Source organism: Patella vulgata, chromosome 5 (genome assembly GCF_932274485.2).
Source record: "Patella vulgata chromosome 5, xgPatVulg1.2, whole genome shotgun sequence".
NCBI classification, from domain to species: domain Eukaryota; kingdom Metazoa; phylum Mollusca; class Gastropoda; family Patellidae; genus Patella; species Patella vulgata.
Genome location: NC_065883.2, coordinates 3874827 through 4019005, shown reverse-complemented (window position 1 = coordinate 4019005; position 144179 = coordinate 3874827). Strand labels below are relative to the sequence as shown.

The 144179-nt window shown below is 38.4% G+C and overlaps 7 protein-coding genes and 1 long non-coding RNA gene across 9 annotated transcripts in view; 3 read left to right on the top strand and 5 right to left on the bottom strand.

Annotated features, from left to right (window-relative positions):
* Window positions 1-8530: 8530 nt before the first annotated feature.
* On the top strand, window positions 8531-18979 carry LOC126822573 (uncharacterized). The gene is made up of 6 exons (XM_050551511.2): window positions 8531-9586; window positions 11007-11248; window positions 12145-12337; window positions 12957-15909; window positions 16526-16875; window positions 17393-18979. The coding sequence occupies exons 1-6, from the start codon at window positions 8639-8641 to the stop codon at window positions 17492-17494; spliced, it is 4788 nt and encodes a 1595-aa protein (XP_050407468.2). The 5' UTR covers window positions 8531-8638; the 3' UTR covers window positions 17495-18979.
* Window positions 18980-22778: 3799 nt separating this feature from the next.
* LOC126822592 (E3 ubiquitin-protein ligase TRIM33-like) lies at window positions 22779-24761 on the bottom strand. The gene has a single exon (XM_050551557.2). It carries the CDS (start codon window positions 24353-24355, stop codon window positions 22901-22903), a length of 1455 nt encoding a protein of 484 aa, XP_050407514.2. The 5' UTR covers window positions 24356-24761; the 3' UTR covers window positions 22779-22900.
* Window positions 24762-37873: 13112 nt separating this feature from the next.
* On the bottom strand, window positions 37874-39959 carry LOC126822593 (E3 ubiquitin-protein ligase TRIM33). The gene has a single exon (XM_050551559.2). The coding sequence runs from the start codon at window positions 39379-39381 to the stop codon at window positions 37930-37932; it is 1452 nt and encodes a 483-aa protein (XP_050407516.2). The 5' UTR covers window positions 39382-39959; the 3' UTR covers window positions 37874-37929.
* Window positions 39960-41280: 1321 nt separating this feature from the next.
* On the bottom strand, window positions 41281-61144 carry LOC126822583 (lipoxygenase homology domain-containing protein 1). 2 transcript variants are annotated; one of them, XM_050551542.2, is made up of 13 exons: window positions 60658-61144; window positions 59736-59813; window positions 58072-58130; window positions 57578-57745; window positions 57022-57177; window positions 56210-56381; window positions 54726-54927; window positions 53632-53680; window positions 51538-51676; window positions 50972-51004; window positions 46103-46269; window positions 45159-45245; window positions 41281-44431 (listed from the first exon to the last, which is right to left on the bottom strand). In XM_050551542.2, exons 1-13 carry the CDS (start codon window positions 60974-60976, stop codon window positions 44030-44032), a joined length of 2031 nt encoding a protein of 676 aa, XP_050407499.2. In that variant the 5' UTR covers window positions 60977-61144; the 3' UTR covers window positions 41281-44029. The 2 variants fall into 2 exon arrangements, with proteins under 2 accessions (XP_050407499.2, XP_050407500.2); XM_050551543.2 differs by lacking the exon at window positions 50972-51004.
* A 661-nt stretch (window positions 61145-61805) lies between these two features.
* LOC126822584 (N-acetylgalactosaminyltransferase 7) lies at window positions 61806-97611 on the top strand. The gene is made up of 12 exons (XM_050551544.2): window positions 61806-62585; window positions 77214-77409; window positions 78176-78314; window positions 78817-78983; window positions 83417-83624; window positions 89281-89454; window positions 90221-90338; window positions 91709-91828; window positions 92478-92699; window positions 93932-94033; window positions 95056-95181; window positions 96221-97611. The coding sequence occupies exons 1-12, from the start codon at window positions 62436-62438 to the stop codon at window positions 96356-96358; spliced, it is 1860 nt and encodes a 619-aa protein (XP_050407501.2). The 5' UTR covers window positions 61806-62435; the 3' UTR covers window positions 96359-97611.
* A 6319-nt stretch (window positions 97612-103930) lies between these two features.
* On the bottom strand, window positions 103931-108935 carry LOC126822611 (uncharacterized). Its single transcript, XR_007680900.2, has 5 exons — window positions 108844-108935; window positions 108205-108320; window positions 106904-107024; window positions 105257-105452; window positions 103931-104374 (listed from the first exon to the last, which is right to left on the bottom strand). It is a non-coding gene; the product is annotated as an uncharacterized LOC126822611 (long non-coding RNA).
* Window positions 108936-109858: 923 nt separating this feature from the next.
* On the bottom strand, window positions 109859-128795 carry LOC126821640 (adenylate cyclase type 10). The gene is made up of 16 exons (XM_056100886.1): window positions 128782-128795; window positions 127755-127831; window positions 127050-127286; window positions 125522-125726; window positions 123099-123291; window positions 122542-122634; window positions 121002-121285; window positions 119150-119372; window positions 117851-118040; window positions 116470-116934; window positions 115404-115470; window positions 114373-114562; window positions 113408-113527; window positions 112347-112528; window positions 110999-111238; window positions 109859-110057 (listed from the first exon to the last, which is right to left on the bottom strand). The coding sequence occupies exons 1-16, from the start codon at window positions 128793-128795 to the stop codon at window positions 109859-109861; spliced, it is 2979 nt and encodes a 992-aa protein (XP_055956861.1).
* Window positions 128796-141777: 12982 nt separating this feature from the next.
* LOC126822606 (ubiquitin thioesterase OTUB1) overlaps window positions 141778-144179 on the top strand; it is a 12414-nt gene continuing 10012 nt past the window's right edge. Inside the window, exon 1 of the mRNA XM_050551580.2 lies at window positions 141778-141828. Within this exon, the coding sequence (XP_050407537.1) occupies window positions 141798-141828 (31 nt within the window). The 5' untranslated portion in view covers window positions 141778-141797. The remainder of the gene's footprint in view (window positions 141829-144179) is intronic.

Sequence of the window (144179 nt, the reverse complement as noted above, 5' to 3'; positions counted from 1 at the left end):
TATCGGCACCTGACGTATTGATTTGTTAATTAACGATTACAAAATTTAAAAGTCGTGTTTTTGATGTCTAAAATTTTGGAGTTATCCTTCAACATTTTATTATTTACAGTACTCTAATTAATTACACGGGCCCCTATAATGTAGCATTTTAACATTTACAACGTTGGTCTAATTACTAACACGGCGTCGTATAATCTTACATTTGATTTTTTAACGGTGTTTGTCTGGTTATTAAAGCGAGAATTTCAAATTTTCTTAGAAAGTCAAAACATACTTATTTCTATGTCTTTTGCTCAATAGTTTATCAAATCACTATTATACGATCATGGGCATTATTTCCCACCCTTAAAAATCATTGACACAGGAAATAACAACACAATCACCTCCCCTGTTTTGATATTGACAACATGGGTTAGCCATTTTCCAACGTTGGAATTTAAAGTTAAAAATGATATGTTTGCCAATTTCTCAGCTGGCAATAGTGAATTATAGGATTAATAGGATTATTCTTTAACAAGGTAGGACTGTTTATAGATATCATCTATTTTAAGGCTTTATTTTAATAAATTTTAAAAATATAACTTGAAAATTTGCAGTTGCAACTTTAACACGCGGTCGTAAAATTATACAGTTTAACATTTACAATGTGGTATCAACACAGAGGCTATAATCTTACGTTTTAACATTTACAGTGTTGATATTAACACAGAGCCTATAATCTTACGTTTTTAAACTGTTTAATTAATCCTATCAATAATAAATAACAATAGCTAACTGACACCCTGACTGACACCCTGTCTAACAAACCCAAGATCTTTTTATTATACAACAAAAATAAATAAAAACTTCGTTCATCCATATCCATCAAAAATACAATACACACAATAGTTCAGATTTCAAATCATTGTAAATTCGTAACAATTGTAACGTCAACTTTGAAATCCGTTGATAAATGACGTTATATCAACGTCATATTTTGTAAACATTTTCTGATTCCTGTGCTCGCAGTGTTTTTGCCATTATTGGCACCAAATAGAAATCAATTATTTTTAAATGTTATTGTATTAGGGACATTGCTATATGTGAAGCGGGTGGGTGACCGAATGGTCAGAGCGTGTCATAAGGTCTGTCATTGAGTCAACTGGTGTGGTTTCAATTCCCTGGTTGTACGTGAAAAGGAGTAGGGTCGCCTGTCCAACCTCGTGGGTTTTCTCCGGGTCCTCCGGTTTCCTCCTACAGCGAATAATGGAAATAAAATTGAACCGTGTGCTAGTCCCGAAATGACCTAGTTTGTGTTGAGTGGACGTTAAACCCCGTTTCTCTCTCTCCCTGCGGTAAGACGCTGGCTCGCTAGCCTGGAGGTCGGGTAGTCGATCTCTGCATTGGCCGGGAAAGTTCATCCAGATTTTCCGGCGTGTTTCTCCCTTGTCAGTGATGCAGGACAGAGGGGCTGACAAGAACAGCTGTCTAGTTGTTCGGATGGTTCGAAAAACCGAGACCCCGTTTACTCATTGGCGTGCACGTAAAAGATCCCTTGACAGTTGGAATTCGATATAAGAGTAGGCCGTAGTGTCGCTGTCCGGGCAAAATTCCCCTCATAGCACACTGTATGGCGTATGCCTGTCTTCATTAGCCCAGTTCGGAGCAAAACAGTAGGACGTTAAACCCCATTTCATTTCATTTCATTTCTCTCTCCCTGCTATATATGACCTTCACAGGAAGGCATAACCACAGTGACGCCTCTATTAAAAGTGATGTGGTATAGATATAAATAAATACTGTTGAATCAGTTTTTGATGATTACACCCATGACCATAACACACGCCTTCCCGATATATGCAAACTCAGACAAAGCGGGCCCCGTGTACATATTGGCGTGCATGTAAACGAACACTTGGCAGTTAAAATTTATAGCGCTGCTGTCTGGGCAACAATTCCCTCTTAGCACACCACTGTATGGTGTATGCCCGTCTTCATTAGCCCCGTCTGAGCAGAACAGTAGGACGTTAAACCCCGTTTCATTTCATAGTATGTACACGCGTACTGATTATTTGTACGACCATTGCACATGCATACGCCATGAAGACATAGGGCCTATAGCAATAAAATGTCGAAGTTACGAATATAGGCCGCTGTGCCAAAAATTATCCTATGAAGTAGGTTAATTTTCGCGTTAAAGAGAACTTCTTTTGTCGCTTATAGCAGCAACTTGGCAATGTAGGATTTCGGGTGATCCAGAAATAGAATACCTGGACCTAATGCAATTAATCAATCAATTAATTAACCGTTTAGTGTAACTATTGAGTAATTATTGATTAACGATTACCTGTAAAGTATATTGTAATATTTAATATAAATTTTATTACCAGCGTAAAAAAAATAAACATGAAAACTAACTACAGGTAATTTATTTACCTTTGTGTTTATTTAATGACACGGTGTTTAATGGCCAGCACCAAACGGCTATAGTGTTCGAGGCTTAAAGGATCTAAATCGGTAATATTTGGCACCTAGAAATTGACAAAAATCGGTCGCAACGCATATAATAATGTAATATGAATGTATATAAACTGATTTACATTCAATCGTTTCTATTTTTACTGTAATTTCTAATCAGTTATGTTCGGCGAAATACGCCTGAAGTCTCATGTGAATGGCAATCTTTAGCGTCTGGTTTTTCCAGTCTAAACCGATGGTATTTATTGCGCATGCTCTCCAGATAAGAATATAGCGTCACCATTTGACATGACTTGTGGAATATGTCTAGCCCTGCTCTTTGATTCCCTTATTCCAAATGGCGCTGAAACGCATTATGGTACACGAGTGGTGTACCAATGGTAAAATGTTTATTTTGTCTTGAAATTGGATATAAAAAGCCTGTCTTTTCCTGGTAAGATCGCAAGACCAATGTTGATTTGAATTGACAAATAATTCGTGTTTTCAATGTCGTAGATTTTTGATGATATTGAGTTAGAGACTTAGCTACTTTAAACATACATTATTCAAGAGCTAAATCTGCCTATTACAGGTCTTTCTTTAGACCTGAAATGTTTTCTAAATTATTAATTAGACATTTTTTAACTTTTCCAGGCCATAATCAACTCTCGATGGCATCGGATTTCTCTAATATTAAATAGATTAGAATAGTTCAGCCATATTTTGATTTAAGCTAAAAATGGAGGAGCGAGACTTAGCTTCGAGCAACCAGTACGGTGGTTGAAATTATTGCACACGTCTTGTCTAACCTACAAAGGCTAAAATCTAGGCTCAGAATGTAGTAATTTTAATGAAATTTTCAAATTATTCATTTTACATTATCTATTTATGAACTATTATAGCAAGAATGGCTAGCTCTTTATCTAAATCTTACATAATGTATCTTTAATTCATTTGTGTTTATTTCTCGGGGTTTAATGACACGATGTTTAATGGGACGCCAGCACCAACTGGCTATAGTGTTTGGGGCTTAATTTATTTCTATTATTGACTCGAGGTTTAATAACACGATGTTTAATGGGACATCAGCATCGAATGACTATAGTGTTCGAGACTTAATTTATTTCTATTATTGGCTCGAGGCTTAATGACACGGTGTTTAATGGGACGCCAGAACCAAACAGCTATAGTTTTCGACGTTTAATTTAATTCTCTATTATTAGCTCGAGGCTTATGAAATGAAATGAAATATTGTTTAATGGCATGCCAGCAATAACCGGGCTATATTGTGCCAATCATATGTGATGTTTGAGGCTAACGTATCATATGTGATGTTCGAGACTTAACGTATCATATGTGATGTTCGAGACTTAACGTATATGCGATGTTTGATGCTAACGTATCATACGTGATGTTTGAGGCTAACGTATATATGTGATGTTCGAAGCTTAACATATCATATGTGATGTTTGAAGTTTAACGTATCATATGTGATGTTCGAGGCTTAACGTTTCATGCAATGTTCGAATCTTAACATTGCATATGTGGTGTTCGAGGCTCAATCTATTTTATTATTGACCCTACATTACCATATTGTTCTAATTATAACACCCCAGCATTTTATTCACGTCAAGTCCTGAAAATGAAATGGGGTTTAACGTCCTACTGTTCTGCTCGTATACTGAGCTAACTCAATATCATCCAAAATCTTCCACATTAAAAACATGAATTTTTTGCAATTTAAATCAACATTGGTGTTGTGATCTTACCTGGAAAAGATGGGCTTCTGATATCCAATATTTAAGACAAAATAAACATTTTACCATTGGTACACGAATCGTGTACCATAATGCGTAATAGCGCCATTTGTAACAAGGTGCTCAAAAAATGAGGCTAGACATATTCCACAAGTCATGTCAAACGGTGATATCATGTTCTTATTTGGAGAGCATGCGCAATAAATAATATCGGTGTTGACTGGAATAACCAGACGCTAGAAACATTTTACAATTGGTACACGAATCGTGTACCATAATGCGTTTCAGCGCCATTTGTAACAAGGTGCTCAAAAAATGAGGCTAAACATTTGACTGGGATAACCAGACGCTAGAAACTGACTTGCGGTTGAGACTTCTGGCGTATTTCGCCGAACATAACTGATGACAATTCACAGTAAAACGGACACGATTGAATGCAAAACAGTTTATATCAATTCATATTACATTATTATATGTGTTTCGACCCATTTGTGCCAATTTCTAGGTCCAAAATATTAGCGATTTACCTCCTTTAAATCTTGGATAAATCAGATCATGCCTGGAAAAAATAGAAATAATTCATTGGTAAAGTTCAAGTAGTCTACTTTAATACGAAACTAATCTTTGTGTAATCTATTTCATGTATTCACAAACACAGGTCTATAGCTAGGCTTGTATATAAATATAGATTTATATAGGGCTATATATCTATAATGATTTCAATTAACAGGCGCCGCTGTCCGGGCAAAATGTCCCTCATAGTACACTATATGACAAGGAAGGCTGTCTAATCGTTCAGATGGGACGAAAAACCGAGGTCCCGTGTACACATTGGCGTGCCGCTGTCCGGGTCAAATTTCCCCTCATTGGACACTGTATGGTATATGCCCGTTTTCATTAGCCCAGTTCGGAGCAGAACAGTAGGACGTTAAACCCCATTTCATTTCATTTCTCATTATCACAGTCGGGGAAGAACAGTAGGACGCTAAACCCAATTTCGGGGAGTGAGAAACTAGGACATTTCGGGACTAGCATATGGTTCGATTTTATTTTAATAATTCACTTACGCGTAGGGGTCTTCAGCAGTGTGAGAAAACCAGAGGACCTGGAGAAAACCCACGAGGTTGGACAGGCGACCCTACACCTTATCACGAATCGAAACCATGCTATTTGACTCAATGACGGACCTTATCATCTAAAGAGCACGTGTTAACCCCCGTTCCTTTTTGTAATCCGATTATATTCAACGAGTTCGTGCGCCTTCCCTAAAATTTAATATTATATCTAAATAATTCACCCATTCTTCAATTTCAATCACAAAAAAAACTAGTGGTCCAATAAACGCTTAATTCCCCTATTGTTATCGGCAAGCTATTGATTCAATACACTGATTTAAAACACAATATTTTAGACCAACTGAAAGAAATGACATGAAAAAGGATTGAAAACCATAATTTTACCCAGTAATACTGGTGTTCTAGAGCAGTGGTTCTCAACCTTTTTTATCCAATGGCACACCTTGGAACACATGAAAAAAATAGCTGCATACCTGGCTAAATAGATATGAAAAATATATGAATTTTGCAAAATAAAAACATGGCAAGTCAGAGACGGCACATCATAGACGGCATACAATCGTAGACACAGACTAGTCATAGACACATAGAATAACACAAACTAAAAGAAGAAATAATCAATTGGGAACACGTGGTTTTCGCATTTTCGTGGCACACTTAGGAAATGAAATGAAATGAAATGGAGTTTAACGTCCTACTGTTCTGCTCCTAACCTGGGCTAATGAAGACGGGCATACGCCATACAGTGTGCTATGAGGGAAATTTTGCCCGGACAGCGGCACTACGGCCTACTCTTATATCGAATTCCAACTGCCAAGGGATCTTTTACGTGCACGCCAATGTGTACACGGGACACGGTTTTTCGTCCCATCCGAACGACTAGACAGCTTTCCTTGTCAGCCCCTCCGTCCTGCATCACTGACAAGGGAGAACCACGCCGGAAAATCTGGATGTACTTTCTCGGCCAATGCAGGGATCGAACACCCGACCTCCAGGCTAGCGAGCTAGCGTCTTACCCACTTAGCCACGTGATCCCCGGCACACTTAGGAAGATCACGCGGTACACAGGTTGAGAATCAGTGTTCTAGAGAGAGTAAGTGGTATCAGGTGTTCTAGAAAGAGTTAGTTGCATCAGGTGTTCTAGGGGTAGTAAGTGATATCAGGTGTTTTAGAGAGTAAGTTGTATCAGGTGTTCTAGAGAGAGTAAGTGATATCAGGTGTTCTAGAGAGAGTAGGTGATATCAGATGTTTTAGAGAGGGTAAGTGATATCAGGTGTTCTATGAGAGTAAGTAACATCAGGTGTTCTAGAGAGAGTAAGTGGTATCAGGTGTTCTAGAGAGAGTTAGTTGTATCAGGTGTTCTAGAGATAGTAAGTGATATCAGGTCTTCTAAGAGTAAGTGGTATCAGGTGTTCTAGAGAGAGTAAGTGATATCAGATGTTCTAGAGAGAGTAAATGTATCAGGTGGTCTAGAGAGAGCAAGTGATATCAGGTGTTCTAGAAAGAGTAAGTGGTATCAGGTGCTCTAGAGAGAGTAAGTGATATCAGGTGTTCTAGAGAGAGTATGTGGTATCAAGTATTCTAGAGAGAGTAAGTGATATCAGGTGTTCTAGAAAGAGTAAGTGGTATCAGGTGTTCTAGAGAGAGTAAGTGATATCAGGTGTTCTAGAGAGAGTAAGTGGTATCAGGTGGTCTAGAGATAATAAGTGATATCAGGTGTTCTGGAGAGAGTAAGCGATATCAGGTGCTCTAGAGAGGGTGAGTAGCATCAGATGGTATAGAGAGAGTGGGTGGTATCAGGTGTTCGAGTAAGAGTAAGTGATATCAGGTGTTCTAGAGAGAATAAGTTGTATCAGGTGTGAATAGAGATAATAAGTGATATCAGATGTTCTAGAGACAGTAAGTGATATCAGGTGTTCTAGAGAGTAAGCGTCGATACACTGGTCTAAGAAAGAAAAACAAATCACCAATGAATGTAGAATAGCTGCTGATTGTTCGTTGTCATTGGATTATTTTTTTTATAATTTGTTGAAACGCTGTGAGTTAAATTTAGATTAGTGGGAAGTGTGTCTTTGAAGAATTGCTAACGCAGATGTTGTTTTATTTACAGTAATGAGAATATGGGCATTATGCCGGTGTTTTTTGTATTATCGCGTTAGTTGATCGTAAAAGCGATTATTTATAGTACTTGCACAACTAACTGTTGCAATTAGGTGTACTAGACATCTATACTCGTGTATATAGTTTTATATCACATAGGGTATTCTCATAAAGATCACCTGGGATTAGTATATATTAAGGGAGATTAAGGATTTCTATGTTAAAGGTGATAAATGTTTACCTGAAGGATAATTGGTTGATAAGGAAAGGTTTTATAATATTTGATATACCTGTCAGTAAATTGCTTGATAACACCTGTGTATATGTAACTGTCTACATAATGTAGTTATTTTTAGATCTAGATATAAAAGCCAAGATTACATATAATACTGTGGTTTACATTCCCATTCGAAACTTATACTTTGTATAATTTTACCTGTATTTTATGTCTCTCACATGTATCTTGTATTTTGCCTGCATTTTAACGGCATTTCACCTGTATCTTGTATTTAACCTGTATTTTTGTTGTCTTTCGTATGTATCTTGTATTTTACCTGTATTTTATGTCACTCGTGTGTATCTTGTATTTTACCTGTATTTTACCTGTATTTATCTTGTATCTTACCTATATTGTATGTCTCTCACCTGTATCTTCTATTTTATCTGTATTTTATGTCTCTCTCCTGTATCTAGTATTTTACCTGTATTTTACCTGTATTTGCCTGTATTTTATGTCTCTCACCTGTATCTTGCATCTTATCTGTATATTACCAGTATTTTATGTCTCTCACATGAATCTTGTATCTTACCTGTATTTACCTATATGTCTTGATTCTTTGTTATTTTTGACTACAGGGGCCTTATACACAAAAACTGAAACTTATAATTTTTATGGATACTGCATTTTCATTGGCTGATATTTTAAATCCTAGAACCTATTTTATTTATTAGCCAATGGAACGACTGCATTAGTGTACGTATACGTCAATAAGGCCACATTAACTTCTTTAGGACCAATGTTGCGATCAAATGTGTTAAATGCCATTTTTAACACCCGATTCACTGGGGGGTACGAAAACATTTTAAAAACTTGAAAATATATTTTTATTTATTGTTTATCTTCTTTTCTTTTGTCTTCCAGATTTCGGAAGTAGAATTTAAAAAGAAACCGTTTGAAATGGATGATATAAAGCTTCATATGACGAGATTTCTTAAAATTATTAGTGGAATGTGTAACTTGGACATGGTTTTGCCTTAATGTAAATCAAGATGGCGTCTAATACAACGACGCAGGTGATTTTATTGGATGACTCAACTCAGACCCTGAACATTATAACCGGATTATTGACGGTTCTCGGGATCATTGGAAATCTGTTATCCTTACTTCTCAAAGTCTGTCTCAAGTTTGTGATCCCACCAACCTGGAAAACCGCCATATTTTTAGGCGACGTCGCCAACGTGTTTCTAGGCATCGGCTTGTCTCTCTTTCTGTCTCATGCTAGTAATCAGTCGCTTGGTGTCTGCAATGCAGCGGGATTTTTTATGTTGTTCGCCATCTTGGATTGCTTGACGGCTGGACTATTGTCGGTTGTTATTTTACAATATATACAAAATCCTGTAAAAATTTCACATTTTTCGAACTACTCCAAAGGTTTAATGTTTATTTTAATCATCCCGCCAAAATTAATCGCGATCTGCATCGCATTTCTGCCTCACATTCCGGTGAATTATTTCAACACGTCATTCAGTTATTCCATCAGTTGTTTCCCTTTACGAGAAGCAGGCGTCACCGGTTCCGAATTCGGCGCCATCGTGTTTATTCTTCTGTGGATTATTTTAGCCGTGAGTGTTGGGCTGTGCATCTCCTGTGCTTTTAAATTATGGCGAAGCAGTCTGGGAAGAATCCACGCGTCTTCCCCAGATCTTTGGCAGACGCAACTCTTAGGCCAAGGAAAAACTTTCCAGAAGTTCCTGCTCCTCGAGCAAACAATCTGGGTTATCTCCCTTTTCTTGCTGACCCTGATCCTCTATACAAACACCACCCATCTCCTGGTTCCCCAGTGGATCGTGTTCGTGACCCTGAGTGTGGTGACGACTTTACACTGCATCTTCAGCCACCTCCAGACAGCATTATGGAGCACCTTATGCTGCTCCGCCAACAGAAAGAGTAAAGAGCCGTACCAGAGGTTGAAAAAACTACAATTGATTAGAGTAGAAGTAAGTACTTTTTTTTAAATTTTACTTTTACATCCTGGAGGAGAGAGAGAGAGAGAGAGAGAGAGAGAGAGAGAGAGAGAGATGGGGTTTAACGTCCACTCGACACAATCTAGGTCATTTCGGAACTAACACATGGTCCAAATTTATTTCAATAATTCGCTTGTGCGTAGGGGTGGGAGAAAACCGGAGTACCTGGTTGGACAGGCGACCCTACTCCATGTCACGTACAACCGGGAAATCGAAAACACGCCAGTTGACTCAATGTCAAACATTATGATACAGCGCGCACGTGCTAACCATTCGGCCATCCAACCCCCCACCCTGGAGTAGAAGTATACACCCCATCCCCCTTTTTGATACGGACCGCAGTTCACCAACGTTTAACGTGTGGTGTGGACGTTTCTGCTTCTGAGATTTTGACCACAGGTGTTACACATTGTGTCCCATTTGGTCACACTGGTGCTAACTAGTTAGGTTGCCAAATCCCGGGATTTGGGTGACCGAGTGGACTTTATTGAGTAAAGATTTTTTTACCTTTCTTCCACCCCTCCCCCTTTCACACACACACACTGCTAAAATTGAAATAAAATTAATTATACCACATGCATGTTAATCCTAAAATGACCTGGTTTGTGTCAAGGGGACACAATTTCTCTCTCTCTCTCTCTTCCCACCAGTCATTTTATCATTTCAATCCATCTTACCCCCTCCCCCTACCCACTGACAAAAACAACTTCAACCGACCGATCCCAGTTTTAATGCTCCAAGTAAACACAGATTAAGATTGTTTGCTTTTTTTGTGGCGCAGTGGGGGGGGTGGGTGGTAAGGACGGCATCTTGTCGTTTGGATGGGACGAACGACCGAGGTCCCGTGAACACGTGACCGTGCACGTAAAAGAACCATTGACAGTTAGTTGGAATTCAATACAAGAGTGGGCCGTGGTCGTAAAAGAACCTTGACAAGTAGTTGGAATTCGATATGAGTAGACCTTAGAGCCGCTATTTTATGGCATTTTACAGTATTTTACAGGTTGTTTTTTACAGTATTATACAGAAATGAAATGGGGTTTTTCGCCCCACTGTTCTGTTCCTCCTGGGCTAATGAAGACGTCTTCTACAGCAGGTCTACGGTCGACTCTACTGTCAAGGGTTCGTTTACATGCACGCCAATGTGTATACGGGATCTCGGTTTTCCGTCCCATCCGAACGACTATACGTTGTCCGTGGTCAATGACAAGTGGGAACCACGCCGAAAAATCCAGATGAACTTTCTCGACTAACGCTGGGATGAAACACATGATCTCGAAGGTTAGCGAACCAACGTCCTACGCAATGAACCACCGTGGCCTCTAGTATTTTATAGCATTTTTGTATTTCATAGCATTTTTGTATTTTATAGCATTTTTGTAATTTGTTCCAGGAAACTAGTAAACTAAGAATGAAAGCGTCTTGGTCTTTACATAAAGGGGTGAATAAAAGCGGTTTATTGAAAGTTTATGGTGTAAATCATATGAAGGCTTGGTCCCAGGAAATAGTTATATTAGGGATGTTAAGAAAGAGTCACCACCCCAGTATTCTTCATTGTTTGTGGACCAGCACCTCGAATCCTTTCTATGAAACAATGACTTTAATCAGTGGAGAAATAATAACAGCAGACTCCAGGTAAAATTATCTTCAACAACTTCTCAAATGTCCCCAATATACCAAACTACACCCACTATATGGCTGTTTTTTTTCTTTTGCTTTTTTTATAAATGTTCAGTTATCTTCACTAATCTCTCAAATGACTCCAAAAAGGTACCAAATTGGACCCTCTGGCGTAAAATTATCTTCACTAACTTCTCAAATAATTCCAATATACCAAACTGCATCCACTATATGAGTGTTTTGTTTTATAAATGTTCAGTTATCTTCACTAATCTCTCAAATGACTCCAAAAGGGTACCAAATTGGACCCTCTGGCGCGGAGACCCCATGAGTAAGGAAATGGCTCGATCCCGGTATTGGCCGAGAAAGTCCTCCTGGATTTACCAGTATGGTTTTCTCCCTTGTCAACGGCACATGAGAGAGTACCTGACAAGCAACAGTGTTTCGTCGTTCGGATGAGACAGAAAACGGGGGCGCGTGTAGATGTTGGCCTGGTTCCCACTCGCCGAGTACACATTCACGTACACCTGGTCCAGCCGTGTGCGTATTGTCGTACACCTGGTCCAACCGTGTACGTATTGTCGTACACCTGGTCCAACCGTGTACACATTCACGTACACCTGGTCCAACCGTGTACACATTCACGTACACCCGGTCCTACCGTGTGTACGTACAACTATCCCAACTATGTACACACTGACATACAGCCGCTCCAATCGTGAATACGATGGCGTAAGAAAACTTTCACATGCGGAATTCGATGAATTGTTCAGGCAAATATACGCCCACCTTTTAGCATTGCACACGCGACTATCAAAAAAACCCAACACATTTGGACGTCTCAAAATGACCAGAGTATTGTGTTGTCAAGATTTTGAATTTCATTCCTTCATTCATTGTTTCATCTTCAGATTAATCTGTATGGAATTAACCAACAGTGGAAGCCTACACAAGTTCCTGGCTGATTTAGATATACCTCTACCTGAGGCTTGCCAACAGACTATACTACATGATGTAGCAGAAGGTTTATCTTGTCTTCATGAACAGAACATCCTCCATAATAATCTCTCATCTTTCTCCATTTACCTTAAAGGTTCGATACAGGTGAGTACAGGGACAGTTATCTTAAAGGTTCGATTCAGGTGAGTGGGTGGGTGGGGGATTAAGGCAATGTCCTGTGTCACCAAGGCGATGTGAGTTTTGAACTGCCTCAGTAACGACGAGGCCCCTAATTTCATGTAAGTGTTAGCCCAGGAAGTTCTTCTAGTGTGTCCAGCCTGTTTTTCCCTCGTCATTTGTGAAAGGGATAGGGCTAGGAACAAATGATAAAATAAGTACAAAGGTGTTTTAAACATATAAGAATCATCGGCAAAATGCGTGTGTGCGTGTGCGTAGGGGTATAGTGGTTTAACGCGTGTGCATGACATCAAAAGGCCTGTCACCCAGCACGTGGCGTGGTTTCAATCCCCTCTCGTACGTGAGATGGAGTATGGTCGCCTGTCCAAACTTAAGGGTTTTGTCGGGGACCCCCAGTTTCCTCACACTGCGAGCAAGCGAATTATTAAAATATAATTGAACCATACTTTGTGTCAAATGAACGTTAACCCCCCCCCCCTCTCTCTCCCTCCTAATAAATGTCGAAAACTATCTTTACTCTTACATGTCTAATACGAATAATTAAAGTTGAAAATAAATAGATTATTTGTTTTATTTTTTCTTTCAGTGTTTGGTTTTACGTGCGTCATTGGGCGATTTCGAGCATGCTCAGATCTATGGATCTCTTCAATCTGGTGGATCAGCACCGAGCAGTATCAGCAAGAAACAATTCTTTTTACCCGATATCAGAGCTTTTGCATTGGTGGCTCTGGAAATCCTTGGGGTTGTATGCGAAAAGAAGCTGCAAGTCCAATCTACCCACCGTAAAGTAGAAACCCAAACATCGATGCTGCCAGAAAATGGTGCCTATTATAACTTTGAGAGACCAGATTCGCATCTGAGCTCCAGCATTCCAGAATCCTATCGACTGCCCAATCAGGCAGAAGCAATTGCCAATCAACAAAACCATTTGAACCAACAACGACCCAGCTCTAGAGGCAGCCAAGATCAAATTTTGCGGGTCAATCCTCCAATACCGACAAAATTATTCGTTGAAAAATATGTATCGGCATCTAATGTATCGAATGTAACAAGCCAAGACAATCATCCTGACAATCGAGGTACAGTTCAAAGTTTAGCAGTGCCTCAATTTCGTGTCAGCCGAGCTTTAACATCACCCGTTCATGTCAAAGATAACGAATCTACCGACACCAGACCGCTGAGTGCACGGAATCAATGTTCCGACAATGACAATTATCTACCTAGGGTTTCTTATCCCACGAAGCCGGCATCTGGTCTTCAGTATTCTTCATCACCATTTTACAGTAACCGTCCTAAAGAACATGAATATGAAGAGATAGATGAAATCGCCGAATGTATCGAATCGGATTATTATAGGAAACATATGTATCCACCCAAGCAATCTTCCATCATTCCCATTTATGAACCCTTCGAAATTTCAAAATCATCGACTGACCATTACCAACCAAATGCTACAAATTCTGCCGGAGGGAATAATTCAAAAGATGGAGGTCGCGGGAATATCTTCAATGTGGCACCGCCATCTCATGTACAAAAGAAAAGGGGTCATTTAGATACACGAAAGTATACTCCAAATAATCAGCCGGTTTCCGAATCTCTACCTGGGATGGTCGACCATGATTCCGTTAAAAATACCCCAACTCTGAACGATTTGGTGAAAGCAAAGGAAGCAGCAAAGATCGAAGGTCATCTTGAAAGCTATCAAGAGCGAATTATAAACAGGGAACTTCAAGAACAGATGCGCCGTCCAAATACCGCTCCACAGAACCATGCGCGTCCTGTGTGTAAGGACTATACTGGGCAGCGACCACCTTGGCTACAGAAACAAGATGATTTGAATCATAATAAACCATATCCCGCGGAGCAAAATATTAGCGGTGCTGTTCCACATTCTTCAGCACGTGTCCATCAACCGAGGTTTGAACAAGTTCAGAAATTGGCGACATCTAGACCCCAAACTGCCAAGACCTTAAATCAAACTCAGTATATTCCTGAATTTGCTTCACCTCAAATTCGTCCACACACGGTCGAAATTTCGTGCGAATATCAAAATCCAACAATACGTGTTCAATCTGCTAAATCAGTGAAAGGAAGAACTGCGCTGAAAAAGGCTATCCATAAGAATGGACCTAAATCGTCAGTGCCGAACGTTGAAAGGGGGAAACTGAATGCTGATTTAGAAAAGAAATATTCGAATTTTAAGCAAATAGGGACAATACAAGATACATTTAGGAAATTAACTCAACCACAGAACGACAAGGTTCCACAAACCCCTGATCAAACGAAAGGAGAAAGTTTCTCAATAAACCATCATGGAATAGAGGCTGGTAGTGCTCAGCCAGCTGGGGATGAAGCAAATTCCAAATTAGAAAATCTTCCGAATGATAAGCAATATGACTCCAAGGACTCAAAAGGAGGGGCTATTCCCAGACAGAAACCAATAGTTCCTCCAAAACCAGCAATAATTAAAAACAAAAGTGCTAATGGGAGTGATTATTCTAGTTTTAGTAGCAATGATAGTTTTAATAGCAGCATTTATAAACAATCCTCCAAAACCAGCGGTGCATCTCTGAATAGTGGTGAAGTGTCTTCGCTTTCATCTCAAGCCGGGCTGAATTCCGAACAGCTAGAAAAGCATGGTTACTCCACAGACACTCCCGTGGAAGACGTTCAACAATCCGATATTGTTGCTAAATTTGTGGATAGTGGTTTTGATAGTGCTTCTGTAAATAGTGAAGTATCAGTCGTGGAAGGATATTCGTGTTCGTGTCCCGACGCACATGTAGACAAATCGACATGTTTGTGTCAGTATTCAAGTTCGGGTAAAATGGACACTGATACTAAAACTTCTTGGAGTAATACGGAATCTGTTTCCTCTTCTTATGATTCCAATCAAACCCTTACATCTCCGGCCATTGCTTGTCCTGACGTTGTTCCACGAAAACGGACCCCATCTTCTAGTCCAGATATATTAGGTCCAGACGAACAATATCCTCTGGGTGAATCAGTTTCTCAATCGAAAAATCAACTAAAAGATCAGCCCCGGGCCCAAAAACAAAAAGACAACAAGATCTTTTCCAAGATGCATACGACGATGCTTGATGAAAAGAAAGAACTAAAGCAAGGCGTGGCAACCAAACGGTACCAAGAGTTGGCAAAGCGAGGGGTTCCTTTAAGGGTATCGGTCGTGTCCGCAAAACAACCGAGTGATGGGTCGGATACTCTTACTGACTGGAGTGAATTCGATTCCAATTATGAAGCTGAAATAATTGAAGAAGACCCCGAAGAGGAGGAGATTCTTTCAGATTCTGATGCTCGGGAGTTCCTTGAAAGTTTGGATTCGTCATCGTCTAGAAGTAGTGTAAAGAGACCGTCCCAAGCGGGGTCTTTTAGGTCTGGGCGAGTGATACACGAGGTTATTAGAGAAGTTCCAGAAGAATCAACGTCTTCCACTTGTGAAGATGAGTCAAAGTTTCTGTTAGCTAACAATGACAAGACATTGATCCAAGGTTTCGCGATATCTTCTAGCAGTGCATCAGGTAGGCTTGGTTATGTTGTGATGAATTGAAATCTTGTTTTACGTTCTACGTTTCTGAACCAACCTACTAGCTAATAAGATCGATATACACCATGCAGTGTGTAAACTTAGGAATTCTGCCAGGACAGGACGCTACAGACAACACTTAATTCTATTTCTTACTGTAAGGGGCTCAATGCGTACACGTACCAACAGTCCTTCATCCTTTCCGAACGGTTAGGCGCAATTCTGTGCCAGGACCTTCATCGTACATCACTGGCACTGACAAGAGGGAACCAGATTTTTTCTACCAGCATCAGGACCGAACTCGGGATGTCTTGACACATGCAGGTGTCTTTCTCACTGATAATTGATGGGATCATGTCGTCGCTCATTAAATCCACAATGGCAGGAATAGATCGTCAACGTCCATTTTTTACAAACTGATATTCATTTCCCAGTTATACAGTTTTTATCCACAAACAATTTCAAGATTCTTTTAGCTATCTAAGGTAAACTTCAAGGCAACATCACCCCTTACATCAGAGCAATAGATGGAAATACAACCCATTATTATTATTTGTAAATATCTTTGAACTATATAGACGGAATCTGTATTTTATGTGCGTGTATTTCAGATATGGTCAATCCATCAGTTGTATGGGATGCTGAACGTGGTATAGATGAAATGTTCACCAAACCACCAGATGAAGTCGCTGGTGCCCTGGTCGACCCAACGCTCGGGCTTGATGAAACAACGATCAGACAACTCGTCCAATATCCTCAGCAAGGTACACGAGGTGGTTATCGACCGCCCGTCCCTGTCAGGAAAGGTCTGGATACTCAGCATGTTAAATATTGTCAACAAATGGCGTCTAAACTTAATCTGGTGTCCTTTGATGACTTGATGCCAGCTCATGTTGACAAATTTCAGCTACTTAGAGATAAACTTGAAACGGAGGCGAAACTTGGTGCAGTTGGTGTTCAGGTTAGTTGCATGAAATGGGATGAAATTGTGGTTAACGTCTTGCTTCTAATGAATGTCATTGAGTCATCTAGCATGGTTTCGAATCCTCGGTTGTACGTGACAAGGAGTTGGGTCGCCTGTCAAACCTCGTAGGTTTTCTCCGGGTCCTCTGGTTTCCTCCCACGGCTAATGACCCCTACACGCAAGCGAAATATTGAAATTAAAAACAAATTAAACCATATGTTAGCCCCGAAATGACCTAGTTTGTGTCGAGTGGAAGTTAAAACCCATTTCTCTCTCTCTCTCCCGCTTCTAATGAAGACGGGCATACACCAGTATATATCGGTGGAAGCGGACGTAAAACACAACTAACTGCTAACTAACACCAGTGTAGTGTGAATTTTGGATACAATAGCGCCACATTTAGCCGCGATAGTGACGACTAAGCTGATTGATTGACGTCGTGTTTATACGTCACAGCGATTCACGTCGTTGATAGGTTAATTCCACGTTAACGTATCCTTTTCCTTTATTTCAGCTGTTAGACATGATCCAGAAATGTTGGCTACACGACAGTCCACCATCAACAGGTCAGCTTGTAAAACAGTTGAGAGATCCCGTTACAGAAACAGAATTATAGGATACTTAGTGACTGATGTGATGAGTTCTAGAACCAGTTTAATTACCATGGTTACCATGGATGTATTCAGTGAAGACAGTTAATGAGTTCTAGAACCAGTTTATTTACCATGGTTACCATGGATGTGTTCAGTGAAGACAGTTGTAACGATCTCATTCCTGTATCACGTGCTTAATTCGCCCCAGTTCGTTAATATGTACCATGCGTACCAGGTTAAAATATGCCTTACACCTTACGCCCGTTTTCCATGTACTCGTTTTGGCCGGTGAAAGAGACGGTTTAATGCAATTGTATTGGGACCGTTTCCATGTAAGCGGTTTTTCCTGAAAGGCTGACATAACCAACGTCCACTGTCCCTGATTGGTACGATGTCAAACCTTTGCAGGAAGTTGGTGATAGCGCTCCACGCATTATTAATCACAGCGCTATGTTGGCCGATGTTGTATTTAATGACAACAGGATCGGGTCTACTCTTGTTTATTTTATCATGATACACATCCGTCCTTGATCTTTTTCATAATATAATGTTTAATCCGTCCTTGATCTTATTTATAATGTTACACCCGTCCTTGATCTTTTTAATAATGTTTAATCCGTCCTTGATCTTTTTTATAATGTTACATCCGTCCTTGATCGTATTAATAATGTTACATCCGTCCTTGATCTTTTTTATAATGTTACATCCGTCCTTGATCGTATTAATAATGTTACATCCGTCCTTTATCTTCTTTTTATACTGTTACATCCGTACTTGATCCTTTTTATAATGTTACATCCGTCCTTGATCTTATTTACAATGTTACATCCGGCTTGGCCTTATTTATTATGTTACATCCGTCCATGGTCTTATATATTATGTTACACTCGTCCTTGGTCTTATTTATGATGTTACATCCGTCCTTGATCTTATTTATAATATTGAATACGTCCTTGATCTTATTTTTAATGTTACATCCGGCCTTGACCACATTTATAATGTTACATCAGTCTTTTGGTCTTTTTTATAAAGTTACATCCGTCCTTGATGATCTTTTTCATAAAGTTACATCCGTCCTTGTTGATCTTTTTTATAATGTTACATCCTGTCCATGATCTTTTTTATTATGTTACATCGGTCCTTAATCTTATTTATAATGTTACATAAGTCTTTGATCGTATTTATAATGTTACATCCGACCTTGATCTTATTTTGAATATTTTATCTGTATATGTTCACATTGAATGAATGGGCCAAAGTAACACACAAGTATCAGTTGCTTCAAAATGAGTAGCATAACCTGCCTCACACGCGACACCCTCTAGCCATATACTTTGTAGGAGAACAGCGCTACAAGTAGGTTTGTAAATAGGGAAGACTTTTCTAGGAGAGCAGTAGCTTATACGTGGTCTAGTTAGTGCTTTAAGTATATCAATTAATATGTTAGCTTAGAAAACAATAAAAATCAAACACCATTTTTTGAAAAAATAAAATAAATATTAAGTAATCGTACTTGCATGTTTTCTTTTTTTGGGTCTTTAACGTGCACTGTCAATTTGTTAATTTATGTTTATTTTTTATTCCTGTCTAACCCATATTTTGCTTTTTGAATTAGGCTTTAACGTTTTACTCATTTGCACCGACCGGGTTGATGAAGATGCATATACGTTATGCGGCGTGCTATAAGGGAAATGAAATGAAATGGGGTTTAACGTCCTACTGTTTTGCTCCGAACTGGGCTAATGAAGACGGGCATACGCAATACAGTGTGTTATGAAGGAAATTTTGCCCGGACAGCGGTACTACAGCCTACTCTTATATCGAATTCCAATTGTCAAGCGATCTTTTACGTGCACGTCAATGTGTACATGGGACCTCGGTTTTTCGTCTCATCCGAATGACTAGACAGCGGCCCTTGTCAGTACCTCCATCCCGCATCACTGACAAGGGGAACCACGCCGGAAAGTGCTATAAGTGAACTTACGTCCTGATATTGTTAGTATAGCCTACACATATATATATTTTGATTTTTGTCAAGGGATCTTTAACGTCCAGTGGGGGGGGGGGTCACGGTGCCTAAGTGGGTAAAACCGAGGTTCCGTACACATTGGCGTGCACTTAAAAGATCCCTTAACAGTTGGAATTCGATATAAGAGTAGGTCGTAGTGCCTCTGGCTGGGCAAAATGTTCCTCGCGTGCACGTAAAAGATCCCTTGACAATTGGAATTCGATATAAGATTAGGCCGTAGTGCCGCTGTCAGGGCAAAATTTCCTTTATAACACACTGTATGGCGTATACCCGTCTTCATTAGCCCAGTTCGGAGCAGAACAGTAGGACGTTAAACCCCATTTTATTTCATTTTTAACGTTCTGCGTGTGGCAAACACGGGACCTCTGTGTCTAGTCACTTTGATATGGCGAAACCAGGCACGAAAATCCCGAGGAACTTTCTCAGTCAACTACGTGATCGAACACCTGTTCATTCATTTTTATGTCCAGAGAGAGAGAGAGAGAGAGAGAGAGAAACTTAACATCCACTCGACACAAACTAGGTAATTTCAGGACTAACACCCTTAATTAATGTAATTTACTTGTCTACTCTCTAGACGCCATAATTTCTTTTGAGAAAATCTTTTAAACGTAGGGATAATCATTCTTATATGAGACGTCAATTTTTATAGAATATAAAACACTATCGACTTTTTCGTCCAGGAGTTATGTACCTTTAATTAGTATAACTTTGCTTGTCGGCTCTCTGGGTGCCACGATTTCCTTTTCAGGTAATCCTGCTTTCTGTGGCTATCTCTTTTTTTCATTTTATTAAAAAGAATTGAGATGGGTCATGACGACCTATTTTTTCTACACCGACTGGGCTAATGAAGACTTGAAACGAAATGAAATTAGTTTTAAAGTCCTGTTGCTTTGTTCTGACCAAGCTAATAAAGACGCCATACAGTTTAGTAAGAGGGAAATACTACCGGGACATCAGTGCTATGGCCTACCCTTATATCGAAATCCAACCGTAAAGGATTCTTTTCCGTTTTCGCCAATCCCATCCGAACAACAATACGTTTTCCCTCACAAATCCCTCTGTCCCGTGCCACTGACAAAGCAGGGTCATGTCCTACTTATTGAGCCACCGTGGCTCCCGCTAATAAAGACGGGCACACATCCCCAAGACCGCTTAATACCAGGAGCGCACTAGAGACTTCCCGGCTAACGGGCCAAGGTCTCACTCACTGAGCCACCATGTCTCCCGGGGCATTTAAAAGACTGTAAATTTACATTGTTTATATTTGATAAGAATTGTAGTCTGATAATAAACAAACTGGTTAAAAGCATCGACTATGACGTATATGTTATTTGACTAAATTGGTTAGAAAGCTCTGACGTGTCAAAATCGCCCCTACGTCATCCCTTTTCTGATATTGACGTCAGAATACTGCTGACATTAAAGCTGTAAAACATAATTATTTATATACCTATTGCTTAATAGGAATTATCCTAGAACTTGAAAAACATTCTTTTTGGATTCTTCCTCTTCACCAGTTTTCTACATTTCTTTTTTAATATTTTCTCCGATTTTACGAAATCCTGAACAGATTTTATCCACCTGTGCATCTACTTTGTCACATTCAGTTTTTGTAAATGTTTTGACTTGATCCCACCCACCCCCAGCTCCCAACCCCAGCTCCCAACCCCCGCCCCCGCGCCACTTGGCTCATACGCCTGTGATCTTACATAATGCAACTTTAAGAGGGTGTTCTATTTGTTAAGTATAATGAGAATGTATCTTTATTAGATAGACTGATGTCTGTAAGTTATTCCTCAAGTGTTTGGAAACAGGTTTAATATGTTTGAGATTAAGATGAGTAAGTTCATTAGACTGTTTGGATTATGTGAAGTATTTCATATAATAGTAATGTAGTAATAACTGTAAATATGTGTAAGTTACATTCACACACCCCTCCTCCCCCACCCATATACGACTATATAGTGTGGTGTGTGAAATAATTTTATTTAACGTCCGCTTCCACCCAGGTGATATCGCAGACAAACATAGTGTGGGTGTATGAATTGTTTTTTGTAAGGTTATCTTCCCTAAATAAAGCTACTTCAACCAAATGTGTGTAAAGAGCAGTTCGCCCGTCTCCGTGTGTAAAACACGAGGGCTCGGTGTCAAATTCCACTAATATGGCGAAACCCAACTAGAAAATCCCGAGGAATTTTCCCAGTCACCACCGTGATCAAACACCTTCTTTTCATTATATAATTTCGGGAGTAACACGTGGTTCGGTTATATTTCAATAATTCCAACGAGATCTTTAGCCGTGGGATGGGGCGGAGAAAACCCATGAGGTGAGACAGTAGATTCTAATTCGTGTCATGTTACAACAATATACGACAACATTATCAAAATAAATTCTTAGTAGAGTTATCTTCCCTATAGAACGGAGTGGGTGTATAATACATTACCCTGTCTGTCGGCCCATCCGCACTGGCCTATTCACTCTCTAGAGGCCGTAATTATTGACAAGGTTTAATCAACTGTTGGGATAATGATTCTTATTTCTAGACGACAGTTGAGATTGCATCTGAGAAAATATCGCGTTTTTATACTTCCGTAATTATGGCCCTTTAATTAGAGTATTCTGTCTGTTTGCTCTGTAGAGTCCACCATATTTCAGGAATAATTTCAAACGTTGGGATAATGACTCTGTTGACAAGGCGACAATTGGAATTGAATATCAGTATAGTCACCATTTTCGTAAAAGATTTAAGTCCCTTTAATTGGCCTAATATTTGTTTTGCGTTCTCTGGGGGTCATACTTTTGGTTTCGGATAAGCTTGCTGTCTATGGCTGTCTTATGTTTTAGTCATTGTTCGTTCGCTGCTTAAGACTTGACGTCCTTTTCCATCTTGACTATCATTTTGATAATCTGTCGTCAGGGGAAACGCGTAAATTATCTCAACCAATCAAAGCAATGAAAACAACGAACAGCCAGTGTAAAGAAATGAAATGGGGTTTAACGCCTTACTTTTCTACTCTGACTGGGCTAATCAAGACGGTATATACCATACACTGTGCTATGAGGGACATTTTGCCCGGACAGCGGCGCTATGGCCTAGTCTTATTTCCAATTCGAACTGCCAGGGATTCTTTTAGTTGTGTACACGGGACTGCAGTCTTCCGTCCCATCCGAACGACTAGACTATACGTTGTCCCTTGCCAGGCCCTCCGTCCAACATAAAAAGTCTATATTTTATTATGGCGTCATTTGTTATTACATATAAATTGAAGCGGTAATACATATTTATTTATACACCTATTGCGATTAAAACAGGTTGTCAAATCACTATACAATCATAGGAATTATTATTCTAGCATTTGAAATATTTCCTACTCGCCAACGGTACCTGGAATCTAATTATTCACGTCTTTCAATGTCGGTAACTTCATTAATTATTACTTGAATTGTAAAGTTTCCATCATCATCAATAAATCCACTGACAGTGTTACCGAGTTTTTCCCAGTCAATAAAATTAGTATAATAGACGTCCACCTCATCAGGTTTAATAGTTTTATTACAATGTTTAACCACATGATGTCTATCATCTGTTTTATTTATAACTTTAAATGTGACGTCAACTTTACATGACGTAATACTTTCATCCTCTACGTCATCCAGCTGTAATGTAACATATAATGAATTGTTTTTAAATACACTGATACTCCATGTAAAACCTGAAAGTACATGTTGTTTACAATGATAAATACGACGCCATTTACCATTCACATTAAAAATATCTTCAAACATGTTCTGATGACAACTTACAATTTTACCAAGTTGACGAGTTAACAAAGTTTTATCTATCTTTGCTATTTGAAATCTTGAATATCTTACATCTGGTATATCCAATTTTCTGCAACTACTTCCATCTTTCTCCTGTCGCACTTTGGGTATTCTTTGTAAAACTTCAACAATGGACGAATCTTCTAAAACATTTACTGAATATTTAACACTACCTTTTAAATCTTCTGTTAGTATTTTAATGTCCTCCATCAATTTCTCGAATTTGGATTCTGCATCTTCACCAGTTTTCTGCATTTCCTGTTTAATATTTTCTCCGATTTTACGAAATTCTGAGCAGATTTTATTAACCCGTGCATCAACTTTGTCGCATTCAGTTTTTGTAAAGTTTTTGACTTCAATTAATTTACTTTTTAAATTATCATAGTGCTTTTGCAGTTTGGTGACTTGTGTTTCTAAATCATCATTCAATGTTCGTAAATCTTGTCTCATATTTTGTCTAACTTCATCGTCTTGTAAATCTAAATAATTGTGTCCGTTATGATTGGCTACGAAACATTTCCAACAGATGGCTAGTGAACAATCTTTACAATAGATTGTAACTTTCTTTTTTTCGTGGTGAGAGCAGAAATCTTTATGATGTGTGACGGGTGTATTTTCTTTCTTTGTTCCGCTTGATCTGGGCTGTTGACCGATATGGTTTTCGTCATATCGACAAACAACGTGGTCTTTACAAGATTTTAACTTATCATGCATGGCTCTACACGACTTACATAAATATTGGTCGCAGTCTTGACAAAAATATTGAGATGTATCTTCAGAACACACATGACATTGTGGAATATTAATTACAGAATTGTCATCAATGTTTAGCGTGGGTCTATATTGTTGTACACCCCCGTTTATAAGACAACGACACAATGGACATTGGAACTGATCTTTAGTAGAGGTTTTAGTCAGATATTCTTCTAAACAGCTGAAACAGAAGGAATGTTGACAGTCAATTATTACAGGTTCTTGAAAGTCGTTTAAACAAATACTACACACCTCCTTGTCTGTCTGTTCAGCCATGTTCAATTACAGTTGTTTCAATATACGCTATCGAGACACTACACTTTACCGTCTCCGGAATGGAAAGTCAAAATCATCTAGACAATCACACGACAACAGAACTAAAATAAAAAATAAATTAGTCGACCTATATTGAATACACTATCGAAATAGGTGACTAAAAATTTAAAACACCACAGTTCACTGTTTTAAGACTAAAATGTGTACATACGCAGACGGGCAACAGTTTCTTAGAACGAGACATAACTTCAAAATTATTCAGATAGTCCAATATAATATACGCTATCCATTTAGGTGACCTAAAAAGAAACGATTAAAACCTGAAAGATCGAACAAAACAATCAAAACACTATCAACAACAGTCACTAAGGAAAACACCCAAACAATCCATTCTCTTTATACAACATTCTCGTCACGCTTCACCGTGAGCGCTTTATCTTGCCTGGGCCATCGATCACCTGATTTCAAAATATAACGTTCAATACGTAATTGTTTAGTAGATATTAGCCGTGCAAACAACCAGCGCCTACATTAAAAATTACACGTGGCGTCAGGTATTATCGTATTGTAATATCGTATTGTGTAATATCTTTCTACCACGAAATCAGATCTATATTTAGAATATTATCAACGGGTCGCACGTGTCTTAAATTTACTCATTAAATACATGTTATATAAACTGATGGGGGCCACGGTGGCTCAGTGAGTAAGACGTTGGCTCGCTTACCTGAAGGTCCCGTGATCGATCAGTGCGCTGGCGGCGAAAGGTCATCTGTATTATCTGGCGTGTCAGTGGTGCAGGACGGAGGGCCTGACAAGGACAGCTGTCTAGTTGAAATTCGATATAAGAGTAGGCCATAGTGCCGTTGCACGGACAAAATATCCCTCATAGCACACTATATAACGTATACCCGTTTTCATAGCCTAATCGGGGCAGAACTGTGGGATGTTAAACGGTGACGTCATATCTTATCTGGAGAGCATGCGCAATAGACTGGAATAATCAGACGCTAGAAATTTCCATTTGGTTGAGACTCATGCTGAATTTCGCTTGACATAATTGATTTGAAATTAGAGTCAAAGCGGAAACAATTGAATGTAAATCAGTTTATATACAATCAGATTACATTATTATATGCGTAGCGACCCATTTGGGTCAATTTCTAGGTCCCAAATATTAGCGATTTAGCTTCTTTAAGCTGGGGTCAACCCAGTGATACTGTTTCAATATTTTGCTGATTAATATGGGGGGGGGGGGCTGTCAGTATAGCAAGTCAAATAGAGGTCCGGTGGCTTGTCACAATGACAGTTATACTGTTTCAATATTTTGCTGATAAATATGGGGGAGGGGGTGGGGGCTGTCAGTATAGCAAGTCAAATGGGATTCCGGTGGTTTGTCACAATGACATTTATTAAACCAAGGCACATGACCCTGGACATTGGCTTTAAAGACAACATCTGTGTGAGCCATTATCTCACCAACACTATCCTTTAAAGATACCTTGATTTGGTGATATATTTGGACTAAAAACATATTTAAACTAATTAATCCATCAAAATTTTGATTCAAATCCTTCTCAGGACATTGTTTTCGAGAGGGAATACCCCTGCTATCAAAAATCTAGGAAAAGAAGTCATGTTTGTTTCACGTGACTAGGCTGACGGGATACCTAGCAACGGCCAGCTAGAAGATATATTAATTTTGTTTTAACTTTACCCCTCTGCACGAAAATTCAAATTGACCGTCGGTGAGCGGGAGCGGAAGGGGTGGGGGAGACAGCGGTTCCCCCAGCACCCTACCCCTGGCATGTAAATTATCTCAACCAATCAAGACAATGGACAATAAGTATAATGAGCTACACAACCACTGCACATGCGTTGACACTGACATTACTGAGCATATTATTGAAATGAACTGAAATGGATATTGGCGTCCTACTGTTTTGCGCCTACCTTGCTATTGAAGGTATGAAATGAAATGGGTTTAACTGTTCTACACCGATTGGGCTTAAAAACATGATACGGGGTTTAACGTCCTACCGTTCTACACCGATTGGGCTAATGAAAAGATGAAATTGGGTTTAACGTTCTACTGTTCTGCACCGATTGGGCTAATGGAGACATGAAATGGGTTTTAACGTCCTACTGTTCTACACCGATTGGGTTAATGGAGACGGGCATACGCCATGCAATGTGCTAAGAGGGGCATTTTGCGAGGACAGCGGACCTGTAGCCTACTCATACATTGAATTCAAAGAGAAATGGGGTTTAATGTCCACTCGACATAAACAAAGTCATTTCGGGACTAACATATGGTTCAATTTTATTTCAATAATTCGCTTGCGCGTAGCGGTCTTTAGTAGTTGGAGGACCCGGAGAAAACCAACGAGGTTGGACAGGCGATCCTACATCCCAAACTTAGGCTGCCTATCTACAGCTAGCTCCGGCTGAGAATAGGCCCTAAGCTAATTAACCGACATTTAAATTCCTACATCGACGATTTTAGTCGAAAACACTGAGTATGCTTTTAGAAATTTTTAAAAGTATTTATTTCTCTTCTATTGTCATAATTTCACAGAGGCGGTTTTATTTGCGAAAACAAATTTAGGAGTACCTAACCTTGTTTTGAAAAGATAAACAGATTGAAACTCTTGATTAACCAACCAGATTAACCCTTGGCAATTTGAATTCGAAATAAGACTAGGCCATAGTCCTGATGTCCGGGCAAAATGTCCCTCAGAATACAGTGTATGGTGTATGCCCGTCTTCATTAGCCCAGTCGGAATAGAACAGTAGGATATTAAACCCCATTTCTTTACACGGACTGTTCATTGTTTTGATTGGTTGAGATAATTTACGTGTTTCCTCTGAAAAAAGATGGCCAAGGTGAAAGCGCACGTCAAGTCGTAAGCAACGAAAGTAAACGTGTGGCACCCAGAGAGTGCACAACAAATATTACGCCAATTAAAGGGAAGTAAATCTTTAACAAAAAAGACGATTGTGCTCATATTCATTTCCAAACAATTAAAGTGCTATTTAAAGTGCCATAACTCCTAAACAAACAAGAGCATCGCTAACGGTGCAAAATAAGTAGGGGATATTTGATTTTTAAGTGTTATTAAAGTCACCTAATGAAACTGACGAAGAAACAAATGACAAAATGAAATGAAGTTCACATTCATCGATTTATTCCAAATGATCGTTAGACTAAGTAAGGCACAGACTGACCATTATAAGGGTAAAATGATACCCGGGGTCAAACAGCAAAGTTACCACAGCATCACAACCAAGTCAGTAACGGGTAAATCCTCCTCTGTTTGCCAAACAAGCATTGATCCGACGTGGCATACTCCTAATGAGACGTCTAAGGTCATTTTGGTCCAGATTGTCCCATTCCTGTTGCAACGCAGCAGCAAGTTCTTGGACATTGGCAGGACGTTGTTGACGTTGACGTAACCTCTGTCCAAGCATGTCCCAGACATGCTCGATGGGGGAGAGGTCGGGACTCAGTGCTGGCCAAGGTAATGTGGTGATGTTCTGTTGTTGGAGGTAACCTGTAACGATCCTGGCCCTGTGACATCTTGCGTTGTCATCCTGGAAGATGAAACGGCGGCCATGACGTCGTGCGAACGGCACAACATGGACTGCCAAGATGTTGTCCCGGTAGTACTGGCCTGTAACACGCCCTGCAACAACATGTAAAGCCGTTCTTCCACACCATAACAGAACCACCCCCAAATCGATCCTGTCTGATGACGTTAACGTCTTGGAAGCGCTCGTTTCGACGACGCCACACCCTCCTACGTCTGTCCAAAAAATCAACAGTGAACCTTGACTCATCTGAAAACATCACATTGCTCCAGCGTCGATTATCCCAGTGTTGACGATCCCTACACCAACGACGTCTTGCCTGAATGTGATGATCTCTCAAACAAGGGATCACGCGAGGACGTCGTGCGCGAAGGTGACCCCTACGCAGTCGATTCCGAATCGTCTGGCCACTCACTCTCACACCAGTGTCTGTTTGAAGACGAGCGCTGATCTGATTTGCTGTGATGACACGATTTCTCAAGGCCAAGGTACGGATAAATCGATCCTGGGCTTGAGTTGTCGCCCTTGGTCGACCTGAGCGTGGTCTGTCCTGTACAGATTGTGTATCACGGTATCTGGACCATAGCCTGCTTATGACAGACTGAGAAACAGTCATCGTCCGCGCCACAACCGCCTGTGTTGTGCCGATCTGTAGCATGCCAAGGGCACGTAACCTTTCATTTTGGGTAAGCCGACGCATATCAAAATTTGTTTTCTGGTCACTTAAACAATTAAACTGATGTTTCCACCCTGGAATTCAATGCCACAATGACTGTAACATTCAAAGTCAGAGTCGTGCAAATCTTGGGTTGGACCCCCATGATGATCCCAAGCATCACCTGCATTCCATGCGGTAGCTATTGGTGCGTTTGGGCGTCACATGTAACTGGAAATGTTTCTTCTGTTAGGTTCTATAGTGACTTTTTTCGTAGTCATTTGCATATTTTAGTATTATGCCCCCAAAATCAAATATCCCCTACTTTTTTTTGAATAGTATATATATATATATAGGTACAACCCTATGATGGATCATTCCGAATTGGAACCAAATCTGTTAATAATTGCAACCTGTATATCATTTAGACAAAATATGAACAAAAAGTGGGTGTGGCACCGCCGAAAGAGCAGGGGGTGGAGTAGGCGGTCGTGCAGCCAGTGGCGGCGCCAGCCGTCGGTTATTGCTGGGGCAAAGTCCAAGGTTAGGGGGGCAAAGACACGAGCTTAAACTAGGGGTAAGGAGATGCAGCCTGGCAGTATTTTAGGCACTGATCGTTGAGGTAAACTGTCAAACTAACGAAAATTTTGAAAAATAGACTGCCGGAAATGCTGTCTGACAGTATTCAGTCAGGTACCGATCGTCGAGATAAATAGATCCGACCAGATACTGTCCGTCGCCTGATCACTAGTTTATCCGACCAGAGAACAAAATGCCAAACGAGCGCAAAAGTAGCGAGTCCATTAGGGACCTCGCCAAGAAAATTTTGAAAAATAGACTGTCGGAAATGCTCTACAACATGCAAGTTTATGACTGAGTGGGGATGTGGGATTCATTCACCGTAGAAAGGATTGATTACCGAAACGTATCACAAATACTTTTTTTATTTTCTAAAACTATTGGGGGGGGGGGGAAGTCAGACCAGATTTATGCCCCCCCCCCCCTTGGCGCCGCCACTGCGTGCAGCAACATCAATAGTTGCTGTCCTTAGCATATAAGGAATAAGTATATCAAGTTCCAAGTTCATCCATTCAGAATTGCGGCCTGTAAACGATAAACACAAAAATTGGGCGTGACTCTGCCCCTGGGGGTCGGGACATGCAGTTGTCGTCTTTAGGCAATGAGGAATACATATACCTGGGGGTATAAGGAATAGGTATGCACAGTTTCAAAAGGATCTGTTAAGAATTGCGGCCTGTAGGCAAGACATACAAACATTTGGCGTGGTCATGCACTCAAAATAATAGAGGTCACCCTTAGGATATAAGGAATAAGTATAAAACAGTTTTCAAGACGATCGATTAAGAATTGCGGGCTGTAAAAGTGACAGACAGACACTCAAAAAGAAAATAGGCTCTGCCCCTAGGGGTTGGGCATTCACCACAAACAATAGGGATGTTCCTTAGGATAGAAGGATTAAGTATGCGCAGTTTCAAGGTAATACGTTCAGAAATGCGGTCTGTAGATGAAAAACAAATAAATATAAGAAATGGGCGTGGCTCTGCCACTGGGGGTTGGGCATACACTAAAAAAAAAATAGGGATCATCCTTAGGGTATAAGGAATTCATATGAAAATATGATCTATCGATTAAGAATTGTGGCCTGTAGGCGAAACACAGGCACGCAAAAAGAAAATGGTCGTGGCTCTGCCCTTGGAGGTTGGGCATGTACCCCAAACGATAGGGATGTTCCTTAGAGTACAAAGAATAGGTATGCAAATTTTGAAGATGATACGTTAAGAAATGCGGCCTGTAGACGACAAACAAACAAATACTAGAAATAGGAGTGGCTTTGCCCCTGGGGGTCGTGTATGCACCAAAAACAATAGGGATCATCCTTACGGTATACGGAATAAGTATGTAAAATTTCAAGATGACCACTTAAGGATTGTGACCTGTTGGCGACACACAGACACACACACACATGCACAGACAGGTGGACGTACAAAACTGTGATTCTGTCCAAATTGTACATAAATTGTTATCTTGTCAAACGAACCATTATCCCAACGTTTGAAACACATTGCTCAAATATTCTGGGCTCTAGAGACAATCAAACTACACTAATTAAGGGGCCATAGTTCTAGAACTATAAAAAAAACCCCGATTATTCTCGTCTACATTATCCCAACGGCTGATTAAAATTCGTCAATAATTACGGCCTCTAGAGAGTGGACAGGCAAATGTGGACGGACAGAAGGACAGGGCAAGGTATTATACACCCACTGCTTTCTAGCTTTATATAGGCAAGATAACTCTACTAAGAATTTATTTTGATAATGTTGTCGTAACATGACAAGAATTAGAATCGTCTGTCTTACCTCTTGGGTTTTCTCTAGCCCCCCCCCTCTCCAAAGACCTCGTTGGATTTATTGAAATATAACTGAACCATGAGTTAGTCCCGAAATTGCATACTTTGTGTTAAGTGTTCTATCTGAACATAAAAATACTGAACAGAAGGTGTTGAATGAGAAAATTTTACAGTGGGATTTGGCACCGAGCTCTCGTATTTTACACACGTGTAGCAATATTGTCGTTGCGACATTGTTTTCAATTTATAGGCAAGGAATAGAGAAATAAGGTGACAGTAATTTTCATTAATTAATATCTTTGGAAAGTTGGTAGATTCACATATATGTAGAATTGTACTTAATTCAACTTAGTTAATAACTGACGGGTTGACACATAGAGAGAGTTATATAGCCAAAACATAACTGTTTCTGTGTGTCAATAAACTACCACGAGATTACACGTGCAAGGAAATTTACGATTGCATCATTTGGCTTAATTTATCCAATCATATAGTTAATTGCACAGGTTCAGGGTCATGATCACACTTGACTGTGCATGATATTCATATGCCTATAAAAGAAACCCTGGGACCCTGTTAGACAGACTTTCATTGTGTTTCCTCTGACGACAGAATATATATAAAAAAAGATAGTCAAGCAGAAAACGGACGTCAAGTCTTAAGCAACGAACGAACCATGACTAAAACATAAGATAGCCGTCGACAACAACCTTATCCGAAAGTAGCAAACTTATCCGAAAGTAAGAGTGTGGCCCCCAGAGAGCGCAAAACAAATTTAAGGCCAATTAAAGGGACTTAAATCTTTAACGAAAGAGGCGACTGTACTGATATTCAATTCAAAATCGTAAAAATTTAAAGTGCTATGTAAAGGGCCATAACTTCTGAACGACAATTTGATTGTGTTCAAATTCCAGCTCAATTGTCGCCTTGTCAATAGAGTCATTATCCCAACGTTTTATATTATTCCTCAAATATTGTGGCCTCTACAGAGCAGACAAACTACACTAATCAAGGGGCCATAACTCTGGAACTATAAAAAAGTGGTTATTCTCAGATGCAATCCCAACTGTCGTCTTGAAATAAGAATCATTATACCGAGGATTGATTAAAGTGTGGACGGACAGGGCAAGATATTATACAGCCACTGCGTTCTGCAGTTGGTAGCTTTATTTAGGGAAGATAACTCTATTAAGAATTTATTTTGATAATGTTGTCATATTTTCGCAACATTACAAGAATTAGAATCGACTGCCTCACCTCGTGGGGTTTCTCCTGCCCCATCCAACTACTAAAGACCTCATTGGAATTATTGAAATATAACTGAGGCCCCCCCCCCCCCTAACATTTCCGGCAGACGAGTAAAGTGAAAACAAAAATTATTATTTCATCTAGTTGGCAAAATACACGTAAGTGCCCGAAATCTAGTAAAACGCTAATTTTACTTTTCTTTTTATTGAATACCATGGATTGAAGCATTTTGTCTGGGGCCCTTCTACTTTGTGCTTAATTTTCGGGAATCGATTATTATTTGTAAATGCAGCTGAAACAGTCTGGACCTGGTGAGGGATTTGATGATTAAGAAGAGTTATCATAATAAGGGGAGCGCACATTCATAAGACAGTTGTTGTTCGTGGTGTTTAACATTCGCTTCCACTCAAGGTGATATCGCAGTCATCTTTATTTTAATTATTTTAGCACAAGAGCAGGATATATGTTGACCTTTATTCATTAAATATTTCTGGTTGTATGTAGCCTTTATTTATAAAATATTTCTGGATGTGTGCTAGTCATGATCTATCGAATATTTCTGGTTGTGTGCTAGCCTTTATTTATAAATAATTCTGGTTGTGTGCTAGCCTTTATTTATAAATAATTCTGGTTGTGTGCTAGCCATTATTTATAAATAATTCTGGTTGTGTGCTAGCATTTATTTATAAATAATTCTGGTTGTGTGCTAGCATTTATTTATAAATAATTCTGGTTGTGTGCTAGCCATTATTTATAAATAATTCTGGTTGTGTGCTAGCATTTATTTATAAATAATTCTGGTTGTGTGCTAGCCTCTATCAAATAATGGTTGGAATTCAGCTCGGCATAGAGTGGGATTTTGGGTACAAACCGATTGGTAACGTTTCTTTGGGAGTGCAAGGCCCAAATACCTTACAACTGTTTGATTATTGGGATTTATGATTCAGGTAGAGTAGGTTATATTGGACCACATTGAAGTTGATATATTCACGGGCTGGAATAGCAGGAGAACGCGTTTGCCGCAGTTAAATTTTCAAAAAATGTGTGTTTGTGTGTGTGGGGGGGGTTGGGCGAATTATCAGGAATTATCAGTGAACAGAAATTCGCCCGTCTATCTGTTGTCGCTCGTTACTTCAGTCAGTACAGTAGTCTCTGTCATCCAGAAAAATATTTTACGAATATTAGTCGGGATGCGTTGTCAACATTTTAGAAAAATAGGTCATTGGCTAGATTATCCAGTCTTTTACATTATCATAAACAAAGTCTAAGGGAGGTAAATAGTACCAAAATAATTAATTTCAGAATGTCGTTTCAAATAATCCATTTGATTGCATGCCAGTTTAATATCCAGCACTCTTACTTTTTTATTGTAAAATTTCTCTCTTCAAGGACCATATCTATGTTTTTAAAAATTAATCCTAATTCGTCATCACGATTCATGTTTGTTTATATTAATGCAAGAATTATCGGATTTATTGCGGGAAGAGGACTAACTCTTACTTGACTTGGCCAGAAGATACTGGATAATCAACCACATTAAAAACCAAACTCCCGGCTACGCACGGGCACTGGACTTTACGTCAAATATTGACAACGGTCTCAGACCCTACGTACGTTGAAGACTAGGAGGTTCTGGGTGACCGAGACTATCAGTACAGTAATATAGAAGGATGACTCGTGTTTTCCTTTTGCTTTCATCACTTCCGTTTCTTACAATTTTCATTCAGCACATATCGTAGCGAGTATCTCTGTGGTAAAATTATATTTGGAACGTGTTTGACCAGTTCTATCACATATGTGATAATGGCTGACACCAATGTTGTCCTTTAAGCGATTATACTGGCATGCAACTATTTGATGACGTTAGTTTATGATGAGATAATACTGGACAGTGTATGGTGAAATTGGGTTGAACTGGGATTGGTTGATAAATCGTTAATCGAATTTGTAGGACCTTTTCCGTGATTTAGCCCATTGTTATTGAAGTAACGAATCACTAATCTATTTATTGTCATTTGTGTCATATTATTAAATATATGCAAACGCATTTTAAATACTATCGCCATTCAAATAATGGTCCAAATGAGCCTTATCATGGCCCGAATGAACCAAGAATGTGGTCCGAAACAGCCGATTACCGTTAGTTTAGTGCAGTTTTGTGAACTAAAACGACAAAAGTAATCATCCGATTTGTATTAACAGGCTATTGATTAAAGTCCATGATTTTTCGATACCCCTAAATATGGTAGAACAAAGATTATGAAATTGATATCAGTATCTTGTTTCATTTTAGTTTATCCCATTATCACTTTGGCTCATTTGGACCATTATTTGAATGGCGATAGTATTTAAAATGCGTTTGCATATATTTAATAATATGACACAAATGACAATAAATAAATTAGTGATTCGTTACTTCAATAACAATGGGCTAAATCACGGAAAAGGTCCTACAAATTCGATTAACGATTTATCAACCAATCCCAGTTCAACCCAATTTCACCATACACTGTCCAGTATTATCTCATCATAAACTAACGTCATCAAATAGTTGCATGCCAGTATAATCGCTTAAAGGACAACATTGGTGTCAGCCATTATCACATATGTGATAGAACTGGTCAAACACGTTCCAAATATAATTTTACCACAGAGATACTCGCTACGATATGTGCTGAATGAAAATTGTAAGAAACGGAAGTGATGAAAGCAAAAGGAAAACACGAGTCATCCTTCTATATTACTGTACTGATAGTCTCGGTCACCCAGAACCTCCTAGCCTTCAACGTACGTAGGGTCTGAGACCGTTGTCAATATTTGACGTAAAGTCCAGTGCCCATGCGTAGCCGGGAGTTTGGTTTTTAATGTGGTTGATTATCCAGTATCTTCTGGCCAAGTCAAGTAAGAGTTAGTCCTCTTCCCGCAATAAATCCGATAATTCTTGCATTAATATAAACAAACATGAATCGTGATGACGAATTAGGATTAATTTTTAAAAACATAGATATGGTCCTTGAAGAGAGATATTTTACAATAAAAAAGTAAGAGTGCTGGATATTAAACTGGCATGCAATCAAATGGATTATTTGAAACGACATTCTGAAATTAATTATTTTGGTACTATTTACCTCCCTTAGACTTTGTTTATGATAATGTAAAAGACTGGATAATCTAGCCAATGACCTATTTTTCTAAAATGTTGACAACGCATCCCGACTAATATTCGTAAAATATTTTTCTGGATGACAGAGACTACTGTACTGACTGAAGTAACGAGCGACAACAGATAGACGGGCGAATTTCTGTTCACTGATAATTCCTGATAATTCGCCCAACCCCCCCCACACACACAAACACACATTTTTTGAAAATTTAACTGCGGCAAACGCGTTCTCCTGCTATTCCAGCCCGTGAATACATCAACTTCAATGTGGTCCAATATAACCTACTCTACCTGAATCATAAATCCCAATAATCAAACAGTTGTAAGGTATTTGGGCCTTGCACTCCCAAAGAAACGTTACCAATCGGTTTGTACCCAAAATCCCACTCTATGCCGAGCTGAATTCCAACCATTATTTGATAGAGGCTAGCACACAACCAGAATTATTTATAAATAAATGCTAGCACACAACCAGAATTATTTATAAATAATGGCTAGCACACAACCAGAATTATTTATAAATAAAGGCTAGCACACAACCAGAAATATTCGATAGATCATGACTAGCACACATCCAGAAATATTTTATAAATAAAGGCTACATACAACCAGAAATATTTAATGAATAAAGGTCAACATATATCCTGCTCTTGTGCTAAAATAATTAAAATAAAGATGACTGCGATATCACCTTGAGTGGAAGCGAATGTTAAACACCACGAACAACAACTGTCTTATGAATGTGCGCTCCCCTTATTATGATAACTCTTCTTAATCATCAAATCCCTCACCAGGTCCAGACTGTTTCAGCTGCATTTACAAATAATAATCGATTCCCGAAAATTAAGCACAAAGTAGAAGGGCCCCAGACAAAATGCTTCAATCCATGGTATTCAATAAAAAGAAAAGTAAAATTAGCGTTTTACTAGATTTCGGGCACTTATGTGTATTTTGCCAACTAGATGAAATAATAATTTTTGTTTTCACTTTACTCGTCTGCCGGAAATGTTAGGGGGGGGGGGGGGGCTCAGTTATATTTCAATAATTCCAATGAGGACTTTAGTAGTTGGATGGGGCAGGAGAAACCCCACGAGGTGAGGCAGTCGATTCTAATTCTTGTAATGTTGCGAAAATATGACAACATTATCAAAATAAATTCTTAATAGAGTTATCTTCCCTAAATAAAGCTACCAACTGTAGAACGCAGTGGCTGTATAATATCTTGCCCTGTCCGTCCACACTTGCCTATCCACTCTCTAGAGTAATTATTGACGAATTTTAATCAACCCTCGGTATAATGATTCTTATTTCAAGACGACAGTTGGGATTGCATCTGAGAATAACCACTTTTTTATAGTTCCAGAGTTATGGCCCCTTGATTAGTGTAGTTTGTCTGCTCTGTAGAGGCCACAATATTTGAGGAATAATATAAAACGTTGGGATAATGACTCTATTGACAAGGCGACAATTGAGCTGGAATTTGAACACAATCAAATTGTCGTTCAGAAGTTATGGCCCTTTACATAGCACTTTAAATTTTTACGATTTTGAATTGAATATCAGTACAGTCGCCTCTTTCGTTAAAGATTTAAGTCCCTTTAATTGGCCTAAAATTTGTTTTGCGCTCTCTGGGGGCCACACTTTTACTTTCCGATAAGTTTGCTACTTTCGGAAAAGCTTGCTACTTTCGGATAAGGTTGTTGTCGACGGCTATCTTATGTTTTAGTCATGGTTCGTTCGTTGCTTAAGACTTGACGTCCGTTTTCTGCTTGATTATCTTTTTTTATATATATTCTGTTGTCAGAGGAAACACGTAAAATATCTCAACCAATCAAAACAATGAACAGTCAGTATAATGAAATAAAACAAGGTTCACCATCCTACTTTTCTACTCCGACGGGGCAAATGAAGTCGGCATACAACATACAGTGTGCTATGAGGGACATTTTGCCCGGACAGCCGCGCTACGGACTAGTCTTATTTCCAATTCGAACTGTCAGGGGTTAATTTAGCTGCACGCTAATGTGTAAACGGAAATGCGGTTTTCCGTCCCATACATATAACTTGATGGTTGACATATATAACTGTCAGATACAATATAGATTATAGGAGAGAGAGAGAGAGAGAGATGGGGTTTAACGTCCACTCGACACAAACTAGGTCATTTCGGGACTAACACATGGTTCAATTTTATTTCAATAATTCGCTTACGCGTAGGGGTCTTTAGCAGTGGGAGGAAACCAGAGGACCCGGAGAAAACCCAAGAGGTTGGACAGGCGACCTTACTCCTTGTCACGTACAACCGCGGATTCGAAACCACGTCAGTTGCCTCATTGACAGGCCTTATGATACAGCACACACGTGCTAACCATTCGGCCATTGACATTAAAGGTATAAAACATATTTATTTATTTCTATACCTATTGCTAAACAGGTTGTCAAATCACTACACAATCATATAAGTTATCCTAGAACTTGAAAACATTTACATAAAATTTGAAATATGTTTTACTCATATTACTAAGCAACTGTTAATCAGAATAGCACTAGCATAATTCTGCACACCTTTCAATGTCAGTAACTTCATTAATTGTTACTTGAATTTTAAAGTTTCCATCATCATCAGTAAATCCATTGACAGGATCACTGAAATATGACCAGTCAATAATATCACACCAAGCTGACACGCCACCAATAAATTGTTTAACCACAGATTGTCTATCATCTGTTTTATTTATAACTTTATATGTGACGTCAGCGTCACATAACGTAATACTGTTATCTTCTACGTCATCCAGGTACAATTTAACAAATAATGATAACGAATCTATAACTACAGCGATACTCCATGTAAAACCGGAAACTACGTGTTGTTTACCAGAACACCAACCACTACTCACAGTATCCACATTAAAGATATCTTCAAACATATTCTGATAACAATTTACAATCTTACCAAGGTGATTGGTTAACAGCGTTTGATCTATCTCTGCTACTTGAAATTTTGAATATCTTACATCAGGTATATCCAATTTTCTACAACAACTTTCATCTTTCTCCTGTCTAACTTTAGGTAATCTTTTCAAAACTTCAACAATGGACGAATCTTCCAAAATATTCTCTGAATATTTAACACTAGCTTTTAAATCTTCTGTTAGTCTTTTAATGTCCTCCGTCAATTTCCCTAATTTGGATTCTTCCTCTTCACTAGTTTCCTGCATTTTCTTTTTAATATTTTGTCCAATTCTACGAACATCTGAGCAGATTTTATCCATCTGTGCATCTACTTTGTCACATTCAGTTTTTATAAAATGTTTGACTTCGATTAGTTTACTATTCAAATTATCATTATGTTTCTCAAAACGGTCAATTTGTGTTTTTAATGCATCATTTAATGTTCTTAAGTCTTGTCTCATATTTTGTCTGACTTCGTCCTTCTGTAAATCTAAATAATTGTGTCCGTTATGATTGGCCACGAAACATTTTAAACACATGGCTAGTGTACAATCTTTACAGTAGGTTGTAACTTTCTCGCTTTCGTGATTTGGACAAAAGTCTTTAGGATTTGTGAATAAATTGACTGGTCTCTTTTCTTTCTTTGTTTCGTTCGACCTTGATTGTTCATCGATTTGGTTTTCGTCATATCGACAAACAACATGGTCTTTACAAATTTTAATCTTATCATGCATGGTTCTACAAGAATTGCATAAATACTGATCACAGTCTCGGCAAAAATATTGAGATGTATCTTCAGTACATACATCGCACTTTGGAATATTAATTGTGGAATTGGCCTCAGTGTTTAGTTGCACGCCCCTGTCACCAACGTTTATAAGGCAACGGCATAATGGACATTGGAACTGATCTTTAGCAGATGTTTTGTTCACATAATCTTCTAAACAGATGAAGCAGAACGAATGCTGACAGTCGATTTTTACAGGATGTTTGAAGTCGTATAAACAGATACTACACACTTCCTTATCTGTCTGTTCAGCCATATTAAATTACTGTTTGTTACACTGGTTGTATACTACACGAGCTGAAACTCGCCACAAAAAAAAAATGAGTAGGTCAATATACGCTATCGAGACACTACACTTTGCTGTCTCCGGAATGAAACGTCAAAGTCACCTAGACAATCACACCACAACAGAACAGTGTAGGCCTACATGCGCACACTGGTTGTATAACACACGAACTGAAACTCTTCACAAATACAAACCCAAACGAGTAGGCTTGTATAATATACTCTAGTCGACTAAAAAATCAAAACACTACAGTTCACGATGTCTAAGATAAAAAATTAAAATCACTTAAGCCAACCACACAACAACCGCGTACATGCGTAGACTTGCTTCACTTTCTTGGTATTGAATTACGTCTAGTCATAATATAATTGTATATACATAATACTATTAACAGGTACAACTGTATTTATAACAGGTCATGCAGTTAGTGGTGTAAATTTAAAATCAGAACACTATACTTCATCATCTTCAGGCTGAAAAATCAAAATCCCTTACACAACAACCGCACACATGCCAGGAATTGCTACAGTTCCTTAGAAACTCTACTTTTCGTTTCGTATTGAATTACTTCCTGTCATGCTTCAACTGTATATGGACACAGATCACCAAAGGGCCAAAGCTATTTTTAGTCTTCCTCTTCCCTTTTCCTTTTTCCCCCTTTTGCATGGCGATTTTTGTTGACTTTTTGGTGTAGAATTGAGGAAAAGGGTTTGAAAATACCTTTTCTGCCAGGTTTTGGTGAATATTCATAATTTTGATGCGGAAGGATACAAGAGTTGAGAGGTTGGTTACGTTGAATGTAGGGCTGAAATTGCATGTTTACTTGTCTCTACTTCCAGCTTGTGTATCTCAAGTTTTTCATGAATTAAGAAACTCATACGTGCTTTTGGGCAAGTGGTTGCCACATGTTGCTCCATCTGTGGTAGAAAGCGTTCTACCCAACGAAAATTTGGGAAAAAGTTAGAGCCGGTGTAAGATACGAGAATTAACATTGGAGTCAATGGGGAAATCTTTAGTGATCTGTGTCCATATATTTGTTATTTATAACAGGTCACGTGTTTAGTGGTGTTTACATGTAGATCATAACATAAACTAACATAATGGGATATAGTAACGATACACGTCTTTATACAACGTGATTTTTTTGCAAGCTTGTCGTGGAATATAGGATAATTATAAGATAAACAAACAATTAGATATAGTAACGATACAAGTCTATATATAACGTGATTGTATGGCAAGCTTGTCGTGGAATATAGATTATTGGATAAACTAACAATGGGATATAGGAAAATAAACAAGAAACTGATATCCGGATATATTTAATCAGATCCGGATATATTTAATCAGATTGGATGATAAACCGGAGTGGTTATTCTCCACCCGTGTGGCGTTTTATACAATAAACCTAAAATTGGAAACACGGACCCCGAATCCTTTTATCATTGTCATTAGTATTTGAAGCTTGATAATGTTAGATCTACTTCACCAGGCCAAACGTATAGCTGTCCCTTACCCGCAGGCCCTTCGCTCTACATTACTGACAAGGGTGAACCACGCCGGAACATCCAGATGATCTTTCTCGGACAACACATGGGGGGGGGGGGGGGTCGCCTCCTTAGTTACCGGCCTTCGGTATATTCTAGACTGGCATTTTCTGTGTATTAAAATGGGGTAGCTGTCAAATTCTTCTCAATTTGTGGTGCCACGTTTTTGGTGTTTTTTTAATTATATTTTTTTTAATTGTTGAAATAGTTTATATGCAAGTGTATGCTGCACCCTGGTGGGAGTTTTGATGCAATAAAAATTTATCTTATCTCATCTCATGTGACAGAAACTATGGAAAAAGTAAAAAGTGGTGAATTTCTTGATATTTTATATTTATTTAACAATTATTTATACATAAACTTCAAAATAAAAAATAGTCAAAATAAGGTCTATAAAATAACACAAATCTTTCAAAAAACAAATCGATCTATTATTATATCAAATCAATCAGATCTGTTATTATATCAAAACAAAACGTTCAGTATACCGGTAATTACAAGGCAGAAATGAAATGAAATGAAATGGCGTTTAACGTCCTACTGTTCTCCTCCTATACTGGGCTAATGAAGACAGGCATACACCATACAGTCTGCTATGAGAAAAATTTTGCCCGGACAGCGGCATTACTTCCTGCTCTTATATCAAATTCCAACTGTCAAGGGATCTTTTATGTGCACGCCAATGTGTACACAGGACCTATTTTTTCATCCCATCAAACGACTCGACAACTGTCCTTGTCGGACCCTCCGTCCCGTATCACTGACAAGGGGTAACCACGCCGGAAAATCTGGATGAACTTTCTCGGCCAATGCAGGGATCGAACAACTGACTTCCAGAAAGTTCATTGGGATGTTCTAGCGTGGTTTCCTCTTGTCAGTGGTGCAGGATGGATCAAGGGTCTAACAGTGGAGCAAGTACAGTCGTTCGGATGGGACAAAAAAAACCCCAAGGTTCTGTGTTTTCAATGACATGCAAACAAATGAACCATTGACAATTGGAATTCGAGATAAGTGTAGGCCGTGGTGCCGCTGTCCAGGTAACATTTCCCTCATAGCACACTGTATGGCGTTTGCCCGTCTTCATTATCCCAATTGGTGTTGAACAGTAGGACGTTAAACCTCATTTCATTAAATTATTATGACAAATCATTATCATTATAGAAAGAGAAATGGTTTTAACCCCACTCAACAAAAACTAGGTTATTTTGGGACTAACATATGGTACAATTATATTTCGATAATTCAATTACGTGTGAGGGTCTTGAGCGATGGAATAAAACCTGACCAAAAGAAAACCCACGAGATTGAAGAGGTGAAGCTACTCCTTGTCACCTACAAATATGTTATCAAAACCACACAACTTGACTTTAGGATGGACCTTGCAATCTAAAGTTCATGCGTTAGACCATTCTCCCTTATTTAAATAAACCCAAAAAAACATTTTCATAGACATAGTCCAGATGTAATTAAAAATACAGAATATCTATAAAAATATCACAGATAAACCAGCTCTGTAACGATATATTATTATACATTATAAATTCTTGAGCAATTCTAACATCAACAGTTTGTAACCATAACAATATAAATACATATGTCTAAATCACTAATTAATAAATCACTTAATTAAAACCACGATACAGGTGTTTAAGGACAGACTGATATTTAGTCTAAATCACTTATTACTAAATCGCTAATTAAAACCTCTATACCGGTGAGGTGTTTTAATGACAGACTGGTATTTAGTCTAAATCACTAATTACTAAAGGGGTGTTTTACAGACAGACTGACATTTAGTTTAAATCACTATTTACTAAATCACTAATTAAAACCATTATAGAGGTGTTTTAAAGACAGGCTGATATTTAGTCTAAATCACTAATTACTAAATCAGTAATTACAACTAGTAACACAGGTGTTTAAAATTTGAAATTTACGGAAATTAAATTTAATTACCTGACAAGATCATAATCAACTCTCGTTGCTATCTAATGTTTCCGATTTTCAACAGATTTGAATCCGATTTGAGGTTCATGAGGTTCAAGAGTTGTTGATGATTAACCGCGAAAATGGATAATCGAGAATTTGTTTATTATATTAAAAACAGTAACAATGACAATCGAGGCTACTGTGTTATTAAAATGAGGATTTTTTGGCTCAGAGTGAAACAATTCGACTGGAATTTTCAGCATATTCCTTTTCATTATCTATTCTTTAACTATCATAGCGAGAACCGTCAGCTTTTTATCTAATCTTAAATAATGCCAATTTATACAGATATATATATATATATATATATACAGATCTATATTAATACTTTCGATGGTCTCGTCTGCATGAAGATCGGACCAGTTGTTGTGGGAGGTCGCGTCAGGGACTATTTGTTGATTGACGTAAGGTCAGATTGTTTGTAGCCGAGAAAATTTAAAGTGATGAAATTTAAAGTTATATTGGAGTCACAAATCACCATTTACAACCAATTTTATAAAAATTTCTCTGAGGATATGGCATGGTAAAATTAATGTAGCATAAGAATTATGCCAACAAAAATATTTTATTCCAAACTCGGAAGATAAAAGGCCTCAACATAAATTATACAACATTTATCGAACAAATTATCAGATAAAGAATTAATTGACTCTAATTCATCCGCCATCTTTAAAATACATATTGCCTAGATAATCAAGGCTATATTAACTCTAATTCATCTGACATCTTTACAATAAATAAATAAATATGTCCTGGATAATCAAGGCTATATTAACTCTAATTCATCCGACATCTTTACAATAAATAAATAAATATGACCTAGATAATCAAGGCTATATTAACCCACGTCCTGTCCATTTTGTAGTCTATTTATATTATGTTAACTGGTCCTGAATTAATCGTGTACTGGATGATCCAATGATATATTTATCGTGAAAAATGAATGAGCACTCAGCAGATTTGGGTTGTCAAGATTAGTCATATTCACATCGTGAACATTCGAAACATTTTGTAGCAAATTTTCTCACGTGGCTCAATAATAACAAATTCTTCCATTGGATTTCGTTGTAGTTTTTTTTAATTTATAAGTCGACTTTATCGGAATAATAAATCTGCTTTCTACTAGGTTTTACTTCTCGTTGTGTCAGACCGTCGCCTTCATTCGTTGCTAACCACTGATTATGGTCAAAATAATATTCTTCATAAAACGGGACTTTTACAACGTTACCATCACGATCGAATATCTCCTCCGCGTCTAACTTACTTCGACTTCGATCTCGGCGTCGATCTTTTCTGTCTTCGTCATCATCTTCATCAAATGATTTTCGACTGTTTTTTCTGCTCATTGAACTTCGGCGACGACCCATAGCAACATATTTATCAACATCCTGTCCCTCGTCTTGTCGGCCATCTTCTTTCCCTGATCGTAATTTTTCTAATTTTTCTTTTATTTGCGGTTTTGTGAAATATTTTTTAACAATTACCTGAAAAAGAAATTACTTAATTATGTAACCAGGTCATTTTGGGACTGACATAGTATATTTTTTATCTCAATTATTGTTTGCAGTACCCAGAGTAAACCCACCTAGTTAGGCAAGTGACACTATTCTTGTTACAACCGGGGAATCCAAATCACGCCAGTTGACTCAATGACAGACCCATATGATACAAACAACGCGCACACGCTAACCATTCGGCCACCCCACTCCTCAAGGAAATGAAGTCTATAAAATAACACAAATCTTTCAAAAACAAACAGATCTAGTATTATATCAAAAAAGAGTTCATGATACCGGTAATTACTAGGCAGAAATGAAATGAAATGGGGTTTAACGTCCTACTGTTCTGCTCCTAACCTGGACTAATGAAGACGGGCATACACCATACAGTGTGCTATGAGGGAAATTTTGCCCGGGCAGCGACGCTACGGTCTACTCTTATATCGAATTCCATCTGCCAAGGTATCTTTTACGTGCACACCAATGTGTACACGGGACCTCGGTTTTTCGTCCCATCCGAACGACTAAACAGCTTTCCTTGTCAGCCCCTCCGTCCTGCATCACTGACAAGGGAGAATCACGCCGGAAAATCTGGATGAACTTTCTCGGCCAATGCAGGGATCGAACACCCGACCTCCAGGCTAGCGACGAGCTAGCGTCTTACCCACTTAGCCACGTGATCCCCAAACAAGTAAAGAGCATCAAAACTTACGTAATCCAGGAACCAGCCAGCACCCATACCTGCATTATCATGTCCGATTACAATATGATCTAAATCACCTACATCAATACCTGTTACCTGTAAAATACAAGATTACCTGTATCAATACCTGTTATTTGTAGAATAAACTTGTTTCATTTATAGCCAGATGGATCAGAACAGATGAAAAATCTCTTAAAAACCGAAAACTCATTTAATACAACCTGCAGCCCTTTTCAAACAGCTGTTATATACTAGTCATTAGGATGGAATAAAAAAAAAAAGAGTTCCTGTGTACACATTGGCATGCACGTAAAAGATCCCTTGGTAGTTTGAATTTGATATAAGAGTAGGCTGTAGCTCTGCTGTCCGGGTGAATTTTCCCTCACAGCACGCTGTATGCCGGTCATCATTCGCCCAGTCGGAGAAGAACAGTAGGACATTAAACCCCATTTCATTTCATTTATAAGCCTACCATTAAAATACTCCAGCTTCTGAAACAAGTGAGACCACAGGGGAATTGTGGGGGCTAGATGGTTAGCTGTTAGTGCTAAATGATAAGGCAAGCTCAATTTTTCGTCATAGGTCATGAGATGTAAACAGGGCTAGCGCTAATCCCAACCCTAACCCTACCTCTAACCTACAATTTCGCCAACATTCGCGTGCCCTAACCTTATTTACATATCAGCGACCTTGACAAAAATTAAACTGACCGTAACAAATAGATTTAGCCATGGTTAACATAGCTCTGTAGTCTTATGGGTGAGTCGCATTTTTCCAGGTCTGAATTGATTTCTCTAATGTGTTTGGTTAGTGTGCATGCCTGTCGTCAACCAATCAAAATAGAGGAGCTGGGGTAGCGCTAACATCCACGAGGTAGCAGTAAAACTGAAGCTAATAACAACAAATCCAAACACGCATGCTGTTGATAGGTAACAAACCACCATATTGATTACCTCAAACATTTCCACCATTCCTTTCTCAAAATTATTTCTCGAGTCGTCCAGTTTAAGTTGCTTTGTGCTGCCTTTTGGTCCGACAAATTGTATAAAAACATTGGCGTCTGTTCCCGCGTACTTGACCTCACCTGTTCTAACGGTTACCTGATATCTAATGTTTCTACCTGTAAAAATATTCAAACATTTCATATTCAGGGGTCTAACTCATTAGAATTTAAACTAAAACATTTTAAGGATGCAGGCATTTCATTGGTTCAGTTCCCAGTACAGATTTTAGCTCCCAGCCAATGAGATGCCTGAATTCTTAAAATGTTTTAGTTTAAAGATCACCGAAAAAGGTTCATAAATTTTTTAAATAATGTAAGGAATTATGTCAACATATCCTTTCCATAAGTATAACACAATCCTGAATGTCAATGTTACCTGCCACAGGTAAATGTCAACGTTATTAATTACCACGGTTCTCCGTTAATAAATAATCTGTGACGTAATTTTAGTCCTGCTCATATTCTAGTCTATATTTCTATGAACACAAGGACTAAAATGACATCACAGATTGTTTATCGACTCACGGAGAACAGCGGAAATCACTAATGTTGAAATATACCTGTGGAAGGTAACATTGACATTCGTGATCGTGATATACTTATGGAAAGGATAGGCCCTATGTTGACATAATAACTTGCATTAAAGATACATTAGTTAAGATTTGAATAAAGCGTTGGCCATTCTTGATATAACAGTTCAAAAATAGATGATAAAAGAAGAAAATGTTGAAAATTTCAGTCAAATTACTTTGTTCTGAACAGAATTATCAGTGTTGAAAGTTTGGACTAGATATACATGTAGGCTTCAACTGTCTCTGCGATTTGTAGATCGTTTGATTGACATACGATAACTCCACCCACATATTCTCTATTATCAAGTAACATTTTCAATGCCTCCCGTACCCTCAACTATCAGCCCTTTCATCGACAATCTTCGGGGGTGAAGTCAGTGATTAACGGTAAATGTTAGCTTGGCCAGCCAATTAATGATTTACTTATTAAATGGAGGACTGTTTAAATATAAACTCTACTCAGTTATGTAAATAAAGTTTTAAATGAAATGAAATGGAGTTTAACGTCCTACTTTTCTGCTCCTAACCTGGGCTAATGAAGACGGGCATACGCCATACAGTGTGATATGAGGGAAAATTTGCCCGGACAGCGGCACTACGGCCTACTCTTATATCGAATTCCAACTGCCAAGGGATCTTTTACGTGCACGCCAATGTGTACACGGGACCTCGGTTTTTTCGTCCCATCCGAACGACTAGACAGCTTTCCTTGTCAGCCCCTCCGTCCTGCATCACTGACAAGGGAGAACCACGCCGGAAAATCTGGATGAACTTTCTCGGCCAATGCAGGGATTGAACATCCGACCTCCAGACTAGCGAGCTAGCGTCTTACCCACTTAGCCACGTGATCCCCAAATAATGTTTTAATGAATAATTTCTATAACATTTGAAGCCTATAGAAAGTCTTGCAATAGGCAGAGAGAGAGAGAGAAATGGAGTTTAACGTCCACTCGACACAAACTACGTCCACTCAGGACTAACATATGGTTTAATTTTATTTCAATAATTCGCATGTGCATAGGGGTCTTTAGCAGTGGGAGGAAACTGGAGAAAACCCACGAGGTTAGACAGGCGACCCTACTCTTTGTCACGTACAACAGGGGATTCGAAACCACGCCAGTTGACTCAATGACAGATCTTCATGATACAGCACGCACGTGCTAACCATTTGGCAATCCCCCCCCCCCCCTGCAATAGGCATATTTAGCTCTTAACAAATGTATCTTTAAGTTTCATTAATGGTTAATAATCTCTTTAAAATCTAATTTAAAACACGTTAATATTAATAAAAGGATTATTTTGATTCAAATTATTGGGTTTACTTATTTTACTTTAGTTTAGGCAAAGAAAAAAAAAAATCAACCAGAATATAAAATACATTATTATTATTATAGAATATTCTCAGAAATTAGCTATGTGAATTCTCCAAATAAATAGAAAGTGGTATCGGGTGTTCTAGACCAGAAAGCATGCTGTACCATGTGCATGATTTCGATCACTATCTATTGCTAACTGGAGTGATAACATGGACTGTTGTGGTAAAAAAAAAAAAAAAATGCATGCGAAATTTCAACACTTCCTATTTTATATTTGTTTACATTTGAATTGTTTTAAGGTGCTAGTTATATTATCTATAGAGCAGCATGTTTTGATAGATCACCATAGCAACTAATCAAGACAGTGTTATTCTAATTAAATAAATATTTTGCTATTTACTAATGGTGACCTTAGCACCTTAGGGTCAAAAGTCGTTCGTACGACCCTTGATGCAACCTTTCAGTAAAACTGGTCAGATCTTTATATAGTGTAGGTCATCGAAAGTATAAAAAAAAATGAAACGAAATATAGATCTGTATTTTAATCAGATTGGGAGAATGTGGATTCTGGTAGAAATGGTTCTGAAGATCAATAACTGCATGTAATGTGGTCATTCCTGGTTTCAAAAATGATACTAAACCCCAGCATGACTTTGTAAAGGAGAGCAATTTTCAATTTTAAGGGGAGGGAGAAAAGCCTCCCCTTGGTCAACATTCAGGTGCGTAACAGGTGCTCAAGGGTGATTACTCGTCTTAAAAAACACTGACTGGAACCACCTACTACTTTGAACTACTGTGACTAACTAACAATGCAATTAATGTGGAATACGGTATAGAATCACCTACTGTGACTAACTAACTACATGTATAAAACTAAAGTGGAATACGATATAGAACCACCTACTGTGACTAACTAACAATAAAACTAACGATCAGCAAGCCTGGAAACAATGCACCGGTCACAGACATTGTCCGGCACCATTCACACTTTGTCAGGTACAATCAATCTACTGCCTGTCCCTCTAACAATAACGAGCAGTAAGGTTAAGGTATAATTCCTCTTTTTTTCTGGCAAATTTTGTTATTTTTAAAGATGCATTATGTAAGATTTAGAAAGAGAGCCTGTCAGTTCTTGCTATAATAGTTCAAAAATAGATAATGATAAATGAATATAATGAATTTTTGGGTCAAATTGCTTCATTCTTAACATCTGAAAAATAGTATCGATTGTCAATGCTAACCAGGCCCCCAAAAAATGAAATGAAATAAAATGGGGTTTAACGTCCTACTGTTCTGCTCCTATGCTGGGCTAATGAAGACGGGCATACGCCATACAGTGTGCTATGAGGGAAATTTTGCCCGGGCAGCAGCACTATCGCCTACTCTCATATCTAATTCCAACTGCCAAGGGATCTTTTACGTGCATTCTAATGTATACACGGGACCTCGGTTTTTCGTATCATCCGAAGGACTAGACAGCTGTCCTTGTCAGGCCCTCCGTCCTGCATCACTGACAAGGGGGAACCACGCCGGAAAAGACCAAAAAAAAGACTTGCTCTAGGCAGATTTAGATCTACAATAATGTATCTTTAATATATGTCACTATCTATAATGTCAGTGCCTAGTTTATTCAGTAGTGCCTGACATTGTCTAGTAAACCTGATAACATTATTTCCAGGCCAGGTCGAAATTTAACAAAGTAATCTTATTTAAAAAAAAAAAATCTTACAAAAAAAAAAAAAAAAATTATAAAAAAAAAAATCTTATAAAAAAAAAAAATCTTATAAATAAATCTTACAAAAAAATAAAAAATTATATATTAAAAAAAAAATAAATCTTAATCAAAAGAAAATGGTGACAACAAATATATCAATATGAATACTACCTTCTAGCAAATTAAATAAAGAAAAAAAATAAAATAAATAAATTAGCATTCAACATGATTATTTAAAATTAGTCATTCGATATATTGATAAATGTACATGCTTCAATCTAAAAACATTCTTGTTATAAATCAAAGACATTCCTAATAAAAATCTAAGACCTGTTTTCAATATATGTTTTGGCGCATGAAAAAAGTTGGTGTAATGCAAATATAATGGGGCTGTTTCCCTAGTAACCAGCAAAAAAAGTAGCGGAAACACATACATGGAAAGCCGGGCTAATACAAGAACACAACAAACTAGAAGATGCATGATGAAATTTTGTTCTATGATTTACTCTTATATCGATTTCCATCTGTAAAGGAGATAGAGACAGAAATGGGGTTTAACGTCCACTTGACACAAACTAGGTCATTTCGGGACTGACATATGGTTCAATTTTACTTCAATTCTTCACTTGTGCGTAGGGGTCTTTAGCAGTGGGAGGAAACCAGAGGACTCAGAGAAAACACACTAGGTTAGGCAGGCGACCCTACTCCATGTCACGTCATCTGTAAAGGGATCTGAAACGTGCTGCCATGGTATTCACAGGATTCAGTTTCTCGTCCCATCCTAATAACTAGAGGTTTTTCATTGCCCAGCCCTTTGTCCTGCACCACTGGCAAGAGGAAACCAGACTACAAAAGCCAGGAATGGAACAAGTTAGTGAGCCAGTGCCATTTTCATCGAGCCACCGTCACTACACTTGACAGTTGCTCACGGAAAAGAGAAAACCTTAGTGGGGGGGGGGGGAGAGAAATGGGGTTTAACATCCACTCGACACAAACTAGGTCTCTTCGGGACTAACACATGGTTCAATTCTATTTAAAAAATCATTTGCAATGATGGATACACGGGGGCATATAAAATTTGAGATGATGGATACAGGGGGGTGTATAAAATTTGAGATGATGGATGCATGGGGGCGTATAACATTAAACGAACACAAAACAATTTCTTTCATATTTAAATAATCGCAAGCATGAACAAACAAGATGCTATTTTTCACCTTTCTTTGAGAACATAGATCTTTTATCCTGTGCTATTAAAAATATGGAAAGCAATTAACACAGGTACTGTACATAAATAATATATACAGGTATATAAATATACAGGTAAATACAGGAGTATTAATACAGGTATATAAATATACAGGTAAATAAATACAGGTAAAATACAAGTATAATACAAGTATAATACAGGTAAAATACAGGTGTAATACTGGTAAATTACAGGTATTAATACAGGTGTATTTACAGGTAAATTAACAAATTAAAGGTAATAGGTTTCTGTTTACTATGTCTACAACATGACTGGTAAAATAATATACCTCGAGTACGATCTATCTGACAAAAATGGACATATTGGATGTGTGGGTTAAATTTCTATGAATCTGTTAAAATAAAATAACCTATTTGTAAATAAAATAAATGCCTAATATGTTAGTCTATTAATAATTAACTAAATATGGCTAGATGAGATATCAAGATTTAGTCAACTATTTTCAATTCTAAAATGGTTGAAACCAAATGATTGAGAGGTTATCAAACTGTTAGAGAGAGAAGAGTTATCTACCTTTAAGAAGAATTTTATCCAGTTTCCGTTTGGCTTTCAGATCTCTCCACAGACTTCCATCGCCTTCATCCGTAGCTATCCAACCTCCGTACACAAAATAATATGTTTCCTTCGGATCAGCTGTATTTTTAATTATAATCTGAAACGAAATGTACATTTATTTGTAACATGCTTAAACAATTTATTTGTTTTCAGAGCCATTTGCAATAATTTCATGCTAAAAGCTATCATGTTTGGTACACTTATCATTTTGACATGTTTCCCTGATCAAGGTCCATATAAATGAAATGAAATGAAATGAAATGGGGTTTAACGTCCTACTGTTCTGCTCCTAACCTGGGCTAATGAAGACGGGCATACGCCATACAGTGTGCTATGAGGGAAATTTTGCCCGGGCAGTGGCGCTAAGGCCTACTCTTATATCGAATTCCAACTGTCAAGGGATCTTTTACGTGCATTCCAATGTATACACAGGACCTTGGTTTTTCGTCTCATCCGAAGGACTAGACAGCTGTCCTTGTTAGGCCCTCCGTTCTGCACCACTGACAAGGGGAAACCACGTCGGAAAATCTGGATGAACTTTCGCGGCCAATGCAGGGATCAAACACCCGACCTCCAGGCTAGCGAGCCAGCGTCTTAACCACCTAGCCACCGTGGCTCCCTCCATATAAATGGAGTGGGCTTTAATGTCTTATCACAATACTTTGGTTATTTTGAGACTAACATATGCTAATTTTTATCTATGTGGATAATGTAAGACTATTGTAGAATTAACCCGTTAAGTGCGTAGGTCGTTATATAATGTCCTGGACAACTGCCACTCACTGTGTGTAGGGCGTAATATAACGCCTTGGAGGTATTTTCCCCAACCTATTCTTAGAACATAGTACATAGTTCTTTGTCACTTCGTCAAATTAATTACACAATAGGGGGTAGTTAACGTTTAAAAAATGTCACGCTTAACAGGTTAAATTAATAGCATTATATCATAACTTTAATTAATTATGGGGTTCACATATATGTATGAGTCAAATTACTGTTTTGATAGATAGAGATAGATAGAAATGGGGTCCACGCAACACAGATTAGCTCATTTCGGGACTAACACATGGTTCAATTTTATTTCAATAATTCGCTTGCGCGTAGGGATCTTTAGCAGTGGGAGGAAACCGGAGGACCTGGAGAAAACCCACGAGGTTGGGCAGGCGACCCTACTCCTTGTCACGTACAACCGGGGATTCGAAACCACGCCAGTTGACTCAATGACAGACCGTATGATACAGCACGCACATGCTAACCATTCGGCCATCCAACCCCCCTACTGTTGAGATAGATTGAGAATAACACACACCTATGACACTTTGATACAAGAAATGTTCCAAAGGTCGATAAACATGATGTTTTGATGGGTTAAAATTATATCATGGCGTCACCTGTGTCGGAAAATTCCTATTGCATCATTTGGCTTACCATCGAATCAGATCAGTAATTGCACAGATCTGAGTGTGATAGACTTCAAGGCCTACACAAATATGGGTCCTATAAAAGAGACTGCCAGGCCTTTTAAGATCAGATATCATTGGGTTCCGGACAGATACCATCTGAGTTCCTAGAGACTGCCTCTGAATTCTCAGAGAGGGTAGACGGTTCTTTAGACGACCATACAATGTAGCCCTTTCCTGAGTCTAGCCTTGCTGTTTACATTTTTATAAGAGTTGGGTTTGAGAGAAAGATGTTAATTTTAAGTATGCTAATGTAATCTATGTAATCTATGTGACAAGTGCTTTATATAAAATGTAGAACTGAACTGTTGCATTGTTATTCCTTGTAAGACAAACATCTTAACTACTGAGTTAGTAGTAAGAAGAAATGGACCCAAGAAGAGAATTACAAATACTAAGTGATCACAAGGCTGTTAAAATAGGGTGCTACATTATGCGTGCGAGGTAGCACTCTCCTTCAGATTCCAGGGGTTCTTCTACATGCATGTCATCTGTCATTTGATGTTCGTGAATTTCAAACTAAACGCCTTTTAAGAACAATAGTACTATATTTAAGATTTTTATTTATGTTCTTTATTTATTAAGGTCTTACCTTATCTAAAAACCAGCCGTCAGCAAATCCTTTACCATCGTGTTCAACCCTTAAATACAACATTTAAAAATACTGTAAAACAAATCATTAATCCCTCGTCAAAATGAGGCAAGCTAACGAGGTCGCTGTCACTATCAATACTTATTCAAATTAATCAACCAAATCTTTCCTAAAATTAGTAACACTATATGGCCTACTCTTATTTCAAATTCCCACTATGCATCACTGACTCTTTTCTAAAGCAGTGGACACATTAGCCAAATCGTTCGGCAGAACCAATCGGCGCCGAATTTTATTCGGCCGAATGGGTGGACACACTAGCCAAATGCTTCGCCCGATTCAACCTGTTGATTGCATCACCTTTCATGTCACATGATTAAACATGGCGGCATCTATGTCTTCAATCTATCAAGTGACTTCTCGATATGAGTGGTGATTGGCTAATGAATTCTATATTCAGCCGAATGCTTCGGCGAAGCGGACACACCAGGCGAATATAATTCGGTCGAATAAATATTCGGCAGAATAAATATTCGGCAGAATATATCAAACCTGTTTGATTCGGGCGAATAATTCGGGCAAATGACAGTGGACACACTAGACGAATTTCGACGCCGATTGATTCGGCCGAATCATTCTGCTAGTGTGTCCGCCGCTTTAAATAAGCGAGACTATGACCTACTCTAATTCCAACATGCCCACAGAACCCTGATTTATCATCTCATCCAAACAACTAGACACTATTACATGCCAATACCTCCATCCTACACCAGTCACAAGAGAGAGACAGAGAAATGGGGTTTAACTCCACTTGACACAAACTAGGTCATTTCAGGACTAACATATGGTTTAATTTTATTTCAATAATTCGCTTGTGCGTAGGGGTCTTTAGCAGTGGGAGGAAACTGGAGGACCCGGAGAAAACCCACAAGGTTGGCCAGGCGACCCTACTCATTGTCACGTAGAACCGGGGAATCAAACCACGCCAGTTTAATCAATGACAGACCTTATGCCAGAGACGCAGGGAAACCATGCTGGAAATACCCAATAACATCTCACAGAAACCGTTATACAAATTACTGATAATTATATACCTGATTGATTTAATTTCACCGATATCTCGAAGTGATATCTGGAATTTATCCGTGCCACCTTTGTTAAAATGATCCTTTCCTGACTTTCCTCTGTTTAAGTGAATTTTCTGACTGGTTTTCTGGGTTCCTTGCAGCGTTAAGAAAACACGAGCATCAGTTCCTGCTAATCTCTTGTTACCAGTTACCATAGTAATTTCATACTCTAGAAAAATAAAACGAAGAATATCTCAAAACAAAATGATGAAATTCATTTACTGTTGTAATTTCATATTTCTAGAATAATAAATAGATGAATATCTCAAATCAAAGTGATGAAATTCTCGGCTACCGTCCCCTCTCCAGCAACCCCCCTCTTCTCTTCTCCCTCCCCCCTCCACCTTCTCATTATGACTGGATAACTGTGTTTCTGCCTTCTCTTCCTCAAATTTTAACTGTCATGGGTTCTTTAAAGTGTGGGGGTTGGAAGGCTGAATGGTTAGCGTGCGCGCGCTGTATCATAAAGTCTGTCATTGAGTCGACTGGCGTGGTTTCGAATCCCCGGTTGTACGTGACAAGGAGTAGGGTCGCCTGTCCAACCTCGTGGGTTTTCTCCGGGTCCTCCGGTTTCCTCCCACTGCTAAAGACCCCTATGCGCAAGCGAATTATTGAAATAAAATTAAACCATACGTTAGTCCCGAAATGACCTAGTTTGTGTCGAGTGGACGTTAAACCCCATTTCTCTCTCTCTCTTTAAAGTGACTGCCATTGAACGACTAGACGCAGTTCCTTGCCAGGCTCAACGTCCTGCACCATTGACGATGGGAAACTTTGTTGGAAAATCTTGGGCGACCTTCGTATTTGTGACCTGCCATACCATATGATAGAGCATGGTCCGGATAGTTCAGACTGTAGTCACAACAATAGTCTACATCCACAGGTCGCCGGGGAGCACTTTCTCAGCAATACTGGGATCCTCTGGGTAATGAACCAGTGCCTTACTCATTGAATCACTGTGGCTTCCCAACATAACTCTCCTTATTTACCAGATCTCAGAAGGGGCTGGATGACTGAATGGTTGCATCACAAGGTCTGTCATTTAGTCAAAAGGAGTAAAGGATAGAGACAGACAGAAATGGGTTTAACGTCCACTCGACACAAACTAAGTCATTTCGGGACTAAAATAAAGTTTAACTTTATTTCAATAATTCGCTTGCTCGTAGGGTTCTTTAGCAGTGGGAAGAAACTGGAGGACCCAGAGAAAACCCATGAGGTTGTATAGGTGACCCGACTCGAGCTCCTTGTCACGTACAACTGGGGAGTAGGATCACTGGTTTTCTCCAAGTTTTCCGGTTTCCTCCCTCTATTAAAGAGCCCTACACGCAAGCAAATTAATGAAATAAAATTGAACCATATGTTAGTCCCAAAATGACCTAGTTTGTATCGCGTGGATGTCTCTCTCTGTCACAGCTCATCAGCCAAATATAGAAAATAATGACAGCCCATACCTTTTACTACTTGTTCTTTTTGAACAGCCTCTAAATCTCGTCTGATACAGAAGTCTCCATGATGTAACGATAACCAATTTTTACAAACAAAAACCCATGTTAATTCATTCATCATATCCGTAACTTCTATTTTATCCAAATATAAACCATGTCGCTTCTCAAAACCATCATGCTGAAATATAACAAATTATTTAAAAAGATGCTTCAGACACACTATCCCACTAAAAGATGCTTCAATCACACTATCACACTAAAAGATGCTTCAATCACACTAAAAGATGCTTCAATCACACTATCACACTAAAAGATGCTTCAATCACACTATCACACTAAAAGATGCTTCAATCACACTATCACACTAAAAGATGCTTCAATCACACTATCACACTAAAAGATGCTTTAATCACACTATCACACTAAAAGATGCTTTAATCACACTATCACACTAAAAAGAAATTCTCATGTAATTATGTTTTTTTGTGTTCAAGTCACTGCACCAACGCGGATAACGAAGATGGGAGTGTGTTATGACGGAAACTTTGCTCGGGCATCTGTGTTTCCACCTACATTTCAACAAATTACAAAGGTCCAATTATGTGAACACCAACATATAAACAGGACCTTGTGTTCAACCCATCCAAATGACTAGGGTCTGGTACCACTGGCAACCATGCTGGAAATGAGACTATCTCTGCCAACACTGGGCTCGAGTTCAAGGATTCCTAGTTATTAACGCAGTTTGACTACCGTGGCTCTCCCAGCCGTTTTCTAGGCATATTGCAATATTTTAAGATATAAAACAAAAATCCTACCTCTATTGTTAAAATACGAAGGTTTCCTAATTTTGGACCTTTAACATAAAACTTTTCAACAGCTCCGCGAACAAAGCAAAATTTGGTTGTTTTTTTGCCCCGACATAATCTTTGTTTGGGTAACTCATCTCTCGATCCAATAATACTAATAAAAACCTAAAATACAAATAAAATACAAAAATACAAATAAAATACAAAAATACAAATAAAATACAAAAATACAAATAAAATACAAAAAAATAACAAAAATACAAATAAAATACAAAAATAATTATGACATTTTACAAAACCCAAATACATAAAAACCTATAAAATAAATGAAATGCCAATCTCATTAAAACACAGATCCTATTTCGCTTCTTTTTTTTTATAGTTCAAAATTTTGTTTTACTTGTCTTTGATACACTAGGATCTAGGAGAATAACACACGTTCTGGTTGATGTAAGGGATTAGCCAATGAAACGGTCTGTTACGGCGAGGTTCTCTCTCTTTTTCCAAAATGCTGCTGAGTGATACTGGAAAGATCGCTGTCCAAATAATCTATAAATAATCTTACGTTAGCATCACTACTGGCACCAGGAACATCTCCAACATAAACAACAACTTTATATAGGGCTTCATGACTGGCTGTTAATGGTTCCCGTGGTTTCCGCTTCACATGAGGTAATGGAGCAATGTATTCTATTCTTGGTTTCCGTGGTTTCTTGGTTTTTTTCGGATGATTCTAGAAAGAAAATGGAAAAATATATTTTTAGATTTCATTTGTGATTGATTTTACAAGTGCGATGGCATTCAGGGAGGGATCTTGGAAAATGAAATGAAATGGGGTTTAACGTCCTATTGTTCTGCTCCGATGAATGGATGGATCTTGGAGGTCCATAACATCCATGCCTTGGTTAGGTAACATCATGATACTAAATAAGATGATTTTCATTGGGGTGGGGGTTGGGGGGTGGGGAGGTGGGAGGGTTGAAATGAAATGTGGTTTAACATCCACCCAACCCAAACTAGATCATTATGGGACTAACATATGGTAAGAGTTAGACTTACATGTAGATGATTTTTCTGATGTTCTTCCAAAGTTGAACATAAATAACAAAAGTTAAAACCTGAAATAAAAAAATACGTAATTACATAAAATATTATCAGACATAGCAGTATGGGTTTTAACATCCACTTGACAAAATACAGGTCATATTGGGACTAACATATGGATTAATTTTACTTTTGCACAGGATTTTTTAGCTGTAGGGGGTACCCAGAGAAAACATAACTATTACCAGAAATATCAATATATACATGTATGGGTTTTAACATTCACTCGCCACATTCCAGGTCATTTTGGGACTAACATTACCAGAAATATCAGTATATACATTAAAATATACAGAACACAACAAACCAATATACATCATGACGACATCACACAATGGGAGCCACTTTGACTCAGTGGGTAGGACGCTGACTCACTAACTAGGAGGTCTCGGGTTCGATCCTGGTGTTGGCCGGGAAAGTTCCTCAGGATTTTCCTGCACATTCTTCAATTGTTAGTGGTGCAGGACGGAGGGCCTGGCACGGGCAGTGTCTAGTCATTCGTATTGGATAAAACAACTGAAGCCTTGTGCTCAATTCAGTATGTCCGTAAAAGAACCCTTGACAGTTGGAATTTGAAACAAGACTAGACCATAGCATTGCGTCGGGGAGAGAGAGAGAGAAATGGGGTTTAACGTCCATTCAACACAAACTGGGTCATTTCGGGACTAACATATGGTTTAATTTTTTATTTCAATAATTCGCTTGCGCGTAGGGGTCTTTAGCAGTGGGAGGAATCCGGAGGACTCGGAGAAAACCCACTAGGTTGGACAGGCGACCCTACTCCTTGTCATGTCCAATCGGGGAATAGAAACCACACCAGTTGACTCAATGACAGATCTTATGATACAGCACGCACACTAAACATTCGGCCATCCAACTCCCGAAGAACAGTAGGACATTGAATCCCATTTCAATTCATATGATATTATATGACATCATATTAGGAAGGTGATTGGTCAATATGATATTATATGACATCATATTAGGAAGGTGATTGGTCAATATCTCATTCTAATTAATCATTGATAACATATCAAGTAGGGAGTAAAATGGGTTTAAAGGGCCAATCCCGATAATATTTTGGAGAATAAAACTGCTTAATTTTGTGTTAAAATCCCTTAAAATTGTCTACCTAAGGGCCGAGCAACTAACTCAATATTTATGATATGTTTTCAAACAACTTAAACCCGTCAGTCTTCATCTGGAAATGGAGACCGGTGTCTCAAGATGTCTTATGCGGTATCTGGATAAAATAAGACATTTTTTTATAAAAATAATGTGTTGGTGAAATTTACCTTTCGTTATCCAGTATAGCACATGGGTCATTCACTGTATAAACCTCAAAAGGAACGGGAATCGATCATCAAGTCACCCAACGAAAAGATTTACCCGAATTCTTAAAAGGGTTACGTGCTCGGATAAGCAGTTTTGACATTCACGTCCAAATGACTCAATATTTTGAGCTGAAATTTTGAGACAAGGTAAATACGCCACTCCTCTATATTTTGGCGCTTAAATTTCATACGCACTCGGACATTTATTTTTGAGTCTCTGTTCAAATCGGGCTAGTCCCTTTAATGTCTACTCAACACAACACCAAGTAATTTGTTCTATTTTACCTGTTGATGAAATAGAGGCGGTGTCGTCAATGGAAGCTGATGATATTGAATATGGACCAGAATTATTTACAGAAAACACTGAAATAAAAACAACGATACCTAGATACATGGAATTTATACTTTTACTAAAAAAATCAATTCACAACTGTGACAAGCATTTAAATATCCATCCATTTCACGAAAAATGAGAGAGAGAGAGAGAGAGAGAGAGAGAGAGAGAGAGTTTGGCGTCCACTCCACACAAACTAGGTCATTTCGGGACTAACATATGGTTTTAATTTTATTTCAATAATTCACTTGCGCATTGGGGGCTTTAGCAGTGGGAGGAAACCGGAGGACCCGGATAAAACCCACGAGGTAGGACAGGCGACCCTACTCCTTGTCACATACAACCGTGGATTCGAAACCACGCCTGTCGACTCAGTGACAGACTTTATGACACGCTAACCTTTCAGCCATCCAACCTCCCCACGAAAAATTACTATAGTACGTTACATTGAGTACTTGTAGACCTCTGATGTTTTATTATAATAAAAGTTAGTCAGGGGAGAGTCAGAAAACATTAGGTCTTGTCTGTGGGGGTGTGGCGGTGGGAGAGAGAAAGAGAAATGGGGTTTAACGTCCACTCAACACAAACTAGGTCATTTTGGGACTAACATGGTTCAATTTTATTTCAATAATAGGCCATAGGGGTCTTTAACAGTGGGAGGAAACCGGAGAAAACCCACGACGTTGGATAGGTGACCCTACTCCTTGTCACGTACAACCAGGGAATCGGAACCATGCCAGTTGACTCAATGATACAGACCTTAGGATACAATGTGAACAAGAAAACCCACCCACCCCACCCCCACCCCATTATGCTACGGTTGGATAGATTATATCAATATGATTTACAGAAAAGAAAATTTTACACACATACTTGAGTTTAATTTAGAATTATTTTGAGACGGTTTATAGAGATCCGAACAGCTCATAGTTGAACGGAGGCGATCAAGGTTCGATTCTGTTTTACGACTAAGTTTCTGGATATGTTCTCCATATAAACTGGTGCTGATCGGCCCCGCCCACGTTAACCTCACATCATCATTTAAGTGTTGAACTGGATTTTCCTCTTCTCTCTCGTAGCCGTAGCCCCCCTCGTATCCGTAGCCATAATCCCCATGGGCATGCCCATAGCCTTTCCTTTCGTCTTCATTGCCGTCCTCGTAATAGTCGTTGTAATAAGTATTTTCGTACATATCCTTTTTAAAAACTTGAGCAGTTATAAATAACAATAAAAACGTATTTCGGTTATAAATATTTTCTATTGTTGTTCCGGCAAGTTTTAAAAATAGTCATGCTTTTCAGATTCATTCATTCATTCACAGTCGCCATATTGTTTATCTCTGTTACCAAAGCAAGGTAGCCTCGTTTATCCAATTAGACTTTACTTTACTTTGTTCATTCAGACTGGATAATACAAACTGCCGACGGCAGGTGCCCGTTATTCGGACTTCCTCGGTTCTATTTTTAGACTGAGTTTGTGACGTAAGTGGCGAGCCAAATGGTTTAATTTTAGAAAGGCTTAACGCTAATCCCTTCATTAGGCAATTAAAGTTATAAAATATTTCAATCCACGTGCCACGTGTCAGCTTTAAATTTTCCCCGTCCAACTGAATGAAATATGGTGCTAGAAATGCTGATGTAGAACCTATATAATTCCAAGATCCCCATTCTTCATTTATTTTATTTATTCACATTAATTTTGGCATGGACCTTATTACCAATACTACGTACTGTACTAGTCCATCATTTAGGCTACGCTTTCCCAAACTACTATATTAACAAACTGTCATAATTTGTTAATTCTGTTAATATAATAAGTAAACGCATGATTCCAACGTTTCAAATTATTTATTTATTAATTAGCAAACGGTTTGAACGACGATGACATTTCTGAGGTTTCCTTCTTATTAAATTTTAAATATTTCATTTGTTGGGAAGGCTTCCCATGAAAATGAACACGTGTCACGGAAAGACTAAAGAAGCAAGACTTTATAAAGGGGGGCTACTCTAAATATCGTCCGCAGAAGCTTCGTCGAAAGTTTCACACGAAATCTAAACAAATGATCACCTTTTCGCTATCCAAGAAAACTTTATCGGCCTTCGAGTAAAGTTATTTGATTTGGATCTCTAAAAATATTATCCTTCTGGGCGTCAGTTCAATCAGGACCGTGTGTGTTTATTATCGATTAGCTTCAGGCAAACTCGAGGTCTGTACGCAGTGAATTTTTCTCGTATTTCTTTAGGTTAGGATTTGATGAACCTACTGAACGTGTTTTGAGTTTCATATACTCGACCGGTGAACAACTGAACTAATTGGAAAAGGGCAAGAATATATAATAGGCGGAGCTTAGATACGACTGGCCACGTTAGCATACTATAACTATTGATCTAAAACCTTTTAGAATGTGACAACCCAAGGACTCGAATTACTCAGTTTACACGTTGGCTGATGGGTCATTATTATTTTGATTTTGAAATCAAGAAATTTGTTTTTGTTTTATAGAAACTTGCTCAATTAATCTTTGTGTTGATTGTTGTTTTTTTATATGGATTAAAAACAAAAAACAACGTAACTCAACAGAAAAGGCAACCATCCAAGAATCAATGTTTTGATTGAAGAAAGTTTGTTGGAAGGAGTGAATTAGAAGAATAATGAAGATTTTTGGATTAAGAAGGAATTTTCTAATTAAATTAGGCCTGTTAGTGATATCCTGTTTGTTAGTAGGACCTTACATTTTTCATTTATTTGGTGACAAGCAGACGTCATCCAGAGGCAGTCGTGATTCAGTTTTAAGATTTCAGGTAAAGTAGGCCTACATACATGTATTATAGAAACCTAACGAAAACAATGTACATAATATAGTCATTTCAGATTCTGCTCTAATAATAGTAATACCATTTTGTCAATTAAGTTTTGAACTTCAGTTTAATCCGCCGGACTTCCTTGCTTTAAAGTGGTAGCAATATATATACATACCTTACATTTTACGAAGGAGGGGCATCTGTCAGCACTGTCAGAAGGGTTGAATGGCCGAATGGTTAGCATGTGCGTGCAGTATCATAAGGTCTGTCATTGAGTCAACTGGCGTGGTTTCAATTCCACAGTTGTACGTGACAAGGAGTAGGGTCGTCTGTCCAACCCCATGGGTTTTATCCGGGTCCTCCGGTTTCCTCCCACTGCTAAAGACCCCTATGCAAAAGTAAATTATTGAAATAAAATTGAACCATGTGTTAGTCCTGAAATGACCTAGTTTGTGTCAAGTGGACGTTAAACCCATCTCTCTCTCTCTCTCTCTCTCTCTCTACAAGTATTTTTGAGCTATTACATGTATAACAAGAACGGCCAACTGCTTATCTAAATCGTACATAATATATCTTTAAGGAGTCTTTAAGGAGAGTTTTTCTCAACTCACCAGCCAAATATAGAAAACGATGAGTGGTAGAATTTAACATTATTGACCAGATAGAAGGTTAGATGTGATCCGTTTTGATCCACCACATGGATGAGTTGACTTAAGAAATTCTTGGCTTGTTTGAAAAGGCCTAAGTATGGGTGACCATGGTGTGATTTCCCCATACCATTGGCTGTATACAGTAGTAGTCGTAGTAATGGTAGTAGTCAGTGTAACTGGTGTTTCAATGTCTGCTATATACACAGTTGTTGTGATATCGTAGACAAGAAGTGGGAGATGTTTCAGACGTAGAATCTTGCTGCTGTCTTTGTAGAAACGCACTCTTGTATAGCCTACATCTATAGTAGAATATACAGTAAGTTTGCAATCTTTCCATTTACAGGGGTTGGATGGCCGAATGGTTAGCACGTGCGCGCTGTATCATAAGGCCTGTCATTGAGTCAACTGGCATGGTTTCAAATCCCCAGTTGTACGTGACAAGGAGTGGGGTCACCTGTCCAACCGCGTGGGTTTTCTCCGGGTCCTCCGGTTTCTTCCCACTGCTAAAGACCCCTACGCAAAAGCGAATTATTGAAATAAAATTAAACCATATGTTAGTCCCAAAATGACCTAGTTTGTGTCGATTGTCAAGTCCATTTCTCTTTCTCTCTCTCTTTCAATTTGAGGTGTACATGTATGGCCATGGGGTGAGGGGGTGTTGGTGGGTTAATTATGTGGGTGCGCATGAAATCACAAAGTCTGTCATTGAGTCAAGTGGCGTGGTTTCAATTCCCAGCTTGTAAATGACAAGGAGTAGAGTCACCTGTCCAACCTCGTAGGCAGTGCTTACACTGACTGGCTTTCAATTTTTTTTCTCGCCAAAATGGATAATAATTTTTATATAAAAAAATGTTCATATTTAGTTTCACCACCTGGCATATTTTATTTGCCAAAATGTGTGATATAAAAGACAGAATGTAACAATTTTATTTCTCAGGTAGGCTATTATACCTGTACATGTAGGTATATACATTTACAATACAGTACAACAACTGAAAAAAATCCATCTTTACATAATACATTAGCCCAGTTTTGAGATGATTTACTAAGATCACATTTTATTTTTGGTGACTTAGTCTTTTTTCACACACTGTGTTGCACAATATATTTTCAGTATTTACATGTCAGATATTTTCAGTATTTACACGTCAGATCTCACCCCATTTCTGTAAATTTATGTTTTGCGTGTACAATAGGCCTATTGTTATTTTCAGGTACCGTAATGGTATCAGAATCGGAATCCCTGATAGAAATTTCAATTTATTTGTGTAAGAGATGCTTTCAATCAAACTAGTTGTTCACTTTAGAGCATTTTGGCGGCCGTAATGAAACAATCGGTGGACCGTTTTCGTTCTTTCGTTTCTGACTATTTGTGATGATATAATTTGAAATAATAATATCCATTTATGCATGCTTGTATATTTTACATGCCGTATGAAACCGCAGTAAACAGAATTCAACTGTTAAAATATTTAAATCTCTTCAAAAAGAATTGGCGACAATTTTGATTTTTTCCATTTTGTTTTAAAGGCGAAACGAAACATCACATAATCACTGCTTGGATTAATTATAAGAAGTAAATAATGACTTGAGATAGACTCTATAATATCATTGGCAATTATCAATCAACTTATCATTAAATGAAATGAAATGAAATAGGGTTTAACTTCCTACTGTTCTGCTCCGACTTGGGCTAATGAAAACGGGCATATGCAATACAGTGTGCTATGAAGGAAATTATGCCCGGACAGCGGCACTACAGCCTGCTCTTATATCGAATTCCAACTGTCAAGGGATCTTTTACTTGCACCCCAATGTGTACATGGGTCCACGTTTTTTCAAACAATCCAAATGACTAGACAACTGCCTTTGTCAGGCCCTCCGTCCAGCATCACTGACAAGGGGAACCACCCCGAAAAATCGGGATGAACTTTCTCGAGCAAATGTAGGGATCTAACACCCGACCTCCAGGATAGCGAGCCAGCGTCTTACCCACTTATCTGAGACAATTGGTTAATATTACGATACTCATTGACGCCATCCAGATTGTCAGTGAGTCGATTAATTTATAGCATGCCGCCACGTGATTGTGATTGACACTCAATGTAGCGGTCAATCTAGGATGCTATACAATTAGAATTTTAAGATATTTTCCACTAGTTCTCAAAAAGAATCGCAAAAACGATATTGCCAAAATCAATTTTTTATCGCGGCTTTCATATTTTTATCTCAAATTAAGACTTTAGCGACCGACGTCACCACTGCTCGTAGGTATTCTCCGGTTTTCTCCTACTGCTGTAAGTGCAAGCGAATTAAATAAAATAAAATTGAACCATAAGTTAGTCCCGAAGTGTCCCCATTTGTGTCGAGTAGATGTTAAACTCCCTCTCTACATGTATATGACCATGGATCAGTTTAATGGGAATTTCTTCTCTTTAGTTCGAAAAATATAATGGGCTCAGCGAACTGAGTTGCTCCAATCGGTGGGAGATCTTAGAGAAGGCATTTATACATACTCTGTTGTAGATTGGTAGATGTTATCTTTTAGATTACGCATTATTTCTAGCTGTTAGAAAGTTACAGATTTTTATTTCTATAAATAACATAAACCCCTAGTTCAAGTGGGGTATTTAAAGCGAGAATTTCATATTTTCTAGGAAAAGTCAAATCATAATTATTTCTATGTCTTTTGTTCAATAGGTTGTCAACTCACTATTATACGATCCTAGGTGTCATTCTCACACTTAAAAATCACATTCACCCCGGAAATAATAACACAATTACCTCCCTTGTTTTTTGTTCAATAGGTTGTCAACTCACTATTATACGATCCTAGGTGTCATTCTCACACTTAAAAATCACATTCACCCCGGAAATAATAACACAATTACCTCCCTTGTTTTTCTATTTCCCCTCCCCCCCCCCCCCGCCCCCCCATGGAATAGCTATCTCCAAATGTTTGAATTTGAAGTTGAAAATGATATTTTTGCCAATTTCTCAGCTGGCAATAGTGAATTATAGGATTAATAGGATTATTCTTTAACAAGGTAAGACTGTTTAGAGATACCATCTGGTTTCCTCCCACTGCTATAGACTCCTAGTCCTACGCACAGGCGAATTATTAAAATAAAATTGAACCATATGTTGGTCCCTAAATGACCTAGTTTGTGTCCAGTGGGTGTTAACCCTCTCTCTCCCTTCTCTCTCTCTCTCTCTCTCTCTCTCTCTCAATATGCCTACTCATTTTTTATTCATATAACTGTGACTTGAATCTGTCATACTTGTAGTACTAGATGTATTATATGAACATCAAGGCTTGTCATAATTTACAGGTGTTAAAATTGATATAAATATTCCTGTCAACGTGTCTGTGATATATTACACCTGGTTATACCTGTATAAGGATTGTCTGCAATTTTATTTTATTTATTAATAAAGCTTAGGATCATTATTTGAGAGATTTTTAATCCCTTGTAAATTAAAATATTTTGAAAGTTGAATCTCTAAAAGGAATAGGGGGGTTGGATGGTCGAATGGTTAGCATGTATCATAAAGCCTGTCATTGAGTCAACTGGCGTGGTTTCGAATCCCCGGTTGTACGTGACAAGGAGTAGGGTCGCCTGTCCAACCTCGTGGGTTTTCTCCGGGTTCTCTGGTTTCTTCCCAGACCCCTACGCGCAAGTAAATTACTGAAATAAAATTAAACCATATGTTAGTCCCGAAATGACCTAGTTTGTGTCAAGTTGAAGTTAAACCCCATATCTCCCTCTCTCTCTCTCTCTCTAAAAGGGATATCAGTCCAAAAATGGTTCAATTCTATTGAATATTTACAAAGTTATGATAAATTGAAATTTTCACAATATTTGTCATTCTCTGCAGACCATATAAACAGGCCAGCATCACCTATAAATCTTGGGTAATATCTTTTAATGGGATTTTGGGATTTATTTTAATTAGGATCGATTAATCCATTTAAAATTGAACAAAATGTGGAAATTATATTTTATATCTAAAAGACATATAATCTAAAAAAAAAACATGATCTAAAAAATATACATAATGACTAAAAATATACATAATCTGAAAATATACATAATCATAATCTAAAAATATACATAATCATAATGACTAGAAATATACATAATCTGGAAATATACATAATGTATAAATATACATAATCATAATGACTAGAAATATACATAAACATGGAAATATACATAATTTAAAAATATACCTAATCTGAAAATATACATAATCTGAAAATATACATAATCTAAAAATATACATAATCTAAAAATATACATTATCAAAAAAATATACACACTCTAAAAATATACACAATCTAAAAATATACATACATTTTCATGTAATCTAAAAATATACATAATCATAATGACTAAAAATATTCATCTGAAAATATATGTGTCATACTGTTGGTTCTATCTTTGTTTTATTTGACAGTTGTCCTGATCCTGAACAGATTAATCGAGTGTACATTTCATGTATTAATTACATGACCATTTGATTAATTAGTTAACCTTTGATAATGAATCATAATGAGGGTTGAATATATTATACATAATAATAGGTTATAGTAGAAATATCATGCAGTAATTATTTGATTGGTGTTAATTGGCTAATGATTGCTGTAATTACATGTACATATGTATGTGTATTGGCTAATTGTTATGTTCCCTATTGAAGGGTTTGGTCCCACTGGTCAAATGTGACAAGGAGTAGGATGTCCTTTTCCCTATTGAAAGGTTTGGTCCCACTGGTCAGACGTGACAAGAAGTAGGATGGTCACAGGATCTACGCTTGTGAATAAAATATTTTGTTTTTAAGTGGGTGAATTAGATATGGAAAATTTTTCCAAAGGTGTACATGTACATGTTCATGTATCTATTTGTCATTTTCTTTGTGGTAATCACATCCCTTAGAAAAGCCTACGAGTATGACATTTTCTATTACTGATTAACCATAAAAATGGATTATCAAGACTTTGTTTATTATCGTAATAACAGTAAATATGACAATCGAGGTTACAGTGTTATTAATTTTCAGCATGTTCCCTTTACATTATCTATTGTTCAACTATTATAGTGAGAACTGTCAGCTCTTTATCTAATCGCCATAATGTATCTTTAACTATTATAGTGAGAACTACCAGCTCTTTATCTAATCTCCCATAATGTATCTTTAACTATTATAGTGAGAACTGTCAGCTCGGTATCTAATCTCCCATAATGTATCTTTAACTATTATAGTGAAAACTGTCAGCTCGGTATCTAATCTCCCATAATGTATCTTTAACTATTATAGTGAGAACTGTCAGCTCTTTATCTAATCTCCCATAATGTATCTTTAACTATTATAGTGAGAACTGTCAGCTCTTTATCTAATCGTCCATAATGTATCTTTAACTATTATAGTGAGAACTGTCAGCTCTGTATCTAATCTCCCATAATGTATCTTTAACTATTATAGTGAGAACTGTCAGCTCGGTATCTAATCTCCCATAATGTATCTTTAACTATTATAGTGAGAACTGTCAGCTCGGTATCTAATCTCCCATAATGTATCTTTAACTATTATAGTGAGAACTGTCAGCTCTTTATCTAATCTCCCATAATGTATCTTTAACTTTTATAGTGAGAACTGTCAGCTCTTTATCTAATCTTCTATAATGTATCTTTAACTATTATAGTGAGAACTGTCAGCTCTGTATCTAATCGCCATAATGTATCTTTAACTATTATAGTGAGAACTGTCAGCTCTTTATCTAATCTCCCATAATGTATCTTTAACTATTATAGTGAGAACTGTCAGCTCTTTATCTAATCTCCCATAATGTATCTTTAACTATTATAGTGAGAACTGTCAACTCTTTATCTAATCTCCCATAATGTATCTTTAACTATTATAGTGAGAACTGTCAGCTCTGTATCTAATCGTCCATAATGTATCTTTAAGTTGTTGTGGTGGTATACATGTACATGTACTGTATAGTACTTAGGTTCTAAAGCCTTCTATGATCTCTATAAACACACAATCTTCCTTAAATCAACATCAATTAACTTTTATTTTCTTTGAGGTCTTCTTTGACAGCCCACACTTGTTACAATTTTACTTCAATAAGTTGCTTGTGTGTAAGGGTCTTTACACCGTAACTTGGGTATGATTTAATTTTGTGTATCTACATGTAGCACTAATTTCCATCACATTCGTTTAATATCAAATTTTTGTTTAAAAATTTGTAAAAATTGTTTAAAAATTTGTATACATCATTTAAAATCACCCAAAATCATCTAATTTGTACTTGTGTCCAGTTTAAGGCTGACTGATTAATTTTGATAATGAGTTTCCCAATTTACAAGTATTTAATTTCCTGACCACTATTCAAAAATTAGTCATTATACATCAATAATCAATTAGGCTAGATCGAGAAATTAAACGCTTGCAAATTAGACACTTATTATCAAAACTGAATGGTCAGCTTTAAACTGGACACAAGAACAAATTAGATGATTTTTGGTGATCAGAAATGATTTTTTATATTGAATGAATGTGAAAGAAATTAGTGCTAAATACACAAGGTAAATGATACCCAGGTTGTTATAGTGAGCCGTGGAAAGAAATTGGAGGAACCAAAGAAAACCCACAGGCTTTGACCACGAGACCCTACTTCTTGTCCCGTATCAGCTGTTTCTTGGGATATAAATCATAGTGACTGGTCTTTTGATTTAAACTACGCGGCTGCACGTACACATCCCACCCCACCCGATGTTTTTTTTTATTTTATTGTTAAAATTTATAAGTTTGTTTAAAACATCAATAGAAGTTCTATAAACTGACTGAAGGTATTGTAAAAGTTGTGGGGTTGGATGGTCGAATGGTTAGCATGTGTGCGTTGCATCATAAGGTCTGTCGTTGAGTCAACTGGCATGGTTTTGTAGGGTCGCCTGTCCAACCTCATGAGTTTTCTCCGGGCCCTCCGGTTTCCTCCCACTGCTAAAGACCCCTTTATTGAAATAAAATTGAACCATATGTTAGTCCCGAAATGATCTAGTTGTATCTAGTGAACATTAAATCACAATTCTCTTTCTCAGCTTGTGAAAGCTACCCATATATAATGACAGAAGGTCTATTTGATTGTAAATCTATCTAATGTAGTTGTATTTATTGAAGAAGTTATCCATGTTTGATGTTTAAATATCTATGATTGCACAAGTTACAGGAGTCCTATTTGATTGTAAATCTATCTAATGTAGGTTGTATTTGATGTAGAAGTTACCCATATATAACCAGCTGTTGTCTTCATACTGTACCTTATCACTTCTCAATGTAAAGAGACTTGCTTTTTTTATTATAGACTTGAGTTATTTATTTTAAAAGTATCTTTGCGTCATACAGTGCATTACACGTGTCATTTCATTTCTTCATTCCTTTTCTCTGCTGAGTGTGGAAAGACATTATTTAAAGACCCCTCTGTCATTGAGTCAACTGGGAGGTTGGTTGGCCGAATGGTTAGCGCATTCGCGTTGTATCATAAGATCTGTCATTGAGTCAACTGGCATGGTTTCGATTCCCCGGTTGTATGTGATAAGGAGTTGGGTCACCTGTCCAACCTTGTGGGTTTTCTCTGTGTCCTCCAGTTTCCTACCACTGCTAAAGATCCCTATGCACAAGTGAATTAATGATATAAAATTGAACCATGTGTTAATCCCGAAATGACCTAGTTTGTGTCCCGTGGAAGTTAAACTACAGCTCTCTCTCTCTCTCTCTTTCTTTCCACCTGTCCAACCTCTAGGTTTTCGCGGGGTTCTCCAGTTTCCTCCCTCTTTCTCTCTCTCTCTCCCCTCTCCTGCCTGTCCAACCTGGTGGGTTCTCCGGTTTCTCATCTCTCTCTCCCTCTCCCAGCTACCACTTCTGAGCAGAACAGTAGGACTTAAACTCCATTTCATTCCATATCTCTCTCTCTCTCTCTCTCTCTCCCATCTTGTTTCTTATTTTATCTTGAAGTTATTAGAACTAGGGGGGTTGGATGGCTGAATGGTTAGCGTGCGCGCGCTGTATCATAAAGTCTGTCATTGAGTCGACTGGCGTGGTTTCGAATCCCCGGTTGTACGTGGCAAGGAGTAGGGTCGCCTGTCCAACCTCGTGGGTTTTCTCCGGGTCCTCCGGTTTCCTCCCACTGCTAAAGACCCCTACGCGCAAGCGAATTATGTAAATAAAATTAAACCATATGTTAGTCCCGAAATGACCTAGTTTGTGTCGAGTGGACGTTAAACCCCATTTCTCTCTCTCTCTCATTCCATATATATCTCTCTCTCTCTCCCATCTTGTTTCTTATTTTAACTTGAAGTTATTAGAACTAGTATCAAGTCATGTTAATGTACAATTATTTAACATCTGTTATTTGAACCAGCAATTTGTTTTATTGCCGTATACTTGAGAAAATCTATTTTAAATTGTATGATACATGTAGACATTTTATTTATTTTATTTTAACTGGCATGACATGACACATAGCAAATAGATCTTTACTGACATAACAGCATGAAAAATGATGTGGCACGACATGACTTGACATGATGATATGACATGACACAATCATATGTTTGCATTTACATAACAAACAAACGTGCAGAAGTATTATTGAGGAAATTGCATGTACATGGACGGAGGGCCTGACAAGGACAGCTGTCTAGTCGTTCGGATGGGACGTAAAAACAGAGGTCCTGTGCACGTCAGGAAATTGCATAAGACTTGTACAGGTTTCTCCTATCCTATCTGAACGACTGTCAACTAATCACACTTTCCTTGTCGGTATGGAGGGGTGGGGGCAGAGGTCGGCACGGAGTAGGGGTAGGGTCACATGGTCTAGTGGTCAAACGCATTTGCTTTAGATCAGAAGTTCTGTCATTGAGTCATGTAGTGTTACAACTTGATCTGGTTTCTCCTCACTGCTAAAGACCCCTGAATATTAGAATTTTCTAGTTGTTTCCCCTGTTATCCCAAACACACAACTACCACTGTTGGTGGCCATTCCGTGAACCATGTGGCTGATTAATTAGTGAATAACTATAAGTCTTTTGCTCGTTAACCTTGAGGACATGTGTTCGATCCCTGTGCTGGCCGAGAAAGTTCATTAGGATTTTCCGTTGTGAGTGGTGCAGGACCAAGGGAATGACAAGGGACTAATCATAGTTCTTCGGATGGGCCAAAAATCAAGTTACCTTGTACACACTGGCATGCACATAAAAGAACCCTTAACATTTGGAATTTGAGATACGATTTGGCAATAGTGCCACTTTCCGGGCAAAATTTCCCTCATAGCACACTGTGTGGTTCACCCTTGTCGGTAGTGCAGGACCAAGGGCATGACAAAGGACTAATTGTCCCCCGCCTTTCGAAGAAAGCAGGGGACTATTAAAATGGGTTCGTCCGTCTGTCTGTCTGTCCGTCTGTCTGTCCGTCTGTCTGTCCGTCCGTCTGTCTGTCCGTCACACTTTTTGGGACACAATAACTCTCTTCCTAATTGAGCTAGAATGTTCAAACTTGGTGTATGTGTTTATTAGGTCAATGCCTTGATGGAGTTCGAAGATGAGCATTTTTCGCTTAGGGTAAGCAGAGATAAGCAATTTGATTGGTTGATGCTTTGGGACACGATAACTCTCTTCCTAATTGGGCTAGAATGTTCAAACTTGGTGTATGTGTTGATTAGGTCAATGCCTTGATGGAGTTCGAAGATGAGCATTTTCCGCTTAGGGTAAGCAGAGATAAGCAATTTGATTGGTTGATGCTTTGGGACACGATAACTTTTAATTGAGCTAGAATGTTCAAACTTGGTGTATGTGTTTATTAGGTCAATGCCTTGATGGAGTTTGAAGATGAGCATTTTCCGCTTAGGGTAAGCAGAGATAAGCAATTTGATTGGTTGATACTTTGGGGCACGATAACTCTCTTCCTAATTGAGCTAGAATGTTCAAACTTGGTGTATGTGTTGATTAGGTCAATGCCTTGATGGAGTTCGAAGATGAGCATTTTCCGCTTAGGGTAAGCAGAGATAAGCAATTTGATTGGTTGATGCTTTGGGACACGATAACTTTAGTTCTAATTAAGTGAGATTGATGAAACTTGGTGTATAGTTTCATTACAGTAATACCTTGACTAAGTTTGATAATGAGCATTTTCTGCTCAGGGTAAGCAGAGCGATACGCAATTTGATTGGTCGAGACTTTGGAAAACAATAACTCTCCTACTTTGATTGTCCCCCGCCTAGTTCGAAGATGAGCATTTTCCGCTTAGGGTAAGCAGAGATAAGCAATTTGATTGGTTGATACTTTGGGGCACGATAACTCTCTTCCTAATTGAGCTAGAATGTTCAAACTTGGTGTATGTGTTGATTAGGTCAATGCCTTGATGGAGTTCGAAGATGAGCATTTTCCACTTAGGGTAAGCAGAGCCGTAAAACGGTGTCGTCTGCTAGAAAGACAAAACGTGATTTATCATCACCCAGTTGTGCAAACGAAACGTCTTTATACAAACTTTTCCTTTTTATAAGCTCGTTTATATAGTTTATGCTTTAGTTCTTGAAGAAGCTTTCCAATGTATTACCCCTGTAATTCCTCCTCTTTTATCTGTACAATATTTTCGAAAAAAATGAAACGAAATCCACTTATGTATACATTTAGGTTACATTATAGCCTACATGTCCCGACTCAACTTGCCACATTACATGTCATAATATTATAACCAGGTATTGATAAAAGCATCAATTGAGCAATTCCAATACAATCCAATACAATGAATATACGCAAGGTAAATAAACAAATAAATGGAAAAAACAAATTGAAAAAGAAACTATTATAAATTAATTAAATATGTAGTATGCAATAATGAATTGACATTTAATGACAGAAAGAAAACAGTGAACTTTGCAAAACTTGCAGCAAGATGGAAAATAGACCCGTTGATACAACCAAACTCTAGATCTGTAGGCATAGAGCATGTTTTCCCCTTAATATGCTATAATTATTCCATCAAAAACATTGTATGCTTAGACTATAAGTAAAGATATACTGTTTGATTGTTCAATACTTTGTAAAAGATAATTTGTGATAAATTTATATGTGTCCTCTAATTATTTTCCTATTTCGGCGGGGGACATCAGCCTCACTGTTGGCTTGTTACCGTATAGTTCTTTGGATGGGACGGAAAACTGATTTACTGTGTACACACTGGCATGCACATAAAAGAACTTTAACAGTTGGAATTTGAAATAAGGATAGGCAGTAGTGCCACTGTCCGGGCAAAATCTCATTCATAGCAAACTGTATGATGTAAACCCATCTTAATTGGCCTAGTCAAGTAGGATGCTAAACCCCATTTCATTTGTTTGTTTTCATAATAAGTTATTTAATGATTTTAGAACTACTGTTTTCCTTTCTCTAGCCAACGACTTTCCTGTAGAAACATCTGTTGATAATACACCATGTTTTCTGTGTGGGCAGACGCTGATTTTCAGTTAATAACTACCGTATTAATCTTAATAACAGCTCGTATTCTTATAAATATAAATATATAACCGAGGTGAGGGGGTTGGGTGGTCTAGTGGTTTAACACATGCTTGTGAAATCACAAGGTCTGTCATTGAGTTAAAGTTGCAATCTCATATTTTTAAGTTATATTTTTAAAAGGTATTAAAATAAGGCCTTAAAATAGATGGTATCTATAAACAGTCCTACCTTGTTAAAGAATAATCCTATTAATCCTATAATTCACTATTGCCAGTTGAGAAATTGGCAAAAGTATCATTTTTAACTTCAAATTCAAACTTTTGAAGATAGCTATTCCATGGGGCGGGGGTGAGGGGGAATAGAAAAACAAGGGAGGTAATTGTGTTAATATTTCCGGGGTCAAAGGATTTTTAAGTAGTAGAATAATACCTATGATCGTATAATAGTGAGTTGACAACCTATTGAGCAAAACACATAGAAATAATTATGTTTTGACTTTCTTAGAAAATATGAAATTATTGCTTTAAGTTATGTGACAAGGAGTAGGGTTGCCTGTCCAATCTCATGAGTTTTCCCCCGGATCTTCTGCTTTCCTCCTTGTCAGTGGTGCAGGCCTAAGGGTCTGGCAAGGGACAACATCTAGTCATTCGGATGGGACAAAAGACTGAAGTCCCGTGTACACATTTGTGTGGATGTAAAAGATTCCTTAGCAGTTGGAATTTGATATAAGAGTAGGCCATAGCTTTGCTGTCCGGACCAAATTTCCCTCATAGTACATATACTGTATGGCCATCTTCATTAGCCCAGTCAGATCAGAACAGTCGGACGTTAAACCCTATTTCCTTTCATTTCCATTACTTACAGAGTGAGCCATAACATAAAAAATGTTTCTTATCAATTACAATTCAAAAGTTTTATACAAGCGTTAGGGTTTGTACTAAATGATAAGGCCAACTCAATTTTACGTCATAGGTCACGAGATGTAAACAGGCCTCGTGCTAACCCTAAACCTAACCCTAACCCTGGACCTAGTCCTAATAATTACCTATACCTACAATCTCGCCAACTATCACCTGCCTTAAGCTTATTTACATCTCAGCGACCTTGACAAAAATTTACAAATAGATTTAGGCCAAGGTTTAAAGTATCAAACCCCCTGTTATGTAGAATAAAAATATAGGCGTATATACAGCAAACAGAACTGTTATATGATATGGCCTAATCATCTAATATATATTATAAAATGTAGACAGGAAATAAAAGTGAACCAGATGACATGGGATAAATGCTGTTTATATCAAACTTGATAAATCACGGACAAGAGTTGACCATATGGTCTAACACATGCGCTTTAGATGATAAGGGGGGGGGGATGAATAGCCGAATGCAAATGGTTAGACGTGCATGCTGTATCATAAGCTCTGTCATTGAATCAACTGGCTTAGTTTCGATTCCCCACTTGTACGTGACAAGGATAGGGTCGCCTGTCGCCTGTAGGTTTCCTCCCACTGCTAAAGACCCCTACGGGCAAGTGAATTGTTGAAATAAAATTGAACCATATGTTAGTCCCAATCTAGTTTGTGTTGAGTGGACGTTTATAGATTGATATTGGTTGAATTATTTGATCTTGATGATGTTTTCACCTTTTATGATGTTTAAAAGCTTTACGAAATGGCCAGTGAGAGTTTCATATAATTTTGTAAAAAATCAGTTTGTGGTTTATGTAACTTGGTAAAATCTTAGTTTGTGATTTATGTAACTTGTCAAAACTCAGTTGGTGATTTACGTAACTTGTCAATACTCAGTTAGTGATTTATGCAACTTTATAAAAACTCAGTTGGTGGTTTACATAACTTGTAAAAACTCAGTTTGTGATTTATGTAACTTGTCAAACCTAAGTTGGTGATTTATGTAACTTTGTAAAAACTCAGTTTGTGATTTAAGTAACTTTATAAAAACTCAGTTTGTGATTTATGTAACTTTGTAAAAACTCAGTTCACAGTTTTACATAATAATGAATGGAATGTTTTAGATAATTTGTAAACCCAGTGGAAGGTTTTACATAAATGATAAAAACCCAGTGGAAGGTTTTACATCAATTATAAAAACTCATTGGAAGGTTTTACATAAATTATAAAATCTCAGTGGAAGGTTTTACATAAATTATAAAAACTCAGTGGAAAGTTTTACATAATTTGTAAAACCCCTGTGGGACAACTACTCAACCCTATATGGGCATCCAGTGGGATATTTTACATAATTTGTAAAACCCCTGTGGGACAGCTACTCAACCCTATATTATATAGGCATCCAGAGAGATGTTTTGCATAATACATGTAGGAGTGTGCTTTCGTATCTAGGGTTTTGAAAAGACTAAGCATACGCTATATAGTGTATGATACCCATCACTACAATAATAACATGATGAATAATCAAATGATATTTATATATTTTAGGCTAAAGACAACATTGAGAATTCATTGGTTGATGACGCTAAAGAACAGGTTGTTCCACTGCCGTTGGTCAATAATGTTGACGACAACGACTTAATTCATGATAAACGGCCTGAGAAAGATCGACCTAAAACTGTTATGAAGAAGGGTGTGACTGGGAATTACGAGCCAGCCCCCGTTCATCCCGGTAGCGGACCAGGTATTGATTTCTTTTGTTTATTATTATATTACAACTTTAAAACTACTGATCGCCATTTTGCAGTTTTTGGACAATATTTTGTTTTTCATTGCTTCATCCACTTGAAAACAAAATACAGATCTATCTATATTTCCTTTTGTTTTTTTATACTTTCGATGTCCTCCACTACATCAAAATCTGGGGGGGTAAATGGCCGAATGGTTAGCACGTGCACTGCGCGCTGTATCATTGAGTCAAGTGGCATGGTCTCGATTACCCAGTTGTACATGATAAGGAGTAGGGTCACCTGTCCAACCTCGTTGGTTTTCTCCAGGTCCTCCAGTTTCCTACCACTGCTAAAGATCCCTATGTGCTAGCGAATTAATGAAATAAATTTAAACCATATGTAATTTTCAAAATGACCTAGTTGTGTCGTGAACATTACTCTTTTCTCCCCCCTCCCTCCCCCTCCCTCCTCCTCCCACCCCAACTGAAGCTGATGGAATACTCCCAATTCTTGCATCAATATATACGACAACGTGGCAACTCAACTTCTCCTGATGTTATTATTGTTGTTGTTTATTACAATCTTAATGTCGGATACATTGGTTAGGATATTATGGACCGGTGGATTTTTAATTAAATTAATTTCAATATGAAGGAGACATATTAAAGGTAATAAATATAATAAATATATATATATATATATATATATATTGATAATTAAATTTTTGCAGGTGAGAATGGTGAACCTGTTTATAATAAATGTTTATATTAATGTTTACAGGTGAGAACGGTGAACCTGTTTATACAGCGATGGATGAAAGATCGCGAGCTGATCAGTCAATACGTGAATATGGTTTTAATATGGTCAATAGTGATAAAATATCACTCGATAGAACCGTTCCTGATACCAGGATGGATGAGTAAGATTTCTTTATATTATCCTGGATGGTCAAATGGTTAACATGCGCTTGTTGTATCATAAGGTCTGTGATTGAGTCAACTGGCTTGGTTTTGATTCCCTGGTTGTATGTGACAAGGTGTAGGGTCGCCGGATCCAACCTCATGGGTTTTCTCCGGGTCCTCTGGTTTTGTCCCACTGTTGAACGCCCCCCTACGCGCAAGCAAATTATCGAAATAAAATTGAACCATGTGTTAGTCCTGAAATGACCTAGTTTGTGTAGAGTGGACCTTAAACCCCATTTCTCTCTCTCTCTCTCTCTCAAGGTAAGGGCTCGGAATATAGTAGTTTTCAAGATGTATCAATCATTCCTTTTCCATTTTCGTGTTTGATTTGAAATGAAATGAGGTTTATTTACTTCCCCACTTTTCTCAACTATCCCAGCCACTGATGACGCCATTTTGTAAATGATACTGTTTTTCTCAAATCGGAAAATTTGATGAACTTATTCAACTTTTTTGTAGATGTAAATATTGGCATTATCCTGAGAAATTACCGTCAGCAAGTGTTATACTGGTGTTCCATAACGAGGGTTGGTCTACACTAGTTAGAACAGTTCATAGTGTTATAAATACAACACCGTCACATCTTCTACATGAAGTTGTTATGGTGGATGATTTCAGTGATAAAGGTACGTTCACTTTTACATTAAACTGGTAGACTTACTTAAAGATACATTAAACTGGTAGACTTACTTAAAGATACATTAAACTGGTAGACTTACTTAAAGATACATTAAACTGGTAGACTTACTTAAAGATACATTAAACTGGTAGACTTACTTAAAGATACATTAAACTGGTAGACTTACTTAAAGATACATTAAACTGGTAGACTTACTTAAAGATACATTAAACTGGTAGACTTACATAAAGATACATTAAACTGGTAGACTTACATAAAGATACATTAAACTGGTAGACTTACTTAAAGATACATTAACCTGGTAGACTTACTTAAAGATACATTAACCTGGTAGACTTACTTAAAGATACATTAAACTGGTAGACTTACTTAAAGATACATTTAGAGGCAGAAAGCAATTAACCTGTCAGTCAAATTATGACAGGCTGGCAACTAAAGTGGTTGATCTGTTAAGTTTCTTCTAACTATTGTTTAAAATGCCTTAAGTCTTAATCCTTCAATAATTATATGTTTATGTCAACACTTTCTAAGTAACTAATTTGTATAAATAGACAAATGTATGTAAGATGATTCATTTTAGTTGGAGAGACCAGCTTAGGGAACCTATATACTAGTTGGAGGTCACGATACATAGGAAATTATAAGTTGTTAAATTGTTGCTGTTAATTATTTGCTCCAGAAATAAAGTGTTGAAGATCCATTCCAAGAATCTGTATTCATTTCTGATACTTAGAGAACACACGTCGACGAGCTACATTCCCTGAAAGTCTAATGGTGTTATAAATATAAGAATACTAGCAGGATACCCGGCTTCGCTCAGGGGTCATAACCTCGAAACCAGAAGTGGTAAACTAACGCCACCTGGCCTATGTTACTCCCCGGTCAGAGCTACCCCTATACCCCAAATTTCAGACTCGGGGCAGACCTAGTGTAGTCGCCAAACCCGAACAGACCGGCTACGCTTGGGGGTCATAACTCCGAAACTGGAAGACTAACGCCACCTGGCCTATGTTACTCCCCTGTCCGAGCTACCCCTATACCCCAAATTTCAGACTAGGGGCAGACCTAGTGTAGCTAGCCGCCAACCCCGAACAGACAGACAGACAGACCGACAAACGACAGTCACAAATATTAGTATAGATAGAATATAATTATATAATCATTTTAAAGGGAGAAATGATGATTAAAGGAGATATAGCTAGAACTAAATTTATCCATGATATTCAACATTAAAAACACGGCTTAGAATTCAATATCCGTCAATGTACATTCATATTACAAATATATATGCTTTTACCAACCCTTTTCATCTATTTCAAGGTTCCCAAGAATAGAAGCGCTATACGCCTTTTAATAATAATAGATTTAACATTAGGATCATGGCCACACGAAAAATTTATAAAAATAGAAATATCATGGTTTATTCTGTTTGGAACTTAAGTTCAATATTTTTACCCATGTTTATCACAAAAGGTAGAGACAGTTCCATAAAATCTATGCAGCGTAATGAAAATAGTACCTTTGATTAAACCCTGATCTTTTGTAAGTTTAAGTTTTATGACAACAATAGCAGCCAGACGAACTAACAAAACATTTAAAACAACTGTATGTGTTTGGTATAAAACACGCCCTAAATGTCAAAGTGAGGGAAGCTTTTAGCTACAGACGTGATGTCCCTTTATTGAAATAATTTAAACAACAGATTTCTATTGTGAAACGTTTGTAGTTAAATAGCTGAACATAAAACGAACATTAAACTTACATGAATATTATTGTTATTATTATTATTATATTTGATCAAAGACACAACCAGTCTAATTGAACCAATCTGTTGAACATAAATATCATAAAATAAACAAAATGATTTTAATAATAATAATAATAATTAATTTATAATGCGCCTATTGTGCATTCCAGTGTAAACACGGGACCCTGGTTATCGTCCAATCCAAGCAACTAGACAGCTGTCCTTGTCAGGCTCCTCTGACAAGGGGAAACGAGATTGGAAAATCCTGATGAACTTTCTCGGCCAATGCAATGATCAAACACGCGACGTCCAGACTACGCTGCCAGAGCCAGCGCCTTACATGCTTATCCACCGTGGCTCCCCTCTCAAATACATAGGGGGGGGGGGTAGATGGCTGAATGGTTAGCGTGCGCGCGCTGTATCGTAAAATATGTCATTGAGTCGACTGGCGTGGTTTCGAATCCCCGGTTGTAAGTGGCAAGGAGTGGGGTCGCCTGTCCAACCTCGTGGGTTTTCTCCGGGTCCTCCGGTTTCCTCCCACTGCTAAAGACCCCTACGCGCAAGCGAATTATGTAAATAAAATTAAAACCATATGTTAGTCCTGAAATGACCTAGTTTGTGTCGAGTGGACGTTAAACCCCATTTCTCTCTCTCTCTCTCTCTCTCTCAAATACATAGTTTGTGTTAAGTAGACATTAAACCGTATCTCTGTCTTTCTGTCTCTTCTCTCCCTCTCTCTCTCCTCCTCATAAGCTTTTATTCATCCTTTCTCTCTAGTTAACAAAACAGTCAGTCAATTCAGGTGTTGTAAAAGGATTCCTTGTTTAAAGTTTTCGATATTGATTTTATTAAACATATTTGTTAATGAACAGCTAGAGTAAATTTTGTCAGATATTAACATAATATTGATGAAACTCGACTATTTATTTGTTATTTTTACAACATAATCCTATGTTATAAAATAATTCACAAACATTTGCTCAACTTCTGTTATATATGTTGATGGTGAAACTCACAGAGTGGGGGGCGGGGGTGGCCGAATGGTTAGCACATGCGCGCAGCGCTGTATCATAAGGTCTGTCATTGAGCCAACTGCCGTGGTTTCAAATCCCCGGTGGTACGTGACAAGGAATATGGTCGTCTGTCCAACCTTGTGGGTTTTCTCTGAGTCGTCACGTTTCTTCCCACTGCTAAAGACCCTACGCGCAAGCAAATTATTGAAATAAAATTAAACCATATGTTGGTCCCGAAATGACCTAGTTTTTGTCGAGTTGACGTTAAACCCCATCTCTCTCTCTCTCTCTCTCTCTCTCTCTCTCTCTCACACACAGGTGGACAGAGAGAAATGTTTATATAGAGAGAGAAATGGAGTTTAATGTCCACTTTGACACGAACTAGGTCATTTCAAGACTGACATATATGATACAATTTTTATATTAATAATTCTCCTGCTTGTAGGTTGGTTGCTAGATGGGGGGGGGGGGTGTCTGTTTGATCTAAGTCGAAAGTCTTGTGGAATGTATTTATTTTCAGAAACCCAGTATCTTGTGGAACTCTTGTGGTGAAAAGTTCCACACAAATGCCCCCAAACCTTGCCATAGATGATAAAATCATACCAAAATGACCTAGTTTGTGTTAAGTGGATTTTAAACCCCATTTCTCTGGTTGTATATGTTATCAGGTGTTCGTTTGTCTTAGAATCATAGTGGTCAAGTGCTTCAAAGCAGGACACAGAAATTAAACCCCCATTTTATTTCTTACAATCTGATTAAAATACAGATGTATATTTCGTTTCGTTTTTTATACTTCCGATGGCCTACACTACATGAAGATCTGACTAGTTGCTTTTGACTTTATGACGTCTGGCATTTGATTAAAGATACATTATGGGAGATTCGATAACGAGTTGGCAGTTCTCACTATAAAAGTTAAAAACTAGATAATGTCAAGGCTATTTGGTGAAAATTTCATTCAAATTGATCCACTATGAACCGAGAACTAAGCGATTGAAAATCCCACAAGCCTCGGTCATCATTACTAAAGTCAGTACGATAAACAGCATAGTCTCGATTATCCATTTAATCGTTTAATCGAGAAGGAAAGTTATGCAGTAAATCGGCTTACAATCCATTAAAGATCGCAGGCTAGCACTGCCATCTAGAGTTGATTATGACCTGGATAGGTTAATTAATGTCTAATTAATAATTTAGATAACATTTCAGGCCTAAAGAAAGACCTGAAATAGGCAGATTTAGCTCTTGCATAATGTATATTTACCCAATCAATGTTGATGTTTCTAGTGGTTTAACCACTGTTCCGCGGACCTCACGCCAAAACAAAAACTCGCTGTAACAGACTGTTTGACCCTATGCCGTCAGACATTTGATTAACCAATCAGCGTTGATGCCAAAAACTTGTCGTAACAGACCGTTTTATTAGCTAATCCCTCACATCATCCAGAACGAGGGATATATAAGAACTCTTCCAGATCCTAGTGTGATATCACCTCGGTGGAAGCGGACGTAAAATACAACTACCGGTAACTCATCATCATCATCCTAGTGTGAAACAAAATTTTGAACTATAAAAGAAACAAAACGAAATAGGATCTGTGTTTTAATCAGATTTTCTCAAACTGTATATTGAACCCAATTTTCCTCTTTTTATTTCAGAACATTTAAAGGATAAATTAGACCAATACATGACGCGATTTAACGGTAAAGTGAAAATTTATCGTAACGACGAACGTCTGGGTCTTATTCGAACTAGAACCAGAGGGGCAGAGTTAGCCACGGGAGAAGTTATTGTATTTCTTGATGCTCATTGTGAAGGTAATCCTAACTGGTTACCTCCCTTGTTGGCGAGAATAGCGTACGACAGGTAACTAACATTTTATATTCTACTGTTAGATATACAGACACAGCCATAGCTTTATAGGCCTGTAATCCTGGATATATTGGCCTGTAACCATATAGATTCCTATGAACAAAACCCATCAGACCCCCATCCCCTGGCAAAACCCCTTTCACAGAACCCCTGACAATCCCCCTTCAGACTAAACCGCAAATGAAATCCCTTTAGTGGACCCATCCTCCGAAAATAGCTTCAGAAATGAAATGAAATGGAGTTTAACGTCCTACCGTTCTGCTCCGACTGGGATAATAAAGTCGGGCACACGCCATACAGTGTGCTATGAGGGGAATTTTGCCCAGACAGCGGCACTATGGCCTACTATTATATTGAATTCCAACGACTAAGACAACTGTCCTTGTCAGGCCCTCCCTCCGGCCTGCATCACTGACAAGGGGGAACCACGCTGGAAAATCTGGATGAACTTTTGTCAGTCAATGCAGGGATCGAACACCCGACCTCCAGGCTAGCGAGCTAGCGTCTTGCCCACTTAGCCACCGTGACCCCAAATCGCTTTAGTCAATCAGACATTCCCCAGCCTATGGCAGGTGCAACTTCAATCATTATTAAGGGGGCATTATGGGAGATCAGATAAAGAGTTGGCAGTTTTCAATATAATAGTTAAAAACTAGATAATGTAAATAAAATATACTTAAAATTCCAGTCAAATTGCTCCATTCTGAACCGAGATATTAGCTTTTGAATTTTAGGCCTAGCCTCGATCATCATTACTAAAGTCTTGATTGTCCATTTTGATGTTAAATCATCCATCACAAAATGTATTCAAATCCACTAAATATCGCAGACTTGTGCTGCCATCAAGAGTTGATTATGGTCTGGATAAGTCAATTAATGTCTAATTAATAATATAGATAACATTTCAGGCCTAAAGAAAGACATGCAATGGGGAGAATTAGCTCTTGTATAATGTACATGTACAACTACATGTAGCCTGACACATGCATACATTAGCAAATGTTAAAATTCCTCTAACTATAGATTTTTTTAGATTCCTAAATTGACAGAAATAACTTGGTAGAAAAACAAATGTTGTAATTGATGATGAGGTTCAATTTAGGGAATTTGATGCATTTGTTAGGAACACACACTCTGTGAAGTGATCAGATGGAAATTTGGAAGTTTTTTAAGTTTTTACTCTCAAAGCATTTGACAAAAATTACATTCTTGAAAGGAATTTGAAATTTCTGTATTAGAATTTGACCAATTTTCTCAAGAATTTTCAACAAATACAGATGAACTTCTTAACAGTTTGATGACTTAAATAAAGATTCATTTAGGAATTTCTAAATATTTGAGGTACCATTTTAGAATTATCTTTTTTCACCTGCGATTCGAATTCTGCAGGTGACATCGACGACGTAAAATCCGTAAATAGACTTCTGCTACATCTCGTTGTTTAAATATTAAACTAGTTTTGTTGTCTAAGGTGACATTTTAAACCCCAAATAAATAGACAGAGAGTGTTTACAACGCACACACGTTCATCGAATACAAATCTTTCAACAATAACAAAAACAAAAATCAACACAAAGATGTCCACTTCTTTTACAGTTTGATTTTTAAAACTTTCAAAGACGCTGATAATATCAAATTTTTTGCCGTTAAATTTCCTCAAATTGCATATTTGGTATTTAAAAAATATTATGGGAGATTAGATAACGAGTTGGCAGTTCTCACTATAATAGTTAAAAACTAGATAATGTAAAGGCAATTTGCTGTAAATTTCGGTCAGATTGATCCAATCTGAACTGAGAATTAAGCGATCGAAAGTTCCGTATAACCTCGGTCATCATTACTAAAGTCGGTACAACAAAAATCATAGTCTCGATTATCCATTTAATCGTTAAATCGAGAAGGAAAGTTATGCAGCAAATCGGATCATAATCCAACAAATGTCGCAGGCTAGCGTTGACATCGAGAGTTGATTATGGTCTGGATGCGTTAATTAATGTCTAATTAATAGTTTGTAAAACATTTCAGGCCTAAAGAAAGACCTGCAACAGGCAGATTTAGCTCTTGCATAATGTATGTTTAAGAAATATGAAAACAAAATCAAATTATCAAAGATAGATGGTTTTCGTTCTTGTTATTTTAGTTGGTGTCTAGAAAATAAGACTGCCAATAAACTCTTACATCTTGCTAGACATTTAAAATGTAGGAACATTTGAAGAGAACTTCCCAAAAATTGTTTTACTGGGCCCTTATTCACGAAAACTTAAACTAAGATACAATCGAAATTTTAAGAAATACTGCAATTTGATTGGCTGACCAATATGCAAATTGGATATATGCAAATTGATTTTACTGGTCAGCCAATCGAATTGCAGTATTTCTTAAAATTTCGATTGTATCTTAGTTTAAGTTTTCGTGAATAAGGGCCCAGCTTGACTCCGTATTAGATATTTGTTATTAAGCTTTTCCTTTCTGATCCACAAGAATTGTAGTGTTGCTTAACTAAAAGACATTCTATTTAATTTTACTCATATTAAACAGGCTAAGTGGGTAAGATGCTGGCTCGCTAGCCTGGAGGTCGGGTGTACGATCCCTGCATTGGCCGAGAAAGTTCATCCAGATTTTCTGGCATGGTTCTCCCTTGTCAGTGATGCAGGATGATGGGCCTGACAAGTGATAACGTACAGTCGGTCGGATGAGACGACAAACCGAGGTCCCGTGTACACATTGGCATGCACGTAAAAGATCCCTTGACAGTTGGAATTCAGTATAAGAGTAGGCTGTAGTGCCGCTGTCCGGGCAAAATTTTCCTCATAGCACACTGTATGGCGTATGCCCGTCTTCTACTTCGTAGCAGAACAGTAGTACATTAAACCCATTTCATTTCATTTCATATTAAACAAAAATGTGGTCTCTGAACACATCAAGGATCCTAATTATAAGCAATTGGAATTCAATTGCTGCCCATGTTGAAATTCGTCCCCTTCAACTATACTCTCTCAGATTTGGATTCTATTTAAATAGAGGCACATCTAAAGATACATTATGTAAGATTTAGATAAAGAGCTGACCATTCTTGCTATGATAGTTCAAAAATGAATAATAGTAAATGAATATATTGAAAAATCCATTCAGATTACTTTATTTTGAGGGAAGTTTTCACTGTTTGAAGACAAGATGTGGCATAGATTGTTTATCAATAGCAACATTACATGTTAATCAAGTCTCATTTCTCAACTTTCTAATTAATTCATTAAATGGAGATCGTATCTCAATCCGTTTAAATCACTGCCATCCGATGCTCTAGAGAGTTGATTATAGGCTTGTCATGTGAATAAATATCAAAATAGTAATTTATATATCATTTAAAGCCAAAATGAAAACCTGCAATAGGCAGATTTAGCTCTTACATAAAAATGTATCTTTAATAATTTTAGTGAAAATTATAGATGATGCTGGCTTGGTTTGACATATACTGCATATGTTGCCGAATGTTAAAAAATTTATATCGAAAAACCGAAATATCGCCCAGCTCTACAGGCAGATAATTTCACAGCTGTGTTAGTATTGAATAACAAATACAAACGAACAATACAAATACAAACGGACAATACAAATTCATCTTCTTTAGAGTTTTAATAGTTTTAAAATAACTTGGCACACAGATGTGTTTGAGATACATGAAATGGGGAAAAATTTGAAATAAACAAGAAAATGTCTGTTTCTTTTGGGTTTTCTTCTGTAGATTTATTTTCATGCAACCAGAAAAGACGTGTCAAAAAATTTCAAATTGAAAGTGTGTAAAGAATCGGAATGTTTTAGTATTTGAAGAGAAAATGTTTCATGATAAAACATCTGGATTCAGGCCATTTGCATAAAGCAGCTGAACTTGTTTGATTTAGTTCAAAAAAAAGATGTTGAAATCAGTTGATCTCGAATATTATTTCAATATGGTTAAAGTTTCATGTGAATCAACAGCGACATCTTTTCTCCTTTCTGCGCACAGACAGCTATTTACTTCGAGAATAGATCTCTGCCCAGAAAGGCGGCCATATCCAATAATTAGTTAACTATTATGTAATGCGGTTCTACTCCGTTTCACCCACATAACGACAAACTAAACATTTTAAATTTTATTAAATGCAAGCCTGGAAATAAAGCATCTGTCACAGACAATGTCAGGCACAGATCAGGTTTTGTCAGGCACAAAACCTATGGTGCCTGTCATTTTGTCCGGCACTGATTTGTCTTTTTTATTGATATTATTAATACATGTCCGACACTAAGTTGAAAATGTCGGGTAATATTTCATTAGTGCCTGACATTTTGTCATGTACATCTAAAACTGTTATTTCCAGGCCTGATTAAATGGAAGCGGCATAAAATAGTGTTTTCAACTAAAATCGCTGATTTAGGACTTAAAATGTCTGTCAACTAGCTTATTGTTTGTTCTCAAGAGAAGCCAATACGTTTAGTATGATCTTTTCTTTATGTCAAAAAGTGAAAGTAGAATTTTTTGTTTTTCCTGCAAGAGCATTGCCATTTTAGGCATACCCTAGTATAATATGACTATTTCTCGCATGTTGGAGTCAGTGAGTACGGCTCTGGATACATGTAACTAACCAGGATGAGACAAAATACTGATGTCCTATGTTCACATTTTTGTGTACGTAAAAGATCCCTTGACAGTTTAAATTTGAAAAAGTCAGAAGAAAAGACCCTCTATCAGGGCAAAATTCTCTACTTAAAGGAGCTAAATCGCTAATATTTTGGACCTAGAAATTAGCACAAATGGGTCGCAACACATATAATAATGTAATATGAATTTATATAAACTGTTTTACATTCAATCGTGTCCGTTTTACTGTGAATTGTCATCAGTTATGTTCAGCGAAATACGCCAAAAGTCTCAACCGCAAGTCAATTTCTAGCATCTGGTTATTCCAGTCCACATCGATATTATTTATTGCGCATGCTCTCCAAATAAGAACATGATATCACTGTTTGACATGACTTGTGGAATATGTCTAGCCTCATTCTTTGAGCACCTTGTTACAAATTGCGCTGAAATGCATTATGGTACACGATTCGTGTACCAATGGTAAAATGTTTATTTTGTCTTAAATATTGGATATCAGAAGCCCATCTTTTCCAGGTAAGATCACAACACCAATGCTGATTTAAATTGCAAAAAAAATCGTGTTTTCAATGTCGAAGATTTTGGATGATATTGAGTTACGGACTTAGCTACTTTAACAAACTCCATGGCGTATGCCTGACTTCTTTAATCCAGTCGGTGCAGAATAATAGATAAACTCCATTACTTTTGACTTGCAGTGTATAGTTGTTCGGATGGGACAAAAAACAAACGTTCTGTGTACAAATTCAGTATAAGAGTAAGCTGCTTACACAATGGCGTGCATGTTAAAGATTTCTTGACAGTACGAATTCAATATAAGAGAAAGCCGTAGTACTGCTGCCCGGGCAAAATTCCCTTCATAACACACTCCATGGCTATGCCTGTCTTCTTTAGCCCAGTCGGTTGCTGAAAAATAAGATGTTAAGAGTTAAACCCCATTTCATATTTCATTCTCGCGTACAATAATGATAAACAGAATATTTCTATGACCTATATAACATTTGTGTATTACAGAACTATAATGGCCGTGCCGATTGTTGATGGTATAGATTGGGATAATTTCCGCTATCGTCCCGTTTATACGACGACCCATCATCGTGGAATCTTTGAGTGGGGTTTCCTGTATAAAGAAAGCCAGGTACCACAGAGGGAACTCACCACCAGGACCTATCACTCAGAACCATACAAGTAAGTTGAGGTTTATTTTCATCTCAAAGAGGGGTGTATGTGTGTGTGTGTGGGGGGGGGGAGGACGAATTGTTTTAACGACCATTAGGATCTATCACTCTGAACCATACAAGTAAATTGAGTTTTATTTTCATGTTAAAAAGGCGGGAGGAGTCGAGCGATTGGTTTTAATGAATGTGCTTTAGATCATAAGGTCTGTCATTGAGTCAAGTGGCGTGATTTCAATTCCCTGCTAACAGGGGGCGTTGAGTGGCCGAATGGATGAACGCATGCATGTTAGATCATAAGGTCTGTCGTTGAGTCATGTGACATGGTTTTGATTTCGGACTTGTATGTGACAAGCAGTTGGGTTTTCTTTCCAGCCTCATAATTTTTTCTGGTCCTCCGGTTTCCTCCCACTTCTAGAAGCGAATTTTAAAAAAAATAAAATAGGAACCATATATTAGTCCCGAAATGACATAGTTTTTCTCAAGTGGAGTTAAACTCCATTTCCGATGTGGTTTCACCTTTGTCAGTGTTGCAGATGAAGGGCCTGACAACTACAACTGTCTAGTCATTCGGATGGGACAAAAAACATTGGCGTGCATGTAAAAGATCCCTTGGCAGTTGGAATTCAATATAAGAGTAGGCCATAGTGCCGCTGTCTGGGCAAAATTTCCCTCGTAGCACACTATATTTCGTCGGCTGTCTTCATAAGCAGAACAGTAGGACATTAAACTCTGTTTCATTTTTTATTTCTGATATAAATTGTATTTATTTTGAACAGATCTCCAACACATGCTGGTGGATTATTTGCGATGGATCGTAAATATTTTTTTGAAATGGGTGGATATGATCCTGGTATGCAAATCTGGGGAGGAGAAAATTTTGAGTTGTCCTTCAAGGTCAGTTTTAAATGTATTCTGGTGTTCGATCCCTGTATTATCCAAGAAAGTTCATCAGGATTTTCTGACGTGTTTTCCCCTTGTCAGTGGTGCAGGACGGAAGTCCTGACAAGGACAGCTGTTTACATTAACATGCACGTAACAGATCCCTTGGCAGTTGGAGTTCGATATAGGTCATAGTGCTGCTACCCAGGCAAAATTTCCCTTATAGCCCAGTCGGAGCAGAACTGTAGGACTTTAAACCAACCCCATTTCATTTCATTTTGGAATATAAATTCAGTTAAAGGGGCGTCAGGTATAAACTTGTATAACATACATTTTTTTAAAAATTATTTCTGGAATATTTTTAAAAAAGTACATTTTTGATAAACTAGCATAGATTAAACTGCGATAAAGCTTTTAACAAATAAAATTCCAAAATGGTTACGAAAAAACCTTTCATTGCAAAGGAATGAAAGAGTGGAAGAGTCCTTCTACCAGTACAGCTCAGTTTATATTGCGCTTTTGCAAGTTATCTCTATTGAGCTATGGACGGTTGGATGGCGGAAGGGTTAGCGTGTGCGTGTTGTATCATAACGTCTGTCATTGAGTCAACTGGCATGGTTTCGATTCCGCAGTTGTATGTGACAAGCAGTAGGACACCCTGTCCAACCTCATGGGTTTTTTCTTCTGGGTTCTCCAGTTTTCTTCCAACTGCTAAAGACCCCTATGCGCAAGAAAATGATTGAAATAAAATTGAACCATATGTTAATCCTGAAATGACCTTATTTGTGTCTCTCTCTTTCTCTCTCTCTCCCTCTTGAGCTATGGAAACGCTTCTATTGAACTATAAATGAACACCTCTGTAAATATATTTAGCTGAGCTTTAACCCGTTAAGCGTGACATTTTTAAAACGTTAACTACCCCCTATTGTGTAATTAATTTGATGAAGTGACGAAGAACTATGTACTATGTTCTAAGAATAGGTTTTGGGGAAAATACCTCCAAGGCGTTATATTACGCCCTACACACAGTGAGTGGCAGTTGTCCAGGACGTAATATAACGACCTACGCATGCTGCGATCGTGGGGGAATCCCTTGGGAACTATGTTCTAAGAATAGGTTGGGGAAAATACCTCCAAGGTGTTATATTACGCCCTACACACAGTGAGTGGCAGTTGTCCAGGACGTTATGTAACGACCTACGCACTTAACGGGTTAAATGCATCCAAGGAGTCATTGGTTCTAATGTTGCAAGGCAATAAATCAGTATTATACAGTCCTTGTGCCTAAATATCATCTATATGATTTCCGATGTTTATAATGATTATTTTATGGCAGTATTGAGAAAATATTGTAATTGTTTTGTATTTTATTGTAATTGTTTTAGATATGGCAATGTGGTGGTAGTATTGAATGGGTTCCATGTTCTCGTGTGGGTCATGTTTACAGAAATCACATGCCGTATGGTTTTGGAAAAGTTGACGCTAAAATTCCTGTTATATTATTGGTAAGTCTTGTACATGGCAGGCATAGATTTATCTCAGATTCTCAAAAACTAATTACTGAGAAGACTTCTGATAAAGGGTATCTCAACCCGAAACATTATATTGATTAAACCATCTTCACTTCTACCAAGCCTGTTGAGCGGGGATTCTTTGATTTATTTATTTTACTCCTCTGCCCCGCCGGTATCTTTTGCTTGATCCAGTATCCACGCAGATGTATCAGCCTGTCCAGCTTTAGTCACCTTGTCAAAGGAGTGTTGCCGTCCCTTTCTTGTATCCACTTCGGCTAATAGTAAGTGCAGGAGGACCGCAAACAAAACGGAAAAGACCAAACCCTGACAAGATATCCTCAATCTGATTATAATACAGATCTATATTTCGTTTCGTTTTTTTTTATACTTTCGATGGCCAACACTACATGAAGATCTGACCAGTTGTAGTGGAGGGTTGCATCAGAGGTCATACAAGCGACTTTTGACCCTATGACGTCAGACATTTGATTAACCAATCAGCATTGATGTTACTAGTGGATTACCAATTGAACCTAATTTTACTTGTGCAAAGCCTCAAATAGTGTATCAATTGTAGACGTGAATAAGAATTATCATGGTTACAAATAACATAGCCAATTTTTGTTATGTTTTTTTTTAGAATTATATGAGAGTGGTAGAAGTTTGGTTAGATGATGAATTTAAAGAATATTTTTATACGAGAGAGCCGTCTGTACGAGGGTATCCGATTGGTGATATCAGTAAACAACTGGAATTTAAAAAACAACATAATTGTAAAAGTTTCAAATGGTTTATGGAGAACGTAGCCTATGAAGTATTTGAACGATTTCCTCCGTTACCTCGAAATAAAGTTTGGGGCGAGGTAAGTTTGACCTTGATGAAGTTATAAATGTTTGGAATTTTGCAATGAAATGGCCCCTCCCGGTATTTGAATGATTTTCTCCGTTGCCTCCAAAGTAAGTTTGGGGTGAAGTAAGTTTGACCATGCATTGAAAAATGGTTAATCGTAGACATCCTGGTTTGTCTACTTTTTGGAGGGGTTGGATGGTTAGCGCGTGCACGTTGTATCAGAAGGTCTGTCATTGAGTCAACTGGCGTGGTTTCGATTCCACGGTTGTGTTTGACAAGGAGTAGGGTCGCCTGTCCAACCTTGTGGGTTTTCTCTGGGTCTCCCGGTTTCCTCACACTGCTAAAGACCCCTATGTGCAATTGAATTATTGAAATAAAATTGAACCATGTTAGTCTCGAAATGACCTAGTTTGTATCCAGTAAACATCTCTCTCTCTCCCTCTCCCTCTCTCTCTCTCTCCCTCTCTCTCTCTCTCTCTCTCTCTCTCTCCCTCTCTCTCTCTCTCTCTCTCTCTCTCTCCCCCTCTCTCTCCCCCTCCCTCTCTCTCTCTCTCCCCCTCTCTCTCCCCCTCTCTCTCTCTCTCTCTCTCTCTCTCTCTCTCTACCTCTCTCTCCCTCTCTCCCTCCCTCTCTCCCTCTCCCTCTCTCTCTCCCTCTCTCCCTCTCTCTCTCTCTCTCTCTCTCTCCCCCTCTCTCTCCCCCTCCCTCTCTCTCTCCCCCTCTCTCTCCCCCTCTCTCTCTCTCTCTCTCTCTCTCTCTCTCTACCTCTCTCTCCCTCTCTCCCTCCCTCTCTCCCTCTCTCTCTCTCTCTCTCTCCCTCTCTCTCCCCCTCTCTCTCTCTTATTGATTAATGTCCATTTTAACCATAACCAGATGACTTAATCCATTCAATATCTCCAACCTCGTGGGTTTTCTCCGGGTCCTCCGGTTTCCTCCCACTGCTAAAGACCCCTACGCGCAAGCGAATTATTGAAATAAAATTAAACCATATGTTAGTCCCGAAATGACCTAGTTTGTGTCGAGTGGACGTTAAACCCCATCTCTCTCTCTCTATCTCCATTCAGTATCTCCACCAGTTGTGAGTTGATTATGGCTGGGTTGATTATGGTCAAGTGAATATTTATAACATTTTGAAGCCAGAGAACCCCTTGAAATTGGCAGATTTTGATCTTGCACAATGACTCTTTAACATGATTTAGTAGCTTTCAGTTTCTTGACAATTTTGTTTGTTTTTCTTTGTTTCAGTTTAAAACTGTTGGCGGGAATAAATGTTGGGATACGGTTGGTCAGTCTGTTGGTGGTGGACCAATCGGAGCTTATTATTGTCACCATGCTGGTGGGAATCAGGTAAGATATGGTCACATGATACAATGACCTAAATATGTGATGTTATTATTTCTCAGAAGGGGGTGTGGGTGGCTGAATGGTTAGCATGTGCGTGCTGTATCATAAAGCCTGTCATTGAGTCAACTGGTGTGGTTTCAAATCCCTGGTTGTACGTGACAAGGAGTAGGGTTGCCTCTCCAACTCAGGGGTTTTCTTTGGGTCCTCCGGTTTCCTCCCACTGCTAAAGACCCATATTGAACCATGTGTTAATCCCGAAATTACCTAGTTTGTGTGGAGTGGATGTTAAACCCCATTTCTTTCTCTCTCTATTTCCCAGAAAAGTTTTTCCAATTTGGTAAAATACATTATAAAGAGATTACCATAAATGCCCACTTAACACACCCTTTTCCCTAATATGGAATTCCAACTGCCAAGGGATCCTTAATGTGTATGCAGGACCTTGGGTTTCCATCCCATCCGAATGACTATATGTCCTACACCACTGACAAAGGGGAACCATGCCAGAATATCCTGATGAACTTTCTCTGCCAACACTGGGATCGAACACGGGACCTCCAGGCTAACGAACCAATGTCTTGATCAGTAAGCTACTGTGGCTCCCAGATTTTGGAATCAACGAGGGATTTTCTTCACATGGGTAGAGAAATGATAAATTATTAGCCGCAGTCTTGGTCTTGTTCGTAAACAGGGGAAAATATCTGTCCATTGATGAAGCTGTAGTAAGTCCTTAGATGGCCGACTTTTCCATAAATAGCATGGAAGTTGACCTCTAATTTGCAGTTTCATTGGTATATATCTAGTCCATTGCACACTTGTACGTGACAAGGAGTAGGGTCGCCTAACCTCCAGTTTCCTCCTACACTTAAAGACCCATCTCTGCAAGTAAATTATTGAAATGAAATTGAATCATATGTTAGTCGTGAAATGACTTAGTTTGTGTCGATTTGACCTCCCTCTCTCTCTCTCTCTGTCTCTCTCTCTCTCTCTGTTAATCCCTATCTCTATTTGTAACAATATTTCAGATGTTCCGATTAAACATGAAAGGTCAGTTATCTCTAGGAGAAAGATGTTTACAAGCGAAGAACGGAGATACAATACATATTCATTTCTGTGAAACACAACCCACAGGATTCTGGGATTACGATTCGGTAAGATGATTTATATATTTTAAAGATGTATTCCCGTGAAAATAATAAGGTCATCTGCTTGCTCAAATTTTTACTGGGAACAATAGTGGTTCTGTGAGTAATGGACCATTGGCCCAGGCTCACAAACAAAACAGCCTTGAATGCCACAGGATTTTTCAGCATGACCATGAATTCCACTGGAAACTGGTGCAGGATAGAGGGCCTGGCAGCGAATATATAGGGTCTTGGCAATAATAATTTCCGACAAGGCCAGCTGTGTAGTTTTTCGGATGGGACAACCGTGTATACATTGACGTGCACTTAAAAGATCTCTTGGCATTTAGAATTTGATATAAGAGTAGGCCATAGTGCCAAAATTTCCCTCATAAGCACACTGTATGAGGTATGCCCATCTTCATTAGCCCAGTCAGAGCAGAACAGTAGGACAATAACCCATTTTATTTCATTTTTTGTCAATGATAAAGGTGCACGTGATAGTATATTAATTGTAATTCTGTGAAGAGAAGTTGAAAATGAGACTGTGCGTGCAAAATGTCCCTTACTGTATGACATGGGCTTTCCTTCTAATGGGAAAACCCCTTGTTTATGTGGTGGGGGGGTGGGGGTGGATAGCCCGATGGTTATCATCAGTTCTGTCATTGAGTCAACTAGTCAACCCTATCGATACTTATTGAAGTTATTACTACCGATTCCTTTCTATAATAGGGGGGGGGGGATAGCAGAATAATTAGCGTGTGCGCTCTGTATAATAAGGTCTGTCATTGAGTCGACTAGCGTAATTTCGATTCCCTGGTTGTACGTGACAAGAAATAGGGTCACCTGTCCACCCTCTGGGTTTTCTCCGGGTCCTCCGGTTTCCTCCCACTGCTAAAGACCCATATGCGCAAGCAATTATTGAAATAAAATTGAACCATGTGTTAGTCCCAATATGACCTAGTTTGTGTTGAGTGGATGTTAAAATCTCTCTCTCACTCCCTCTCTCTCTCTCTCCTTGTTTATGCTGAGTGGATGTTAAACCTCATTCCTCTTTCCCTTTCAGTCAACTAAACAAGTTAAAAATACGGAACACAACTCGTGTGTGGAGATCGGTAAAGATGATTCGTTACATTTACAACCATGTGATTCATCCGTTCCTAGGCAACAGTGGGAAATCAACCAAGTCAGATCGTGGAAATAAATCACACTACATTAGTCAATATTCGTCCTTCCATGTCACATGATTATTTCATCCAATCAAATACATTGAGGAATATCAACAATCTAAAATAGAATAGATCAACACAAAATAACCAATCAGCGAAGCCTTTGATAACCAGTCATATAGTGTTACTTCTAAATATATAGTTTTATAACCATAGCCTTTGACAACCAGTGTTACATCTATATAACTATTGATAACCAGTCACACAATGGTCCATCTATATAGGTTTATAACTTTAGTCTTTGACAACCAGTGATACATCTACACATGTTTATAAACATAGTCTTCAACAACCAGTGTTACATCTATAGGTTTATAACTATAGCTTTCAACAACCAGTGTTCATTCTACATAGGTCTATATAGTCTTCAACAACCAGTGTTAAATATGGGTTTATAACTATAGTCTTTGACAACCGGTGTTACATCTATATATAGGTCTATAACCATAGCCTTCAACAACCAGTGTTAAATATAAGTCTATAACTATAGCCTTCGTCAACCGGTGTTCGATCTATATAGGTCTATAACTATAGCCTCCGACAACCAGTGTTCGATCTATTGTAGTTTAGGTTTTTGATGATTTAATGCACCTTATTATTTGAGATCCATTTTGAATGTGAAATTGTAAATTACCTGATGTGAAAATGGTGTAAATGAAACTGTAAATTTTTGTATTAATCTTGTAAAACAGGAATCGAATGAAAACAGAAGGATATAGGTATCGATACTTATTAAAGTTAATACAACGCACTCCTTTCTATAATCGGGGGGGGGGGGGGTAGATGGACGAATGATTAGTGTGTGTGCGTTGTATCATAAGGTCTGTCATTGAGTCAACTGGTGTGGTTTCGATTCCCCGGTTGTACTTGACAAGGAGTATCGTCACCTGTTCAACCTCGTGGGTTTTCTCCAGGTCCTCGGGTTTCCTCCCACTTCTAAAGACCTCTACCGCGCAAGCGATTTATTGAAATAAAATTGAACCATATGTTAGTCTCTCTCTCTCTCTCGCTCTCTCCACCCCATTTTGTGATGTATGTAAATCATTATAGAAATATTGTATTTTTAAAACAACTTTTATTATCTGTAATTTATATTTATACAATAATTGTTTGCTTCTATGTTATATAGGCTGGACACTCATTACAACTTACTTAGTTAAAACGGAGGTGGGGTTTGGAAGGGTCTATGTATATGGGCTGGACACTCATTATAACTTAGTTAAAAGGGAGGGGGGGGGGGGGGGGTCTGTGTGATATAGACTGGAGACTTAATATAACTTAGTTAAAAGGGGTGGGGGGGAGGGGGTCCACCAAAGCTACAATTTCATATTTTCTAAGAAAGTCAAAACATAATTATTTCTATGTCTTTTGCTCAATAGGTTGTCAACTCACTATTATACGATCATAGGTGTCATTCTCCCTAAAAACATGTTTTACTGACTGCCAAACCCTATTTCATTCCTTTAATTGGTTACTTCTTGTGTATTATTGAATCAGAGCTTGAAAGTAAGAGTATGATTCAATGTTGTTTTCTTCAACCGTTATTTTTTTTTTTTAATGCAATCTAGTAATATTTTGTATATATAGTTATATTATTTATAGTGTACAGGTAAATTATAGTATAGGTAATTAGTGTACTGTACAGGTGTAGTGCTGTACAGGTGTATAGCATGTTATTGAAGACATACAATATAAATTATTACCTAAATAGATGGTATCAGGTTGTAAAAAGTTGATATACCCTGCCATGTACATGACACATGCTAAGAACTATTATATATGTAGGCCTAATGTACAGGTGAATTAATTATTAACTATTCGAACTACCTAGATAAATTATAGCAGGTTCTATAGAAAGTCAGCATACCCTGCTTTGTATATGACACCCTCACTACTTATAGCTTAACCAGAAGTGGTATCAGATGGTCTACAAAGTAAATAGATGTTACCTAGTACACATTAGTAATCACTATTTATAGATTAACAGGAAGTATCACTAGTTACAGCTCATCATTTGGAGAAGTGATACCAGATGTTCTAGAGAGAGTAAGCATACCCTGCCTCTTGTACATCAGTCATCACTACTTTATTGCTAAACAAGTGATATCAGATGTTCTTAAAAGAGTAAGAATACCCTGTCCCGTGTATGATACCTATCACTACTTTATAGCCAAATAAGAAATGATATAAGGTGTTCTGGAAAGGATAAGCACAACCTGTCCTATATATACCTATCACTACTTTTAGCTAAATAGGTGGTATTAGTTGTTCTAGAAAGTAAGCACACTCTGCCTCTTGCACATCACCCACCTCTACTTATAGTTAAACAAAAAATGTTTTGGAAAGAGTAAGCAGATCTTGCCCAAAACAGTCACCATTATAAATAAGCATATGACACCCTTGTATATGACACCCAGCACTACTTACAGTTAAACAAGAAGTGGCATTCAGTGTTCAAGAAAGGGGAAGCATACCCTGTCTTGTATATGACACATGGTCACTATTTATAGATAATAAAAAAATGGGGGAGGTGGAATGAACCTGGAATTCACAATGTAACCGCTAGCAGTGTGTGTGTGTGAGGGAGGGGGGAGGAGGGGGGGGGGTGTTTTTTGGAACTGGGATTCTGAAATGTAATATATTAAATTAGAGGGAATCATACTGAATCAGGATATGTAATTGACCATACTTGTTTTTTGTTTTGTTACTTATTTGTACTTTGTATTCATTTGAATGTACCATATTTATTGTCTGTATTTCATCAAATATTTATGGGAGTATAATTATACTCTTTGTGTAAAATGTTTGGAGTATAAATTATACTTCTATATAAAATTGGAAAACATTAAAAGGTTGTTTTGGGGGTTAGAGATTGGCCTTGTATATATGTACATACATGTAGTAACTTTAATTCATATTCACTATGCCATGGTGTTATAACATAGGTCTGATACCTTGACTGTGTTAGACTGACACTTTGACTGTGTTGTTGTTAAAACCTTGACTGTGTTAGATTGATACCTTGACTGGTGGGTCTTATATCTCAACTGTGTGAGACTAATACCCTGATTGGTTATTCTTATACCTTGACTTTGTTAGACTAATACCCTGATTGGTTAGTCTTATACCTTGACTGTGTTAGACGGATACCTTGACTGTGTTAGACCGATACCATGACTGTGTTAGACCGATACCATGACTGTGTTAGACTGATACATTGACTGTGTTAATCTGATACCATGACTGCATTAGAATGATACATTGACTGCATTAGACTGACACCTTGAATGTGTTATTTTAGTATGCAGCTCTGGTGATCCATGGCTGTTATGATGTCAAATACAAGAGGGAAGTGTTACCAGGTGTTCTAGAAATAAAAGCCAACCACACAACACCTACTTCTAACTGGAACAATGGTTTTGATCTTGATAACACGGTCAAAGGTATCAGGCTATGTTATGATATTTGTAACCAAATAAACAGGGTGATTTGTATATAGTTGATCCAGGTATGGGTTTTAAAAAATGTCTGTTTTAATTCGCTAGTAGGCTCGATAGACGTGTATATTTTATTTTTATGTCTGGTGTACATAAAGGGGGTCACATTCATTGGTGGGCCTTTATATTGCACATACCATAAAGCAATGGTTACAAGCATTTCAGCTCTTAACCATTGCAGCAGTTGTGGTTATTGGTTTTCATTGAACTACTAAATTGACTTGAAGAGGAATCAAAAACATGGAAAGTCTAAGATAAAAATACATTACTATTCCATAATTTTGAAACAAACTTGATTCACCAAGTGAAACCAGCACTCATAATGGCTGTCTGATAAAGCAATGGTTAATGAGCTGATATATTATACAAATAACCATTGCTTAGAGAATAAAAGTGTTTGTACTCCATTATTCACTCTATATTCTAGCCTTTATTTTATAGATTAGTTAATTACTTAAAGGCCCAATACCACTCTTGTTGTAACTGAATAATATGTCCCAATCTTTATTCTGGTCAACAAATTGTACTATTTTAGAATATTTCAATTACATGTAATTGATGATACAAATTTCATCTTAACACACCTTATTTAAAAATTTTGAAAAATTCAACATAATGGTTTGAAACGTCTAACATAAACCTTTTCAAATGAAACTTCGATTTAAAAATATTTTCGAACCCTCTGGACAAGTAAAATAGGATGTAATGGATAATTTACACAACAGGTAGGACACTTAAACATCTAGTACTTAGATAGAGATATTATTTATTTTCTGGAGCTTTCAAGCCAGCAAGAGTGTTATTGTCCCTTTAAACATACATTATGCAAGAGGTAAATCTGTCTATTGCAGGTCTTTCTTTAGGCCTGAAATGTTATGTAAATTATTTATTAGATATTAATTAACTTATACAGACCATAATCAACTCTCGATGGCATCAGATATTTAAGATTTTGACTACATTAGAACGGTTCGCCATTTAAAAATTTAATTTAAAAATGGGAAAGCGAGGCTAAGTCGCGAATATACCAGTGAGCTAGTTACCACAATGCACACATCTTGTCAAAACAATAAACAGTGATAATTTGGCTGAGAATGAAGTAATTTGAATGAAATTTTCAATATTTTCTTTTTTATCATCTATTTTTGAATTATTATAGCAAGAATGACCAACTCTTTATTAAACTCTTAACTAATCTATTTTTAATATTTAATTTGTATCAAAAAAAGAAAAGGAAATTACAAGGTTTTAATCTACATGTGCTTCAAATCCTTCTCAAACATTGTAATTGCGAAGGTATGCCCTGCTATAAAAATTCGATCAAACCAGGTCATGTTTACGTCACGTGACTTTCCTCTGTTGGAAGTCAGAGGAGAATTCATTGCATACATAAGACATGCGGTCTTTAATCGCTTACTATTTGTTACAATTGGATATCTCTACTTTCCATATATACCAAAATTACCATACTTTTATTGGAAATAACCACCCGATAAATACTTTTCTGGGAACCCATCTTTAAATACAATATTATGAAAGTTCTGGTAATTCCTTTATTCAGGTTAAAGGTGCCTTATGTAGGAGTTAAATCTTCTATTGCAGACCTTTTTTTGGTCTCAAATGTCATATAAATTATCTTTAAAGGGTATTTAAAGAGCATTGCTTGATAACGGTGAATGTATCCTCATTGAAACATTGTATTTAATAAACCAAGTGAATGTTATCCATAAAGCTGTCTGTTATTAGTTATATATAGATTATTATTTAGCCATTTATTCACATGACAAGACTATAATTAACTCTCTAGATCATCAGATGGCTGTGATTTAAATGGATTAGAACACCCGGGAGATTTATAAAGTTAATGATAAAATGTTTAATCGAGACTAAGTCTTGTTTGTCCAGTACCGTTCCTACGATAATAAACAATCTGGGCAACATCTTCCAAGACTTATAACTTCACTCAGAATAAAGTAATTTGAATGAAATTTTCAATATATTCATTTTTTATTATCTATTTTTGAACTATTATAGCAAGAACCTCTAGCACTTTATCTAAATCTTACATAATGCATCTTTAAAAAGAGTAAGTAATATATCCTAGGGAACATGGATATTTCAGGCTTATATCGTTTTCTGTGTAATGTTACTTCAAACCAGAAATAAAATTTATATTTGAAATTTAATAATATTTGTAAGAGAGGATAAAAGTGGTGTTTTAAAATATATATTCTACATGTACAGATGTAAATACTGAATAAAATAATAAAACTTATAATTCTGGCTTTTTTCTACCCAGATTTTCTAGTCATTCGGATGAGACGAAAAACCGAGGTCCCGTGTACACATTGGCGTGCACGTAAAAAAATCCCTTGACAGTTGGAATTCGATATAAGAGTAGGCTGTAGTGCCACTGTCTGGACTAAATTTCCCTCATAGCACATTGTATGGCGTATGTCTGTCTTCATTAGCCCAGTTCGGAGCAAAACAGTAGGATGTTAAACCCCATTTCATTTCATTTTTTTCAACCCGATATTGAAATGTGGTCATTTTTGTCATCAGTAATGTCAGTCCGCCCATGGTCTATGGTTGCTTACGGGCTCTCTAGAGGTTAAAGTTATTGTATGGTTGACTTGGAATTATACATAAAGAAGTCTACAATCTGGGGCCTGTTTCACGAAATTTTAACGATATAAAATCCAGATTTTAGTAATTTGATTGGATAATATTAGATTGATTTGGATTTTATCTTTAGTTAAAATTTCGTGAAACAGGGCCCTGAACGACAGACAGACTCAAAAAGACAGCGACCATTTGATTTTCGTACTTAAACATACATTATGCAAGAGCTAAATCTGTCTATTGCAGGTCTTTCTTTAGGCCTGAAATATCTAAATTATTAATTACACATTAATTAACTTACCAAGACCATAATCAACTCTAAGTGGATTATGAGCTGCATAACTTTTCTTCACGATTTAAAGATTAAATGGATAATCGAGACTATGCTGTTTATCGTACTGACTTTAGTAATGATGATAGAGACTAGGCGGTAATTTCAAACGCTTAGTTCTCGGTTCATAGTGGATCAATTTGAATGAAATTTTCAGCAAATTGCCTTTACATTATCTAGTTTTTAACTATTGTAGTGAGAACTGCCAACTCTGCCCTCTGTTTGCCCCCCCCCCCCTCAATAATTTTAGAAAATAAAAAAAAGTATTTGTGATACGTTTCGGTAATCAATACCTTCTACGGTGATTAAATCCCACATCCCCACACAGTCATAGAGCATTTCCGACAGTCTCACACCGGGACTTCGTTCGCAAGAACGTTCGTTTGACATTTTGTTCTCTGGTCGGATAAACTAGTGATCAGGTGACGGGCGGTATCTGGTCAGATCTATTTATCTCGACGATCGGTGCCTGACTGAATACTGTCAGAAAGCATTTACGGCAGTCTTTTTCAAAATTTTCTGGGGGAGGTCCCCCATACCCTCCGTAAGCACTCCCTACTTTGGTGCTCGTGAGTGGCCTTCATTGGGGTTCGCAAGTCCGTTCGTTTGACACTTTACCTCAACGATCAGTGCCTGAAATACTGCCACGCTGCATTTCCGGCAGCCTGTTTTTCAACCTTGGACTTTGCTCCAGCTTTGCCCCTCCAACCACCGACGGTTGGCGCCGCCACTGCTTTCAACCAACTGTAAGACATGTATAAATTTCCGCGGAGACCATTGTAAAGAAATAAGGATAATCCGGGCTTAAGCAAACACAGAGACGACTATCTCCACATTGGACGACAAGAGATTGTCAAAACTGTCGACTGGATAACCGATGTCAGTCAGACTTGTTCCCAATGACCTCATTGCTTGTTCCTACGTCATAGCACTATTCTGACTTCCCGATTGACGTCGGTGCGTTCATTTAGTAATACGGCAATAATATCTCCATCTTGACCAAGGTTTGCAGACCATTGGATTTATTGAGCCAGGTGAACTTCTTGAGTTTGAAAAACATAACACACTTAAGCTTTTAAACAAAATGTATCCTTTTACTGTCCCGTCAAAAAAAACCACAACAATGCCAATGCAGGAGACCAAAAGTACCCCCACCCCGGTAAAATTAGGCTACAGTTGCTAACCATTTATTGAAAGACATCCTGCTATAAAGAACATTTTCCTGGAAGTGGAAAATGATGAATTATTTCTGAGTTTGAAGATATTAGTTTCCATTCTAGTGAGTGAATTTTAACCATTGTATTCCAGTCATATTTTTGTGAGTTTACTGACGAGGGTCTCATCCACTTGGTCCACGAATTGAGGGCCCACTTGAAGTCCAGTTTATTTTCCTGTTTTTCGGCACATGTCATCGACATCATCAAATATTTCTTAGCTTTAGAGTTCTGTCCCTTTAACATGTGAAAATAGGCAAGCAAATGGTAAAATCGCGGCCGTATTCCCCGCACCTGCTTGACGACTGACTTCATCTGGGAAATTTCCTGTAATAAATTGTAAACAATAATTAGGCTCCATTAATTCACAAGTAAAAACGCCCAGTTGTTCGGATGGTACGTAAAACCGAGGTCTTGTGTATTTCATTGTGAGCACGTTAAAGATCCCCTGACAGTTAGAATGAGATATAAGATTAAGTTGTAGCGCCGTTTCAGGGTAAAATGTTTTACATAGTATAACACCGTTTGGGGCATGCCCATCTTCGTTATCCAGACCGGTGCATCAAAGTATGAGGTTTAGTTTCATTATTCATTATTTTAGCAGTGGGAGGAAACCGGAGGACCCGGAGAAAACCCACGAGGTTGGACAGGCGACCCCAATGACAGACCTTATGATACAACACGCACGTGCAAACCATTCGGCCATCCAACACCCCTTCCCATGTAGTATTGTCAAACTAATACACACCACCGGCTTTTTATAAATATATACGTGGAAAATCAGTGGCAATCATTATATACACACAAAAGACTTTTAGAATGGAAATGCCCGAACTGATTAAAACACAGACCCTATTTCGTTTCGTTTTTTATAGTTCAAAATTTCGTTTTACTTGTCTTTACTACACTAGGATCTGGAAGAGTTGTTATATAACCCGGGTTCTGATTGAGGTGAGGGATTAGCCAATGAAACGGTCTGTTACGGTGCGTTTTTGGCGTGACGTGCACAGAACGGTGGGTAACCCACTAGAAACCTCAACGCTGATCGGTTAATCAAATATCCGACGTCATAGGGTCAAAAGCCAGCAACTAGTATGACCTCTAACGCGATCTTCCTCTACAGTTGCCCAGATCTAAATTTAGTAGAGGCCATTGAAAGTATAACAAAAACCGAAACAAAATATATAACAAAATCAGATTGTGAATTACCTTTCCAATAACGGGTTCCATTCTATTTACGGAATGTTCAATATTGGCGTCTATGGCCTTCCATAAAGAGATCAGCATACATTCCAATTTCTTCAGGCGTCCTAAAGCAGCCGGAAGTATCTTCTGGTCTGGTTGGTAGTTCTCCCAATAATCAAACCATCTCTGACCATTCTTCCAATCACACTGTCGACAGTACCTGAAGACAGAGAGAGGGGGTAGGGATGTGTGTGTGTGAGAGAGAGAGAGAGGGAGGGAGGGAGAGAGAGAGAGAGAGAGAGAGGGAGAGAGAGAGAGGCCATTCTTTCAATCAAACTGACGACTGACAGTACCTGATATTTCAAACATAGACATCAAACATACAGATCTATATTTCGTTCCGTTTTTTTTATACTTTCGATGTCCTACACTACATGAAGATCTGACTGGTTGTAGCGAAGGTCGTGTCAGGGGAGCGTCAATTGTTTTTACCAGACACGCCAATATCTGTAGGCTAATCTGTCTATTATGACCCGTTTCCATTACTCCGGCTGGTGCAGAATTATGAATTTAGATAACTTGTCTGTTTCTCTGCACACTGCCATAAGCAGCTACGATTAGCTCAGTAAATAAAACATTGGCTCGCTAGTCTGCAGGTCCCGTGTTCGATCCCTGCGTTGACCGAGAAAGTTCATCTGAATTTTCTAGCGAGGTTCCTCCTTATCAGTGGTGCAAGACAGTGGACCTGGCAAGCTTGGTCGCCGGGGAGACATTCCTCACGGGGTCAATCACTTTGAATTGCACATGACTTCAGAATTTTTGGACCAAACCCGAATTTTTGGACCCAACCCAACCCTAACCCTAACCCTAGCACGCGGTGCCCGTCAGTGTCACTAAAAATAAACCATCATGTCGTTTATCAACGCGAGATTTCGTCAATTCACCATGGCCGGTGTTGTGAGGAATGTCTCCCTTGTTCAAAATTTGACCTGGCAAGGGACAACATATAGCCGTTCGGGTGGAACGAAAAACCGAGGTCCCGTGTAAACATTGGCGTGCACGTAAAAGATTCGTTGGCAATTAGAATTCGATATAAGAGTAGGCCGTAGCGCCGTTGGCCGGGCAAAATTTTACTCATAGCACATTGTACGGCCGTCTTTATTAGCTCAGTCGGAGAAGAATAGTAGGACGTTAAACCCCATTTCATTTCGTTTCATTGCGTGCATTGCAATATGTATATTGCATTTGGATTTACAATGAATTCGGAAAATTGACCATCACTATACGCCGAGCTACTATGCATTACAACCAAGACCGCCGAGAGAACTTTTATATGATGGACAAATTTTGGGGGCCATATCCCACACCTGTTAAGGGACATTAAGACCGGCCCGGAGGCTCTGTGGCACGGATAGCGGCCATGATTACATCCTTTCCGGACTACATCACTAAGAATATTTAATATTTTACAAGACCAGCATCCCATATTACGATCGCGTAGGTTTGACTGCCACGAATGTAAAAAACGTTGCCGGCTTCAGTTTGTGTCAGTAGTGCACAGGTGACATTTTTAAGATAACCAAATCATTTAAAACCCCATATAGAAGGATAAAATATTAAAATGAATTCCATCACCTGATATAAAAGATTATAACAGACATAGAATCTTACCAAACAGCCATATCCATTGCGGCATAGAATCGTGGTATATTCTCATCTTGAACAACGTCATAATTTCTCAGATACACAGAAACAAACATCTGACACTGGGAAAACGGTTCGATGGGGTGGCCTGTAAATTAATCAATTCTTTTAGTTTTCATGTTAGAAAATAATTGGGACATTAATTTGGCACTGGGAAAACGGTCCAATAGGATGACCCTATTTTAAGAAATCCTTTTTTTGATTGGCCAAGAACTAAAATATTTGTTGTCAACCAATGGAATAGCTGCACCCTTCAACCAATGAAATAGCTGCACTCTTCATTCAATGAAATAGCTGCACCTTAAAATTATTTGAGTTTAAATTTTCATGAAATAAGCCTCTTTCTTCATAAATTTCCATTATTAGGTATTGCTAAGATTTCTACTAGCATAGTAACTCTCATACACCTCGCAGTGTTTCGTTTGATTAGAGCTAATCCCACTACTCACTGCTGTAAAGAAAGCAAATTCTTGTTCTAAATTATGTCTGGTCAATAGTCCGAGAGGGATTTCTCGGGCCATTGCTTCAGGAATATGAGTAACTCTCAACCTTAAAATATATAGTTCTCATGAATTAGGGTCCTGGTCTTTCAAAAATAGGGAGCCACGGTGGCTGGGTGGTTAAGGCGCTGGCTCGCTAGCCTGGAGGTCGGGTGTTCATCCCTATTTTCCGACGTCGTTTCCCCTTGTCAGTGATGCAGGACAGAGGGCCTGTCAAGGACAGCTGTCTAGTCCTTCGGATGAGACCAAAAACCGAGGTCCCGTGTAAACATTGGAATGCACGTAAAAGATCCCTTGGCAGTTGGAATTCGATATAAGAGTAGGCGATAGTGCCGCTGCCCGGGCAAAATTTCCTTATAGCACACTGTATGGCGTATGCCCGTCTTTATTAGCCCAGTATAGTAGCAGAACAGTAGGGCGTTAAACCCCATTTCTTTTCATTTCATTTCTTTTAAAAATATTATTTAGATATAAACAACTAACATGACATGAGCATTACACAATTTACATGTAAGAGCATTATACTCCACGGCTAGTATTTAAACATGACACGAGCATTAAATCATGACTAGTATTTAAACATGACACGAGCATTAACTCATGACTAGTATTTAAACATGACACGAGCATTAACTCATGACTAGTATTTAAACATGACACGAGCATTAAATCATGACTAGTATTTAAACATGACACGAGCATTAAATCATGACTAGTATTTAAACATGACACGAGCATTAACTTCATGCCTAGCATAAAACAACTTACATGATACAAGCATTAGTTCCATGGCTAGTATAAAATACCAGGCTCGACCACATCTAGAATTATGATTACCAGAAAGATCTTTCAATTCCAGTAAATATTCTATAGCCTCATTTATCCTGCAAATATACGTCGAATATACAGAAATATATACATAATACAAATATACATAACGTCCACTCAACACAAACTAGGTCGCTGAACATATTGTTCAGTTTTATTTCAATAATTTGATTGTGCGTAGGGGTCTTTAGCAGTGGGAGGAACCCAGAGGACCCGGAAAAACCCCACGAGGTTGGACAATCGATCCTACTCCTTGTCACGTACAACTGGGAAATTAAAACCACGCCAGTTGACTAAATGTCAGACCTTACGATACAACGCACATGCGTTTAATCATTTGCCCCCTCCCCCCCCCCCCCCACACACACACCCACACAATACAAATATACAGCAAACTATGTCGTTCGCTTGACGGTTGGAACACCTCTCGCAGTTTTTTGTTTTATTAGACCTAATCCCACATAAAGAGGGATTTCAAGGGCCATTAGCTCAATCGATGGAGAAAGGTAAGACAATTCTATAATGGTGAGCCCTGAAGGAAATTGGGGGCTCATCAAAATCGTATTTTTATTGACCTACCTGTCGTTTAAGATACAAGCTAGAATTAACAATGGTAGAACTTTCATACACAACTGAAAATCTTCGAGATTTCTAGCAAGACTTAAAGAAACACAGCCTGAATGAATAAACAAATAGTTTGTTTAGCAATAATCATAAACATCAAAGGAATGGGTCCAGAAAGGGATGAGTGGAACAGGTAGCCAGGTAGATAATCTAGTTAAAATACAGATCTATATTTCGTTTCGTTTTTTTTATACTTTCGATGGCCTACACTACATGAAGATTTGACCAGTTGTAGTGAAAGGTTGCGACCGGGGTTATACGAGCGGCTTTTGACCCTATGGCGTCGGACATTTGATTAACCAATCAGCATTCATGTTTCTAGTGGGTTACCCACAGTTCCGTGCACCTCACGCCAAAATCTCGCCGTAACAGACCGTTTCATTGGCTAATCCATCACATCATCCAGAACGCGTGTTATATAACAACTCTTCCAGATCCTAGTGTAGTAAAGACAAGTAAAGCGAAATTTTGAACTATCAAAAACGAAACGAAATACTGTGTTTTAATCTGATTACCAGGTAGAAAAAATTATGTGCAACGTCAGTGTATAATAAAGGGACATTATAGGAGATTAGATAGAGAGTTAACAATTCTCGCTATAATAGTTAATAAATAGATGATGGAAATAGAATGCTGTAATTGTCAGTCAAATTGCTCCACTCTGAACCGAGACATCAGCATTTGAATTTTAGGCTAGCCTCGATCATCCTTACTAAAGTCGGTACGATCAAAAACAGTCTCGATTATCCATTGTTATGTATAATTATTTTTCAAAAAATGTAATCGAATCCCTAAATATCGCAGGCTAGAGATGGCATCAAGAGTAATAAATGTCTAATTAATGATTTAGATATCATTTCAGGCCTAAAGCAAGACCTGCAATAGGCAGATTTAGCGCTTGTATAATGTATGTTTAATATATGCCTTGACCGTAGTTTTGTTCGTGTGTGGTGCGGTCATCCTACACTTTCTATATACATATATATCGGGACACCATTATCTTTTCAGTTTCAAACCGACTCTGGTTCCAATAACAAAATATATTATCACCTATGTTAATTGCTTTCACAACAGCACCATTATCAACACAGCAAGAGGCACCATGACAGAATGTCTTGGCTAAAAGTCGAATATCTTCAGAGGACAAATAACGTGATAGAGAAACACAACTGGAAAACATAAAAACATAAACAGTGACCATGTTGTCTCTTGTAAATATATATAAAACATAAACCGACAAGCGGCCATGCTTAAAGTAGCTAAGTCTCCAACTCAAAATCATCCAAAATCTTCACATTAAAAACACAAATTATTTGTCAATTTATATCAACATTGATGTTGTGACCTTACCGGGAAAAGATGGGCTTCTGATATCCAATATTTAAGACAAAATAAATATTTTACCATTGGTACACGAATCGTGTACCATAATGCCTTTCAGTGTCATTTTTAACAAGGGGCAAGAAAGAACGAGACTAGAGATTCCATAGGTCATGCCAAGCGCACTAGACTGGAATAACCAGACGCTAGTGATTACTACTGGACTGAGACTTCTGGCGGATTTTGACGAACATAACTGATTTGAAATTAGAGTAAAAACGGAAGCGATTGAATGTAAATCAGTTTATATACATTCATATTACATTATTATATGCGTTGCTACTCATTTGTGTCAATTTCTAGGCCCCAAATATTAGCGATTTAGCGCCTTAAATAATGTTGGGTTTTTTTTGTAAATCGCGGGGTTGGATGTCCGAATGGTTAGCGCGTGGGGGCTGTATCATAAGGTCTGTCATTGAGTCAACTGGCGTGGTTTTGATTCCCAGGTTATACGTGACAAGGAGTAGGGCGAACACCTCCAATAGGACAAGGTCATTGATTCATTTGAATACAGCTTACAGACAAAGACAAAGTTTGTTGCCACTTCCTTCAACCTTGGCGATGTTTGGAATGGAGTGTCGACAATAGTTGCAAATTGCTCCATAAGGGAAAGGAGCCAAAGCATTTGGCGCACCCATGGCAAAAAAAGGTTTAAAAGAGATTAGGCATACTCTTTCCTGCGCACGACCACCACCACAGCTGTCAGTATACTTTAATAAAGGAAACTTACGTGGCAAAAAGTTCTAATTCCAGTCGATGACAAGCCTCCGTCCATCTTCTAATTCTACAGTAATCTATTAAATGGATGAAAGATTCTAGTAGCTGTTGTGGATGAGGCAGAGTGTGCTGATAAAGGTTAGCCAGTCGACGAGAATCAAACAGAAGTAAGGTGTGGTTTTCCTGTTCTTTATGAAGTCGACACAGATCTGACAGACAGTTTCCCGCTTCCACTAATCGTCTGTTTATGGTACTGGAAAAGAAACTTGTTAATATATTTTTTATCGTATCGACTTTAGTAATGATAATCGAGGCTAGGTCTAAAATTCAATCGCTAATATCTCGGTTCAGTGTGGAGTAATTTGACTGGAATTGTCAGCGTATTCCCTTTACATTATCTAGTATTTAACTATTATAGTGAGAACTGCCAGCTCTTTATCAAATCTTCCATAATACTCCTTTAAAGGCTCAATACCACTCTTGTTGTAACTGAATAATATGTCCCAATCTTTATTCTGGTCAACAAATTGTATTATTTTAGAATATTTCAATTAATTGATTTTTCAAATTTCATCTTAACACACCTTATTTAACAATTTTGAAAAATTCAACATAATGGTTTGAAACGTCTAACGTAAACCTTTTCAAATGAAACTTTGATTTAAAAATATTTTCGAACCCTCTGGACAAGTAAAATAGGATGTAATGGATAATTTACACAACAGGTAGGACACTTAAACATCTAGTACTTAGATAGAGATATTATTTATTTTCTGGAGCTTTCAAGCCAGCAAGAGTGTTATTGTCCCTTTAATGTGTAGATTTATACAGCATTTTAGCCACGCTACTAAGGGCTATGCCCAAAGCGCGACGCATCCCGGTTTCTAGGATACAGGTAAAGCCTGATTGCTTGTTAAATCTTTGAAAGAGTCCTTTACTGTCCATGGGGTTGGATGGCCGAATGGTTAGCGCAGGTGTGTTGTATCATAAGGTCTGTATAAGGTCTGTCATTGGGTCAACTGGCGTGGTTTTGATTCCCCGGTTGTACGTGAAAGAAATGGGGTTTAACATCCGTTCGACACAAACTAGGTCATTTCGGGACTAACATATGGTTCAATTTTACTTCAATAATTCGCTTGTGCGTAGGGGTCTTTAGCAGTGGGAGGAAACCAGAGGACACGGAGAAAACCCACGAGATTGGATAAGTGACCCTACTCCTTGTCACGTACAACCGTGGAATCAAAACCACGCCAGCTGACTCAATGCAAGATCTTATAACTGAACGCGCGAAGATGTCAATTACGGAACTGACTTGATATGGTCATATTCCTTAGGCTCTATAGGTAAAGACAGTAACTTACCTAATATGGTCGTATTGCTCAAAAGATTTTAATAATGTAGAAGAAGGAAATGTTGAAAATTGTAGTTTTATCATCTGAATGTTGATCTGCCATTTTGCTGTGGGTTGATATAAGCCTAGTATAGAACCTGCTTTACGAAGATGGCGGTAGGCTTCTTCAAGTCGACCCGATAAAAACATCGCCTGAACAAGTATACACAATATTAGTCTTGTGATATACACGTGTAACCAAAAACATAGCGCTACAGCGTTATGATATACACGTGTAACCAAAAATATAGCGTTACAGCATTATGATTATACACGTGTAACCAAAAATATAGCGTTACAGCATTATGATTATACACGTGTAACCAAAAATATAGCGTCACAGCCTTATGATATACACGAGTAACACTATGCACACGTGTAACCAAACATATAGCGTTACAACCTTATGATATACACGTGTAACCAAATATATAGCGTTACAGCGTTATGATTATACACGTGTAACCAAAAATATAGCGTTACAGCCTTTTGATATACACGAGTAACGCTATAAACACGTGTAACTAAACATATAGCGTTACAACCTTACAATATACACGTGTAACCACAAATATAACGTTACAGCCTGATGATACACACGTGTAACCCAAAATGTAGCCATCCAACACATTCTCGGATACATGGAAATAGAAATGAGAGAGAGAGAGAAATGGGGTTTAACGTCCACTCGACACAAACTAGGTCATTTCGGGACTAACATATGGTTTTTAATTTTATTTACATAATTCGCTTGCGCGTAGGGGTCTTTAGCAGTGGGAGGAAACCGGAGGACCCGGAGAAAACCCACGAGGTTGGACAGGCGACCCTTTTCCTTGCCACGTACAACCTGGGATTCGAAACCACGCCAGACGATTCAATGAGAAATAGAAATGAAATTCCAACCACAAATCGATTTCCAAATGTTCGTATAAAAACAGTCACTAATGATGATGATATTTAAAACCATTAAACAACACTAAAAAAATACCCCAATGCCACAGCTAAATACAAATAGTGATCAAGAGGGAGTACCTTTCCTCTAAGTCTCTCGATACAAGCTTCCGTATATTTGGCCAGGGTGTCCTGGAACTCAGCATCTTTACCACAGAGTGTTGCTACAGCAGATTTGGCTTCATCAAGGAAACGTAAAGCCTACAACATAAATATAATACGTTTCATATAAAACTTCATCATTAACAATCTAATTATATCATGACGAGGTCAATAGTTGTTGAAGTGCTTTCCGTAATGTAATCAGATTGCGTCATTAACAATCCAATTATATTATCACGTGGTCAATGGGTGTTGAAGTGCTTTCCGTAATGTAATCAGATTGCGTCATGCATCATTAACAATTTTTAAAAGAGTCAAAGACGCATCGCCTCGATGTAAAGAAATGAGACCAATTTGAGACAATTTTCTATGACTCCTGTGTGCAATGTTAGGCGATGGGAATTTTGCCAAAACAACGGGACTCTTCCTTTATGTGTATGACCTAATGTTCCTGATCAGGTCTTACCCGACAGATAAAATCTAACGAGTTCTTCTCGGTTCCGTTCTTCTGTTCTTTTGTATAATTGATATCCTTTTAAAAAATAAAATTTCAGGCTTATTTTCGGCCGGGGGCTACGGAGGGACGTTGGCTCACTAGCCTGGAGGTGGCGTGTTCCATCCCTGCAAGGTTTCCCCTTTGCAGTAGTGCAGGATGGAGGGTCTGGCAAAGACAGCTCTCTAGTCATTCGGATGGGACAAAAAGCAAGTCCCGTGTATACATTGGCGTGCACATAAAAGATCCCTTGACAGTTGGAATTCGATATAAGAGTAGGTCATAGTGCCGCTGCCCAGGCACAATTTCCCTCACAGTGCACTGTATGGTGTATGCCCATCTTCATTAACCCAGTCGGAGCAGAACAGTAGGACGTTAAACCCCATTTCATTTCATTTCACATATCCGGTCAATGTGAAATCGAAGAAAACAATATATGAAGAAATCTTACAACAGACGACTTCTCGAGAACGACAGCTACTGATGCAGCTTCTATCAATGTGTCTACCACATGACGGAACTCGCCAGCAGCTTCCAGATGATATTTGACTCGTTTATAAACTGGTATCATGACGAGAAGATCTTTCTGACGATTTGCTTCACAAGTTGAGTTGAGATGGTGGAGGTATGAATCCATGTTTCTGAAATTTAAAGGAAATGAAATGAAATGGGGTTTAACGTCCTACTGTTCTGCTCCTATACTGGGCTAATGAAGACGGGCATACGCCATACAGTGTGCTATGAGGGAAATTTTGCCCGGGCAGCGGCACTATCGCCTACTCTTATATCGAATTCCAACTGCCAAGGGATCTTTTACGTGCATTCCAATGTATACACAGGACCTCGGTTTTTCGTCTCATCCGAAGGACTAGGCAGCTGTCCTTGTCAGGCCCTCCGTCCTGCATCACTAACAAGGGGAAACCACGAAGGAAAATCTGGATGAACTTTCTCGGCCAATGCAGGGATTGAACACCCGACCTCCAGGCTAGCGAGCCAGCGTCTTACCCATTTAGCCACGTTATTTCTGAAATTTAAAGCTTCGTTCTGTAGCATTTAGATCAATCTGATTCAACGCTGATCCTATTTCGTTTCGCGGACGGACACTTACGCGGACATCAACACTGACAACCATGGCTCTCTATCTACTTCCCATCATTTGTTGGAGTTTTAATCCCTTGCTAACGGAAGATTATCTACCGATAATAGCTTGGTTTTAATTTTTCAATTAACGTACATTTTCATGCAATCTAATTAAAACACAGGTCCAATTTTTTTTCGTTTTTTATAGTTTGAATTTTCGTTTTACTTGTCTGTACTACATTAGCATCTGAAAGAGTTGTTATATAATCCGCGTTTTGCTTGGTGTGAGGGATTAGCCAATGAAACAGTCTGTTGCAGTCGGAGCAGAACATCAGGACGTAAAACTCCATTTTATTTCGGTATCTTTGAGGTATGATTAAAACAATGCTAGTTATAACTCACCCAGACTTTGATATATCTTGCAACACATCTTTAACCCTTAAGTTCTTCTTGCGTTCATCCATGTTACCTTCACAAAAATAAAAATAGACGTTTTACTTCAATATTTTGTTTCTTCCTGTGTGGGAACGATGAAGAGTACTGTGTTATAGGTTTGTCAAAAATGTTTCAGTTGGTTACAAGATATGGTAGAAGGAACACGGTCCACCTTTGGGAGATTGGAAGAATAATACATACCATAACCATAAAGCTGTTCGTCCAGCTTTGGAGAGAGACAGAAATAGGGTTTAACGTCCAGTCGACACAAACTAGGTCATTTCGGGACTAACATATGGTTCAATTTTATTTACATAATGCGCTTGTGCGTAGAGGTCTTTAGCAGTAGGAGGAAACCGGAGGACCCGGAGAAAATCCACGCGGTTGGACAGGCGACCCTACTCCTTGTCACGTACAACCGGGGAATCGAAACCACGCCAGTTGACCCAATGACAGATCTTATGATACAGCGCTCACGCGCTAACCATTCGCCATCACCCACCCTCTCGTCCAGCTTTGGAAGACCGGCGGTATAAAACACACCATCAATATGAAGCTGTTCGTCAAGCTTTGGAGGAATAATACATAACATCAACACGGAGTTCTTCGTCAGCTTTGGAAGATTGATGGAATAATGCTTGCCATCTACATGTTCGTCCAGTTTGGGGGGCTCGGAGAAATAATGTTCTCCATCAACAGGAAGTTGTTCGTCCAGGTTTGGAGAGAGAGAGAGAGAGAAATGGGGTTTAACGTCCACTCGACACAATTAGGTCATTTCGGGACAACATATGGTTTAATTTTATTTCAATAATTCACTTGCGCATAGGGGTCTTTAGCAGTGGGAGGAAACCGGAGGACCCGGAGAAAACCCACGAGGTTGGACAGGCGACCCTACTCCTTTTCATGTACAACCGTGGATTCATAACCACGACAGTCGACTCAATGACAGACTTTTAGATACAGCGCGCGCACGCTAACCATTCAGCCATCCAACCCCCCTCCAGGTTTGGAAGATTAGAGGAATAATGCATACCATTAACATGAAACTGTTCGTCCAACTTTACAAGATTGGTGGAATAGAGATACAATGGAAGATACTGTCTGCTGCTCTCGATAGTTTCCAGAAGATATTTAGTAGTCTTAAGATGAAGTTCAGTTCTCTGGGTCGACATCAATGTGTTGTAAGCTGTTTCTTGTAACAAAATGTTTCTGAAACCAAAATGGTTACAAACCACGCCACCGGGCTCCTCCAACTCTTTTTGATTTCTGGGGCACCAACATTTCTTCTGTGTACGATCCATCATTAAACTAATCGTAGCACACTGAAACGTCCCATTTTTAAATAATCGTTTTAAAGACATCTTGATCTTAAACATGTTTGCCTTTGGGAGTACGGCTTTGATTATCTCGCGTGACAAGGGTTGACCAATAACAGCAGAACATTTGATGATTAACTGATCCAATGACCTCATGGAATCAAGTCTCTCTACTACCATATCTGAAACCAAAACTTTAAGTCAGTGTTTTATGTGATGCCATCTGATTAAAATACAGTTACTTCCCTTTGACTGTCATTTACTTTCCTTATAAAGAGACTTACTGGTGTTTCTATTTTAAATATATAGTGATCTGCCCCAATCAGATTAAAATACAGATCTATATTCGTTTTGTTTTTTTGTATACTTTCGATGGCCTCTACTACATGAAGATCTGACTGGTTGTAGTGGAAGGTCGTGTTAGGGGTCATACAAGCGGCTTTTGACCTTATGACGTTAGACATTGATTAATCAATCAGCGTTGACGTTTCTAGTGGTTTACCCAAAGTTCTGTGCACCTCACGCCAAAAACTCGCCGTAACAGACCCTTTCATTGGCTAATCCCTCACATCAACCAGAACGCATGTTATATAACAACTCGTCTAGATCCTAGTGTAGTAAAGACAAGTAAAACGACATTTTGAACTATAAAAACCGAAACGAAATAGGATCTGTGTTTTAATCTGATTGTATGTGGTGTCATACAGTGTGCTACAAGGGAAATTTTGTCTCGGTTTAGCGTACCATCCGAACGACTAGACAGCTGTGCTTGTCAGACCCTCCGTCCTGCGCCACTGTGAAGGGAAACCACGTCAGAAAATCCCGATGAACTTTCTCAGCCAATGCAGGGATCCAACACGCTGCTTCCACAAGATACTGCTGATCATACAGAATGACGAATCAGGTTGTGGACTGAAACCTATAAAATCGACGTGAAATATCATGTCTTGATTCTTTTAGAGACCCATAGGCTCGGCCATTTTTTTTTATCACGGCCATGTTCCCAGGGTGACGAGGACAGGGAATTGGGGCTACTGAAAACATATAATTTGTGAAAAATGGAAAAGACAACCCTTGAATTTAATGAACATCATTTACTTGACATAGATGATGGAATTCCTAAATCCTTTATTCTGACGCCATCTGCCAGGATTGCCACACGTTTATTATTCACGTTCAGATTGGTTGATGATTTAACTAAAGCTCCAGGTTTGTTTGGGATGTAACCAAGACAAGCCAACATCTCCCCAGCAAACTCAGTACCAGCTTCAGCATTCGATGTTTGAAGCTAAAAAGAATAATGCAAGCTGTGGACCTCAATAGAAGTGATCTGGTGCTTATGATTAAATTAAAGATAACACGGACTGATTCTGTTTGTGATAGGATGTCCCCAATGCTACTGTTTAATAAGATGATGCCACACATTTGGTAATACATGTGTTGAAGATGATAATGAAGATGCTGAAAACAGTCGGTTACGATGCTGACGGTCAAGCCTGGAAATAAGGAACCGGTCACAGACAATGTCAGGCACAGATTTAGGCTTTGTCAGGCGCTACACCTCTGGTGCCTGTCATTTTGTGCGGCACTGATTTGTCTTTTTTATTGATATTATTAATAAATGTCTGGTACTAAGTTGAAAATGTCAGGTATTATTTCATTAGTGCCTGACATTTTGTCAGGGACACCTAAAACCGTTAGTTCCAGGCCTGCTGAAGGTGAGATGCGTTGGTGATAATGTCGATGTGGGATTGGTAATGAGAATAAAGATACTGCTGCTCTAATGATTTGTTATATAATAGGATATGATAATTACTGGGATACTAAATATTGTGCTAGGGAAATCGTTGATGACACTGAAGATGCTGCAGATATTTTGCTTCCACTGGTCGCGGCGATTTCTTAGATGATACAGTGGAAGTGGGTTGTTTATGACTGTGCTACTCTTGGGATGACTTGTGATGCTTGTGATGCTCACGATGCCTTAATTTCCCAGGTTGACCCAACTACTGCCGTAGATGATGAAATTTACTACGGGTTGAATATAAAAAATGAAATGAAATGAAATGGGGTTTAACGTCCTACTGTTCTGCTCCTATGCTGGGTTAATGAAGACGGGCATACGCCATACAGTGTGGTATGAGGGAAATTTTTGCCCGGGCAGCAGCACTATCGCCTACTCTTATATCGAATTCCAACTGGCAAGGGATCATTTACGTGCATTCCAAATGAATACACGGGACCTCGTTTTTTTTGTCTCATCCGAAGGACTAGACAGCTGTCTTTGCCAGGCCCTTCGTCCTGCATCACTGACAAGGGGGAACCACGCCAGAAAATCTGGAGGAACTTTCTCGGCCAATGCAGGGATCGATGGGTTGACTATAAAGATAAACTTACACTTGTATCAAACACAAGGCTCTGTTTCCTTCTGTCCACTCTCGATGATCGTCTTTCTTTTGTAGGTTTTTTTGTTATAAAGATGGTCTGTGGCGAGACGGTAGATTGTCCAAGACTTTGTTTCCCATCATTAATAACAATTAAAAGCTGTTTCTTCTCGTACATAGCCAAAAGCAGTTGTTCTGTCCACGATGGGATACCGTGACTTAACTTTCGCACCAAACTAGCAAGTAGCGAGAACAAAATATGTTTAAAAGTTCATAAACACAACTAGATCATCCCAGGAATAAAATATATATTATATTTAAACTTTATGGGGAGAAAGAAAGGGAGACATGGGGTTAAAGCTGAACTCTGATTACAAAACTACAGAAATAATAATTTTAAAAAACGGTTAACGCCTTAAACAATCGCCATATCTGTTTTCAATTTGTAGAAAAAACATGGCGGGAATTCGAAACCACGCCAGTTGACTCAATGACAGACCTTATGATACAGCGCGCACCTGCTAACCATTCGCAAACAACTCTTTTCTTTTTATTATTATTATTATCTCAGCGCACGCGCGGGGGTCTTTCCTGTGGGAAGAAACCAGATTACTCGGAGTAAACCCACGAGGTTGAGAAGGCGCCCCTATCTCCAAACCACATACGCTCACACCAGGGATCGAAACCACAACCGCAAGCCATAGGTGACCGACCAGCTAGAGGTCGAAGCGCGGCACTCTAGACCACTAGGCCATCCCAACCCCCTATGTGGGCGTGTTTTTGTACGCCGTACGCCATGTTTGTTCTACAGATTGAAAACAAGTATGGCGATTATTTTGGGCGTTAACATATTTTTCATTTAATTATTTCTGTAGTTTTGTAATCAGGGTTCAGCTTTAACCCGATACAAACTATGTCATCTCGGGCCTAAAATACTATGGTACAATTCGATTTTAATCATTCGCTTGCTAGCAGTAGGAGGAAACCAGGCAAAACCTCACGAGGTTGGACAGGTGTCCTACTCTTTTTGTAACAAAGTACTCTATAACTTTCATCAAACTGAACGATCATTTAGGTGCTTAGAACTTTATAACCTCAGCTGGTTTTTGATAATATATGATATTGACTTTTCAACTCTATATAAACTTTTGTTAAGGCACGGACTGACTATGATCTTATTAAACATGTAATTAATCCCATATGTCATTTACAAGTTACACATCATCTGTGTACACATGATCTGTCATACCATGAAGTGATAAGAAGTCAATTCCATATATGATCATGAGTCTTATCTATTTTCCCTTTTCGCTATATAATCAGGAGTTTGCTGATAGTTAGGCAGACGACTGGGAACGAGAGGAGAGGAGGAGAGACGCAGACGAGAGCAAAAGCAGAGACCGGCGGATGGACTCACCCGAGTTCAGGAGCTGCCTTGGCCTTGGCAGAGGCCGATGTAAATAAATCCTATACATGTATTTACTAAACTGATCTCTGTTATCACTAAGATAGTGTTACATTAGTCAGGTACATGCGTCGGGTCAAAATCACGTCACTTGCCTAGACCACCCAACCCAGTGTCTACTTGGGGACTCACATATGAGGAAATTGAAGGATAAGTAGGTGTCACGTACACCGTTTGAACCCATCCGGCCACCCTATACCGACACTGCGAATGGAATTAAAGATTATTTTTTACATGGTGCATAGCTTCAGGTCTCCCGACCACCCGAACCGTCAAAGTGCATCGATTCAAGCCTTCAGACCACCCAATCACGCCCCTACGGTGCTTCGCTTCAGGCCTTCACACCACCTAATCACCGCACTACGTGCGACAGGAAATAGCGTATATATTATTCACGTACCTGTCAATATCTCTATGGAGTCGACTAACATCCAGAATTTGACAAGCTAGAGCCGTCATAAATCTCTGGTCAATATTCTCCACATCCATTGTTACAGTATCACCTCTCTCAAAAAACATCTGGGCTGCCGGACAGGACGGTTCATCAATGGATTTAGGACGGACGCCTAGAACTATGAGGGCTAATGGACAGTCTGATAGGGCATAGAGATAATCCCAAGACATGATGTCACAGCTTCGCATATCGTCCAATATAAATACAGTTGGTCCCAATTTATCCAGACACTGCAATAAAAAACAACGTGTGAGAGAGAGAGAGAGAGAGAGAGAGAGAGAGAGAGAGAGAGGGAGAGATAGAGAGAAACATATTTCGGGACTAACATATGGTTCAATTTTATTTCAATAATTGGCTTGCGCGTAGAGGTCTTTAGAAGTAGTAGATAACCGGAGGACCAGGAGAAAACCCACGAGGTTGGACAGGGACATCCAATCCCCCGCGTGAATACAATCATCTTTATAAAATGAGATGAAATGGGGTTTAACGCAACATCCCATCTTTATTATGTAATATATAGAATGAAAGGGGATTTAGTGTCCTACATTTTCTAGACACTGAAATGAGAAATAAAGCGGATATAATCATCTTTATAATGCCAGTGTACACTTTTTTAAAGCTAATTCCACGGAAGCGTATCAGGGCCAAATAGAATTTAGGAGATAGTCACTCTATTTAGCAGATAGTAACCATCTTTGTAATGTCAGCGTAATTTTTTTTAAAAGCTAATTCCGGGAAGCGTATTAGGGCCAAATACAAATTCTGATTAAGTCCTTATTAGGCGATAGTGTGTCCTAATTAGGAGATAATAAGGATTAATTGGGTGATAGAAAGTCCTAATTAGGAGACAGTAGGTCCTAATTAGGAGATAATAACAGTGGCGGATTAAGCTCCACCAAGACCTGAAGCGGCAGTTGCTGGAGAGTCTATTTAGTTTTTAAAGTTAGAGCCAAGGTAGTTGCTAACATTAAAATCGTAATGTAACTTTATATGCCCATAAATGACGTCACGTGGATACAATATATTAAGCAAAACATAACCGAAAACTTACAAGGATTTAACGTACATTGTAGGCCTACGTTTAAAAAATAAGATTAGATCTCCAAACAATAGGGCCTATTTAAAATGGCGTGGGCCTAATTAATTTCGGGTCAGGACCTATGTTGATTCCCGTTGGGCCTAAACCCCACCCCCATAACATTCATTGCCTATGCGTTTTTAATCGTATCAGACAAGCCTCACTGATAATCCGCTACTGGATAATAAGTATTAATTGGGTGATTGAAAGTCCTAATTAGGAGATAGTAGTTCCTAATTAGGAGACAGCAACTCATATTAGGAGATAGTCACTTTTACTTGTAAGATAGTCACTTTTACTTGTAAGTTAGTAACTTTTACTTGGGAGTTAGTAACTCTTATTAGGACTTAGTAACTCTTATTAAGGCTTAGTAACTCTTATTAGGGATAGCAACTAGTTTATACTTACACTTTGCACTAGCATCTTGTAAATTTCATATCTTTTATCTTTAGATTCTTTCTCACCTATCATCAATAAAGTCATATTGTCCGGGGATTTTAACTGAATAATGATAATACAGGTAAATCGAATCAATAATAACACAGGTAAATCTAATCAATGATAATACAGGTAAATCGAATCAATACAGGTAAATCGAATCAATGATAATACAGGTAAATCGAATCAATGATAACACAGGTAAATCTATTCATTGATAATACAGATACATCGAATCAATGATAATACAGGTAAATTGGATCAATAACAACACAGGTAAGTCTAATCAATAATAATACATGTAAATGATAATACAGGTAAATCGAATCAATGATAACACAGGTAAATCGAACCATTGATAATACAGGTAAATCGAACCATTGATAATACAGGTAAATCGAACCATTGATAATACAGGTAAATCGAATCAATGATTCCCTCATAGCACACTGTATGACGTATGTCTGTCTTCATCAGCCAAGTCAGAGCAGAACAGTAGGACGTTAAACCCCATTTGATTTGTTTACCTTAACTCCAATAACATCGGAGAATGAGTGAAGATATCCAATCAGCTTATGATGTCGTAGATTCTCCAATAAAAGAGGCTCCGAATCAACTTCCTGTGAGAATCCTGACGTCACCAGTAATACTTTCAAAATATGGCGGGCCAGGAAGTGACTTTTGTTGATGTCACTGGTCGTCAGGTCAAACGATAGGCATCTGAAAGTAAGATGAATGTAGTAAGTGTTGATTTGTTTCAGGGGCCAAGTGATCAGGACACAATGACGCGCTTTTCGTCATGGTTTTGAGTAGTAAATAGTAAAATAGTAAAAATCAGGCGGTTTTCAACATTATTATCTTTATCATAATGCTCAACCAGTGTCAAACATATATCGTGGGTCAGATATGCTACAAATAGACTCTATAGCATGATCCACACAGCCCAGTATTACTTCCCCGCACCCTTCCCCGCATACACATATGCTACAAATGCTACAAACCGACTCTAGCATGTTCCACACAGCCCAATATTACTCGACGGCACTGGGAGAGATCCCCGTCCCCCTTCCCCGCACACACATATAAATATTGTTTGTTTTGTTTTTGGTTTTTTTTGGGGGGGGGAATCTTGTTTCATTCAAAGTTATGAGTCACCATGCCCCTGATTTATCTAGGTTTATCAAACTCGACTTTCTCCATTTAACATATCAGTACTGATAGAAATCGTGTACAATAGAGAAGATGTGATATGCCCATCCTTCCTGTAAGACATATAGCAGTACCGATAGGTGTCGTGTACAAGGTGGGATATGCTCATTCTTCCTGTACGACATGGCCTCGAGTTCACAAAACAGACTTAAAGCGACAATTTCATATTTTCTAAGAAAGTCAAAACATAATTATTTCTGTCTTTTGCTCAATAGATTGTCAACTCACTATCATACGATCATAGGTATCATTTTCCCACTTATAAATCCTTGACCCCGGAATAATAACGCAATTACCTCCCTTGTTTTTCTATTCCCCCCCCCCCCCCATGGAATAGCTATCTTCAAACGTTTGAATTTGAAGTTGAAAATGATATTTTTGCCAATTTCTCAACTGGCAATAGTGAATTATAGGATTATTTTTTAACAAGGTAGGACTGTTTATAGATATCATCTATTTTAAGACTGTATTTTAATACATTTTTAAAATATAACTTAAAAATATGAAATTGCAACTTTAACTTAAGAATTTACTCAAAATTATTCGCCTAACCTAATTTAAATATAGGCCTTTATAAAACTTTTGTTGTTTTAATGTATTAAATACGTCAATAAGAAAGTTTTGTGTTTCTGGATCAAAGATATTTCTCATAAACAGTGATTGGAAGATGAGCAAATTCTCAACTTAAGTCTGAGAATGCTTAGTGAACTCGGGGCCTGGTGCCACTTCCACTAACGGAATGAAACAGTGAGGTCATTTGCTTTTGACCATGTGCCAGAAGTGGTCATAGATTGACAAGGATGGTGTCGTCTATTGATTCGAATCACATAGAAACCTGAGATAATAAAATAAAACAAAGTACGAACTTATAAACGCTTTACAAACTGACATCCACGTACACGAACCCTTGGTAGTAGGATTTTAAGAATAGTAGAGGGAAGTGACGTTATCCAGGCAAAATTAATCGGACTGTGGACCCCATTCCTTGGGAATTTATATGGCTAGCATAATGTTTACTTTACAAATCGAATTTTAACAAACCCCTGGATCATATAAACACAACAATCCAACCAGGTAATTGGTACCATTGGGTTAAGCATGATCTACCTTTTGCATCACACCTGTTACCCGTGGAAACCAGAAAGAGAGAGAGAGAGGGGGGAGGATGGAGAGGGGAGAGAAAGAGAGAGAAAGAGTTTAATGGCCTTTCTAGACTAACATATGGTTCAATATTATACAAATAATTCGCTTGCGTGTAAGAGTCTTCCGGGTGACCTGGGGACAACCCAGGCCACTTGACTCAATGACAAACCTTGTGATCTAACCATTCAGCCATCCAACATCCCTCTGTGGAGATCAGCCCATCAAGAAGATATAATACACCAATCTGATTACAATACACATCTATATTTCCTTTCGTTTTTAATATTTTCGTTGGTCTACACTACATTAAGATTTAAACAGTTGTAGTGGGAGGTCGCTTCAGGGGTTATATGAGAGACTTTTGACCCTATGACGTCAGACATTGATTAATCAATCAGCGTTGGCGTTTCTAGGGGTTTACCCAAAGTTCTGTGCAGCGCACGCCAAGAACACGCCGTAACAGACCACTTCATTGGCTGTTATATCACAACTCTTCCAAATCCTAGTGTTGTGAAGACAAAGACAAAATTGTGAACTATAAAAAACGAAACGAAATAAGAGCTGTGTTTTAATCAGATTGCATAATACATATACATACCTAACATTTTGTTCGGCAGCAAGAACGGTAAAATGATCTAGAAGCCTCGTCTTTCCAATGCCAGCAGCGCCGACGTAAACCACGTGACGACGGTGGTCATGTTGTTTCTTATCAATGTCTTGTGTCTGGTGCCACGTGTCATACACTTCAGCATGTTGTAGTTTGTTTAATTGATGGGTAAATAACTCGATATGTTGTTCGCGATCTGATTGGTAGTAAAAACAAATAGTAAACAATGAAATAAAATGAGAGAGAGAGAGAGAGAGAGAGAGAGAGAGAGAGGGAGAGGGAGCTATGGGGTTTAACGTCCACTCGACACAAACTATAAAATGACAAATACATGTGTATATTAAATTGTTATTCGCTACTGACAAAGATCTACTTTGTTTACTCAAGTACAGTCGTCTATCACCCACCCCACTTGTCAACCAGTTCACTAACATGCCATGCAGATAAACTAGACGAAAAAACTCGCTAGCATTTTGTTATATCTTAAACCGTTATATACACAATAAATTAGGTAAACACCGTGACTCAGTGTGTAGGACTAGGAGGGAGAGAGAGAGAGAGATAGAGAGAGAGAGCCAAACTAGGTCATTAAGGGATTAACATATGGTGGTAGGAAACCGGAGGACCCGGAGAAAACTATACTCCTCGTCACGTACAACCGGGTAATCGAAACCACGCCCGTTGACTCAATGACAGACCTTATGAAACAACGCGTACGCGCTAACCATTCAGCCATCCAACTCCCTGTGTATGATGGCAATGTTGCCCGGACAAGGTTTCTTCCCGTGCATGCCAATGTGTACCCAGACGGGAACCACGCCGGAAAGTCGCGATAAACTTTCTTTTTTGGGGACTTTCAGGTTAGTTGTGCAACGTTTTACTCATAGAGCCCCGGCGGTTCCCTGGTTGTAAAAGGAAATAGTACAATATTTTGTAGATGTACAAAACACGCCCCTCGGCATCAATTCATATGGCGTATGGGACTAACAGCGTAGCGTTGGCAAACGGGGCTGTGGGGATTTGGAACTTGTTCCTGAGAATGGCAACCGTCATAAATTATAGTAAATGGAATGAAATGAAATGGGGTTTAACGGCCTACTGTTCGTCCCCAACTGGCTAGTGAAGACGGTAATACGCCATACAGTGCGCACTACGGCCTACTCTATCGAATTCCAACTGCCAAGGGTTCTTTTACGTGCACGCCAATGTGTACACGGGACCTTGGCTTTTCGTCCCATCCGAACGGCTATCCGCTTTCCCTTGTCAGGCCCAATGTCCTGCGCCACTGATAAGGAAGAACCACGCCGAAAAATCCCGACGAACTTTCTCCGGGATCGAACATGTGACCTCCAGGTTAGAATTCGATATAAGAGTAGGCCGTAGTGCCGCTGTCGAGGCAAAATTTTCCCCACAGCACACTGTATGGCGTATGCCCGTCTTCATTAACCCAGTCGGAGCAGAACAGTAGGACGTTAAACCACATTTCATTTCAAAAATAATCCCATACGCCCTATTTTACCTAGAATTGGGTAGTCAAAATATGGAAGGGTGTTTTCCAGCCCCGTCTCTTCGTTCTCATGAAATTTGAATTCTCGGATAGTTCCCACGTGACGCAATCCTTTCATTCTCTTCGTGGTTAAAATATCAAAATTACTGACTGACAGACGACTTAATGTGAACGTGTCGTCATCACACGTAACTTTATCATGGTAGTGCATCATCAATCGAGCAGCCATATTCACCTTTCTACCAATAACTAACAAAATAAAACAAATTAACTATTCAGTTATATTCCACTTAGTCATTCATACGTTGTTAATGGTGGTCTGATTCTTAGTTAAGTTTTTGAGAGTTACTTCCCATTGACTGTCATTTACTTTCCTTATTAAGAGACGTATTGATGTTTCTATAATCTAAATATTTCGGGGTTGCTCGATTGTCAAACCGGAACATCCCGAATTGACAGAATTGCAATCAAATGGTATTGAATTTAGACCTGCCACAGTTCTGCCAGCTGAGGTGGTGTGAGTAGAATCGTGACGTACTTTAAGTAACAAATATGTTTCTTCGGTGTCATAATGAGTTGTGATATTTTTTATGCAGTCAGTACTCAGTACATGCGTTGGACTCCGAAATTCTCCTTTTCACTGGATTGACACTATTTTGGGAATTAAGAGAATTTAATTCCGGAACGTTCTGCCCTTGAATGAGAATAATAACTCACCTGTATATTCATGTCTACGTTTATGTCCCACGACACCACAAAATGTCGCACCAGTCGTTACACCGATTGAAACCCTCCTAGAAAATATAATTACAGAAACCATAGAAATATGTCTATTTCTAACAACCTGGCACAAAATGTCTTTTTTTCTAAAAATATATATAATTACTGTCGATCCTAAAAAACAGCGACAATAAGGAAACATATCTTATAGATATGCATATTCTATACAGCATAACCAAACTTAAATAATGTCATAATAAAATTATAGGATGTAATTGGTAACGTAACTTATGTAGTATATAATTAATAGCCTAATTATGTAGGATGTAATTAGTAACTTGTGTAGGATGTTATTGGTAACTTGTGTAGGATGTAATTAGTAACTTGTGTAGGATGTTATTGGTAACTTATGTAGGATGTAATTAGTAACTTGTGTAGGATGTTATTGGTAACTTGTGTAGGATGTAATTAGTAACTTGTGTAGGATGTTATTGGTAACTTATGTAGGATGTAATTAGTAACTTATGTAGGATGTTATTGGTAACTTATGTAGGATGTTATTGGTAACTTATGTGGGATGTAATTGGTAACTTATGTAGGGTGTTATTGGTAACTTATGTCGGATTTAATTGGTAACGTAACTTCTGCAGAATGTAATAGGTAACTTATGTAAGATGTAATTTGTTACGTAACTTTTGAAGGATGTTATTGGTAACTTATGTCGAATATTATTGGTAACGTAACTTATGCAGTAAAATGTAATTGGCTGGAAGAAAAACTTACGATACACCTGTTACGGCATCCAGAATTTTCTTCATTCTTGTAGAACATTGTAAAGCACGTGCACTGTCACGTTCATGCTTATAACCAGGTAAACCAAATAAAACTAAAAACGTACAACCCTTGAAATAGATAAAAATAGTTCTTGTTACCATGGAAATAACGTGTATCGTTGATTTCATAAACTCTAAACCTATTGATCTTACAGTCACAACAGGTGCGTGTTAGCGGTAGGCGTACTTACAGTATTCGGAACATCTTAAACCACTTCTCGCGAGGCTTTTCTGTGAAGTAGATGTTTTGTGTTGATGTAGCTAACGGTGTGGTGTTCTGTTTTGGTTTTTGTCATAAGGTAGAGAGACATGGGGTTTAATGTCCATACGGTTCATTTTTATTTCAATAAATCGCTTGTTTGTAGGGGTCTTTAGCAGTGGGAGAAAAAAACGTAGGAACCGGAGAAAACCCACGGGATTGGACAGTTGACTATACTCTTTGTCACATACAAGCGAAGATTGTACCACACCACCAATCTGATTAAAACACAGATCCTATTTCATTTTGTTTTTTTATAGTTCAAAATTTGGTTTTACTTGTCTTTACTACACTAAGATCTGGAAGAGTTGTTATCATTGACGTGTTCTGAATAGTGTGAGGTATTAGCCAATGAAAGGGTCTGTTACGGCAAGCTTTAGGAGTGTTTTGCACGGAACTGTAGGTAATCCACTAGTAACACTAATGCTGATTGGTTAATCAAATGTCTGACGTCATAGGCTCACTTGCCGCTCGTATGACCTCTGACGCGACCTATCGCAACAACCGGTTAGATCTTCAAGTGTGTAGGCCATCGAAAGTATAAAAAAACGAAACGAAATATAGATCTGTATTTTATTCAGATTGCCACACACTTGACTCAATGACATACCTTATGATTCACTAGACCCCCGCCCCCACGCACACGCACACACCCAAACACATCGAAATCAAAAAAGGGCAGGCGGTAAAGCAGCTTTCCGGGCAAAGCTGTATTTTATACGGAAGCCACGGTGGCTAAGTGAATAAGACGCTGGCTCGCTAGTCTTGAGGTCGTGGGTTCGCTCCTGGTGATGGCCGAGAATGTTCATGGGGATGTTCCTGCCCGGAGGACCTGACATAGACAGCTGTCTAGTCGTTCGGATGGTATTTAAAACCGAGATCATATGTACACATTGGCGTGCATCTTATCGACGCTCATAGCACACTGTCGGGTGTTCGATCCCTGCATTGGCCGAGAAAGTTCATCCAGATTTTCCGGCGTGGTTCCCCCTTGTCAGTGATGCAGGACGGAGGGCCTGACAAGGACAGCTGTCTAGTCGTTCGGATGGGACGAAAAACCGAGGTCCCGTGTATATATTGGAATGCACGTAAAAGATCCCCTGGCAGTTGGAATTCGATATAAGAGTAGGCGATAGTGCCGCTGCCCGGGCAAAATTTCCCTCATAGCACACTGTATGGCGTATGCCAATCTTCATTAGCCCAGTATAGGAGCAGAACAGTAGGACGTTAAACCCCATTTCATTTCATTTCATAGCACACTGTATGGCGTATGCCCGTCTTCATTAGCCCAGTATAGGAGAAGAACAGTAGGACGTTAAACCCCATTTCATTTCATTTTGTATTGCACACGTAACCATGTTGTGTTTTTAAACGGCATTCCATTCAAATTACTATTAACAAATTACCTTATCAAATAAGAATATTTTATTGAGACAGCCATTAACAGCATTAGTTTCCATATAAATAATGTCAAATACATCTTGTAGTAGTTGAGTTGTGTCTTCCTCTCCTTCTTCTAATAACAGATTTATAAACACCACCGATACTTCTCTCATCTCAGATAAATACTCTACAGGTTGATCTTCATCTAGCTAAATTTAAACATATATTATTCAGATTGTAGGAAATTTTCCAAGTCAAATTCAAAGATGGGGATGAGATTGATTCAAGCCCGCGACAGACGTAATAATCTTCAAAATTCAAACAAGTCGCACTCTAACCCGATTCCGAGCTATTGGTTTTTCTCATATATTATTATAAGTACGCTAAAGTCGTATTCCTTCCTTCAAATTTTTATAATGTTCATATCAAAATATCATAATACGCCAATATCGCAAATTCAGCCTCAAAACTGAAAATTTCCGTCTTTTTCATAGTTCCTATGCAAACCCTATTTTCCAACATTTTCTCAGGGGAGAGCACCCTAGACCGTTCTCCGAAGGGAGGCTCGTCCACTGTGCCGTTCGCCGAGGACTGTCTAGTGTAGATACATCGACGCCCCCAGAAGCTCTCCCCCAACCCCAACATTTTTTGGTTTTGGGCTAGCCACGGGCCTGACATCTACGTGAAAAGAAATGGGATTTAGAGCATATTGTTCTTCACAACGACTAGACATTGTTCCTTGCAAGGTCCTGCACCATTGAGAAGACGGAACCATTAATGGACTACAGATGGCCGGCAATGAAAATATTTGGTCAAGTTACCTTCTTCAAGACAGGCGGTGTGACATAAAGACGTAATTTAGCTTCTAGGTTTAATCCCGTTACAGTTTTAACTATATTTCTAACTGGAAGAAAATAAAACAGAAAATTTAATAAATTAAAAACAAACCTAAGTTATACAAATTTCGTCTGAGCTAATTATTCACGAACAACCAGACAGGCGAGCGAGAACCGGGCTGGAAAAACAAAGGTGTACGGGCTCGATGAATGTTAGCGGGGCGGGGGCAGAACTTGAAATGCTCGAAGAAGGGACCATCAAGAACATTTGTAAAATTTGACAGCCGCAAACGCGTTTTCATGCTATTCTAGCCCGTGAATACAGCAACTTCAATGTGGTCTTATATAGCCAATCTTAGGTGGCTGACCTGAATCCCAAGCAATAACTATTGTCTTGGGGCATGGGGGCCTCACCCTCCCCGAGAAACATTTGAAAATTTAATCGCCGCAAATGCGTTTTTTCTGCTATTCTAGCGCATGAGTTATACAATTCACTCGGACTGCAGTTGTGTGACGAAGTGCTCCATAACTTGTATCATATTAAGATTATATTGTATACATGTAAAGTATTTATTTAAATGCATATAACCAATTTGAACACCACATGTGTGAACACATTGAACCCCATACATAATTAAATACAATATAAACTATACTGTCGACTACACATCCACTACATATATACACATATTTAATTATGGACGTAATAATTCCCACATGTAGTGACCATGCTTTTGATTAAACAGAAATGAAATGAAATGAAATGGGGTTTAACGTCCTACTCTTCTGCACCTAACCTGGGCTAATTGAAGACGGGCATACGCCATATAGTGTGCTATGAGGGAAATTTTGCCCGGGCAGCGGCGCTACGGCCTACTCTTATATCGAATTCCAACTGCCAAGGGATCTTTTACGTGCACGCCAATGTGTACACGGGACCTTGGTTTTTCGTCCCATCCGAATGACTAGGCAGCTGTCCTTGCCAGGCCCTCCATCCTGCATCACTGACAAGGGGAAACCACGCCGGAAATCGAGATGAACTTTCTCGGCCAATGCAGGGATCGAACACCCGACCTCCAGGCTAGCTGATTAAATAGAATTTGCACAGTTAGCTTTATTAGGGGCATATAAGACCCTGTGCTTTCTGTAGTAAGAAGATATGGTTGGAGAGAGATTTGGTTAGAGGAGCAGAGAGGAGTGTATGGGCTCACCGGTGTTCAGCCGCTGCCGTGGCAGAAGGGCGGAATGGTTGTCTATTAATGTTAATGTTATTGTTTCCTGGTGTAGATTAGTTCCTGTTGGATTTATGTTCCTGTTGTATTTATGTAGCTGTTTTATATTTAAGTTCCTGGGGTAAATAAATCATATATTTACGAAACTGATCGGGGGGTTGGATGGCTGAATGGTTAGCGTGAGCGCGCTGTATCATAAAGTCTGTCATTGAGTCGACTGGCGTGGTTTCGAATCCCTGGTTGTACGTGACAAGGAGTAGGGTCGCCTGTCCAACCTCATGGGTTTTCTCCGGGTCCTCCGGTTTCCTCCCACTGCTAAAGACACCTGCGCGCAGGCGAATTGTTGAAATAAAATTAAAAACCCTATGTTGGTCCCGAAATGACCTAGTTTGTGTCAAGTGGACGTTAAACCCCATTTCTCTCTCTCTCTCTCTCATGAAACTGATCTCTGTTATCACTTAAGTGTAACAGTTGCATCTGAATTCACAAAAATGTCGCACAAAAAGTAGAGTGCTTCAGACAAAATGTTTTAATCCACAGCCCCCCCCCCCCCTACTTCCACGTCCGCCTATGTCAGGAAACACAACGAAGGAAGAAGAATCTTCTCGGCCAATGCCTGGGTTCGAGTCAGTCGCATTCGGGTCAAGAGGCTAATAACTCATCGCCCATAACCAGACATACATTGACTTGGCAACATGGAAGATACTAATAAGGCTAAAATACATTTCAGAGACCATTTTTTTCTGGAAAACAATATTCTGGTAAACGTCTTACGTTTAGTAAGTTTTGATATTTCTGCTGTCATCAATTTCTCGGCACTTTTATTGGGTGGTGGTTCCTCTGGTGTCGGTTTGTTTGGGTCTTCTACGGGTGATAATGTTTCCTTTGTTTCTTCTAGAATGGGTGGACGGCGTGCTGTAAAAATAAATCCGAACAAGCCAACAGTGAGGCTGATGTCCCCCGCCGAAATTGCAAAATAAATAGATGACACATATTAATTAATCGCACATTTATTTTTTTCACTAAGTTTCATCACTCTCTATCAGATAGAATCAAGATTATCTTGTCCGAAACCATCGACAAATGAAATCGATTAGCTCTGCTTAGCTTCAGCTCGAAATGTTAATTATTGAACTCAGTCAAGACATTCACCTAATGAACATCTACATATACATCAAGTTTAAACATTCACCTAATAGACACCTATGCCAAGTTTGAACATTCTACCTCAATTAGAAGGAGAGTTATTGTGTTCCAAAGTTTCTACCAATCAAATTGCTTATCACTCTGCTTACCCTCAGCAAAAAATGTTCATTATCGAACTTAGTTAAGGTATTCATATAATAAATCTATACACCAAGTTTCATCAATCTCACTTAATTAGAACTAAAGTTATCGTGTCCCAAAGCATCAACCAATCAAATTGCTTATCTCTGCTTACCCTAAGCGGAAAATGCTCATCTTCGAACTCCATCAAGGCATTGACCTAATCAACACATACACCAAGTTTGAACATTCTAGCTCAATTAGGAAGAGAGTTATCGTGCCCCAAAGTATCAACCAATCAAATTGCTTATCTCTGCTTACCCTAAGCGGAAAATGCTCATCTTCGAACTCCATCAAGGCATTGACCTAATAAACACATGCACCAAGTTTGAACATTCTAGCTCAATTAAAAGTTATCGTGTCCCAAAGCATCAACCAATCAAATTGCTTATCTCTGCTTACCGTAAGCGGAAAATGCTCATCTTCGAACTCCATCAAGGCATTGACCTAATCAAAACATACACCAAGTTTGAACATTCTAGCCCAATTAGGAAGAGAGTTATCGTGTCCCAAAGCATCAACCAATCAAATTGCTTATCTCTGCTTACCCTAAGCGGAAAATGCTCATCTTCGAACTCCATCAAGGCATTGACCTAATAAACACATACACCAAGTTTGAACATTCTAGCTCAATTAGGAAGAGAGTTATTGTGTCCCAAAAAGTGTGACGGACAGACAGACGGACGGACGGACGGACGGACGGACGGACGGACGGACAGACAGACAGACAGACTGACGGCGAAGGGAAGACAAGGTGGAAAAGGCGGTGCCCGGGTTTTATTTCCCTCATGGCACATTGTGTGGAGTATAATATAGCACACTGCATGGAGTATAGCACGTTGTGTGTAGAATAGCACATTGCTTGTAGAATAGCACATTGCTTGGAGTATAGCACATTGCGTGGAGTATACCACACTGCGTGGAATATAGCATACTGCATGAAGTATAGCACATTGCGTGGAGTATAGCGCAATACGTGGAGTATAACACACTAAGACTGTCGTGAGGCTGAAATCTGGGGTGTTAGGTCAGATCGAGACAAGGAGCCCCATAGATCTTGTATAAAGGAAAATATTTATTATTGTAATTTACCTTTCAGAGAGAACTTTTTCCCCTTTCCTGAATTATTTGCGATCTACAAGATAAAAAGATAAGTTAACAGTTCTATTTAAAACAAGAACCCATGTATACGACGGCGTTCACGTAAAATAACCCTTGAAAAAAGAATAAGTCGTAACATCGCTGTCCAGGTAAAATTTCACACTGCATGGCGTACTATCGTCTTTATTAGCCCGGTTGGTGCAGAAAAGTAGAACGTTAAGCGAGTAACACACTAGCCGAATGATTCGGCCGAATCAATCGGCGTCGAAATTCGCCTATTTAATACACTCGACTCAATCATGTTTGATACATTTTGCCGAATTTTCATTCGGACGAATTAAATTCACCTAGTGTATCCGCTTTGCCAAGCATTCGCCCGAATGTAGAATTCATTAGCCAATCGCCAACCCTATATAGTGTGTCCAATCATTCGGCAGAATCTCATTCGGCTGCAATTCGGCGCAAATTGATTCAGTCGAACGATTCGCCCGAATCAGTCAGCTAATGTGTCCACCGCTTTAAGTCCCATAACTGATTAAAAATAATTCTAAAATTATGAAGATTAAAAACTCCTGGCTGGGGATCGAAACCATGCCATCTTATAATCGTTAGACCATTCGATCACTCCTCCCCAATCCCCCCTGTTCTTGGAATATGTAAAATAAAAACAGATTTACCCTGACGTGTTTCCCATCGCTCATTACGTCATAATCAAAGCCAGCAAATTTACACAGGGACCAAGCGACCGGTGATAATACTATATAGCCTGATTTACAGAATCCCTCAGCAGTATTAACATCAGATACAGCTGTTCCTAGTTCCACGTAAAACCTGCAATCATCATTACCTAGAAATGTTATAGACATATCTCCCGCTGATACACCTGTAATATACAAAAAATATGAGAGAGAGAGAGAGAGAGAGAGAGAGAGAGAGATTGATTTTAATTTCCAATCGACACAAACTAGGTCATTTCAGAACCAACATATGGTTAAATATTATTTCAATAATTCGCTTGCGGCGCGTATTGGTCTTTAGCAGTGGGACCCGGAGAAAACCCACAAGGTTGGACAAGCGACCCTACTCCTTGTCACGTACAACCGGGGAATCGAAACTACGCCACTTGACTCAATGACAGAGTTTATGATATAGCGTGCACGCGCTAACCATTCGGCCATCCAACTCCCCGTATCCGATGGAGAGGTCATTCAGAAAAGCACATTTAGTTTGATAATAAGGACAGAGCTCACCAAATATTTCTACACCGTCACCCTCTTTCCCTCCCTTTCAATTTTTCCCCAGTTTGCATGGCGAATTGTGTTGACTTTTTGTCGTAGAATCGAAGAAAAGGTTTTGAAAATACATTTTTCTGCCAGGTTTTGGTGAATATTCATGATTTTGAGGCGGAAGGATACAAGAGTTGATAGGTTGGTTAGGTTAAAATGTAGGGTAAAAAAAATTGCATGTCTGTACTTTCAGCTTGTGTATCTCAAGTTTTCCATGGTGAACCTCATTCGTGCTTTTGGGCAAGAGGTTGCCACATGTTGCTCCATCAGTGGCATAAAGCGTTCTACCCAACGAAAGTTTGGGTATAAGTTAGAGTTAACATTAAAGTCAATGTGGAAATCGTTAGTAATCTGTGGCCATATGCTTTTATTGCGTTCTTTGGACGTATTCCAGTTCAACTGGGGAGGCCTCCAAGAAGGTTGAAATGGTCGTTCGAGTGGGACGAACTACTGAAGTTCCGAATAAGAATTGGTAGTATTCCTGGGCCCTTATTCACGAAAACTTAAAGGAGCTAAATCGCTAACATTTGGGACCTAGAAATTGACAAAAGTGGGTCGCAGCGCATATAATAATGTAGTATGAATGTATATAAACTGATTTACATTCAATGGTTTCCGTTTTTACTCCAATTACAAATCAGTTATGTTCGGCGAAATAAGCCAGCAGTCTCAAGCGAGTGAAAATTTCTAGCGTCTGGTTATTCCTGTCTACATATGCCGTTTGATTTGGTGCAATGTGTCTAGCCTCGTCCATTGAGTCTCTTGATACAACTGGGACTGAAGCGCATTATGGTACACGAATCGTGTACCAATGGTAAAATGTTTATTTTGTCTTAAATATTGGATATCAAAAGCCCATCTTTTTCATGTAAGATCACAACATGAATGTTGATTTAATTTGACAAATAAATCGTGTTTTCAATGTTGAAGATTTTGGATGATATTGAGTTAGAGACTTAGCTACTTTAAACTAAGATAAAATCGAAATTTTAAGAAATACTGCAATTTGATTGGCTGACCAGTAAAATCAATTTGCATATATCCAATGAAGTTGCAGTATTTCTTAAAATTTCGATTTTATCTTAGTTTAAGTTTTCGTGAATAAGGGCCCTGGGCAGTTAGAATTTTAAGAAAAGTACCAAGTGAATAATGGAATGGGTTTAATTTCTCGTCAACAAAATGATCTGGTCAATTTGAGACTAACACAATTGTTGTTTCTATGGTTACGTTAACAATGCTGGCTGGGCCTAGTAGAATTTTACCAGGGCAGTGGCGATTCCTTCTACTCTTCTTCGATTTCTAATTCTCAACCGTTCCATTACGTGCACTGAACTGTTTACATGAATGGGTCCGTTTTTACGTATCATACGAACGACTAGGCCCATTCTCATCGCCACAGGAGTCAGTGGTGCAAGACGGATGGGCAAACAAGTGTTTAGTCGTTCGGATGGGACGACAAACCAAGGTCCCGTGTACATATTGGCGTGCATGTTAAAGATCCTTGGAAGTTGGAATTCAATATAAGAGTAGGCGCGTTAGCCCAGTCGAAGCAGAACAGTGTCAGTAGGACGTTAAACCCCATTTCATTTTCTACTTGGCCTATATTTTATTTTAGTCTACCCGGAAAGCAATCTGATTAGAATACAGATCTATATTTCGTGTCGTTTTGGGTTTTTTTTTATACTTTCGATGGCCTACACTACGTGAAGATCTGACCGGTTGTAGTGGAAGGGCGCGTCAGAGGTCATACGAGCGACTTTTGACCCTATGACGTCAGATATTGATTAATCAACCAGCTTTGACGTTTCTAGTGGTTTACCCAGAGTTCCGTGCATCGCATGCCAAGAACTCGCAGTAAAAGACCGTTTCATTGGCTAATCCCTCACATCATCCAGAACGCGGGTTATATAACAACTCTTCCACATCCTTGTGTTGTGAAGACAATTAAAACGAACTTTTGAACTATAAAAAACGAAACGAAGTAGGATCTGTGTTTCAATCAGACTGCCACGATAGTAAATAAAGTATGTGTAGTTAGGATAATTAATTAAAGGGGAATAAATACGATACCCAGTTTAACTGTTAATTTAACGCCGCCATCTGTGTGCCATTTACCACACTGTTTCTGTAGAACTTGGCAACACTTTACAACATTTTCTACAGTTGAAGGGAGGTCACTTTGTTTATTAACCCGCCATAAACTTAGCAGAGCATCGCCTGAAATTGATAACATCATTACAATTTGATCTATTTCAATTTTAAACCTAGTTTCAACTCATCTTTCACAAAATTTTAAAAGGAATGGGGTGGAGTTAATGTCTGGTCAACACAATATTCGGACTATCATATGGTTATTCTCCATTATCCATTTTTACGGTTAATCACCAACGGCCATTGAATGAACAGCAGCGCAGATTCCAATCTAATGAAAATAGGACCCATCAGATGGCATCGAGAGTTGTTTATGGTCTTGTCATGTTATTAAATGTCTATCCTGTAATAAGTAGATTTAATACTTGCCTAATGTATGCTCAACCTGGGGGCTGAATCTAAGAAGATCATTAATTGTCGTCGCCCCTGTCCATCCGTGTGTCCGTTAACATTTCGTTTATGGACAATCTACAGGTCACATTTTTTATCCGATTTTGATGAAACGTAAAATGTATGTTTACAACCCAAAGATCACGATTCCTTTCAATACTTGCGCTTATTGGTCTATAACTTTCTGGATTATAACCCCTGACTGTATGAAAAAATTATTTATTTTTATGCTTGTTTTCTGTCCATCTCTTTCGTGGCAACAGCTTGTTAATTCTAAAACCAATTAACAGCGGCGTGTTGGGTCCACCCTAACCTGTTTTGTGTTATATTCCCTTTATAGGTTTATTTACCTGCAAATTTAAGGACATCTCCACCAGCTGCAATGATCTCTTGAACTAATTCTCCCAGGTACGCGTTTAATATTCTTGTTAGTTGATCTATCCCAGTTTTAAGATCAGCGCCATATTTCTCACATAAAGCTGTAAAACCTATATTGAAAAAAGAATAACATTTATATCGTGACTTTCTCTATTCTTGTGAAGACAACTCGTCGTCTCGAATCATAGACGTACGGGCTCGATTAATGTTAAGGGTGGGGGGGGGCAGAACCTGAAATGCCCGAAACAATTTCGGGTTGGAGACGTCTAACATGTACCCAATGGTATACACAGGACCAACTGCCACGGGCATACACGGGTCACTCCATTCTGCACCACTGACACGGAGAAAATAGGGTGGAAAATTCCGAGAAACGTTTTCGGCCAAAACGTATAGTGCACCAGGGCCATTCTCATTGAACTGTGCGCCGTGGCCCCTATCAACCATTCTCACTGAGCCCCTATCAACCATTCTCACTGAGCCCCTATCAACCATTCTTGTCAAATTTATCCTAGTCCATTATTATTGTAAAGTATTTTTACCTGAGATATCAGCGAATAATAGAACTGCTGTATATTTGGCTGTCCAGGGTAACTTCTCCTTATGATCAGCGAACGTGACGACACCAGGCACGTGAGTAATCAGGTTGTCTAATTTATTGGATTCACCGTGATTCTGTTTCATCAGATTTAAAGCTAAACTTGCAAAATCTTTTATAGAAAAAATAACAAGATTTGTGAGGTTGGGTTTATAACATATTACACGGCCAGGATGTATTAAAGAAAAAACATTGTACGATTAGATTTTGAAACATACTATAATCAGAATGTGTTCAAGTATTTGGCCTATTTTTTATTTTGTACCAGTCTGGTTAAAACACAGATCCTATTTCGTTTCGTTTTTTTATAGTTCAAAATTTCGTTTTACTTGACTTTACCACACTAGGATCTGGCGGAGTTGTTATGTAGCCCTCGTTCTGGTTAATGTGGGGGATTAGCCAATGAAACGGTCTGTTACGGCGAGCTTTTGATGTCTGGTGCACAGAAACATCACTAGAAACATCAATGCTGATTGGTCAATCAATGTCTGACGTCATAGGTCAAAGGCCGCTCGTATGACCTATGATGTGACCTCCCACTACAACTGGTCAGATCTTCATGTTGTGTAGGCTATCGAAAGTATAAAAAAATGAAACGAAATATAGATCTGTATTTTAATCAGAGTGAATTTGTACACGAGAACAGAGAGATGAGAGAGAGAGAGAGAGAGAGAGAGAGAGAGAGAGAGATGGGTTTAACGTCCACTCGACACAAACTAGGTCATTTCGGGACTAACATATGGTTTATTTTTTTCATTTCAATAATTCGCTTGCGCGTAGGGTTCTTTAGCAGTGGGAGAAAACCGGAGGACCCGGAGAAAACCCACGAGGTTGGACAGCCGACCTAACTCCTTGTCACGTACAACCGGAGATTCGAAACCACGCCAGTACACTCAATGACAGGACTTATGATGCAACACGCACACGCTAACCATTCGGCCATCCACCCCCCCCCCCCCACATGAGAAGAATCTAATCATTTGGAAAATAACCAACGATTATTTAATTGTTATTGTTTTGGGGTTTTTTTTTTTTGGGGGGGGGGGTCACGTGTCTTAAGCAGTGCTAGCTATAGGGAGGATAATTTTGCCTGAACAGCGTGCGATTAAGGTAAAAGACAAACTGGACCTAAGTTGAGACCGTCATGGATGCCGCGTATATTAATGAGTCTATTTTTAAGGTTAGGGTTAGGGGTAGGATTATAGTAATTAAAACATATTATCCTGATTTGTTCGAGGATTGGATCCATTTCAAAACAATGTGCTGGGGTGAGACCTTTTTTGCCCCGCCCAATCCCCTTTCCAACACTAATCATATCTAGATGATTCACTAGCAGAGAGTGATAAAGCGAAAACTTTTATACATACTTATATAAGCTCAAAGGAACAATAAAAAATCCATCCATAATTTCCCATTTCAATTTTGAATTTTGAACTTTGATATTCATGGGTCCCATAGACATTTATGGGCCTTGTAGCGGCGCACCGACTTCACCCCCCACTTCATGTGAGGTGTGGTTTGAGGTCTCGTGGTCAACACAATGTTTCGCTTATTATGAGACTAACACGAGGACGTGTTTTTCTAAGTCACGTGTAAAATTCTAGGGGGGGGGGGGAATTTGTCTGGCATGGCAGGTGCGTTTTTGCCAACTATTCTTAGAATTTCAAATGTGAAAACTTATTTTTAAAGTGTACACGGGTGGATCTCTATATTTTTTCGTCTCTTCCGAACGACTCGGCACACTTTAATTGTCAGTCCCGTGGGTTCTACACTACCAGAGATTGGGTTTGAAAAATCCTAAGTTTTTTTCTGTGAGCACGCCGGGATCCGTTCCAATAGTTTTCCTGTTAAGATTTTGAGAAACAGGGCACTGGAATCTAATCTAGGAACAGTACTAACGATACAATGAGATGTACGGGCTCCAAAACAAAATATAAAAATGTAGGGTACAAAAACAATCCCCGCAAAAAAAGTAGAAAATATTTCTGCATCAATCTATTCCGATTTTGGATCTTACAAACGCCATCACTAAAGTCAATGAAAGTGATTTATGTATCATTCTGCAAAAATAAAATAGAAATACTATAATATCATAAAATTAAAAAGATGATTTGATTAACACTTACTCATTTTATCCCCAAAATACGCTTAAAAGCGATTTTGCGGCCGAATGGTGGGTGAGCGATACTAAAAATAGATCGAACAAAGCTGTGACGTCACAGTCGGGAATCCCCGTAGAAGATTACGCATGCTTAGGGATTTCTACGATGGCGGAGGGAGCTCTAAACTACGATCCAAGTAATTGTTTTTTTTTACTGGTTGTATCCTAAGTTTTCTTGTAATTTTCAATATTATTTCAAGGAAGGGACTCAGAGTGCATTCATAGAAGTGCAAAGCAGAAAAATATTGTGGTGAAATTTCGACAATATTTGTAAAATTTGCAGTGGAAACGAGTGCAATGGAAATGATATAATTTTGTAAATTTATCGGTTCTTTCTAGAATTTTTGCTTCTAGTATCATTTATGAACCTAAAAATTAAAGTTGACTGCGTTTAGTTTAAGATATATAGAGCATAACGAGAGATATTATTGACCTATTTTCAATCATTAGACCGTTTAAATTTAATAGAGAAAACTTTTTGTCGGTGCAGCAGCCAGAAACTTTCGATTTCTTGATAGAATGCAGTGGGTTAATTCAAGTCCTGGGTTAAGGTGGTGTAGTGTCTAACACCAGTTAGATCAGTGTAGAACTGGTGTAACGCTGTGCTAATTCAACCTCAGACCCACTCTGTATTTGAAATCAATCCGAGTTAAAGTAGCTAAGTCTCTAACTCAATATCATCCAAAATCTTCAACATTGAAAACACGATTTATTTGTCAAATTAAATCAACATTCATGTTGTGATCTTACCGGAAAAAGATGGGCTTTTCATATCCAATATTTAAGACAAAATAAACATTTTACCATTGGTACACGAATCGTGTACCAAAATGCGCTTCAGTCCCAGTTGTATCAAGAGACTCGAGGGACGAGGCTAGACACATTGCACCAAATCAAACGGCGTATGTAGACTGGAATAACCAGACGCTAGAAATTTGCACTCGCTTGAGACTGCTGGCTTATTTCGCCGAACATAACTGATTTGAAATTGGAGTAAAAACGGAAACCATTGAATGTAAATCAGTTTATATACATTCATACTACAGTATTATATGTGTTGCGACCTACTCTTGTCAATTTCTAGGTCCCAAATGTTAGCGATTTAGCTCCTTTAAGGTCTGCGGCTAAGTCTCTAATTCAATATCATCCAAAACCTTTGACAATGAAAACACGAATTATTTCTCAATTTTAATCAACATTGGTTTTGTGATCTTACCGGGAAATGACGGGCTTCTGATATCCAATATTTAAAAGCGCAATTTGTAACTCGAAGAACGAGGTTAGACATATTCCACAAGTCATGTCAAACGGTGACCCCATATTCTTATCTGGAGAGCATGCGCAATAAATACTATTGGTGTAGACTGGACAGTTTAAAATTAGAGTAGAAACGGAAACGATTGAATCTAAATCAGTTTATTTACATTCCTATTATGTTATTATATGCGTTGCGACCCATTTGTGTCAATTTTTAGGTCCCAAATATTAGCGATTTAGCTCATTTAAATATGGATATATTTACACAACAGAAACACTAGTGTCGTATCTGTGTTACCCAAACACTAATTTATACCTGAGCCTCTCAGTTTGTCTATATGTTCAATATCAATTTCCCGATTTAAGAAACAAATTTACATGAAATTTGTGCAATATTACTTCTATAGTGTGATATAAGATATTATCTTGTTAAAAATATCCGTAACGGTTAAAAAAAATTCCAGTTCAAGTCATTTATTACAACACTGGTTTGAAACAGCAGAAGGCAAGAAGGGAATTTCTCTTAAAGATACATTCCCGGGTACAAACTTGGTGATTTGATGATATATTTGGACTATAAACATATTCAAACTAATAATTTGATCATAATTTTGCTTCAAATCCTGGGGTGTTGGATGGCTGAATGGCTAGCATGAGCGCGCTGCGCACTGTATCATTAGGCCTGTCATTGAGTTAACTGGCGTGGTTTCGAATCACCGGTTGTACGTGACAAGGAGTAGGGTCACCTGTCCAACCAACCTCGTGGGTTTTCTCCAGTTTCCTCCCACTGTTAAAGACCCCTATGCGCAAGCAAATTATTGAAATAAAATTAAACCATATGTTAGTCCCGAGTTGACCTAGTTTGTGTTTAGTGGAGTTGAACCCCATTTCTCTCTCTCTCTCACTTCAGATCCTTCTAAAAACATTGCAATTGTCAGGGAATACCAGGCTATAAAAATTCGATCAAAAGAGGTCGTCTTTGTGTCACGTGGCACAACGGGTGCGATGTTGGAGGAGAATTCATTGCATACAAAGGACGATGTTGTCTTTATCGCTGACTATTTATTACAAATATCAAAGCCTAATTAAATTCTCGGATTATCCACTGCCCGCGTCTTTTTCCGTGATTTTTATCTCAGAAAATGTTGTTTGTCTAACTCTTCATAAAGTTTACCAACATGTACATGAGGCGCTCAATCTCCGCGTGCAACCTTTGACATCACGCGCGCAG

Coding starts and splice junctions, on each gene's coding strand:
- LOC126821640 (XM_056100886.1), bottom strand. Junction 122,635..123,098: donor CCGATGTTATTGGAGTTAAG/GTAAACAAATCA, acceptor ATCATTATTCAG/TTAAAATCCCCGGACAATAT. Junction 119,373..121,001: donor CTCCATAGAGATATTGACAG/GTACGTGAATAA, acceptor GCTACTTGCTAG/TTTGGTGCGAAAGTTAAGTC.
- LOC126822573 (XM_050551511.2), top strand. CDS start 8,639: ATGGCGTCTAATACAACGACGCAGGTGATTTTATTGGATGACTCAACT. Junction 11,249..12,144: donor ATAATAACAGCAGACTCCAG/GTAAAATTATCT, acceptor TTTCATCTTCAG/ATTAATCTGTATGGAATTAA. Junction 16,876..17,392: donor TTGGTGCAGTTGGTGTTCAG/GTTAGTTGCATG, acceptor CCTTTATTTCAG/CTGTTAGACATGATCCAGAA.
- LOC126822593 (XM_050551559.2), bottom strand. CDS start 39,381: ATGGCTGAACAGACAGATAAGGAAGTGTGTAGTATCTGTTTATACGAC.
- LOC126822583 (XM_050551542.2), bottom strand. CDS start 60,976: ATGTACGAAAATACTTATTACAACGACTATTACGAGGACGGCAATGAA. Junction 59,814..60,657: donor TAATTCTAAATTAAACTCAA/GTATGTGTGTAA, acceptor TTTTTATTTCAG/TGTTTTCTGTAAATAATTCT. Junction 53,681..54,725: donor GGTGAAATTAAATCAATCAG/GTATATAATTAT, acceptor GTTGTATTTAAG/GGTTGAACACGATGGTAAAG.
- LOC126822584 (XM_050551544.2), top strand. CDS start 62,436: ATGAAGATTTTTGGATTAAGAAGGAATTTTCTAATTAAATTAGGCCTG. Junction 78,315..78,816: donor CCTGATACCAGGATGGATGA/GTAAGATTTCTT, acceptor ACTTTTTTGTAG/ATGTAAATATTGGCATTATC. Junction 89,455..90,220: donor TATCACTCAGAACCATACAA/GTAAGTTGAGGT, acceptor TATTTTGAACAG/ATCTCCAACACATGCTGGTG.
- LOC126822592 (XM_050551557.2), bottom strand. CDS start 24,355: ATGGCTGAACAGACAGACAAGGAGGTGTGTAGTATTTGTTTAAACGAC.